The following is a 144,179-nucleotide window of genomic DNA, read 5'->3' as shown; positions in this document are numbered from 1 at the left end:
ATTCATCAACCCATGGATGTATCACAGACCGCATGGAACAGAGGTACTCTGAGACCCCTGACACAGCACCATTAATCACCTGGAAAATGAGTTCCCTCTGGTGGTAGAAGGGATCCTTGGACCAGGAATCAATAGTCAAGGACTCCAGTTTCACCTAGCCTTTAGTAGTTCTTTTTTTGAAGATTTTATTTTATTTATTTGTCAGGGTGAGAGAGAGCAAGCAGAAACAGGGTGAGTAAAAAACAGAGGGAGAAGCAGGCTCCCCACAGAGCAAGGAGACCGATGTGGGACTCAATCCCACGACCCTGAGATCATGACCTGAGCCAAAGGCAGATGCTTAACCAACTGAGTCACCCAGGCACCCCCTGATAAAAAGTTCTTATCCTGGTTCTAGACTACATCATTTTACATTCACAGGGAACCACGGGGAAGACATTGCTTCTTGGCACCTTGATCAGAAGACAGGGAGGCTAGGCCTCTCCTAACTTGCAGTATTAGGGCTGACCCAGACAAAATTTTAAATGAATACAAACCACAACAGCATCTATTTCTGCTCTCAGGCTTCCAGGCCAAGACCCGTGGACACGCTGGACTAACAGAAGCATTATTTCAAGAGGCCTGAAATTTTTTGAAACTGGTCTAATATAAATGCTCAGTCAAGGGCGACTGCTGCTGCCTGAGAAGAACTAACTCTTTCAGTGCCTGGCATGATTCCTTATTACAGAGGTTCTCCAACTTGAATAAGCATGAGATCACCTGTTGGGCTTGTTAAAACACAATTAAAACACAGTCTCTGATTCTGCAGGTCTGGAGTGGGGCCCCGAGAATGTAAGGAGTCCTCAAGCGAAGCTGATACAACTGGTCCAGGAACCACATCTGGAGAACCACTACTTTATTACGCTGTAGACCATCAAAATCAACCATTAGGAGGAAAACAAAGACATTTCTTTTATTTTATTAAAATGAAGACAAACACTGATGCTCAAAATAAAAGAGCTCGAGAAGCAGGCTTTTATTTCAGTCTGTGTCTGGTTCCATCTCCTGGTTCCTTTCTCACTCATCCTCTTGGTGGGGACCTGTGTTCAGCGGTTACACTGCCTTCCATCTGGGAAAGGATGTCTTTCTTTAGAGGAGTCTTGTTTTCTCCCTCCTTCAGCTCTTGTATGTTAATCCTAAATCTCATTAGTCCCTGGAATGCATCCCAGTTTAGCATCAGCTGCAAATTTAATTAATGTCCCAGGTAACCCTTCCACACAGCATAGGATAAGATGCTAATTAAAGCCGAGGCAAACCTAATCCCCCTATTCCTCCTGTTACTAGTATCCTAGCAGTCCTTTGCAGATTTCAGCTCCAACCTAATGTTAATGCCATTTGTAGAAGATGCAATCTTCTTTATTCTTTACATCAGCTGGACATCTGTGGTTTGATAGACTGATGTGAAGGTCTCCACCCTGGCTTAACTCTGAGTTATACAAGCTGATTATTCTCCATTTACTTAAGGTACTCAAGAAGGCCCACACTTGGGAACAAGTCAGCCACAGAAATCTGGCCCCCATACTTCTCAGGTTTAGTATCAAAATCTCCAGAGCCCAAAATCACCTAAAAGCTGTTCTAGGAAATTACCAGGTTCAGAAATAGAGGTAGGGCCAAAGCCATGCAATGCAGGGATATACTAAGAGCACTGCTCCAGGGAGAGAAGTGACCGCAGAGGCGCCAGGGACTCATTGCCATGGGATTCCCATTGCCACACAAAGTACCCTGCCTACCTCCATCCCAGCCACCTCTATATCAAGGCTACCAAAATCAAAATCACTTTCACAGTTTCAAATTCACAGTTGACCATTTCCTCTTGTTCAAATTCGCTGGGATTAACAATAACTGTCATCTTTTTTTTTTTTTTTTTGAGAGGGATCGAGAAATAGAGCGGGCACACGTCAAGAGAGCAAAAACGGGGGAGCAGCAGGCAGAGGGAGAAGTTGATCCCCCACTGAGCAGAGAGCTCAAGGTGGAACTTCATCCCAGGACTCTGGGATCATGACCTGAGCTGAAGGCAGATGCCTCACCAACCCAGCCACCCAGGCGCCCAGCAATAACCTTTTAAGACTCAAAAAGAGCAGTGGTCTCAACCCTCACTGAGCATTAGAATCACTTGGGGGAGCTTTACAAATCCTGAAGCACAGTCCAGGCTCTGCACCAACTAAATCAAAATTTCTTTGAATGGAACCCAAACACTAGTATTTTTTTAAGCTCCTCGGGGTCACTAATGCACAGTGAAGGTTGAGAATTACTGCATTCGAGTGAATTCGCCCAACTTTATTAGTCCCCTAACCCCCACTCTGAGGTGTCATCCTTCGCTGAGAGACTGGAAGATTTATTTGGGGAGGAGGACAAATTCCATATAAGGAGCCCTCTCCTTACATGCTGAGTTGGAGAAAAAAGGGAAGGGAATTAGGAGGTATCAGGTTTGTGGGGAAGATATTAAGGTTGTTCCAGGCCAATATTTGTAATGCCAAGGCCTCTCAGACTGAGGAAGATGAGTGGCACCTTATACTGCCTTTAAAAAAAAAAAGATTTTATTTACTTATTTGAGAGAGAAAGAGAAAGCAAGAGAAACAGAGAGAGAGAAAGAACAAGTCGGGGGCGGTGGGCAGAGGGACAAGCTGACTCCTTGCTGAGCAGGGAGCCCAACGAGGGGCTCAATCCCAGGACCCTGGGATCATGACCAGAGCTGAAGGCAGACGCTTAACCAACTAAGCCACCCAGGAGCCCCTCATACTGCCTTTTGCTTCTGTTCCCTGTGGGTCGCTGCTCAGGCTCAGATTTTCTGTATTTATTTATTTTGGTGCGGTAGCTTGGTCAACAATAGGATGAATGGCGGGCTCACAGCCGTGTGAGACATTGTTTCTGTGGACAATACGAGTGTCCCATCCACAACCTTACCCGCGTCTATGTTTGCTAAAGGGACTGCTTTCTTCCCTTCTATTTGCCTAAGCCGCTGGAGCCCAGAGCTCATGAGGGCCAACCTGAGCATTTTATCCCTGGGTAGGCCAGTCACCCCTCAGCCTCCCCCTTTTGCTCTGGTCACTGCTCTCACGAGTGGTGACCGCTGCTCACAAAGAGAACTGAAGAAGGAAATGTAGCTGAACAAGCACATGCAGAGGCAGCTGAAACAACATCCCAAGTGCAGGCGCCTGGCAAATCCGTCATGTCAACATCAAAGACAAAGCGAATTTGTTCATTCATTCATTTGGCGGTGTCTTTCTGCTCAAAAATAACTGCTTTCCAGCTCATTTCCCTTGGGAACATCTGACCACAGCAGGACCTGAAATAACTGCCTTTAAGGGAGTACTAGCATTGCTTCCTTTGGTTTCCTGTTATGAGTTGAATCGTGCCCCCCTTAATTCATATGTTGAAGCCCTAACCCCCCAGTACCTCAGAACATGAACTTATTTGGACATAAGGTTGTTGCAGAGGTCACTGGGTAAGATGAAGTCAGGCTGGAGTAGGGGGGCCCCTAATCCAATATGCCTGTTGTCCTTATAAAAAGGGAGACATTTGGAGACAGATGCAAACAGGGAGAATGCCTTGTGAAGATGAAGACAGTGGTTGAGGTGATGAGTCTACAAACCAAGGGATACTGAAAGCTGCAGGAAAAACCACAGAAGCTAGGACAGAAACCTGGTAGAGATTCCTCCCACCCCAGCCCTCAGAAGGCACCAACCCTGCCAACAGTCGGACTTCCAGCCTCCATGTGGATGAGACGGTACGTTCGCATTTGTAGTGCCGTGGTATGGTAGCCCTAGCAAACTCATCCAGTGCTGGTCATTCCCAAATAACTCAACAAGGTTTGTCTTACATGATGGCCATTAGTCTGAACATTCTGATTGTTCTTCTGAAAAATACTCTCTTCTATTCAGAGCACTTCCATGGATTTTTTAACTTAATTACCAGTTTATGGTGCACCTTTCCTCACTTCTCACTAAGCACCCTGAGAAGTAGGGTTGCCCAACAATTGAGAGCTCTGCCTCAGAAGCCAGACTGGGTGGAGGACCAGTCCAACAGTAGCTCTGTGACCCTGTGGGGAGGTTATTTAATCTCTCTGTGCTCAGTTTCCTCATCTATAAGTGGGGGTAATAGCATTTTCCATGTAAATTTTTGGTGAGAGTCAAGTAAATTAATATGTGCAAAGCAGTTATAAGTGTATTGGGCACATAAAAATATGGAAAAAGCCCGATGTCCATCAACAGATGAATGGATAAAGAAGATGTGGTGTATATATAAGCAATGGGGATATTACTCAGCCATCAGAAAGAATGAAATCTTGCCATCACCAACAATGTGGATGGAGCTAGAGTGTATTATGCTTTACAAAATAAGTCAGTCACAGAAAGAAAAATCCATATGATCTCACTCATATGTGGAATTTAAGAAATGAAACAGCTAATTGTAGGGGAAGGGAAGGAAAACAAAATAAGACAGAATCAGAGACAGAGACAAACCATAATAGACTCTTAACTATAGCAAACTGAAGATTGTGGGAGGGGCGGTGGGTGGAGGGGTGGGGTAACTGAGTGATGGACATTAAGGAGGGCATGTGATGTAATGAGCACTGGGTGTCAAGTGCAACCCATGCATCACTAAACTCTACCTCTGAAACTAATAATATGCTATATGTTAATAATTGATTTTAAATTAAAAATAAAATACAATGATTAAGATCCCAGTTAAGAATTTTTTTAAAGTATTTGGCACATAATAAGCACTATGCAAATTTTTAAAAAGATTGATTTACTTATTTGATAGAGAGAGAAAGTATGAGCAGGAGGAGGGGTAGAGCAAGAAGCAGGCTCCCCACTGAGCAGGGAGCCCCAGGGAGCCTGACACAGGGCTTGATCTCAGGACCCTGGGATCATGACCTAAGCTGAAGGCAGATACTTAGCCAACTGAGCTACCCAGGCACCCCATTCACTATGCAAAAATTAACAACCACCATTGAGAGCAGAGACATTGTTAATTTTATTCGGCCCAGTGTCATTCACAGAGTTTGGGACATAGTAAGTGCTCAGTAAATGTTTGTGGGGGGAGGACTGCATGTTTGACTCCAACAGGTTAGTGCTTTCTTCTTTTGTGCTACTTCTACTTCTAGGACTTTCTGCCTAACTAGAAAGTCCACTATGGCTTTCTTATCATCCAGAAGCTCAGAAAATACTGATTCCTCTCATCAGTATGTGTCAAGAGTGATTGCAGAGACACGTATCAGAACCTCCACTTTTCAGAATCCTCAACCATTCAGCCTTGCACAGGATATCTTCTTCACTTTTCCTTGAAGACTAACAATTTAGATTGAGTGATAGGAAAGACCATGATTCATATTTATAGGTCCCCTTAAGTTGGGAGGGGCTAGAAGAATTTTTTTTGCAAGTCACTCCATTTTTTCAAGTATTTGCAGTTCTGACCGCTGTCTTTGAGAGATTTCCATTGCTACTCAAATTTTTATTCACACCAGTCTAAATATGCTTGAATAGTTTTCTTCCAAAATTCCTAGCTGGAGTATCGTTCAATTATTTTCTCATCAGAAGGGGTGGTATATAGGTAACTTGATCAGCGAGTAAAAATGTACATCTTATCTAGTAAGAGGGACCAAAATCAAAAGACAAAGTATCTAGTTTCATCAAATCTGCCTATGTCCTTTTTCCTAGAACAAGCTGTGCAAAACCAGGCTGGAGCACCCCCAGCCGGTGCACTTGTGAGGACAGAAGTGTTGTTCAGAGATTTAGCTGGAAAAGCCTACTTCAGAGCAAACTGCTGATGGGAGCTAAGTTTATGATGGATTAAATGTGCTCACCAGACCTTCCATCCCTCCTAAACGCAGAATTATACATAACCACAGACTGATAAAGAAAGCATTCACACACATAGGTGTGGGCACGTACAGATGAGCACAAATAGCCATTTTGACCCCTTGGATCACACAGTCAAAAACATATGGGGTGGATGACACAAAAATAGTTCTTTCTGAAGATATTGGTATTAAAATGGAAATTATAAGAAAATGGAAATTATACCACTGAATTTTGTAAATCCTAGATGTTCAGGATCATTTCCACATGCTGGGCATTAATTCCTGTTTAGACCACCTCCCAAATCTCCCCCATCTTAAGCTAATCTGATCTGCTCAGGCAATCCCCTTGAGGAACTCAGAACTTATCCAGCAGATTGTACCATTGGCTCAGCTACAAAGTGCCAAGGGCTGGAACCCAGTGGTGAACTGAAGGAAGAGAGATGTGTGTCAGACAAGTTAGGGAGCTTTCTGGACCCCATAACTGCTCCCAAGTAAAGAGTTTGAGTGAAGAGAGACAAGAAATCAGCCAAGGAGGTTGGAATAAGAACACAGAGTTATAGAAGCTAACTGAAACCCTGAGAATGGTACTGGATTTGCACTTCTCAGCAGAGCTGCGAAGTAGGTCTCTTGTTATCACCCTAGAAGTTCTGCATTTCTGAGGAGGTCACACAGATGTGCACACGCTGTTATCCTTGATTCCATCTTGGTTTCTTAAGTCCTAGAACCACTCCATTACAAAGAGACAAATCCCCTGGAATTGCTTCCTAGGGGCAAGCCATGAAGTTATGGGAGGAGGGTGGTCTGCACACAGGTAGTGGGGTGGGGACACCAGGGAGAAGTGTAGTGATATTTTAGGTGAATGGAGCCACCAAGACAGAGGCTCAGGGTCTGAGAATGGAACTAATATCCACGGGGCACCTAAGAACTATCAAACATTCCCCTCCATGGAATGAGGTGACGGCCACTGCAGAACCTGGGCAGCCATTTTTCCTCCTCTCTTTTCTTTCCAGAATTCCACCAAAGGAAACCCAGAGTCCCCCCAAACTATGTCCCATAAAACTCCCAAAGTATCTCTCTGAAGACTGGGGAAGGAGGGGGCAAGGCATATTTCCAGACTCCAGGCTTTTAACATCACCCAGAGGGAGAAAGAAGCCAGCGTTCATCAAGTCCACTTGTGTTTTCAATTACACGTAACAACTCCTGGCTCTGGTCTACATCTCCTTCTCCTCACCTCCCCTGACACTATATATTGTGGTTTTATTAAGTCATCAATATCATGGCTTACTTTACTCCTTGTCAGAAATTACAGCCCAACTCCCCCTACTTCTTGTCCACTGTGAATGAAATTGGTTCTTACTCTGCAAGGAAACTTTCTAGGATCTAAAACTTCCTGTGCCTTATCTTGGGAAGTCACCATTCACTGTCTAGAAACACCATTGTGCCTTCTCTTATATAAACGGGGACAAAGATATAACAGGGTAAGAAGTGTCAGGAATTGGCCTGAGTAGGGAAAGTGAAGGTCCACTAGTAATTTAGGTCAGTGTTTTCCCAACTCTAATATGTGGCAAAATCATCTAGATATTTTATAAAATGTGGGTTCTGGGGTAGAGCCGGAAATACCACCTTTCTCAGGACTCCTAGGTGATAATGATGCTTCTGGTCCATAAATTACACTTAGAGTAGCAAGAGCTTTGAATGTTGATTTGCAAAGAGGCATTAAAAATCATTGAACATGGCATCAAGGACTAATTAGGTACTATACAGTGGCTAACTGAATATAATAAAAATAAATCAGTAAATCAATAAATAAACAAACAAAACAAATAAATATTTGCCTTTGTCCCTGTTGCCAAACAGAAGGCTGCTGTGCCCAAAGAGGCTTGCAAAATAGGGTTTTGTTCTCTCCCAAATATGCGGGAACACATACGGACACTGATCCCCTTGTAATGGGATTTAGTGTCTACCAGAAACTTTCAGGGCTTGGATTATTATCCAGGGTACAACAGCCTCCCTAGAAGGAGCCCTGTGTTCATGGGGCCTGAGGCACCTTTGGGTCTCCCCACTGGGGGCAGGCTGTGGCAGAAACACCACCTGGGAAGTTAACACCTCCACAATGGAATGAGGGGCCCTGCTGTGTCGAGTTGTGCTTCTGATGGGGCCAAATGCATTTGGCTCTATGGGCCCTAGGCAAGACAGATGACAGCTGACCCTGAAGCTACAACCCAGGAGACAGGTCCTGTGTGAGCTGAGCCACCCTCCCCACCCCCATACCCCATGGCCCAAAGGCATTCCCAGCCTCTCTCTCTGCAGACACCTACCTAGAGTCATTGCCTCAACTTTGTCCCCAACTCTGCCTTCTCCTCTGGCAAAAACCTTGCCCAAAAGAGCTACATCCTGCATATAATAATGAAGACTTTCACCTAATGACATTCACACTGAGCGGGACCCCCATTCTAAGTGCTTTGTGGACAATAATTCAATCTTCACAAGTAACCCATGAGAGAATGTGATTTTAAAGCTGGATCCCCCCAAATTTTTGAAAGCCCAGCTCATCAAGAGGTGGAATCTATGTCCCCTTTCACTGAACCTTGGTGAGCTAGTGACAATTTTGAACAATAGAGTACAGCACGGTGACACTACATGACTCTCTAAGTCATGAAAGGCCATGTAGCTTCTGTTTGACTCTCATGGGACACTTCCTTCCAGGTGCTCCTTCTTGGAACCCAGTTGCCAAGCTGGGAGAAATCCAAGCCACTTGAAAGCACCACAAGGAGGTGCTCTGGTCAACTCTCTCATCCTCCCTTGAATATAACCGAGAAGTCAGATATGTAAGGAAAGAAGCCTATAGATGATTCCACACTCCCCACTAAGCCTTCAAATCACCCCCACCTTTCATACTTTCCCATCTGAGTCCCCAAACAGCAGGGAAGAGAGATGAACTGTCTCTATTATGCCTTGTTTGAATTCCTCACCCACAAGTTTTGTGACTATAATAAAATGGTTGTTGTTTAATACCACGAAGTTTGGGGAGGTTTAGTCAGAACAGATAGGTACTATTGGTAGATCTATTTTATAGAGGAACAAACTAAGGCACAGAAAGCTTTAGCAACTTTCCCAAGGCCAAAGAGCAGTCGGGACTTGAACCTACTAGATCTGGTACCAGAGTCTGTGTTCTTAACCTATACGCTATCCTACCAAAAAATGGCTAACTTACCCCCATAGATCCTCGTTTATCTTACTCTCAAAGAACATGCCTGAAAAAGGCTGGCCCCCTTCTTGGTTCCATCCCCACAGCCTGAGGAGAAAAGAAGAATCTCATGCAAATTGAGGTTTCCAAGCCTGGAAGAGAAGTATGTCCTAGGTCCTAAGACAACTCTTCACCCTCTCACTGGGACACCAAGACTTTTCCCTGTGCTTCCCCCGCCCACCCCGCCACCGAGATTGGGGAGGGAGGGCCTTGGGGCCAGAGGCAAAGCCTTCATTCTGGCACCGAGTAGGAGGAAATTGTCTTCCTCTGATGTCCACGGTGGACTTGCATGACCAGCAGGTATCCAGCATCCTCCCACCACACACTGAGAACAGACCATCTCCCGGATGTGCTCTCCCACTGTTTTCCCTCATCTTACACATACCATTAGCGACTCCATAGGTGGCCAGAAGCCTATAATCTGATATTGTTTAGGGCTTTTTATCCTCCAGGACTCACATGTCCACAATAAGAGGTTTATTCAGGAAGAAGTGAGACTCAAAGGAGCTGTGGTGCACCGTGAAAGGAAGCTTAAAACCTGAGGAAACAGCTCCAGGAAAGGAGATAGTGATTGAGGAAGAAAAGACTTCCTGTTAGCCCTAAGTTTTTTGGGGTTCAAGACTTAAATGATGTGGGTGTCCCTCTTAAGAAAAGAATACAAAGTTACAAATACAAAATTCGGTTGGAAAGTGAATATTTATTGAATGTAAGAAAGAAGCTGTAGTGAATGGCAAAATGTAAAAGACCAGTAAGTACCACAATGTCAATATCATAAAATCCAAACAATACCATCACATATCTATTAATTAATCACTTGACATACCTCCATACTATTTGCTTCCTTATTATTTTTATTTTTATTATGTTCAGGTAACCACTGTATAGTACATCATTAGTTTTTGATCTAGTGTTCAATATTCAATAGTCACATATAACACCTAATGCTCATCTTGTTTATTTTTATATATTTTGGGTTGTATACCTGTATCAGTTATCTATTACTGCCAAACAGCCTGAAGACTCAGTGGTTTGAAATGACAATGATTTATTGTTTCTCGTTATTCTGCAGATGGGTCTCCTGTGGGCTGACTTGCACAGTTACAGTCAAGAAAGGATTGATGATCCAAGATGGCCTCCCCCATATCTGGGGCCTTGATGCTGGCAGTCGGCTCAGCTTCTTTCTCCTTACAGTATCTCATCATTTAGCCTGGTCTTCCTTACCTTATTACAGGAGCATCCCAAGGGGGGCAAATTGAAGCTGCGAGACACAGGTGCAATGCCACTCCTACTGCATTCTATTGGTGAAATCAAATCACAAGGCCAGTGCAGATTTCCATGGATTCCACCTCATGATGGAAGAGCTGCAAAGTCACTTTGCTAAGAGACGTGACCACAAGGAAGCCTCATGCTTTGGGGCCCATTGTTCTAAATATCAACCACAATGCCTTTGATCACATTGCCGGACAACAAGGATTTTGGAATGTAATTTCCCAACAGAAAGAATGAAAAGGTAATTGTCTTACTTCTAGCCCAAGCAATCCAAATTTATTTTTTGTAGTTGGTAGTTTGGAAATGTTCCTTTCAGCTTTTTAACTCATGTAATCTGTATGTTTTTAGGATAGTTATCAACTTTGAGAAAACTTTTATCAAATTTCTTCCAGGGTGTTTCAAGTTTTCTTGTTCAGTTTTGACTCTTTAATATTCTTTGAATTGACAACACTCATTGTCTGGTACGTTCACGCTGTCTTATTGTGTGTCATGTCAGGAACTGTGTTAACTTCCTGGATGTCAGTATTTCCTGTCAAGTCAGGAGGAATTTAAACTTTTTCCCATGTGTTCTTCAACTCCCTTCTCTTCAGTAATTGGTTTACCAACAATCCTATTCATTGCTTTTATTAGGAATTTTTCTCTGCCTCTTAAAGAGCAGTCTTGTATTTTCTTATCAATCACAACACCTGGCTGATCAGTTCTGTGGGTAGTAAGATTACTCCTAGGGGTTATTCCCATACTGGGATGGCTAGAAATAAATATATTCAAAAGTGGCCATGTTGAATTTTACCTGAGCCCTGTGCTCCTAGAAAACAGAGGTCGTTAATAAATCTCACCACACTTTTGTGTTTGGAGAAACAACTTATGACCAAGTATTCTCCTTAGACATGACTCATGGATGCCCTCCTTGTTTACCTATGACAGGTCTAAGGCCAGTCAAAGATCTACCTGGTTCCCATTCTTTATCTCCTGATCAACTCAACTATTGTCCCCACCAATCAATTAGAACATGATGCTTGTTAACCAAACTTTGGGTAAGCTTTTTTCCTTCCTCCAAGCTTCTGAACTTTTGCTTATCTCCAGCCTGAGAGAGCATACAGCTCTTCCTAAGAGTAAATTGGCCATCCAGTAGAATATTCTCAGAGCTACTTACTGTTCGAACACCTCTCATCCCTCTTGCCCACACTCAGTTCTTTCTAGCCTTGTTTGCTTCTCCTTATCAAAGAGAGCCCTCTTTGCTTAGCCCTCCCTATTTGCAGTAGTGCTTTCCCCAAAACCAGTGACAATTCTTTCAAGGACAATCTCACTTACCAAGTCTATATTAGTTTTTTATTTGACAAAATGACCGATAAACATCTAATTATAGCCCATTAAACCCAAATTAAATGTGTCCCCAATTCAACTTCCCTTTGTGGCATGAAAAACAGCATAATAAGGCCAATACAGGAAGTTTTTGACAGAATGTTTATAAGAATTATGATTAAGACTGTTATTAAGGAAGATAATAAACATTGCATCTGATTTATAAAACTGGATAAACATTTTTAGAAAAAATATTGAGGCATAATATATAATATAATGCCAATATAATGTAAATTGTATTAGGCATGTAACATATATAATCATCCTGAGGCATAATATATAATGAATATATCTATAATATACCAAAAATATCAAGTGAAGAGAGACCATGGATCTGGTGTAGGTCCTAGATGTCTGCAATATGTATCAAACTCCGTAAGCAATCCTACAGGCATCCGTATTTGAAAACTTCTCACCTAGATTCAAATGTAAAAATAAGGGCTGTGGCCAAGTAAGCATTTTAAATAACACGCAAAATATGGGCTGATGACCCCATACTGTTATTGTCTGATAGCATCACCCAAAACAACCTCTGAGCTCTAGGAAACAGAATCAGATCCTAGAGAGCAAGGACATTGACAAATCTTTAGCAACCTCCCAACCAGCGGCCAAAATCTAAAATACTTTTGTGAAAAAAAATTAATGCAAATGTCACCTAGAAATAGCTGTGTATTTCTTCTGATTTGACAACTCTTCCATGCAACTAATCAATAGTAACTCATCAAAGAGACTTAATTATTTCTAAGACATCTTTTTCATAAGATGAAAGAATAAATCTTTGTATTTTTCCAGGAGATTTTAGAAATACCTGAAAGATGGTTGGAGGTATAAAAAGATACCCAGAGGGTTGTATTTTATTTTATTCTATTTTATTTTATATTTTATTTTTTTATTTAGGATCTTCTTTGGAGAAGGCAAAAATTGAAAAAAGTTATTGGACTACACTTACCCACTTGATCATGATGGGACCATAGGTAGCTAAGAAATCATAGTTACCTACTTAACCAAAGTGACAAAGAAACACTTTTTAAATGTAGAGATTTTAATATGCCTGTAATGAATTTTAGCTCTTCAGTAAGTGAGGAACTTTGCTTTATTTTAAGTGACCAAAAGCATGATAAAGTCAACATACAGCATGGAAGAACTGTCATCTAGGCAGAGTGCAGAGAAAAAGTAACTATTCATACTGTAGGTAAAGGCAAAAAGGAAACCAAATAAATAAGCAATAAAACTGAGAAAACTTTGCTCAGAGTTTAGCTGATCAGATTCAAGGATTGTAAACCAAGGCAAATAACATTCACTTCCCAAATTTTCTTTTGTTAAGCTTGTACATGTTCTGGAACAAACTGACACTTAACTTTAGGGCAGATCTCAGAAGGTTTATAGATCAGAACTAATTTGGTAACAATGCTAAGGTATTGTTAACATGTAATGTGTTCATCACTGGTGTCTTTACTCAGTAAGTGTTTCCACATTTAAACAATTTCTCAGGGGCCCCTGGGTGTCTCAGTTAGTTGAGCATCTGACTCGATTTTGGCTTAGGTCATGATCTCAGAGTCATGAGATCAAGTCCCCTTGCTGGGCTCCATGCTGGGTGTGGAGCCTGCTTAAGATTCTCTCTCTCTCTCCCTCTCCCTTTGCCCACCCCACATGCTCACACTTTCTAAAAAAACAGACAATAGGAGACAAGATGGTGGGGAAGTAGGAGGAGGCGCCCTTTCAACCTGTACCCAAAAGTGAGCTTATTACCTTCCAAAGAACTCCAATCACCCACGAAATCAGCTTGAGATCAGAATTATACACGTCTTGATCTCTACTGGAGCAGAAGACGCCAGGTAAAGGTAAAGCAGAGGTAAAGCAGCAGGTAAAGTGGAGTGGGAAATATAATAAGAATGCTTTGATCAACAAGGAGATCAAAGAAGAACTGAAACAATTCACAGAAACCAATGAGAATGAAGACACTTTGTTCCAAAACCTATGGGATACAGCAAAGGCGGTCCTAAGGGGAAATACGTAGCCATCCAAGCATCCCTCAAAAAAATTGAAAAATCCAGAATACACCAGCTGTCTCTACACCTTAAAGAACTGGAAAATCAACAACAAATCAAACCAACTCCACACATAAGAAGGGAAATAATCAAGATTAGAGCTGAGATCGATGAGGTAGAAACCAGAGATACAGTAGAACATATCAATGAAACTAGAAGCTGGTTTTTTGAAAGAATCAATAAGATCGATAAACCATTGGCCACACTAATCCAAAAGAAAAGAGAGAAAGCCCAAATTCATAAAATTATGAATGAAAAGGGAGAGATCACAACTAACACCAAGGAAGTCTAAACAATCATCAAAAGTTATTAGCAACAGTTATATGCCAATAAGTTAAGCAACCTAGATGAAATGGATGCATTCCTGGAAAACTATAAACTCCCAAAATTGAACCAGGAAGAAATTGACAACCTGAATAGACCGATATCTAGTAACGAGATTAAAGCAGTGATCAAAAACCTCCCAAAAAACAAGAGCCCAGGACCTGATGGATTCCCTGTGGAATTCTACCAAACTTTCAAAGAAAAAATAACACCTATTCTCCTGAAGCTGTTTCAAAAAATTGAAGCAGAAGGAAAATTTCCAGACTCTTTCTATGAAGCCAGCATTACCTTGATCCCCAAACCAGGCAAAGACCCTACCAGAAAGGAAAATTTCAGACCAATATCACTGATGAATATGGATGCTAAGATTCTCAACAAGATCCTAGCAAACAGGATCCAACAGCACATTAAAAAGATTATCCACCATGACCAGATGGGATTCATTCCTGGGCTACAAGGATGGTTGAACATTCGCAAATCAATCAATGTGATAGAACAAATTAATAAGAGAAGAGAGAAGAAACATATGGTCCTCTCAATTGATGCAGAAAAAGCATTTGACAAAATCCAGCACCCATTCCTGATTAAAATGCTTCAAAGTATAGGGATAGAGGGAACATTCCTGAACTTCATAAAATCTATCTATGAAAGACCCACAGCAAATATCATCCTCAATGGGAAAAATCTTGCAGCCTTCCCATTGAGATCAGGAACACAACAAGGATGCCCACTCTCACCACTCTTGTTCAACATAGTATTAGAAGTCTTAGCAACAGCAATCAGACAACAAAGAGAAATAAAAGGTACCCAAATTGGCAATGAAGAAGTCAAACTCTCTCTCTTCGAAGATGACATGATTCTTTATATGGAAAACCCAAAAGACTCCACCCCCAAACTACTAGAACTCATACAACATTTTAGCAACGTGGCAGGATACAAAGTCACTGTGCAGAAATCAGTGGCTTTCTTATACACTAACAATGAAAATACATAAAGGGAAATTAGAGAATCGATTCCATTTACTATAGCACCAAGAACCATAAGATACCTGGGAATAAACCCCAAATAAATAAAGGATCTGTATTCGAGGAACTACAGAACACTCATGAAAGAAATTGAAGAAGACACAAAAAGATGGAAGACCATTCCATGCTCTTGGATTGGAAGAATAAACATTGTTAAAATGTCAATACTGCCTAGAGCAATCTATACTTTTAATGCTATTCTGATCAAAATTCCACCGGTATTCTTCAAAGAGCTGGAGCAAATAATCCTAAAATTTGTATGGAATCAGAAGAGACCCCAAATCGCTAAGGAAATGTTGAAAAACAAAAATAAAATGGGGGGCATCACGTTACCTGATTTCAAGCTTTACTACAAAGCTGTCATCACCAAGACAGCATGGTACTGGCATAAAAACAGACACATAGACCAGTGGAACAGAGTAGAGAGCCCAGATATAGACCCTCAACTCTATGGTCAAATAATCTTTGACAAAACAGGAAAAAACATACAGTGGAAAAAAGACAGTCTCTTCAATAAATGGTGCTGGGAAAATTGGACAGCTATATGTAGAAGAATGAATCTCGACCATTCTCTTACACCATACACAAGGATAAACTCAAAATGGATAAAAGACCTCAACGTGAGACAGGAATCCATCAGAACCCTAGAGGAGAATATAGGCAGTAACCTCTTCGATATCAGCCACAGCAACTTCTTTCAAGATATGTCTCCAAAGGCAAAGGAAACGAAAGCCAAAATAAACTTTTGGGACTTCATCAAAATCAAAAGCTTCTGCACAGCAAAGGAAACAGTCAACAAAACAAAGAGGCAACCCACAGAATGGGAGAAGATATTTGCAAATGATAGTACAGACAAAAGGTTGATATCCAGGATCTATAATGAACTCCTCAAACTCAACACACACAAAACAGACAAGCATATCAAAAATTGGGCAGAATATATGAACAGACACTTCTCCAATGAAGACATACAAATGGCTATCAGACACATGAAAAAATGTTCATCATCACTAGCCATCAGGGAGATTCAAATTAAAACCACATTGAGATATCACCTTACACCAGTTAGAATGCCAAAATTAACAAGACAGGAAACAACATGTGTTGGAGGGGATGTGGAAAAAGGGGAACCCTCCTACACTGTTGGTGGGAATGCAAGTTGGTGCAGCCACTTTGGAAAACAGTGTGGAGATTCCTCAAGAAATTAAAAATAGAGCTTCCCTATGACCCTGCAATTGCATTACTGGGTATTTACCCCAAAGATACAGATGTAGTGAAAAGAAGGGCCATATGTACCCCAATGTTTATAGCAGCAATGGCCATGGTCGCCAAACTGTTGAAAGAACCAAGAGGCCCTTCAACAGATGAATGGATAAAGAAGATGTGGTCCATATACACTATGGAGTATTATGCCTCTATCAGAAAGGATGAATACCCAACTTTTGTAGCAACATGGACAGGATTGGAAGAGATTATGCTGAGTGAAATCAGTCAAGCAGAGAGAGTCAATTATCCTATGGTGTCACATATTTGTGGAGCATAACAAATAGCATGGAGGACAAGGGGAGATGGAGAGGAGAAGGGAGTTGAGGGAAATTGGAAGGGGAGGTGAACCATGAGAGACTATGGACTCTGAAAAACAATCTGAGGGTTCTGAAGGGGCAGGGTGTGGGAGGTTGGGGGAACCAGGTGGTGGGTATTAGAAAGGGCATGGATTGCATGGAGCACTGGGTATGGTGCAAAAACAATGAATACTGTTATGCTGAAAAAAAAATAAATAAATTTAAAAAAAAACAGAAAATAATTTCTCACTTTCAATTTCCAATACAGTAAATATCATTAGTTATAACCCAGAAAAACAACAAAAAATGACCTTTTGAGGGTCACTTTGGAGATCAAAAAACAAGCAAAAAATTAAAACTTTGAGAACGCTGCTTTTAAGACAAAACTACTGTTTTTCTTGATACATAGAAGCACATATACAAGTGTATTTTTCTGAAACTATTTCTCCTTAGTTTTAACCACCTATATTCATTAAAAATATGGGGACCCATGTGGAAACCCAGAGTTGGTATAAAGATTATTTTGAGCTGAAGACATTTGAGATTCAGCATATGCAGGGGAAAATTTAAAATAAAAAATAAAAACCAAAAATTTTTCTCAGAGCTTCCCTTATCTGACTAAAACAGGAACTTCTAGAAAATAAGCCTGTCATAAATTCCTCTTCAGATTGGATCTATTCCCAGAAGGGAGAATGCTGACAAAACCTACCCTAAATTCCTTCTCCAGGGGAGTTTTATAGCCCATGAAGGAGACTACTCATACCTCCATAGACAAACATCACTATAAACTCTCTTATCTCCTGCTTTTCTCCTAAAAACCCATTTATCTTTCCAAAAATCATGTTTTCTCATAAATGCCTTTGTCTCCCTCCCCTTCACCTATGAAGATTGTATATAAATCCCCAAATTCTAAGCACCCCTTTGAGTTTCTCATCACTGAGTTCTCCCATGTACATGTGTTTTGCTCGGGGTTTTTTTCTCTGTTAATCTAGCTTTTGTCAATCTAATTTGCAGGTCCCAGTTACAGAATATAAGAGAGTAGAGGAGACGTTTTTCCTCCCCTCCATAACTATCTACCGAAGTAACTTCTATTTCACAGAGAAAGCTGCAGGGGGAGTGGGAATAACTGAGAAATGCCTGTCACATACCAGGATTTTAATGGATTTATAGAGCTCATGATTACTCATAACACAACTTTCTACAGCCACACACATCTTTTATACAAACTCTCAGTATGATAAAAATGAACACATTCCTTAACAGACTCAAAGACATAGCCTCTCTACAGGCATATAAAAAAATAAGAAGCAAAACATGTAAACTAAATTATGCTTCACAAGCATTCTAACTTACTTAGAAATGATCTAGGCATACAACGAACATCCATTAGTTCAACTTAATATCAATCCAATTTTTGAGCACCCTAAAAATCTTGGAAACTATCTTCAAATGGACATACTATAAAGCATAATTTCTGTTGGAGTAAAATTTGTGAGAACAATCATTCAATTTGGTTAAACACAAATTTATGTTTTTATAAGCTTAAATAATAAGTAGATGGAATGTTAGTTTATTAGATCATAAATCTCTGTAAGTTAGGAAGAACATAAGCATGTAGAAAAAAGTATGTACTTATATTGTGCTTAATTCTGATAAATCAGAAAAGATGCAGCTGTTTTTATTAAACCAAAAATAGTAAGCTAGTCTTATTTACCAAAGATTTGCCTAAATTAACAAATTGGATTCTTAAACATATTTTAGTTAGTTTCTGTAAGAATTTTTTTTATCCTAACACATTTAAAAATTAGAACTTCCATTTTCTCATTTTCCAGTAATTTGGGGAATATTCAATTTATAGAAGTGCTTACTTACCTTTATAAGCCAATCAGAACACAGGTCCTTTAAAAGTCTTTAAAATCCAGGTTTTCCACAGGTGTTAGGGAAGTCAGTTGAACCTTTACCAGACAGGACAGAATTTGCATGTCTTTATACAAGAATTATTTTGCATTGCTTCACGTTGTCTATAACCTATCCCACAGAATCAGAAACTGACAATCCAGAGTGATGTCTTCCAAACAATGCGTAGTTTTCTTTTTTCTTTAAGGTTTTATTTATTTATTTGAGAAAGAGAGAGCAAGAGATAGAAACAGAGAAAGAGAGAGAGAGCATGAGCAAGGGGATGGATGGACAGAAGGAGAAGCAGACTCCACTGAGTGGGGAGCCTGACCCAGGGCTCAATCCCAGCACCCCAGGATCATGACCTGAGCCAAAAGCAGAAGCCTAACTCACTGAGACATCCAGGCTCCCCAACAATGCATAGTTTTCTATCAAAGCATAAAGATTTTCTTACACGACCCACATAATTCTGGTGCTGGATACCAGAATAGGTTCATATTATGATATAACCTTAGTTCCAAAATTTCTGCATCCCAATGCCAAGGAGTCTACACGGTGGATGGTAGAGGCCATTTCTACACCATGGTGGCTGGCAATAATTTAACAATAAGCAGAAGTGACTTTATAGAACTCACTGATTTTTATCCCACTAAACCCAATCTAAATGTGAGTCCAACTCAACTTCTTCTCAGTTGGATCCTCAAAATTCTGGCACTGTAAAAAAAAAAAAAAGAAAAATCTGACATTGTTCCAATGCCGCCTAACAACACCTACGTGAGGGGAAATGTCACAGAGTAACAGTTGCAATGAGACAAGACAGAGTTCTTTGATATTTGATATGATATCTGAACTTCACTGGCCCACAGGGCAGCCAGACATTTGGTCAAACAAATTGGATATGTCTGTAAGGATGCTTCTAGATGAAATTAACACTTGAATCCACAGACCCAGCAAAGGAGATTTCCCTCCCTAATGTGGGGGGGCCTCATCCAATCAACTGAAAAGCTGTAGAACAAAAATGTTGAGTGAGACCCCGAGCTGCGACCTCAGTCTTCTCTTGCCCTCAGAGTCGAACTTACACCATCAGCTTTCCTGGCTCTTGGGCCTTAGGGTCGGGATGAAATTGTACCACCAGCTCTCCTGGGTCTTGGGATTTCCCATCTTCATAACCATGTGAACCAATTCCCTAAAAATAAATAGATAGGTAGGTAGGTAGACAATTGGATCTTCTGTTTCTCTGGAGTACCTTCACTAATACAAGGTCCTAACCAATTACAGTTAAAATACCTTTTCCAAATTTTACAAAAATATAGAACGGTATATTAATGAGGCCCATCCTAGGGCCTTGGAAAGGAATGTGTGGGGCTCCACAGCTTAAGATTCATTAGCTTCAGGGTGCCTGGGTGGCTCAGTGGGTAAAAGACTCTGTCTTAAGCTCAGGTCTTGATCTCAGGATCCTGGGATCAAGCTACTCAGCAGGGAGCCTGCTTTCCCCCACCCAGCCTGCCTGCCTCTCTGCCTACTTGTGATCTCTCTCACTCTGTCAAATAAATAAATAAAATCTTTTTTAAAAAGATTCATTAACTTCACAGTCAGTCTCCCTTTATTTCTATTCATTGTTCAAAACTGTAACCCTCAAAGAAGGTTTCCCAGACCCTCAGATGTCCCTTTTCCCCTCCCAGCCTTTATGGCCCCCACATTTGTGAGAACCCCACACGAGGAGCCCCAAAAGAATCAGTCACCTTGTCTAAGGTCCAGTCCTTTTTCAGGTGAGCAGGAAGCCCTGACTGAAATCATGACTGCAACCATGAGTGGTAAGTTCCATTTCCTTTGGCAGGACTCTCCTTCAGGAATCAGCAGCCAGTTTTTCCCATTGTGCAACAAACCCCCTCAATTCCCTGGACTCACCCTTGACTCTGTTCTTAAAAACTGGGATAGATTTGACCCCCAAGAGTTGAGGAGAAATGTCTCATCTTTTTATATTTCCTGGCCTCGACCCAAACACCCAGATCAAGAGTTAGGACCCTGGGGCACCTGGGTGGCTCAGTGGGTTAAGCCTCTGCCTTCAGCTCAGGTCATGATCTCAGGGTCCTGGGATCGAGTCCCGCATCGGGCTCTTTGCTCAGCGGGGAGCCTCTCTCTCTCTCTGCCTGCCTCTCTGCCTACTTGTGATCTTTCTCTGTCAAATAAATAAATAAATAATCTTTAAAAGAAAAAAAAGTTAGAACCCTTCCACAGAACTTTCTTATCATACTGTTTTCCAGCTTGACCTCCTTTACCGGAACTCCTGCAACTAGTCAGAAGTGTCAGATATGCAAGCCTTCATGGCATTGTCCCAAAACCTCCACAGAAATTGTAAACCATGTCTTGCTCTATTCCAGGGCCCTAAATCAGGACCCCGAACTAAGGGCCTCTTGCAGAATGTGTTTGGAGACTAACCAGGCTAATAAACCCCCTCCCCAACCTATTGGATAATAATTATGCAAATAGACCTCCTCCTAATAAACCCAGGTTGCTGGAGGAAACACAGGCCATCCCTAATGAAGGGAACGTTGACCCCGTCTCTCTGTTCCTCCTAATAGACCTAGGCTACTCTTTTTATATGTGGGGGTTTCTCCCTCATTTATTTCCAGGGTTAATGGCTATGATAATTGTAGCCAAATATCTCTGGTTAGTCTACCTCTAGAGGGGCTTTAAGGAATATCCCTAAGCAGCTGCCAAAATTCCTTTTGTATCGGGGAAGTTCCCTGTCTTATCCAGGCCAACATAGCTTGCCAATTTCCGTTTGATGGTGGAGAAACATGGCATCTGCTCATCTGTTGGAGCTGAGGAGCTTTAGAACCCAGAGTCTTCTTTCTCTGCCCTCTGGGCTTTTAGGCACCACACCTCTTGTGCCTTCTGCTCTCCCTCCTCCTGTTTTGGCACCACTTTGGATGCAGCGTGCCTAACCATCTCTTCACCCTCCTTGGTGCCCCTAGCACCATTGGCTCCTGCTCCAACTCTCGCTGTCAAGGAACAAGCAACTTCTTGAACTTCCACCACCTGATATGGGAAACAAAGGCAAAAGAAAAATTACCTTTGCTTACTACTTACAGCCCACTGACAAGTCCTTGAAACAAGCAGAGTGACCTTCCTCAAGTAACCCAGTTGACTCCATGTTAATACTTTGCTAAGGACAAAAGGCAGTCTTAGTTTAATGTCCCAGCTCCCCACCCTGCAGGATCCTCTAAGTCTACTTTAACAAAAAAAATTCCCTTGGAAACTTCCTTTATCTCTAACCCCCCACATCTGTGTTAGCAATCATGCCACAAGCATATGACCCATTGATATACATCTGAAGGGTCTCATGACTAGAGCTTTATTAGACAGTAATAGATGACCTTTACCTGAGACTAGCTGACCCCCTCAATTCCTGGAAACCTTGTTTCCAAAATACTTTGAAGGCTTGTGCTCTGCCTAACCCCCTCCCAACTTGAAAGTATAGAATCAGTCACCTGTCACAACCCCAGTGCAGCTCTTTCTGCCCACGGGTCCTGTTCTCATGTTTTAATAAGACCACATTTTTGCATCAAAGACATCTCAAGAATTTCTTCTTGGCCATGGGCTCTGAACCCCAAAATTTTTCTGCATACGCCACCCACTTCAGATCTCCCCACCAGTGCCCCAGGTAAAAACTGACAATTGGGAACAAATTGACTTTTAAGTGGACCCAGGTGGAACATAATTCTATATTTATTTATTTATTTATTTATTTATTTATTTATTTATTTTTAAGATTTTATTCATTTGACAGACAGAGATCACAAGTAGGCAGAAAGGCAGGCGGGGAGAGAGAGAGATGGGGAAGCAGGCTCCCCACTGAGCAGAGAGCCCGATGCAGGGCTCAATCCCAGGACCCTGGGATCATGACCTGAGCTGAAGGCAGAGGCTTTAACCACTGAGCCACCCAAGCGCCCCCATAATTCTATATTTAAACTAATTTAAGTTTTTTGCTTTAATTAAGATAGGTATGTCTTTATAGAGTTATCAACAATACAAAAATATCAAAATTTTTTTCTACCAAGGATTCCTGAAGGTCATGTAAGCTTGTATTTTCTTGGCAATTTGTTAGCAAAGAGATGACTTAAAATGATGGTTAATTATGTCTGTTTCAAGGTTTTCATGGGCAATTGTTTAGATATCTTTCAAAGTCTTTGGTAACCCAAACCCTTAAAGTTTTGCTTGGATGACAAGTTAGATTGAATTTGTTGGACATCTAAGTCTTTTCCAAATGAGATAAAATACTAAAGCATTGATTACTGAACACAGGTTTGAGCTTTTGGCTTCTTATTGTAGAGAAACTAAAGATACTTGGATCTGTTGGAAAACATGCTTTTGCCTTATTGAGAAGGCATATTGATAAATTTGCTATCTGAAGAATTCTGATGTAACAGACAGTTCACAATTATTTCCTACTTAGTTTTCACTGGAGACTAAGGTTTCTAAGAGTTAAAATTCTGCTAAATAGGGATTAGACTGGTGGAAATAAGGGAGGCACCTGTGTATGTAGGAAAGTAAGAAGAGCAAATATTCTCCAGATAGTGGATACTCTGCAAAATTGATATAGACTAGAAAGGATTTTCCCTAATCTTCAAATGAGAGGAATTTGTAAGTACATGGTACCCATTTCATGGGTAGTATATATTTTTTTCTCTTTGCCCAGAAGAAACAGTTTCTATGTTTTGTTTTTATCAGGTCTTTCACAATCTGTAATCCTATTTAGGCATGTGCTTTTAAACTCTCTAAGGATTTAACAAACTTCCAAGATTTGAATTGTACACAAAGTCTCTTTTAACTAATTAAGCTTGTTTATTTGGTATGTTATGTTCTAGTATAAGGTCATCACTTAATATTCTAATTATTAAAGTGTTATGTGTCATGGAAATAACTGAATTTCCTTGTCAGTTGTGTTATAATGAACTCTCATATCAGATCCTTGACCATGTCTATTTTTGAGTCTTTTGTCATTTATAGTTATTGTTCTGATGCTCTTCCAAATGTGCTTCATATTTAAGGAGACTTTAAAAGGGACTTTAAAAAAAAAAAGATTTTATTTACTTGAGAGAGAAAGCATGAGGGAGGACAGGGGGCAGAGGGAGAGGGAGAAGCAGACTCTCTGCTGAGCAGGGAGCCCATTGCAGGGCTTCATCCCAGGACTCTAAGATCAGGCAGACACTTAACCCAGGCACCCCAGGAATTTTAACAAATGCAGGTTTTTTGATATCCTTAAAATAATGAAACTAAAATGGGTAAGAATTTCCAGAAGCAACTAAAAGGTTGCTTTCAAACTGAGTACAAATTAGGAACATAGGACTAAATGAATAGAGAGGAAGATGATTACAGTTATTAGGACTCTACTTTGAGGCACTGCTGGTTCTCTAATGTTTGCTCTTCCAGATTAAGGAAATCATCTCTTGAGATATCTATGGCTTACAGAAATGTGACAAAGTTTTCATTTGTGAGCAAATAGAAGCATTTAACTTTTCTCTCCACCTGAACTGTCTGAAATTCAAAAGGTCTCGGTGAATTTTCTTTCTTCCAATGCAGTGATAGTCATTTGTGCAAGTTTGATAAGAATCTGTTCTCCTTGTAACAGGACACCATTGAAAACATTGGTTATTTTACCAAGGCTTTAACCAGAATGTCATATTTGAGAGAGACATGCATAGATTCAGATATGACCAGATAGCTCTAAGGAACTAAGGTTGATTTTATCAAGCCAATAGAGCCCCTTGTAACTGTTGGCCTGATACCTTGCTTACAGAGTTCCCAGCAGCCTCACCAGGTGAGGAAAGAATGTCACTTCTTGGCAGGTGCAAAAACCTCAAGATATTTTGGGGACATCAAGAAGAGGAATTTGGGGGCGCCTGGGTGGCTCAGTGGGTTAAAGCCTCTGCCTTCGGCTCAGGTCATGATCCCAGGGTCCTGGGATTGAGCCCCGCATGGGGCTTTCTGCTCTGTGGGGAGCCTGCTAACTCCTCTCTCTCTCTCTGCCTGCCTCTCTGCCTACTTGTGATCTCTGTCTGTAAAATAAATAAATAAAATCTTTAAAAAAAAAAAAAAAAAGAAGAGGAATTTGCCCAAATCTACAGGTATTGTAAGCATGTCTGATGGCAAGTATTTGGCTCAGTTCCTGGCCTTGAGAGGCTACTAGAAGTTCAGTAAAGTTTCCTTACAAAAAGTTCCAGCAAGGCAGATTTTTAAAAGATCTGTATCATCAATCACTATTCGTGCTGAGCTTATGTAAATAATTAGGCCAAGTTTGTTAAAATTGGTCTTGTTTTGCAAATGAATTAGTCTTGATTTGGCTATCTCTGGAAATACGAGTGATTTTATTTATTTATCTATTTAGAGAGAGAGAGAGAGAGAGCGTGCGCTCAAGAGTGGCAGCGGGATAGAGAGAATCTCAAGCAGGCTTTGCCCCCAGTGGGGAACCCAGCAAGGGGCTTGATCCCACAACCCCGAGATGCAACCTGAGCTGAAAAGAAGAGCCACCTGGGTGGCTCAACCCACTGAGCTACCTAGGTGCCCTGGAAATAAGGGTGATTTTTTAAAAAGACTTTATTTATTTATTTGGCAGACAGAGATCATAAGTAGGTAGAGAGAGAGGGGGAAGCAGGCTCCCCACTAAGCAGAGAGCCCAATGCAGGGCTCAATCCTGGGACCCTGAGATCATGACCTGAGCCAAAGGCAGAGGCTTAAACCACTGAGCCATCCAGGTGCCCCAATAAAGGTGATTTTAAAGAGAAAAATTATGGGGTTACCTGGCTGGCTCAGTCTGTTAAGCATCTGATTCTTGATTTCAGCTCAGGTCATGATCTCAGGGTCTTGAGCTCAGGTCCCACAGGCTCCTCACTCAGTGAGAATCTGCTTGAAATTCTCTCTCTCCCTCTCCCCTTCCCCTCTTCATGTTCTCTCTCTCTCTCTCTCTCTCTCTCTCTCTTTCAAAATAAGTAAACAAACAAAATCTTAGAGAAAAATTATGTTTCAATAACATACCTTTGTGGGTGTTAAATTCTAGTTCATCATGATTGTCTTTGAGTATTTGTTGTATGCCTAAGCTAGACAACTTGAGGTAGACTTCAGAAAAATTGCCACAGTGGCTCATGTATAGACAGTCTTCATGCTTGTTATTCTGTTGGGATAATAACAGAAACCGATGGTCATATGATTACTTAAACAGCTGGAAAATGGGATGGACTCCCCCACAGCTGTATTATTCAACTATCACCTTGGATAATTCTGTGTGGCTGGGATGAAATAATTGCTCCTTAAAAGCCAGAGTGCATCCCACTTCATGGGGTTAACTGTGGGCTTATGGAATCAATGGATGGCCCCACTTTGGACTGTATTGGATGATGCACTTGGGGATGCTCATATTCCCAGACTGGTCTCCTCTCACTTGCCAGTGATTCTTCATAATCAGAATATTGTTAAGGCTAGACATCAAAGAGGGCTTCTTGATGGTTTTATCCCTTAGGCATATTTGCCCTAGGAGCTACCTCTCTTAATGTAAAATTGCAAATAGAGGCTTTAGCCAAGCATACAGAGGTTGCCTTAAACCAAAAGCAACTCATAGTTACCCATATATTCAAAAGGTGACCCTCCAAAACCAAATGGCCTTCAATATCTTGATGGCACCTCAAGGAGGAATCAATGCTTTATTAAAAGATGATGTTATGTATATACTCCAGATTACCTCAGAAACGTGACAGGTTACCAGAAGAAAGGAATACTCAAACTTGCATTTTAAAGGATCCCTCTCTTTCCTTTTATGATTGGTTAAACCCCCAGACTGGCAGGAGACTTCAGTCAACTATCAAAGGACTCTTATTAGGGCTTCTTTTTTCCTATTCTGATTATGCTTTGCTGTTTTCTTCCATGTCTCTCCACTTGGCGCCCAGACTCCTTCACTGTCATAACTTCAAGCAAGTAGATGATCGTCTCTACTCAAGAAGATTCTCGAACTTTATCCACTCTAGATGCAACTGCCTCTGCCTTTCGTGATTCCCACATATAAATTCCCAACTGACCAGTACTGACCCAGAGGTAGGGACACCTCTATGCCCCTACTGAGCAGGTAGAAATTACAGAAGGTAAGACCCTCCATCCTCAGCAACTTTAAAGATTAAGGGGTAAAAATCATTCATAGGAGAATATAGAGGCCAATTTTAGACAACAGGCAATGTTGTCTGAGCAATGGAATAGGCTGAATACAGACAGGCCTGTCAGGTGACCCCCTGCCCCAAGATATCCATAAGCCCTAACCAACCAATGGGCTACTTACAACCAAGCACAGTTAACAAAAAAGGGAAAATGCCATATATCACTGTACATCCTCATCTTCCCTCTTTGAAAACAGCCCCCACCCACTGCCTCAATCCAGACAGTGTCTCCTCTGCTGTCTTGGCCCCCCACTTCCTTGCACAGTATTCAACCAACTTCTATCCTTTCAGTGCTCACAGCACCGGTTTCCACCTGATGGTCGCCCCACAACTGGGGGCTCTCCTCTGATTGGGAGAGAGACACTGCAATGTACATCTTGGATTCTTATATTTGTTACCCTAGTTTACCTTACCAGATTGTAGGCTTCTTAAGAGGAGGTACTGGGTCTATATCCTTAGTGCCTAAAAAGCAGGGCCTCAATAAACTCGAATACATGAATAACAAATACGGCAAATTTCCATGGCAAACCTGAGCTCTCCAGCTGCAAACCCCACACCACTACATCCCGCCACACACTGCAACCCCTGTAGTTCACTATTTTCTTTCCCCTTTCACTGCTCCAGTCATCACCCAAGTTTACTCTTCCATTCCTATTGTCTATTGCTGCATAACAGACTCCTCTAGACTTAGTGTAGAACAACAATGGTCACCTCTCGCAGTCTGGGAGTTTGACTGAGCTCAGCTTAGTAGTGTCTCACTCAGAGTCTGTAATGTAATCACAGCCAGACAGTGGTTGGAGATGAGACCATCTCAAAGGCCACTTGGCTGTCAGGTCTTCTGGGCTGCAAACACTCCCACAGCTGGGCCTCCTCAAACCTTGTTCTCTATCTCCACATGGTGTTCCCAACATGGTGGCCTCAAGGTAACCACTCTTCTTGTATGATGGCACAGAGATCCAAAGGTATGTGTCCTGAAAGAGAGAGAACCACACAGAAGCTGTATCAAATTTTCTGACTTAGATGGGGACGTAACACTTCCCACTAACAGTGGGGAATTATTATTGGCAAAAGTGCCAATTTAAGTCCTATTCCTTAGAAGCAAGTCCTTAAAGCCAGCCTACATTCAAGAGGAAGGCAGTCAGACTCTACCTCTTGACAGGAGGAGAGTCATTGAATCTGTGGACAAGTTTTCAAACCACCGACCTATCCCCTTGCCCAATCTCCCAGAGACCTTATGCCCGGACAGGTGGCAGAGGCCAATCAAATCATCTGATTCCTGAAAGCATCTTACCTCCTGCCAGCATCTTAGCTGACAACCTTCTCTCCCTGTAACCATTCAGCTAAACGAACATACAAAAGTCTTCAGAAAGCTTTTATGGAACAAGATGTCAGCACTTTCTGAGATTTTTCAGTTAACCATAGTGCAGAGAAACTCACATTCTCCCCATCACCTCATATCACAACCACTCCAGGCACACATGACGGGGGCTCAGCTGTCTTGAGTATAAAACTCTGTTGTTTTTCTTGTTTGTCATATAAATGCACACTAATTGGCTTAAGCTAGGAAGAAATAAATAATTCTATTACCACATATCAATATATACTTCAATAAGAGTAGGCTTAAAGGGACGAGAGAATGGTCCAAGATGGAATGGCCTCCAAGAATAACTTCATTTGATGTTAATTTGGTTGGATTTTTACTGCCTTCTGAGGACACCTGCTTTGTCAGCTACATCCTGACAGGACAGCGGGCTTTGTTCTTTCACCTTATAAGCACTTCAAAATATTCTTTCATTTAATCTGCCAAGGACTCACAAAGGAAAGTTCTATGCCTGCAATATAGAAATGAGGAAAATGAAGTTCCGAGAGTTGAGATCATCTCTAGATTCCTCAGCTCATACTGGCTGAGCTGAAGAGTCATTTCTAGCAGACCCTATGTTCGTGTCCTAGGGCTGCTGTAACAAGGGACCCCAAGCTGGGTGACTCAAAACAACAGAAAGATACTGTCTCACAGTTCTGGAGGCCAGAAGTCTGAAAGCCAGGTGTCGGTGGGGCCATGCTCCCTCCGGAGGCTCTAGGGGGGACTCCTTCCTCATCTTTTCCAGCTTCTGGTGGTTGCAAGTGTTCCTTGGTTTGTGGCTACATTGCTGTGAGCTCTGCCTCTGTCCTTGTATGGCTTTCTTCTCTGTGTCTGCGTCTTCTCTTCTGTCTCTCATCAGGATACTTGTCACTGGATTTAGAGCCCACCTGTAGAATCTAGGATACCCTCCCCCATCTTAAGATTTTTGAATTAAATTACATCTGCAAAGACCTTCCTTCCAAATAAAGTCACACCACACAGATTCTGGGGTTAGGACATGGGCATACCTTTTGGGGGCCACCATTTCAACTGCTTCAGACTCTTCCCCACCCATAGGCCTCATGTTCAATCATTCGCATGGTTGTTGAGGTCACTGGTGTCAATGCTGGACAGATTTAGGTGCCAGGCCTCACTCTGCCTCCTACCAGCAGCTGAGTGATTCTGGGATAGTTCATGAACCTCCCTGAGCCTTAGTTTACTTGTTTGTAAAATGGGGATGATAAGTATTTACCTCCTCATGTTGCTGAGAAAGTTAGATGAATAGATGCTGTGCTGGATGCTACCTTCCAAATTTGCCCAAGATTCAGCCACTTGTCACCACCTTCCCAGCTACCACTCTGTTTCAGGTCAGTATCATGTGCCACCTAGGTGTCTGCCACAGACCCCCACTGGCCTCACTGTTTACCCTGTCCCGCCCCTTCAATCTATTCCCCACACAGCAGCAAGTGGGATATTTAAAAATGTAAGTTAAATCACACTCCTCCTCTGCTCAGAGCCCCCACACAGCTATGGTCAGCATCAGATTTATAATCTAACCCTCTGCTACATTTCCGGCCTAGTTTCCTACCACCCTGCTCCCCTGCTTGCTCACTGAGAAACATTAGCCTCTTTGATGCTCCTGGTCTCTATCTACCAAGTCTGCTCCTGCCTCAGGCCCTTTGCAGTTACCGTTTCTCTTGATAGCTACACTGGCCCACTCTTTCACTCTATTCAGGTCTTTGCTCAAATGACACATTATCAGAGAGGACATCCAGTTATACAAAAATAGCAGCCTGTCGTGAGTTAAGCTGTGTCTTCCCAAAAGATCTGTTGCTGTCCCAACCCTCTGTACCTGTGAGTGTGACCCTTTTTGGAAATAAGATCTTACAGGTGTAATCAAATTAAGATGAGGTCATATCCCATCACTGTGGGTGTTAATCCAATATGGCTGGTGTTCTTGAAGAGACATGGAGACGTGGAGACACACAAGGGAGAACACCATGAGACAATAGAGGCAGAGATTAGAGTGACGTGTTTATAAGCCGAAGAACACTAAGGTTTTCCAGCAACACCAGAAGCTAAAAGAAAGGCCCAGAACTGATTTTTGTCCAGAGCCTTCAGAGAGCACGAGGCCCTGCCAACACTTTGATTTCAGACATCCAGCCTCCAGAACTGCAAGAAAATAAATTCTCATTGCCGTGAGCTACCCATTTTGTGGTAGTCTGTTATTATATCCCTAGGGAACGAATACACACCCTCACACCAGTCACCGCATTTCTTTACATTTTATTTTTCTTCATATCATCTAATATAACCATGTTTGCTTATTGTCAATCTCCCCCAAACTAGAGTATAGACCCCAGGAGAGCAGGGACTTTGTTTTGTTTACTACTGTGATTGCTGGAGCTTAGAACAGTGCCTAATACACAGTAAGTGCTCAGTAAAGACTTGTTATGTAAACATATTACTGAATGATGCCAGTCAAGCCCTAAGCATGTATTTGGCACACAGCAAGCCCTCAGTAAATGATAATGACTATTGTTTTCATTATTCTCACTGAGGTCCTTTCTCTAAAATAAATGTTCTTCACCTATAGCTCCCAAATTTATTCGCCACCAGTCCTTGGATTGTCTCTGCTATGCCTTCCTCAAGATGGCAGGATTCACTCAGAGAATTGCCAAGGAATGTCTACAGTTACTTCCTTTTTTAACTTTATACCCTCCAACTCTAGTCCACAGAACCCTGAAGTCCAATAACTACAAGTCCTCAAAGTAACCATAATACTCTGTCACTGTCACTTGATGTTACTGTCTACCTTTTAAGCCAGACTTTTTTAAAAGAAGGGTCTCTCTCTGCCACTGGCAGAGTATAATGTGCTCTTGGCCATCTTAGGTCAGTTATGCTTAGAAGCAGGCCCTGAGATGAGGATTTGTATACCAGTGACTCATTAAGGAAGTGTTCCCAGAAGAAGCAAGTAAGGAAATAGAAGAAGCAGGGTGACAGCAGAGAGGAAATCAAACGAAGGGACACTGTCACGTGAAGTCCCAGTCTCAGCCAGATTTCTGGAAGGAGCTCTAGAGTGCTGATTTAGCTTTTCCTTCATCAGTCTGTCATAGCTGCCTGGCAGTGGACAGGGTGTGAATGGAAATCCCAGGCCCTTACAACTAGGGATGTGTTACAGCCAGTTTGTGGTTCCTGAGAGGCAGTGAATTATTCCCAACTCCAAATTCAGTAACATCATGTCGGTAGCCTGAAATCAGCCATTGTGGGAGTATTTACACAGTGGGGAATGGTAGATGATACAAACCAAGACTTTGTTTTTTTAGGGTTTTTTCCCCCCTTTGGCTGTTGTTTTTACACAGACAGTTGTTCAACATTTACCTCCTTTGTACAGATGAGGGGATCTTGTGCTCAGGGACAATCCCCTGCAGGTCGCAGGGGCCAGTCATTAGCTGCAAAGCCTACAGACACTGGGGGATGGGCACAAAGCATCAGTAAAAGGAATGGAGGGGGCCTGGTGGGGTACCAGTAGGGCTCACTGTATCAACACAAATCTACTATGCTTTGGTACGAACCTGCCCTGAGTTCTTTCTTTCCTGAGGAAACAACTAGTCAAAGAGCTAAGTCTGCATATCAAGCCAGGAAGAACCTCCATTCCTGAGTCTCCAGGCTGACTTCGGAGATTAGGGGAACTGGATCAACTCTGTCCCCGACCCCTATCGACTCTTCTGGTTGCTTTTATTCCAGGGCTGGATGGCAATGAAGAAGAAGGGAGTCTTCTGAAAGCCTGCGAACTTCCCCCTCTTCTTGGCCCCAATGGCGACTCAGTGTCTGATCCAAGGCTTTACAGTGACGGTCCCTTGCCCACTGACAAAGAGGACAAGTAGAATCAAAACCATGAGGAGAGAACAATGAACAATATTCATAGCCATAGCAGCCATTGACTTGTACACTGGTGACTAGCTCCATTTCCATGGAAACAGAGAGCAGAACAGGGGAAAGAAAGACTTTTTAGAGTAATAGAGGGTTTTGTATTGTGAGTTGCTTTTTAAAAATAAAGCCAGCAAAGTACCTCTGTTCTCTCAGCCCTGACCCCTGTACTGTTTTCCAGAGAAACCAGTAGACAGTGGGACAGCGTGGCAAGAGGGCACCTGCCCACCCGTAGGCCTCCTACCAGCAGGGAGGCTAGAGCTCGCAGGAGACCACCCCATGTCAGCCCTGAAGAGGCAGAAATGTTCAGGAAAGAAACAAAAACAATTGTCACCAAGGAAAACAAAGCCTCATGCGAAGAGCTAGCTGCTTTGTATAGTTCCTTTTGACTTAAAAAAAAAAAAAAGTTATAGAGGTGCCTGGGTGGCTTAGCTAAACTTCCAACTGGTGATTTCAGCTCAAATCATGATCTCATGAGTGGTGAGATCCAGCCTCAGGTCTGGCTCGGCACCCAGCAGGGAGTCTGTTTGACATTCCCTCCCTATGCCCCTTGCCTCCCATTAGAGCAGGCAAGCTATCTCTCTCTCTTAAATACATAAATAAATATTTTTTAGAAATTATATATGTGCTTTAGGAAAAAAGCAACATCCCTCACTGAGACATCATTTTGAAATTATGTTTGAAATTTGAAATAATGATTATCATTCTCGTTATCATTACCAATATATTATGGTAGCCATATTTCAAGGTGCTGCTGTACCCACCCTCCATCACATCCTTTACCTGGACTTTTAGGGGAGAGGCTGGAGCAGCAGACTGGTCATGGGGACACTGAGTTCTGCTTGGCATCTTGGCCTCACTCCAGAGACCAACCATATCTGTGGTCCCTCTGTCCCTTGGCATCGGGCTGGGCACATGGAGCTCCCTCCCGAGCAATCTGAAGGGCAGCCAAGAGGCAGCTTCTTGGCTCACGTGCCTGATTCCCTTCATCCGAGTTTCACTGAAAGAAACCATTTTAAGAGAAGTGAAGAGCCCTACGGCCCCCACACAATTGTCATGGGGAGAAAAAGTAGATCGGACAAAGAAAAAAAAAAAAGCCACCAAGATAAGTGATGAGAGCCTTGTTCTCTTTTTTCAGAAAGTCTAGTTTGCCTCTGTAACCATGACCCCTAGTTGCCATAGCGATGAGTCCCGTTGTTAAGGAAACCTAATTTTATAGGCAGAACCGGAAAAAAAGGGTTCTACAGGGCCATGAAGTTTGGGTTCAGAAGTTTTACTGAGTGGTGCCATTCCACCAGAAGCAGCCTCTGGGATGAGGACTCAGGCAGAAGTGGTTCATGCCGGAGAGGATCCCGAGAGAACCGCTGAGGGAAGGAGGAAGGAACCGAAAGAGGCCGTGGGTTGAAGAGACACCCAGCCTCAGCTGATCCCACAGCAAGCTCCAAGGCGACAAAGCTGTTCAGAATTTGGTAGGGCTGGAGGCGAGAGGCCTGGACTTCTGCATCTGTCAGACATCAGCTAAGGATCACTCCAGGGATGTAAATCTTCTGGCACTTTCGGCCCTAGTAACCAAGGGGAGGTCTCTGTGGAAGGGGGCAGACACAGGCCACAAACAACAAAGCCCACCAAAGCGGGGGAAGAGACACACTGCACCTGTAAAGTGATCTGAGGGCTTCCAGAGGCCCATTACCAAGAGTCCAAGCTACTTGCTACCGAACACAAGAACAAGTTGGGAGCAAACGGGGCTAGGCTAAGGCAAGGGAGACACTTGCCTCAGGCACCAAATTTCAGGGCATACCAAAATCTTGGCGATGAAGATAAATAATATCTTAACATAATATTTCCAAAAATCAAATTAATGTGAAAAAACTCCATGATGAATAAACAGAAGTATTTTGCATCAAGACAGGATCCAACTCTGCCTCACTGCCTCAGCTTAATCTAGGCCCTGGGCCGTTGTTTACAATGACAGGTGGCTGGCCTGTGGGCTATACTTTGCCAGTTTGATTTTTTTTTTATTACTGCCTCAAATTACTATGTCTCTTGACTGCTGAGTGTTTTGGTACTGCATTAAATTTCTCACTGAAGGGATGCTTCACTGGCCTCACCCTAGTCCCAGCCCTGCTCAGGCAAGACAACTTCCTGACAAGTGAACAGCATGCAAGGACTCCTATCCTAGGACAGTTACCCACCCCCAAAACAAGCACACAAGTGCACCCTCAAATTCCTCCCCTTTCCCAATCTCCAACCCAGATCCTTCATCCCATGTTTTCCATTAAGCAAATATGGCCCCAAATATCTTTGTGTGTGTGTGTGTGTGTGTGTGTGTGTGTGTGTGTGTGCATTTTTAAATCCTCCAGGATGGGGAAAATGAAGAGACATTGGTCCAAGAGTACAAACTTCCAGTTATAAGGAGAATAAGTTCTGGGGATGTGAGGTACAAATGGCGATTAGAATTAACAACACCATTGCACACTTGAAATTTCCTATAAGATTAGATCTTCAACCTTCTCACCATAACAGCAATAACAAAAGGATAATTCTGTGAGGTAAAAGATGTAACCTTACTGTGGTAAACATGTTTCAAATCAGCACAGGCACACCTTAAACTTTCACGGTGTATTATGTTAATTGGATCTCAAGAAAGCTACAGAAAAAAAAAATCCTCCAAGCCCTGGAAAATTCCATCTCCCTTACTGATCCTTCCTTCCTGGAAGCTCTTATCCCTCATTTGGGGATGGCCAACTCATCCTGGTTCGCCTGGGACATTCTGGGATTTGATGCTGAAAAGTCCCAAGTCCCAGGAAACCAGGAGGGCTGCTCAGCCTGCTTGAAAGGCTGTTTCTCTAGGAATGGATTGTGCATTTTCTTCAGAATCTGGACCCCAGGAAAGGATCCCTGCTCCAGTCACTACTCTTACATAACAAACCAAGAAACATTTTATTCTGTTCAGAGAGGATATGGGTCAAGAATTCAAACTCCAATAGACAGCAGAGACAGCTTTTCCCTGCTTCCTAATTTCTGGAGTCCCTACTGGAAAGACCCCAAGGCTGGGGGTGATATAGCTATGGGCTGGAACCTCAGCTGGGCTAACCTCCTCCCCATGGCTCTCCCTGTGCTCTCTGCACAGACTAGTTTGAGCTTCCTAAGAGCGTGATGCTCATTCCAAGAGTGAGCATGCCAAGGGACAAAGTTAGAAGAAGGGCTGAGTAGTTTTATGATCATGCCCCAGAAGTCATGTAGCATTCCCTTCTCCACACTGTATTGGTCAAGGCAACCCAAAAGGTCCACTAGGTTCAAGGGAAGGGACAGACTCCACCTCTGAATGGAGGAATGACACGGGTGTGGAAGAATGGTGGGAAGGAAGGTAGTGTCTCAGCCATCTTGGGAAAATGCAGTCTGCCATAGCCACATGAGTAATAGGGTGTCTCTGGAAGAAGTGAGAAGGAGAACCTCCTCAAGGCTCCTGAATGACTGTCCTGTGGAGGTGGGAAGGAGTCCAGAGGTAGAAACTTTGGGCAGTCCTCAGGGCTCTGATCCCTCCCTATCCGATCCCCAGATAAATACTTCTGTTACTAACTAAATTGTGCCCCCCCCCAAACAACCCACAGATTCTGATGCTGAAGCCTTAACCTGTAATAATGGTACTTGGAGGTGGGCCTTTAGCAAATGATTAGATTTAGATGGGGTCGTGGGCCTGGAGCTGCCATGATGGAATTAGCGCCTTTCGAAGAAGAGGAAAATGCTCTCTCTCCATGCACTCATGGATCAGGGAAAGCCCATGGGAATATACGTTGAAAAGGTGGCCTCAGGAAGAGGATGCTCACCGGAATTTGACTCCGTCCTTGCACTTCCAGCTGAACCGTGAGAAAATAAATGCCTCGCCCACTCTATGGCCTGTGTTAGGGCAGTCCTAGCAGATTAAAACAACTTCCCTAGCCCTCGTACTTAAAAGAGTGAAGTAAAAGCATTTGCAAGTCTCTCCCAAAGTGCCAACAGTTCTGATCTCTAGTTCAACATAGCCCATCGACCCCTGGGAAGGACCCCAGAGCGACCAGCTACTGGTCACAGGAACTCCAGGTCTCTGGGGAAAGAGGTCCCTCCTAGGGTGTTTTCTGCCTGGAGGGGACAGAAGCGAGGGGCCCTCCCTCCCCAGAGTGTTCTCTGTGGCCTCCCGTGCCAAGGCCTAGTCAGTGCCTGACGACTCAATGTTTCTAAGAACTAGATCACATGCTGTTGAATACACATAATTTGCAGGAAGAGGGAAAATCAATCAGAGGGGTTACTGGAACTGGAAGACATGTGTTTAAAGTTCATTGACAGTAAAAGTATCAAAATCTCTTTGTGTGGGGTTTTTCAAGGCCAAATTAAGATCCTTGAGGGCAGTTTTAGAAATTCGAAGTTCTGCTTCTTGAAACACAAATACTCAGGGGACAGCACATATTCTGTATGGCTTTAATTTTTCAGTTAAAGCTGAAAAAAAAATAAAAAAAAACGTTTTTTCTTTCCATTTCAAGTCTGAATAGTGAGGGGAAAGGACAACCCACAATATGGTATAATAATAGCCAACTAAAAGAAAGGAACAGGAAATAAACAGGACTTATTAATGGCTTCTACAAATTAGGCTTGTCAGAAAGAGTTAAAAGAGCCCCAACGTGATCGGCTGGTACATCTACCAATTTTCCAACAAAATCTGTATTTTTGTATTTTTTCCTGTACTGGAAAGTAAATCAATGCGTGTGTATATGCATTTTGTGGTTGTCATTGTTGTCAAGCTATCTGTTCAGACTCCCTACAAATGAACTGTTTGTTCTTTTTATATTAGATTCAGACTTCCATGAAACAACTCAATTTTCACAAAAGAATAAATGAACACTCAATCTTACAATGGACTGGAATTCCATTTAAAGCTTATTTATACTAGTTGCTGTTGATTTCTCTGTTTCCTAAAATGGGGTTCCAGTGAGTCAATAGCATAGCATGCATGTTAGAAAGAAGACTACAAATTTTTCTGCTCCAACATCTATGCCCCCTGAAAGGGGCATCACAGACCCTTGCATCCACAGATGGAGTCTATTGTCCACCTGCTGAATCTGGGTTGGACGCCGTTTTGGTCAATGGCACATTAGCATATGTAACACAAGGAAAGACCTGAAAAGCATTTGTGCATCAGGACCTGCTCTTTCCTACTTCTCTAGAAAACCTATCTGCCTCTATGTGAATAAGCCCAGGCCAGAGAGACACATGACCCAGTCTCCCCTGTTGCCTTAGCCTCCACCATCCAGCCCTACTAGCAAAACTGCTAGCTAATGGGGAGCCAACCGCAGATGGATGACTGAACCCAGCTGAGACCAACAGAAAAACTGCCTGAGCCCAGTCCAGTGGGCGCCTGGGTGGCTCAGTGGGTCAAAGCCTCTGCCTTCGGCTGAGCCCAGTCCAAGTCACTAACCCACAGGCTTGTGAGCTAAATGAGTAGTTGGTGTGTTCAGCAGCTCTGATCTGCAGCAATAGTCAACTGACACCTGTAGACTCTCAAGTTTTTATTAGTAAGAGAAGTAACAAAGGGCACATGTATCAAGTCATATTAGGGTCCGCTTAATTTCATGATATACATAATTGCCATTGCTTTTGATTTTTAAGACATAGTTTCCTCTTGTCTCTTCTCATGATGACACTGTGAGCCAGTAGCAGTTAGGTTAACTGAAGGCTGTGACTGATGGTGCTAAAGAAAAAATTATTCACTCTTGAGAAAGAATGGCAAGGCAGACTTTATCAGGACCATCATGACTGATGGAGGGACCATGACAGGGGCCTTGCAGTGGGGAGAGACATTGGGCTCACCTTCAAATGCAGAAAGGGTATGTGGGAATTTATAGTCAAGGTCCAGGGGCTGGGGGCAGGGTAGTGGTCAGTGAATGGAAATTTACTAAGAAATGATCATTTTCTGACTTGATTCTTGCTGAGGGTGAGCCAGGGTGAGCAGACATCACCTGGGGTATAGTGGAGGCAAAGGAACTCTATCAGATATGGAAGATGGAGGATTCTGTCTAGACAAACTTAGCAGGGTTTTTGCTAAAATTGGACAATGCAGAGATGAACACAAAAGCCCCAAAGTCAAGACCTAGTTGGGGAGAAGAATCAGAAGAGCCTGCCCGACTAAAGTTTTGTCAAGGAGACACTCTTTGTCAGTGGTTAAGGGGAAGAACATGAAAATGGGCACTTTCAGCCTCTGTTTTCCACCCAACACCAGAAGGCACAGCAACCAAGTGCCCATAGCTCCCTACCCTCACAGCCACTGACCCTGAACACTTCAGGACTCTGCTCTGTGTCCACCATCCTCTGAGTGGGGCCTGCACTCCCTGCTTTCTTGTGCCATTTCCCAGAGCAAGGCTTCATTACAGCAACAAGGGCCAGCTTCAGTGGAGTGCAACCGGTGCTGTTGCACCAGGCGCCATATTCCAGAAGGTTCCTGGCAGAAAAGAATTAGCCTAGTGGGCCTGACAGCTTATCATCAGAGGGGCCTGCTTATATGATGGGTAGTTGGCTGGCATCTGGACACTTGGATTTAGGGAGGGTTCCCACCATTCACAGAACAGATAAGGGTAACTCACTGTGCCTCAGCTGTGCAAAAAGTGTTGTTTATGTTGAACTGCTTTCCTTCTGGGAGGCTGGAATTTGGGTAAGTGTCAGCAAGGGGTGCCTACATGACCAGCCCACAATTAAAATCCTGGGCACTGAATCCCTAATGAGCTTCCAAGGTTGGGAGCATGTCACATGTGTCATCATAATTCATTTGTGACTCCATTGGGAGAGGATTCTTGGAAAACTACACTTGAACTTGGCCCTGTGCACTTTCACGTTGTTGATTGTGCTTCGTATCTTTTCACTGTGATGAATCTTAGAGATGAATACAATTGTATGCTGAGTCCCGTGAATCCTCCTCCTAGTGAAGCTTTTTTCATCATTATTATCGAAATGTAGTTGACACACAATGTTACATTAGTTTCAGGTATACAACACAGTGATTCTGTATATGATGCTATGTTGGACACAAGTGTAGCTACCATCTGTCACCATACAGCCCTATTAGATTATCATTGACTCTATTCCCTGTGCTGTACCTTTCATCCCTTCATCCCTGTGACTCATTCATTCCATAACAAAGTCTATACTTCCCACTGCTCTTGACCTATTTTGTCCATCCCATGACAGAGCCCTCCTGGAAATCACCATCCCAGTGAATCATCCCCCAAACCTCACACTTGCAAATTAATGCTCCGTGATCATCATGTTCTTAATGATCATCACGTTCTTAATAATTTAATCTTTGCATTTGTGCTTTGTAGGTGAAGTCAGATAAGACAATGGAACATGTTCCAGAGCCTTGGAGCCTCCCATCTCTCTGTAATGGTTCCCACCCACCCCCCACCTCCAGGATCCATGGGATTCATGGGACACTTTGCCTCAACAAGGACTTAGGTACAAGGCTGGGCACACATACCCTTGGCTTTCTGGGTGGAGCATGGTGGCTGTGGTCCTTGCCTGGACTAGCAACTCCTCTGAGCATTGAGTGATCACTCAGAGGAGGATGAGCCTCTCACCCACCTCCAATCCAGATACAGAGCAGGGTCAGGCACAGAAGTAGCAGTCCTTTGGGATTTTCTCCTTTTCATCTGTTCTGGATTGCAGCCAGGGGCCCCTTGGAAGGGGAACCACCTAGATGGACTTCTCCAGCTGGCCATGCTGTATGTCTGTTCCATAGCTAAAGGGAGGAGGCACCACACGACTCATGCCCAGGGGAGCAGGACTTCTAATAGCAATGAAAAACAGCATGATGCGTGGAGAGAGACTATGGAAGAAAAGTAAAAACTCTATTATAATTTCAGTATCTTTAGTGGTAATTTTTCCTGTTTTTTTTTAAAGTATTTAATAGGCTACCTTTGCTCCTTTTTTTTAGTATAGTTGACACATAGTGTTACTTTAGTTTCAGCTTATGACATATGATTCAGCATCTCTATGTTTTATGCTCACCACCTGTCACCATACAACACCATTACAATACCATTGACTATAGTCCCTATGCTGGACCTTTCATCCCAGTGACTTACTCGTTCCATAACTGGAAGCCTATGTCTCTCACTCCCCTTCACCCATTTTGCCCAATCCCCCACTCCCCTCCCCTCCAGCAACCACCAGCTTGTTTTCTGTATTTACAGGTCTGATTAACACTAATTTGAGCAGATGGATGTGCCCTTATGTTTATAGCAGCATCATTTACAATAGTCAAGCTATGGAAACAGCCCAAGTGTCCACTGATAGACAAATGGATAAGGAATATGTGGCATGTGTGTATAGATACAGATACATATATATGGATATGCATATATGTATGGAAAATATAATGGAATATTACACAACCATTAAAAAGAATAAAATTTTGCCAGCCATTTGCAACAATATGGACAGACCTAGGGAGTATTGGCCTAAGTGAAATAAGTCATACGAAGACATATACCATATGATTTCGCTCACATGGAGTCTTTAAAAAAATGAATTTTTCTTGCTCTTCAAATAAGATGCCTCACATTTTCAATGTACACTGAGCCCCACAAATTCACTTTATATGAATCATCTCCTTTCATCCTCCCAAGTGTCTCCCATGCTTTTGGACTGGTATTCTAGAACTATTTTTCAACTTTTTCAACCATGACTCTGAATATGAAGCACATTTTACATCATGACCCATACATGTAAATGAATCAAATATTTCATTAAATAATACTATTACTACAAATCATAAAGTGAAAACATAAAGTCAATATCACATATATTTTATGAACATTTAAATGCTATAACCAAAAATGCCAGTAAATAATATAAAAACAAAACATGGGCAAAAATGTGTTTAATGAAGCTTGGCAGCCCAAATCATAAGGGGAAAAGCATACTTGCATAGTAGGAGTGGTGCTGAGCCAATTTCTAAACTAGCTTCTTTTTTAAGCTAACAGCAACCTAAATTGATTCCCAACATAATTAATTGGGTACTTTTCGTGACTTGGAAAACACTATGCTAGAGCAATGCTTTCCTATTTCTGACCCGAACGTCATGCAAAATGTCAAGTGTTCCGCAATAAAAGGGTTCCATGGACAATAAATGTAGAAAATCCTGCATATTCATTACCTTCCTAGAAATTCACAATGCATATTGCCATAGTATGGTCTCTGAGAAATCCCATAGTGGAAAGAAATATATGTGATTTTTTAAATTCAATCTTTATCAACGAGTAGCATAGTCATTCCTACATAGTTATTGGGTCAAAGAGAAAATAAAACCATAGTATGTGGATATTCAAGAGTGAAAAAGACCCAAAGATACAGATGTGGTGAAGAGAAGTACCATCTGTACCCCAATGTTCATAGCACCAATGGCTACAATCACCAAAATGTGAAAAGAGCTAGATGCCCTTCAACAGATGAATGGATAAAGAAGATATGGTCCACATGTACAATGGAATATTATGCAGCCATCAATAGGATGAAAACCCAATTTTTGTATCAACATGGATGGGACTGGAGATTATGCTGAGTGAAATCAGTCAAGCAGAGAAAGTCAATTACCATATGGTTTCACTTAGTTGTGGAGCATAAGGAATAACATGGAGGACATTAGGAGATGGAAAGGAAAGGTGAATTGGGATAAATCGGAGGGGGAGATGAATCATGAGAGACTATGGACTTTGAGAAACAAACTGAGGATTTTGGAGGGGGGGGTTGGGTGAGCTTAGTAGTGAGTATTTAGGAGGGCATGTATTACATAGAGCACTGGGTGTGGTGCATGTTGGGTGGGCAACTTCAGGAATGCAGGAAAAACAATAGAAATGACCGCAGGGGCAGCCATCTTCCAGCCCCCTCCCCCCTGCCCTTTCCTTAACCCTTGACTCTCCCGCTGAAAGCATGTATGCCCAGGCCACGTCTCCATAGGTAACCTAATACCTATGCAGGAAACAGGAGTATGAGGAGCCCCCCCCCCTTATCCTCCGATCACCAAATACCCTACCATATATGGATGTGAGCCCATGCCCTGCCTAGTCCCAATAAAAGACTCCCACCGAATCTCTCCCAGTGCGACTTCCCGACTTCCCGGACTCTGGAATCAAGGAACCTCGCAGGAGGGTGCCCAAATCCTCCCAGTGCGACTTTCCTGGCTCCCCTTCTCCTGAGCCCTGAAACATCACCCGAGAGTGCCTTTAATAAATCTTGCCTTGCGCCTACCTCGCCTGGTGTTGTGTTTACCTCGCCTGCAAAACTTTACAGTGCATAAACAATGAATCTTGGAACACTGACAAAATAAAATTAAATTTTAAAAAATGACACTGTATCTCAATTTTATAGAATTGGGTCAAAGTTATCCTCAGATGCAAATTCGTAGCCTTAATTGATTGTTATTTAAAAATGGATTTTACAATATTAAAAACATAATTCAAAAAGTTTGTCAGAAGATCACAAAAACGATCCTAGGGAAATCAAGAGGAATAGACATAATAGAAATTCATAAATAAATTAATGGAAAATAGAATTGTTCTCAAAAAATTAGGCAAAACTTTGCAAACTACAACTTAAAGAAGAGAGGACATACAGATAAATAGAAATCTAATGGGCAAAAAGAACACAGATGTGTGGGTTTGACAATCCTGGTGACATGGAGAATTTTCTGGAAACATATAAAGAAGGAGGAAAAATGCAAACAGACCAATAAGTGATAAAGAAAAGTTTGCAAGGAAATACCTTCGAAGGAAGGCTGAAGGACCAAATAGTTTCACGGATGAGTCCTTTGAAACTCTCAATTAGCTCACTTCTAATGCTCCATAAATTGCTCTGGGAATTAAAAAAGCAAATGGGAAACAAAGCAAAAACAGAAACCTACTCAAATTGTCATATGTAACTAAAATAAATCTGACACTAAACCTGACGAGAACAGCTAAAATTAGATATAACACTTTTTTTTAAAAGCCAAAATGTATAAATAATACATTAAAGAAAAACCAAGCCCAAATGGAGTCATTTGCCCCTCATGACAGCAGACCAAGATTTATAACAGTTTCAGTCTCTCTCCTAGGGATGTGACTTTGTAACAGTCAATCTGAAATTTCCTGATCAGCCCTAGGGAGGTCATCTGTATGATAAAAACTTTTTGGTCCCCCCACACCAAAAGAAGCTGTCCTGGCTTGAAACAATTGTTTCTATTCTTTTGCTAATAACTTCCTTGCCCCACCCTCCTGGGCTAGAAAAACTTTCCATTTTGTGCAACGCTTCACAGCATCTCTACTTGCAAGTTGAGATGTTGCCTGATTCCTGAATTGCTTAATAAAGCCAATTAGATCTTTAAACTTTGTTCCATTTTGTTTTTTTAACACATATAAAGTCAAACGCAACAGAATATTAAAATAATAACCTATCATATCCGTACCTAATTAGAGTTTGTTCCAAGTCTACAGGATTTAATTTACAGTGGGAAGTCTATAAATAGCGTTTATCCCATCAATAGGTTAATTAAGAAAGGGCATCACTAAGAATGTTTTTAAAGCATTTTAATGAAGTTCAGATCCAACTCATAATTTTAAATATCAAAACCCTTTAAAATTAAGAATCAACTGATATTTCCTTGATATCAGAAGTTCTTAACTTGGGGTCCTAGGGGTCCATGAATAATAAATAGTTCAGGAGGTTTGTGAGCCCATGAAATGGTTTGCAAAATTGTGCATGGGTATCTGCAAGTATTTTTTAGAAATAAAATTGGTAAAACTGTCATCAGATTCTCAAAGTATGACCTCCAGAAAACAAACAACCATTATTTTATAGGATAAATGCTTTTTATCTCAACCAAATTAACTTTATACTCAGCTGAAATAATGGGAGACATTTCTAGCAATAGTAGAAACAAAATAATGATGTGCACTATCAGATGTTAATTTTAACACTGTAGAGGCATCTTTTAGGCAAACTGGCTTCAGCGATGGAATGTAGAAAGGGCTGAATACAGACAGGGGCATCAGATGACCCACCTCAAGATATCCATAGGCCCTAACTGACCAATGGGCTACTTAAACCAAGCACAGTTACCAAAAAAGGGAAAATGCCATACGTTACCTACCTCATCATCTTCCCCCTTTAAAAACACCCCCACCCACTGTCTCTTGATAGACAGCCTCTCCTTTGCTGTCCTGCCATCCCTCCCTTATGGTATACTCAGTAAACTTCTATCTCCTTTGTTTTGGTGCCTCAGGTGAATTATTTTCACTGTCCATGCCACTGGCTTTCACCCCATCTATGCCCCATATTTGGGGACCCTCATCTGATCGGGATGGACACCCCATTTAGACACCACGAACATGACTCTAGGAGCTCTGACCAAGGCAATAATATGTAAAACAGAAATAAAAACTATAATTACTGGAAAGGAAGACGTCAGTTCATCACTATATGATAGACTACCTGGAAACCCTAAGAAAATCAGTTTAAAAATACCGGACAAACTAAACCACAAATTACGGAGGGAAGATCATCGCGAAATAACTAATTAGTTTGGTAATAGAATTGGAGCATCCCAACATAGTAATTGGTAATACTTGAAATAACTAGGAATAAACTTAACATAAATCTAAGAAATTCTGTGAAAAATCTCCAAACATCATTGAGATAACAACAATAGTGTTGAGGAAAACATATCATTTTCCTAGATGACAATTTGGCTATAGTATATTGATGTCAATTCTTCCCCAATTAATTTAAAGGTCAATTAAAGTCCCAACTGGATTTGGTTTTGAATTTTTCACAAAGATTTTTAAAGAACATCTAACATAATAACAGGGAAAAAATAAAGAAACTATCGGGAAATTTTTTTAAGCTAATAAAACACAAAGAGTAATGATGTATTAAACTTTCAGATATTAAAACATCCTAAAAGTATAACAATTAGAACACTGTGATACTGATGCAAGTGTAGACACACTCATCACCAAAAATATAAATAATCCACAAACTTCCTAGTATAAGATCCGTAATGAAGGGTCACGTATCAATGAGGAAGGAACTCTTTATTGAGGACTCTGACCAATTACCTCATTATTTTGAAATAAAAACAAGATTTGTTGCCACTTACTGAATACTTACAGCATGCTAGATACTGAGATAAGTATTTCACATACATTTCTGAATTCACCCTCAAAAAAACTTATCGAATAGATATTGCTAGCCTCATTTTACAGTCAATGAAATCAGGGTACAGGATAGTTATCAGACTAAGATATACCTTCGATTAACAGTCAAGCAAAATTTCAAATCCAGTTTGGCCTGACTCCAATTTAAAGCCAAATAAATTTCTTGTGTATGGAAGTGTTTTATTTCTTTTAAAATGATAGAGGCATTTGCATTTCCAGGAAGATGGAGTAGACACACTTTTCCCTATTCCCGTGCTAAATATATCCACAAACCCTGGACCCTATTCATATATATATATATATATATATATATATATATATATATGAAGTTAGAGAGAAAACAAACCAGCTAGTTACCTTGATATGGACAGGCTCACAACACAGAAATGTCAATACATGCAGACCACCAAAAAAAAAAAAAAAAAAAAAAAAAGAGCCTGCATTCTCTACCCAAAGAACTAGGAAAGAAACAACAGAGCAGGACAGGAAATTTTAGAGAATAACACATCTATTCCAGGCTAACAATATAGGAAAAAACTGTAGCTCCAGCCCCACCCCCACCAGTTAAAAAAAAAACCAAAAACACAAAAACTCTAGTGGAGAATCCAGAACTCCACCCCTGTTAGACTATAAGGAGGTACCCCGACTCCTACAGCAGGTGGTATCAGGAAGCTTAGTGGAGGGTCAAAGCTTTCACCATGACTCCAACAGAATGTTGGTAGAAGTCTAGATGTCGAAGTTGCTGCCAGTGAGGGCTAAGAAGGAAATGAGGAAAATGTTAAGGAAAATGGAGAAAAGATCTTTGCTATATGGCAGCAGAAAGCTTAGCTGAATAGTGTCCAACTGTTGTGTGGCAAGTAGAACTTCTAAGTGATGGTACAAGAACGTGTAAGTGATAGCAGACCTTGGACGTTTAGCTGAGATTTCCAAACAAAATATTGAAGGTGTAGACTGGTTTCTTCTTTTGTTTACAGTAAAATGTAAGAGGAAAAAAACTGCTAAGCTAAAAGAAATCAGCACTTGCTGATTTGGGAAATCCTCAGCCTATCAGGATTACAAAGGATGCTAAAATAGGACATTCATTACCAGAAAGGTATGCTCTGGAGAGAAGGCCAAAGGTGTGGCCAATAGCCTTTTGCTAGCACTAGTGCTTAAGAGCCAAGGTAGAGATGGAATGATCTAGGAAATACCTGTGGATAACCTTCTTGTCTAATGGTGTGAATCCCTGTGATGTGCCCAGGAGACTCACAAACTTTTTGAGAATGTGACTGCAGCAGAAACACTTCCACGTTGAACTGAATGCAATAGAGACGGGACAAAATGAAAAAAGGCCAAAACTCTCAAAACTCTACTACTTAGCTATAAAATGTACTATCCTTCAAGAAACAATGAAGAACAACTTCAAAGACAGACCCCTAAGTCCAGAGGGCAGAGCTTTGGGCCCAAATATCAGACCTACAAGTATAGAGAGACAAGAGCCACAGACCCAGGGGACAATGCCTCAAGCCCCTGAGGATTAGTTCCAGCTCTTAAAACTTAATGAAATTTGTGCTGGTTGATTTTGAAACTCCTTGGGACCAGAGACCTCCTTCTTCCTTCCATCTCTCATCTAATCTTGGAATGGGACTCTCAATAACTACTATATTATGCCTGTTCCCCCATTGTATTTGGGGATCAGATAATTTTTTCTTTAGTTATATAGGTCCACAAATGGAGAGGAATTTTGCTCCAGGATGAATCATATCCAGAGTCTCATCCATACCTGATTTAGATTATTTAGATAATGAGATTTGGGTCTTTTGAGCTGATGATATTTATGTGAAATTTTCAATTTCAAGTTAATACTATAATAGCTTGAGGCTTTAAGGAATGTTGGAATGGGGTGAATGTATTTTGCACGTGGGATGCATATGGACCTTTAAAGGGTAAAGGGCAGACTGTAGTGGGTTGAATGGTGGCTCCCAAATACTCATAAATAATAATCCCCAGAACTTATAAATGTTACTTTATATGAAACAAAGACATTGCAAATGTGAGTAAGTTAAGACTCCTGAGATGGGGGAGATTATCCTAGATTATCTGGATGGACCCTAAATGAATCACATGTATCCTTATAAAAGGGAGGCAAGGTGAGATTTAATAAAAGGGAAGCAAGGAGAGATTTAATAAGACACACAGGAAAGAAGATGATATGATGATAGAGCAGAGAAAGATCTGGAGATGCTGGCTTTAAGGATTGGAGTTATATGACCACAAACCAAAAAATACCCACAGCCACCAGAAACTAGAAGATTCTCCCCTAGGGCCCCCAGAGAGAGCACAGCCTTGCCAACATCTTGATTTCAGCTCAGTGAAACTGATCTCATACTTCTGGCCTTCAGAACAGTGGGAGAATAGAATTCTGGTGTTCAAAGCAACCAAGTTTATGAAAAATTTTCACAAATTTCACAAGAAACTAATACATGTGGTGAGAATGTCTATTCTCACAAGTCTTATTCAACCTAGTGCTGGAAATCCAAACCAGCACAATAAGGCAAGAAAAAGTAATAAAAGGTATATAGATTGGAAAGGAAGAAATAAAGCTCCCTATTAGCAGATGATGTGATAATCTACATAGAAAATAATAAGGAGGGGCACCTGGGTGGCTCAGTCTACCTTCAGCTCAGGTCATGATCCCACAGTCCTGGGATCGAGCCCTACATTGGGCTCCCTGGTCAGGGAGAAACCTGCTTCTCCCTTTCCCACTCCCCCTGCTTGTGTTTCCTCTCTCGTTGTGTCTCTCTCTGTCAAATAAATAAATAAAGTCTTTAAAAGAAAAAAAAATAATAAGAAATCTACAAAAAATCTCTTAGAATAAGTCAGTTCAACAAGGTCAGAGGATACATGATCAACATACAAAACTCAATTATATTTCCATATATTAGCAATGGACACATAGACACGAAATTTAAAACACAACAACACTTACAATTGCCAAAAAAAATGAAATACTTAGATGTAAATATAAATAAATAGATACAGAACTTAGGTGCTAAAAACTACAGAATTTATTTAAATCAAAGATGTAAATAAATGGAGACACACATTGTGTTTGTGAATTGGAAGACTCAGCATAGTAAAGAAGTCAATTCTCCCCAAATTGGTATGCAAGTTTAAACCAATTTCCATCAAAAACCAGCAAGATTTTTTTGTAGATTTTGACAAGAATGATCTAAAATATATATGGAGGGGCACCTGGGTGGCTTAGTTGGTTAAGCGTCTGCCTTTAGCTCAGGTCATGATTTCAGAGTCCTGGGATCGAGTCCCACATCTAGCTCCCCGCTCAGTGGGAAGAATGCTTCTCCTTCTGCCTTTCTCCCCTTGCCCCCCCCAAATAAATAAATAAAATGTTTTAAAAAATAAAATTTATGGGCTGCCTGGGTGGCTCAGTGGGTTAAGCCTCTGCCTTCAGCTCAGGTCATGATCTCAGGGTCCTGGGATCGAGCCCCACATTGGGCTCTCTGCTGGGCAGGGGGCCTGCTCCCTCCTCTCTCTCTCTACTTGTGATCTCTCTCTGTCAAATAAATAAAATCTTTTTTAAAAAAATAATAAAATAAAATTTATATGGAAATACAAAAGATCTAGAATAAAGCAACTTTGAAAAGGAAGAAAAAATGGGAGGAATCACTCAAGCCAATAGTTAAGACATTATATAGCTACAGTAGTCAAGACTGTGGCAGAGCGATAGACACATAGATCAATGAAACAAAAGAAAATCTAGCCACATACAAAAAGAAAGACCTTGTGCACCCTTCACTCAGTTTTATCTGGATGACAAATAACCTGTATCTAGAAGAGACAAAGAAATCTCAAAAGTCAACACTTTAAATTAAAAAATTATTTAAAAGGGAAAGAATATATGAAGGGACATTTAATCAAAGAGGCTATGTAGATTTGACAGCTACATATGGGCAGGTGGAATGATAGTCAATCACTAGCCTTTCAGGAAATTCAAATTCAGACCATGATGAAATAAACTATTAGACATCTAAAATAAAAAATAGTGAAATGAGGGCGCCTGGGTGGCTCAGTTGGTTGAGCGACAGTCTTCAGCTCAGGTCATCATCCTGGAGTCCGGGAATCAAGCCTCGAATCAGGCTCCCTGCTTAACAGGATGTCTGCTTCTCCCTCTGACCTTTCTCCTCTCATGCTCTCTCTCTTTCTCTCTCTCAAATAAATAAATAAAATCTTTTTAAAAAAATAATGAAATGCCAAATTCTGGCAAAGATGTAGAGAAACTGTATGTCTCACACATTGCTGATAGGAATATAAAATGGCACAGCCCCTCTGGAAAACAGTTTGGAAGTAATGAAAAGGAAAAAATTATTGATACACACAACTTGGATGGACTCCAGAGCGTTATGCTGAGTGAAAAAAAGCCAATCTCAAGAGATCTCATACTGTATGGTGCCATTTATTTAACATTCTCAAAATGACAAAATTATGGAGAAATAGATTAGTGGTTGCCAGGGGTCAGGGACAGAGATATAACCATTAAAAAGCAGCAAGAGGGAGAGCTTTGTGGTGATGGAATAGTTCTGTATCTCAGTTACAATGATAAAATTAAAGATCCATACACACAAACATTGTACCATTGCCAATTTCCTGGTTTCATGTTATACTGTAGTTATGTCAAATGTAACTATCGGAGGAAATGGGTGAAAGGAGCACAAGGTCTCTCTATGCTATCTCTGCAATTTTTTGTGAATCAAGAATTAATTCAAAATTAAAAGTTTCTAAAAAAGGAAAAAGCATAGAAACCAATGAACAAACAATGTGATATTCCATACAATGGGATACTACTCAGTAATAAAATGGAATAAACCGGTATGCACATCAACACATATGAATGTCAAAAACATCAGGCTGAATGAAAGAAACTTTATGCAAAGGAATATATATTGCTTGATTCTATGTAAATGAAGTTTTAGAACAAGAAAAAGTAATTTATGGTGAAAAAAATCAGAACAGTGGTATTTGGGGGTGAAGATCCACTGGAAAGGGCCCTAAAGGAGCTTTCTAGAGTTATAATAATAATATTCTGTATCTTGATAAGGGTTTGGGTTACACAGGTATATAAAGCAAGACTTCAATAAATGATATTGAGATTCTTATACAAAGATAAAAGTAGATCCCAACACAAATATTAATTCCTGATGGGTTAAATACCTAAATAAATCTTTTAGATGATAATATAGGAGAATATGTTTATAAATTTGGAGCAAGCAAGAAGTTCTTGATAATGACATAAGAAATAGAAATAAGAAAGAAAAAACTTATGAAGTTTACAAAGTCACTGTAAATATGGTGAAATATAAGCCATGGTTTGGGAGAAGATATTTGCAGTACATATATCTAACAAAGGATTAGTATCCAGAATACAGTTAACCCTTGAACAACATGGGGGTTAGGGGCAACAATCCCCCCATGCAGTTGAAAATCTGCATTTAATTTTGACTCCCCCAAACCTAAGGACTCATAGCCTACTGCCTTCCTGGTAACATAAGCAGTCAATTAATACATGTTTTGTTATGTTCTATGTATTATATACTGTACTCCCACAATAAAGTAAGCTAGAGAAAAGACAGTGTTTTAGAAAATCATAAAGAAAAGAAAATACATTTACTATACTGTAGTGTATATATGGGGAAGAAAACCCACATACAAATGGACCTACACAGTTCAAACCCATATTGTTCTAGGGATAACTGTATATACAAAGAACTCCTAAATCAACTAACCAGTGAAATAGAAAAATGGTCAGAGGATATAAATAGATCATTCAAAGAGGAAGAAGCTGATATGGCTAACAAACATGCAAGACAATTCTTTAAGATTATAGTATTAAGGACAATAAAAGTTAAAAAGAATGAGACAAGGGCACCTGGGTGGCTCAGTGGGTTAAGCCTCTGCCTTCAGCTCGGGTCATGATCCCAGGATCCTGGGATCAAGCTCACATCGGGCTTTCTGCTCAGCAGGGAACCTGCTTTCCTTCCTCTCTCTGTCTGCCTCTCTGCCTGCTTGTGATCTCTGTCTGTCAAATAAATAAATAAAATATTTTTTTAAAAAAAGAATGAGACAGCATTTCATACCCATCAGGTTGGAAATAAAAATAATGTCTGATAACATGAAAGGTTCTGAGGAAGTAGTGGAAAGAGAACACAATCTTGTGCTGCCTGTTAAAACAAGACACTCCTACCTCATGACCTGACAATTCCACTTCCAGGTGTTTACCCTAGAGAAGCTCATGTACACAAAGAGACAGAAAGGAGAATTTCTTTGCAGCAGTGCTTGAAGTAGCAAGAAATGAAAGCCATCTGTTAGTAGCATTTGACACCATCAATCATTCCCTTTTTCTAGAAATATTTCTCTCATTTGACTTCTAAATGGCCCATCTCTTGGCTTTCTTATTATCTCATTAGCGGCTTCTTTTCATTGCTGGATTGTCCTCCTCTACCTGACCTCTACAGTTTGGATGGAGTATCCTAGGGGTTATTCTATACCTGTTCCCTAGTTGACCTTATGGATAATTTTGGTATTTTAAAACAAAGATTTATTTATTTATTTGGGGGGGCAGAGGGAGAGAGATCCTTAAGCAGACTTTGCACTGAGCACCAAGTCCAAAGCGAGGCTTAATCTCATGATCCTGAGATTGGGACCTGAGCCAAAACCAAGTGTTGGATGCTTAACAAACTGAGCCACCCAGGCACCCCAAGAATTTTTGCTTTTAAACACAATCACCAACCACCAGCCTGGACCTCTCCCCTGACCTTCGACTTGGATATCTCACTGCCCATACAACATCACCAGTTGGCTATTGGATTAACAGCGCAACACGCTAACATGTCTAGAACCAAAGTAATAATTGCCCTTCAACCTCCAATCCTCCCCTGGGTTTTCCTATCTTAGCAAACAATATCTCCATTCACCCACCTGCTCAAAATAAAACCTTGGGGTCAAACTTGAGTCCTCGTCTTTGCACACAACCTTGATATCTTTCTTTCCTTCACATTCTGCATTGAGTCCTGATCCAAACCATAATCACCTCTTATCTGGACTACTGTGACTAATTCCTTCCAGTCTCCTAATTTCTCCTCTAGCTCTCTTATAGTCTTCCTTCCCCTGGCAAGCAGAGTGAGCTCAAGAATACATTGGCTCTCTGTGGCTAGAGAGAGCCTATGACTTCCCACATCTGGTACAAAATCCAGACTCCACTGACCGCTGTTAACTGTCTGAGTTCATCTCCTATGTAGTCCCCACCCGGGGTCACAGTGTTCCAGCCACACTGGCTGTTCCTTGAATACACTAAGATTATTCCTGCCTTCGGGACTTTGCATTTGATGTTCCATCTTCCATGGATATGGGTGAATGACTCCAGAGTACCTTGCTGGATGATGTGGAAGAATTCCCATATGCTTCTACAGACTGTGAGGATTTGGAGTGACAAGAGTCCTCTGTAATGTTCTGAATCTTGCATCTAGAACACTCGTCTTTGACTTAAAGTTTACTTCTGCATATGCATATCCTAGAGAATTCGTGGTAATGGCAGGGGATGAATCCAAAGTCAAGATCAAACCATAAGCAGGGCCTCTATACAGGGGATAGAAATTTCACACAACACAGCATTAAAGATTTTCTTTCTTTTTTTTTCAAATTTTTATTTAAATTCCAGTTAATTAACATACAGTGTAATATTAGTTTCAGATGTGGAATTTAGTGACTCATCACTTTTATACAACATCCACTGCTCATCACAACAAGTACACTCCTTAATACCCATCAACCATCTAGCCCTTCCCCCCATCCACCTCCCCTCTAGTGTCCCTCAGCTTGTTCTCTATTCTTAAGAGTTTATTTTCAGGTTTGCCTCTTTTTCCCCCCTACACTTACCTGTTTTGTTTCTTAAATTCCACATAAAAGTGAAATCATATGGTATTTTTCTTTCCCTGAATGACTTATTTTGCTTAGCATAACACCCTGTAACTCCATCCATGACCTTGCAAATGGCAAGATTTCATTCTTTTTCATGACTGAGTAATATTCCATTGTATGTATCTACCACATTTTCTTTATCCACTCATCAGCTGATGGGTATTTGGGCTTCCCATAATTTGACTATTGGTAATAATGTGCTATAAACATTGGAGTGCCTGTACACATTCACATCTGTATTTCTGTATCCTTTGGGTAAATACCAGTAGTGCAATTGCTGGATCCTAGGGTAGTTCTATTTTTAACATTTTGAGGAACCTCCACACTGTTTTCGCAAGTAGCTGCCCCAGTTTGCATTCCCACCAACAGTGTAAGAGGATTCCCTTTTCTCGACATTCTCGCCAACACTTCTTGTTTCCATTGTTGTTAATTTTAGCCATTCTGACATGTGTGAGGTGATATCTCATTGTAGTTTTGATTTGTATTTCCCTGATGACCAGTGATATGGGGCATTTTTTCATGTGTCTGCTGGCCATCTGGATGTCTTCTTTGTAAAAAATGTCTATTCATGTCTCCTGCCCATTTTTAGTTGGATTATTCATTTTTGGGTTGTTACATTTCATAAGTTCTCTATAGATTTTGAATACTAACCCTTAATCAGATTTGTCATTTGTAAATATCTTCTCCCATTCTGTAGGTTGCCTTTTAGTTTTGTTTATTGTTTCATTCCCTGTGAAGAAGGTTTTTATCTTGATGAAGTCCCAATAGTTCATTTTTGCTTTTGTTTCCCTTGCATCCAGAGACATGTCTAGTAAGAAGTTTCTGCGGTCGATGTCAAAGAGGTAACTGTCTGCATTCTTCTCTAGGATTTTGATGGTTTCTTGTGTCATGTTTATGTCTTTCATCCATTTTGAATTTATTTTTGTGTATGGTGTAAGAAAGTGGTCCAGTGTCACTCTTTTGCTTGTTGCTGTCCAGTTTTTCCAACACAATTTGAAAGATCATCCAATGGAGGAAGTTCTTTCCTGCTTTGTTGAAAATTAGATGACCATATAATTGTGGGCTCATTTCTGGGTTTCCTGTTCTGTTCCATTGATCTGTACATCTGTTTTTGTGCCAGCACCATACTATTTTGCTCACTACAGCTTTGTAATATAACTTGAAGTCCAGAATTATGAAACCTCCAGCTTTGCTTTTCTTTTTCAAGATTGCTTTGGTTATTTGGGGTTTTTTTGTAGTTACATACAAATTTTAGGATTGTTTGCTCTAGCTTTGTGAAAAATGTTGGTGGTATTTTAATAGGGATTGTATTAAATGTGCAGATTGCTTCAGGTACTATAAACATTTTAACAATATTTGTTCTAATCCTTAAACATGGAATGTTTTTCCATTTCTTTGTGTCATCTTCAGTTTCCTTTATAAGTGTTTTTATAGTTTTCAGAGTACAGATCTTTTGGTACTCTGTGGTTAGGCCTATTCCTAGATATCTTGTGATTTTTGGCACAATTGCAAATGGGATCAATTCCTTGATTTCTCTTTCTGAAGAAGCTTTTCATTCAAAAGGGCAGACCTGGCCAAGAATTGGACTATGTACCTGGGGGTATGAGGCCAAGAATCCAGGTATCTCCCTCTTTAAGGATACATCAGTTTGTTGAGGCTACCATAACAAAGTACTATAGACTGGTTGGCTTAAAGAACAGAAACTTATTTCCACACAGTTCTGGAAGCTGGAAGTCTAAGATCAAGGTGTTGGCAGGATTGTTTCTCCTGTCCTCAGAAGCCTCTCCACTTGGCTTATAGAGAGCCATTTTCTCCCTGTGTCTTCACATGTTTTCATTCCTCTGTGCCTCTATTCTAATTTCCTTTTTATAACAACACCAGGCATATGGGATTAGGGCCAATCTACTGACCTCATTTAACCTTAAATACCTCTTTCAAGTTCCTATATATACATCCAGTCACATTTTGAGGTACTGAGGGTTAGGATTTGAATATATAAATTTGGGGGAACCCAATTTAGCCAAAGGACATAACATATTTCCCTTTGGGCCACAGAGAATCTGAAATATTTCAAATTCTTATTGTTCCTCTTTACCCCTAGGCCTTTGGAAAAGTCTGATCAACATTGTGTGGTAGTATTGAGAAAGGCAAAAGAAAGTGTGATCTTCCCCACATTCACATTTTGGCTGACACCAAGAGGTAAGGAAAGGACCAAATGATAAAAGGGACCATGTCCAGAAGCTCCTGCTAGAGGCCAGCATAACAGGTGATGGGGAAACTTGCTTGGAGGAGCTGGAAACCATGAGCAAGGGCAGAAGCCTTGGAGCAACATGGCTGTGTAAACAGCAATGTGAACCCCAGCCCCCACCCCCACAATGTGCCTGAGCAAGGAGACCAGAAAGCAAGGGGGTCAAGTGATCCAGATTCATTTATTCATTCAAAAAATATTTATTGAACACCTATCATGTGCCAGACAGTGTACTAGTTCTGGGATATTTAAAGGACAAAATAGACAAGATCCCTGCCTAGCCTAACAGTGATGAAGAAAAGAGATGATGATGAAATAGGTATCATTGTAGGTAGTGAAAGAACAATATAAAGAAAAGAAATTTGAGTAAGGGAATAAAGACTGAATAAGGGGTGATATTTAAGACGTAGTGATGAGAGGAGGTCTCTCTGAGGGGGTCACTTTGAGAGAGATCTAAAGAAGCGATATGGCAAGCCACATAGGGGCCATAGGGAAGCATCCTGGCACAGGGAGAGAGGGACAGGAAGACAGAGAAAGATTTCCAAAACATCTATATTTGTTCTCAGAATATATCGACTGGGTTTTGTGTCAGCCTCAGATCCCCTTTAAGGAAGAACTTTCTGTCCACTTCTGGAAAGTGTGGTTCACTTACAGCCTCCACCAGTTTGCTTCATCGAGGTTCATCTCGGCTTTCAAGCTGGAGGTCTTACCTTTCTCAGGGTATGAAGGTCATTGCTCCCAGTCGATGACCGAGTAAGGAGGTGATAGCTGAGGCACATTCTTCTTGAGAAGCCCCCAGCAACTGATGGCACAAGGTGGTGGGAAAAAGCCTTGCCATCGCCACCCAATGCAATACTCCCAAAGCTGACAATCTTTGCCCCCAGAGTTCTCCACAGGGCTGAAAGAAGTCTCATCACAATCTGATGGCTTTGCCTGCTATCAATTCGGCTGGCTTCCTTATTCCCTTGCACAGGTGCTAATCTCCAGGGCAACACCTGCACTCTGACTCTGTCTCAGCATCTGTTTCCCAGGCACAGCAAACTGGGACAGCTTTAAAGTAGAAAATGCTTCCTTATATCCAAAGTAATCTCTGAGAGCAAAATGCTGACTGGAAATTTCATCCAAGACCATAAGATGATAGATAGATACCACACTCAAAGAAAGTTGTGAGAACTTGTTAAATCACTATGTTATAAAATTGAAACTAATGTAATATTGTGTATCAACTATACATCAATTTTAAAAAAGGTGAGTTGTGGAACTTCAGGATAGGTTCTGAAAACCAATTCAGTGATTAACTTTCACTGAGGGCATAAAAGAGTTGGGTTGTTGGAGATTAAGAGAAGGATTCTAAGCAGATTCTTTTTTTTTTTTTTTTTTTTAGAGAGAACTGTGTTCTGAGTACTTCCCCAGAGGAAAAGTAAGGAGTGACTGTTCTTCACCTCAAGCCTATGAAAGGTTTCAACAGGACCACATAGAATTGTTGAAATGTGTCCCTGGAACTTGAGGGAGACACAATGGCCTGGTGTCCCATTCATGACAAAAAAGCTCTCGCAGGAGAGAGATTTGGTAGCTGGGAAGAGTTTTCCGGGCTGAGAGTAGCCCACTCCTAGAGTTTGTAGACACAGAGAATGACATTGGAGAGACAACTTATCTGGAACTATTTAAATCTTGCTCAAGAGGACCCCCAAGACAGGCAATAAAACCTTCCCAGGGAGAATCTGACATCACTGGCTTGTGGAGTAGAAGGGAATGCAGAGACAGGAAAATGTGTTACTCACTTATGGAAAGTACTATTAAATATCTTTAAGGGGGTCTCTGAGGGGCTCCCCCACCACAGCCCAGAGAAGGAGTCAGATGTTAAGACCCACCAACCAAGTTTGCAAGACCTTAGTCACTAAAAGCTTCAGTGATTTAGAGAGGGCCAACCTAGTGGAACTTTTACTCACTTGTCCTATTTACTGCCATTCCCACACCCCACTCTAAGTGGTATGCTTTTTATTAGGCTCTCACCAACAGAGGATATTTGCACTTATTAAAATAAGACCACATTTTTGAATGATGACTGGAGGTTGCCTAGGGCTCATCCTGTCTCATAAACCCCTATAAGGCAGGTAGAGGATGTGAAGGGACAGAAAACACAGACCATCTCCAGACGCCATTGACATCACTGCTTTCCATCCTCCCAAACCAAGGCCTCATTGGTCAGATCGGCAAATCTCTGAACAATTGTAACTCTGAAAAATTGCTATGCCTTGATGAAATCTACCTGCATTTTTAATTCACAGTTTGGGGTTTAGGAAAGTGTGAAAAGCATCTCGTTTCTTCTCAAAGACACATAGTCCCCTCTCTCTGACCACAGCTGCTTTGGGAAATACTTTATTTTTATTTTTTTTTAATTTATTTTTATTTATTTTTGGCATAACAGTATTCATTATTTTTTCACCACACCCAGTGCTCCATGCAATCTGTGCCCTCTATAATACCCTCCACCTGGTAACCCAACCTCCCACTCACCCGCGAATTCAAACCCCTCAGATTGTTTTTCAGAGTCCATAGTCTCTCAGGATTCACCTCCCCTTCCAATGTCCCCCAACTCCCTTCTCCTCTCTAACTCCCCATGTCCTCCATGCTATTTGTTATGCTCCACAAATAAGTGAAACCATATGATAATTGACTCTCTCTGCTTGACTTATTTCACTCAGCATAATCTCTTCCAGTCCCGTCCATGTTGCTACAAAAGTTGGATATTCATCCTTTCTGATGGAGGCATAATACTCCATAGTGTATATGGACCACATCTTCCTTATCCATTCATCTGTTGAAAGGCATCTTGGTTCTTTCCACAGTTTGGCGACCGTGGCCATTGCTGCTATAAACATTGGGGTACAGGTGGCCCTTCTTTTTACTACATCTGTATCTTTGGGGTAAATACCCAGGAGTGCAATAGCAGGGTCATAGGGAAGTTCTATTTTTAATTTCTTGAGGAATCTCCACACTGTTCTCCAAAGAGGCTGCACCAACTTGCATTCCCACCAACAGTGTAAGAGGGTTCCCCTTTCTCCACATCCCCTCCAACACATGTTGTTTCCTGTCTTGTTAATTTTGGCCATTCTAACTGGTATAAGGTGATATCTCAATGTGGTTTTAATTTGAATCTCCCTGATGGCTAGTGATGATGAACATTTTTTCATGTGTCTCATAGCCATTTGTATGTCTTCATTGGAGAAGTGTCTGTTCATATCTTCTGCCCATTTTTGATATGCTTGTCTGTTTTGTGTGTGTTGAGTTTGAGGAGTTCATTATAGATCCTGGATATCAACCTTTTGTCTGTACTGTCATTTGCAAATATCTTCTCCCATGTTGCCTCTTTGTTTTTTTGACTGTTTCCTTTGCTGTGCAGAAGCTTTTGATTTTGATGAAGTCCTGAAAGTTCATTTTCGCTTTTGTTTCCTTTGCCTTTGGAGACATACCTTGAAAGAAGTTGCTGTGGCATATATCGAAGAGATTACTGCCTATGTTCTCCTCTAGGATTCTGATGGATTCCTGTCTCACGTTGAGGTCTTTTATCCATTTTGAGTTTATCTTTGTGTACGGTGTAAGAGAATGGTCGAGTTTCATTCTTCTACATATAGCTGCCCAGTTTTCCCAGCACCATTTATTGAAGAGACTGTCTTTTTTCAACTGTATATTTTTTTCCTGCTTTGTCGAAGATTATTTGCCCATAGAGTTGAGGGTCCATATCTGGGCTCTCTACTCTGTTAAAGTTGGGAAATACTTTAAAAGCCTATTATAGAGGGCACAGATTGCATGGAGCACTGGGTGTGGTGAAAAAATAATGAATACTGTTATGCTGAAAATAAATAAATTAATAAAATTTTTTAAAAAGGCCTGTTCTTTCTTGGCTCTGAAGGCAGCCCCCTTTCCAGACAACCACTTAGTTCTCCTTCTTCATCCTTCACTGATTAAACAAACTAAGGACGTCTGAACTTGGCCTTATTACCAATGGGATCTGATGGTTTGCATCAATAAGCAGCAGCTACCTTATGAAGTGTCCATCTCCCCTCTCTCATGTCGTGGAATCTTTTGCCACATTTATGGCCCATGACTAATGGAAGTGCCACAGGGTACCAAGTCCTTTCCAATTACAAACTGTAGTTGAGCCAAACCTACAGGTGATAATAAGCCATGCTGGAGACACATACTCATAACCCTTAGCCAGCGGATCCCCACATAGTTGATGTATCTGCTAGTTCAGGCCTGTGAGGGGCTGACCAAGGCAGGCCACTTCACTCCAACCCTTTCTCTTTCAACAAAGAGTCAAGACACAGAACCCAGCTTTGCTCCTCCACAGCGAAAAGATGCCTCTTTTGACCGTGTCACAAGAAAGGAAAGGAAACAGCAGTTTTAAAAGGTTTGGGGAATGAGGAGATTTCAGGAAAACTTAAAAAAAAAAAAAAAGTACTGAGGGCCTGTCTGAGCCTGACGGTCTGCTGCTAAGAATCACATTCCTACAAATGTGGCAGCTTTGCAAGGAGTTGGCCTGTTGGCACTCCTCTCTGCCAAGAAGAGGGCCTTGCAAAGAGATGACACTGACTGATCTAATGCAGACAACTGAAACGTTTTTCAAGAGAAGACATTTAGGAAACACAATTTAAAAGAAGCCAGAAGGATTGACCCCACCCTGTCCCAGGCTCTCAGGGACCACTGACATTTGTTTCACTGGTTGGAACATAACTTCTGTGGCTCATCTGATTTCACATTTTGTCTTATGCAGGTCATCTGATTTTGATCACAAAACAGCAGAGTAAACAGCTATAGCTGGATATGACAGCATCAGTAATTACCACGTCCCACTGGGGAAGAAAACGTAGCCCAGCCCTCAATTCCCCATTCAGAGCTTTTCTTATTACAAGTTGAATCAGACAACTTAAGAGGTTCACAGGAAGACTGGGTAGGCAGAGACCATAGTAGCATTTCCAAGGGGAGTGTGCACAAGGAACACTGGCCTGTGAAAGTTTCTGCTACAAAGCATCCCTTATTCAAAAAATTGTAAGAAACAATGGAACAGAAATGAGAACACCACAAAGAAACCTCATCCACATCTTGTCATTAATTTACAACAAAGGAGCCAAGCATATACAATAGGGAAAGGACAGTCTCTTCAATAAATGGTGCTGGGACAACTGGACAGGCACATGCAAAAGAATGGAACTGGACCACTCTCTTATATCATACATACAAAAAACAAACAAACAAACAAACAAACAAACCCTGATTTGGATTAAACACTTAAATGTAAGACCTGAAACCATAAAATTCCTAGAAGAAAATGTAAGGGTAAGCCCAATCTTGGAGATGATTTTTTTGGATCTGACACCAAAAGCAAAAATAAATAAATGGGACTATATCAAACTAAACAGCTTCTGCACAGAAAAAAAAAAGAAATGAAAAGGCAACATACTGACTGGGAAAAGAGAATTGCAAATAATATACCTGATAAAAGGCTAATATCCAAAATATGTAAAGAACTCATACAACTCACTAGCAAAAAATCAAACAATTCAATTAAAAATAGGCAGAGGATCTGAATAGATATTTTTCCAAAGAAACATCCAGATGGCCAACAGGTACATGAAAGGATGCTCAACATCATTAATCATCAGAGAAATGCAAATCAAAACCCCAAAGAAATACCACTTCACACCTGTCAGAATGACTATCAAAAAGACAAGAAATAACAAGTGTTGGCAAGAATGTGGAGAAAAAGGAACCCTTGTGCACTGTTGGTGGATGTAAATTGCTGCAGTCAATAAGAGAAACAGTATAGAGGTTCATCAAAAAATTAAAAATAGAAAAAAATAAAAATAGAATTACCATATGATTCAGCAACTCCACTTCTGGACATTGATCTGAAGAAAACAAAAATACTAAATTGAAAAGATATCTGCACCCTCATGTTCATTGCAGCATTATCTTTAATAGTCAAGATATGGAAACAACCCAAGTGTCTGTCCATTGATGGATGAATGGATTAGGAAATTGTTTTATATATATATATGAATATATATGTGACTCTCACTCAGCCACAATAAAGAATGAAATCTTGCCAATGGCAACAACATGCATGGACCTCAAAGGCATTATGGTAAGTGAAATAAGTCAGATAAAGAAAGACAAATACTGTATGATCGCTCTTACAGAAGGAATCTTAAAAACCGAACAAACAAAACAAGAAACCAAACTGATAGGTACAAAGAACAGATTGGTGGTTGTAAGAGGTGGAGGTGGGGAGTGGGAGAAATGAATAAAGCGAGTTTTGTTTTGTTTTGTTTTTTAGTTTAAATAAACTAAAATTTTTGAAACTTTTTAAATTATAGGAAACACCTCCTACTATTTTCTTCTCTTGGAACTTCATAGAACAGCTTGACATCTCAAGAGCTCTAAAGAGCCATGCAGTTAAACATAACGGAAACAAAAACCACCCTTATGCAACCATAAAAGCCGCCATTCTGTTCTTTAAAATTTTTGTATTTGAGTAGAGTTGACACACAATGCTTCATTAATTTCAGGTGTACAACATAGCAGGTCAACATCTCTACATGTTAACCGTGGTAACCACGAGTGTAGCATCTGTTACCCTACAATACTATATATATTATGCTTGTAAAGTCTATGAGCATTCTTGCCGATTTGTTTTTCCAAAAAACACACTTCAAGAAGCACTGAACCACATCCATATGTATCTTCCAACTCAACAGGACAATTCTTGAGGCTCATCGATTCACCTCTTTTGGCCTCAGTTAAAATGGCACAGAAGATTAAGCAAGTCTAGACAATTGCTAAGGTTGCTTCCAGCTCCATAGTTCTGAGATTCCTTCTGCTGCATTGACCAATCCAGCCTGACATTGGAGAATTAAAACCTTTCCTGCAGCAGTTCCCTAGGTGCCTATAGTGGTACACCCTGTTGTCTTCTCACTTTAGCAGACACTATGGACATCCAGCCCGCCCACACTTGGCACCTCCTTCATTCCCATTCTTGCTATTTAACTTATGGCTTCCAACTTCAAACACTGCAATGCTTTGCCTCAGGTCTTCCTTTGATGATCACAGTTCACTCAACCTGTGTGGGACAGGATGGAAGTTGCCCAGAGCTCATATCCCCAGAGCAGCCTTCCATCAATTGCTGATAAGAGTATGCCACATGTTCCATGTGTCTGGGAATACCCCAACCCCTCGCCCTTCAGTTGGGATAACTTTGAAGTCTCTCAGAATTTCCCAGTGGATAGAATCTCAATTGTCCACAGTAGTGGCTGGCATCCTAAGGCACTCTTTATTGACTTCTTTCATCTCCCTACTTTTCCTCCCTACTTTTCATGGGATCACCTCCCAGATAATCTACTTGCACTCAAATCCTTATTTCAGAGTTTGTTTCTAGGAAACTGAAACCCCGAAACCAGACTAGTTTCTGGGGAATGCAAACCAGACTAGTTCAAAGACACAAGTCAGCATTTATTGCCTCCACATTCTTCCTCCTCAATCACACCTTGCTTTGGCTTACTGTCTACCCTGCAAGAAAATGTATTCTTATCCACAGCTCTAAAAATAGATCCAACCCAACCACAGTAATCTTGGTCCTCTTCTCAGTGATGAGGTAGGATTTGATCCAATTCTAGCCAATGGGATCTGAAGGGAGAATTCTGGGAAATAGTTCTTTGCTCCAAAAAAAGAGACACCCCCGATTCCTCCACCAGAAGTTGACATGCCAGAATATGATGCCCAGAATTGTAGCCACCAATGTAGGACCAGTAAGCCAGCCTGAAGGGAAAACTGACTCACCTAATATGCAAAGTGGAGAGATGGCAAGATCCTGTCTCCTTGATGATATATTTGAGCAGCCAGAGCCCACTGAATTTCTGGAATTCTTACATGAGATAATAGATTTTGTAATATTTAGACAAATTTCAGTAGGAATATTCTGTCACTTGCAGTTAAAGATAATCCTATCTGATATATCTTCCCAAAGCTCTCAAGAACCAAAATAAAATGTTTTGTTTTGAAACCTTGCCACTTGAGAAATTAAATCATGGATAATTTTTAGCAGATATCTTAGTAATAGGGATTGGTTCAATAAATTACGGCACATACTATATATTCATGGAAAATCTTCCTTTAAGAAAATTGTTTAATGACACAGAAAATTATTTCAGTGGATTTTAAGTGAAAAAACAAGTATGGTATCAATGAACTGAAAAATATTAATGTTAATACTCAGAACTGTTAACATTTACTTTATTCTATTTCATCTTTCAAGTTTTCTATTGAGAAGATGCATTGCGATGCATCTGGGTGGCTCAGTCAGTTAGGCGTCAGACTCTTGATTTTGGCTCAGATCATGATCTCTGAGTCGTGAGGTCAAGCTCCATGTTGGGCTCAGCCCTGGGTGTGGAGCCTTTTTGTGATTCTCTCCCCCCCTCTGCCCTTCTCACTTCTCTTATTCTCTCTCTCTAAAAAACAAATAAATAAGTGAAAGAAAATGTGTTTGTTTTTTTAATGATCATATTTGAAAAAAATAACATAGGGATTTTCAGGTGTTCTTTCTTCTCTTTCTTTCTCTCAGGAAAAGGACCACATGTCCAGCATCAAAGGACGTATCTTGGGGCAGAAGGTGGCCAGGACTCTGCAGCAACCTATGTTCCAAAAAGGCAACTTCGTGAGCTGTTTGGACAGAGTTGTCAAGGAAGCCATAAAAGGTGACCATTTCTCTTGCTACACAAGGGTTATGGGCACTGTGAAAAGACTTTCCTGAGCCTGATGAGCATATCCGGGTTTGCCTTCCTGCCTAAGTCACTCACCATTGGGAATGAGGCAGGTGCAAACTGGTCTCCTAGCTTCAGAAGAGGTGACAGGGTTTGAAGAACATCTCCTATGAGGTAACTTACCGGAGAGGAAGTAGAGGGTTTTTGTAGGATGGGGGAAAAAAATCCAAAAAGGAAGCCAGAATAAGAAAGCAGAAAGAAACCCAAACCAGCAACATGAGGAGATAAATAACAGAATTAAGAGGGAAGAGAAAAGGTACCAAGAAGCCTGGCTGCCGGCAACCTCTCCCCAGGTGAGTCCTGGACATATGAAATTGTCAACACTTGGTGCCAACATACAGATCTTCCCAGGCATCAGTAGTTCATGCAGCAGTTCCTACTGTGTAGAGTGGAGAGGACACAGGCTAGTACCACATGGCCAACTCAGAAGTACACCATCCTGCTATGTATGTGTTGCCAAAACATGTGGAAACCTTCTGAGAACCCAACACCACTGATGCGCATCTGGGGATAAAATTTAGACTCCCTGAAACCATCAGTACAAACTCAAACCTCATCTTGAGAGGTTGTGTGGTAGAGGAGAGGCTGCCCTGTCTTAGGCTTCAGAAGAGCTGAGTTCAAGCCTCAGGTCTGGTAGTACTGGCTGGGTGACTGGTTGCCCATTAAATACCTCTACACCCCAATTCCTCCATCTACAAAATGATGATGATGATGATGAAGAAGAACAACTTTGCAACTACTTCACTAGTTTGTTATAAGAATTTAGTGGAAGAATAAATGTGAACATGCTTTATAAAACTACAGACATCTCTATAGCATAAAGTATTATTAGTGATTTTGAAGTCCTGGTTAGGAAAATTAAAAAGTGGAGAACTAGGGATATAAATATGCTCAGGGGCAATTTTTTAACCATGCTTATCTAAATAAGAACCACAAGAGAATCTTCCCTTAGGGAAGATAATGTTGACAGATAGAAAACTCAACCTTATGGGAATGCTATCTTTCATATCAAGGGGAACTATTTTCAAATACTAAAGAGTAGGGCTAATATTGTTGAGAAAGAACCAAAGCTCAAGCGACCTGAAGGAATTTGGAGATCTTTTCCTTGGGACTTCATGTTAAATAAATTATTTCTGGCCCTCTTGTCCCCAAAACTTAGACATTAAATCCCAGGACCAATGTCAGGAGAGCATAGAGAAATTACATTTCTGTCAGTGGGTCCTCCAGGAGGCAGACTCAGAGGTGCAGCTAAGAGTGCAAGAGATGTATTGGCAGGAGATGTTTGGGAAAGGTAAGGGGAGAGGAAGGAGTTGGGGCAGGGAGAGCCTCAAACCTTGATGCAGAACTGACAAAGCCTCAGCCAACACAACAGGGAGCTCTGGAATGAAGATTCCTCATGAAAGGTAACCTTCAATGGGAAGAGATGGCCAGATCTTACTGCCTCCACCATTGGCTCCAGCTGTTGGCTGGGGCCACCCAGGAAGTGCGTGGCCTCAGCTCAAGAGATGGATCCTGAGATGGACCCTGAAATGCACACATTTGGAAATATCAGCTAACTGTGCTTCTAATGGTTGAGCCACATATGGAGCAGCCCCTTGAATCGTGGAGCTGCCAGGAGACTGAAGATATTCAGACACTGTGCATTTTTAAAGGTGGCCTCTCCAGCAGAGTAGAACACTGGAAGCATGCTGGGTCCATAAAAGTGGCCTCTGCAAAGTCTAGACTGGGCTATAGAATGAGGCAATGGAGATCACTGGGGGCTAATAGGAGTTCGCCAAGAAAATGCCATGATAGCTCATCTCACGTCCTATTTTTAGCATTACAAGTTTGGCCCACCAGCAGAACGCTGATAATAGAGCATAATTTGATTGCAGTAAGATATTTATCAAAGTCATTCTTATAGCCTTATCATTGACATAGATGTACAGGCAAGAGTTTATTCTGAGCAAATTCTGATATTTTAAAGCAGTCATATCCACAGAGATCAATTAGTAAGACCTATGTTAGCAACTAATATTTTAAATTCAAAAGTCCAAAACCAGGATCTTTGTCTTCTTTCCACAGTAACTCCTCCTCCTCACTCCCAGGTTCTGCCAATAGTATTCTGTTTTCCTAGACATCCAGATTTGAAAGTTCTGAGTCTCCATGGATTCTTGTTGCTCCCTCATTCTTTTTACAGACTAAGTTCTAAGTCAGGCAGATTATGCTTCTTACTATCTCTTACATTCATCCTTTTGTTTCCATACCTACTGCCATGTTCCCCTGGGCACCATCTCTTCAAACCAACCCCATGTCGTGGCCGTCTAAGTGTTTCCCATCTATCAGTCCATCCCATGCCACCTGCGTTGACCTTTCCTGCACTCCAAACCATTCACCTGCTAGCCAAGGCTCCTTCATCTATGTCTCTCCTCCTACCACTGGCCCAAGTGTTCCACGCCTAAGATCAGACAAATCAAAGTACGCCCTTACTGTGCCTCTTCCTGGTTGTCAGCTGCCTTGCAGATTTCTTCAATGCTGAGCTATGCACTTTTAAAATCGTCCAATGTTTCTGAAATTAAGAAGCACCTTATATTCAAGATGAGAAGAAACTGTCAGCCTCAGAACTGAAAAAGAAGTTACAAAAGGATGACTGAGAATTTCGCAACATGTAGAAGAGATCAATTCATCTAATTGTCATTGCAACTGTACATTAACTTTGGATACCTAAGTTTTACTCAAATGAGGCAGCTTATGCTAGAAACTGCTCTGGATGCTTGAGGCAAAACAGATAAAAATCTCTACCCTGTTGGAGCATACATCATGAGGAACAGCTGCCAGGTTCTGAAAAATCTATCTGTCTTGGGGTCTGGTTGAGTTTTAAGAGAAGCTGTTTAACTTCTAGTGACAAATAACTCAATTAGGGGGAAAAAATGAAAATAAGTTTCCAACCAAATAGTACATGGAGACCAAATCTGCTATATTTCGTGTGACACAAAAAAAAAAAAAAAAAATGGAGACAGTAACGTGTGCTTTGTTACTCCTGTATTTTCCTCTTTCTGCCCCACACCTCCCCCCATTCAAGCCAAGAATTCATCCATTTCTTATTTCCTCCAGAGGATAATGTGGCAGGTTAGAAAATAAACAAGGCCTAAGAAAGAAGGGATCTAGGTTCCACCTCTTGGTAGTAGTAGGAACCCAGGAAAAGGGAACAAAAAGGAAATGGCACTCGAGGTTCATGTAAAGGTACGTGGTGGGCAGGCTTGTGGTCCACTTGTGTCCCAAGTGGAGCTTGAAGGCGTTGAGAAGCAAGGGGAACTAGACATGACAGACCACATGGAAAGGAAACACTGGCACCAAATATTCCCATCTAGTGGCTGCATGTTGAATAAATTTCTGAGAGTGAAATTCCAGAAGAGAAAAGAACTCAAGAAATAATCGTGCTAAGATTTCCCACCAATCCAAGATGGAGAGTTCAAAGTAGAAATCAAGTTAAGTCATAAACTGCAAAGTTATATGTCTTACACATCTAAATGTACAGTCTGAAAATCTTACCTCCTATACTTGCCATGCCATGAGATTAAAGATGCCAAAGAGACCAAGTATTATAAGAACATTATGAAAAGTAGCAGATCACTTGGAATGTGGGAGGAGAAGAGCAATTCAGGAAAATCTTCAGACTCTGAATGTGAAAAACACATTCAGAATTTGGTAATGTTTCTAAAAAGAAAAGTAGCATATATTAAAAATTACAAGGATAATTTAGATCACTTTGTAATGAATTCTTGATGTAGTGTTTCTTATAATTTTTCCTTTAAAATCTGCTATTTAAATTGATGTTGGCTTTTACAACTCATGGCATTTTGGAAATGAGAAAAAAATTGTTTTTCATCATTTTTAGGATTTTCAGCTGTCAAAATCTTATCCATCAGCATCCAAACTGTCAAAAATAAGGGCTTTGTTAACAAAATTGTGCTACATCTATATAATGGAATGCAATACTTAAAAAAGGTCTCATAGAAGAATATTTAATAACAGGAGAAAATGTTAAAGTTAAGTTTAAACTGTGTGTGTGTGTGTGTGTGTGTGTGTGTAATCTATAAGTCTGCCTTAAGATGTCTCTTGTGCCTGTTAACTCCAAAGGTTGTGCTCTAATCTAATAGCCAAAGTACCATAAATATTTTGCTAAATCACATTGAACCTGGAACACCATTTCCAACACTTTGACCAGGGTTCTGTTATTAGTCCTGTACTCTTTTCAGAGTTTCTATACTTTTTTTTATTAACACAGTGGATAAACACATACTTGCAAATACTGCTGATGATGGAAATTGGTAACAACAAACCCTCAAGTCCAAAATATCTCTAAGACTGAAACTAAAGCCAACCCCAAGATATAGTGAGTGACATAAGCACCATGCCTGAACAGGAAGTTTCTTGTTCATGTCCTCCTCTTCAACAAATATTTGGTGGTATCCACATACAGACAAAAGTGCCTCTCTGGGACCTATGGATTCCAGCACCATACACCAACAGACTCAGGAGAAGTGTCACCCACCCATAGAATTAGCAAGAGGCATACAGACCTCAGTCCTGGTTGTGGACCCTTCACTGACTTGTGGACTATCTCCGGGCCCTCTTGGCCACGTTCCAAGATCACCTAGAAAACACCATCTTAGACAATCACTCACAGATGACAGAGCCTTTGTGGAACTCTGGGTTTCCAGCTGAGAAAGTCCAGCATACTTTTGGAGCAAAAAATATAAGTTTGGATGAACTGAAGAGAGTAAGAGGTACAGTATGACTTTACCTGCATCATCCTTCTTCTGAGGCAACACAGCAAGGGCCAATAAAGATCTCAGCCCACGATTTTTCCCCACAGGGGAGAATAAGAGCATGTGATCGAGCATCCAGATTGCCCAGCAATTGGTGTGAGACACTGCCCAAGAGACTCTTCCCACCCTTACCCCATCCAGAGTACTAAATAGTGAGCTGTATTATTGAGGGGTGGGAAGAGACTGGAAAAGCAACAGATAGGACTCTTGGACAGTATTAAAAGGATGCGGATCTTACTAACTGCATGGTGGACTCCATCAAGAAGGCTGCCTATGAGCCACTAGGGACACCTCAACCTCAACTCTTTCCAACTGGCCATGGCACCATCAATATTCTTTGAACTTAACTCCCACACACCTCCACCCTGTGGCAGGCTGCCTATATATGCTCCTCAGGGTGACAAGAACAAGGTTTGTCAGGTGATTAGTGAGCACATGTAGAAAACTGACCGAGATCTGTGGGCCAGGAAGAGACCACAAACTTGAGCTTTAGTACTACCTTTGAGAGGCTGTGGGCACTCTCTTTGGTGCTCTGCAAGATGGAGAAGAGACATGCCCTATTTAAGAATTCTGCCACAAGAGGGCGCAAGGAGTGTGAAGAAGGTGTATCCACAGACCCTTCAGAATACCTAGCAAGACTGACAGAAGGTATTTCTCTCCCAAAAGCAGTTAGTAAAGACTGGAGAAGATGGCTGCTACTCCAAATGTGAAGACAGGATTGCGAAACTTCAGGGAACATCAAAGATCAAGGAAGCATGACACAACAAGGATCACAAAATCTTCCAGTAACTCATCCCAAAGAGGTGCAGATCTGTGATTTACCCAGAAAAGAATTCCAAATAACTGTGTTAAAGAAACTCACTAAGGTACAAGAAAACACAAAATGATAACTCAAACAAATAAGAAAAACAATACGTGAACAAAACAAGAAGTTTAACAAAGTGGTAAAAATCATTTAAAAAATTCTAGAACTGAAGAACATAATAAATGAAGTGGAGGGAATGCATTAGAGAGTATCAACAACAGAGTGAATCAAGCAGAAGGAAAATATCTTAGAAGACAGAAACTTTGAGGGGCCCCTGGTGGCTCAGTCGGTTAAGCATCTGACTCTTGATTTCAACTCAGGTCATGATCTCAGTGTTGTGGGATCAAGCCCTACATTGGGCTCTGTGCTCAGTAAGGAGTCTGCTTGAGATTCTTGCTCTCCCTCTTCTTATGCCCCTCCTCCCATTCTCTCTCTTTCTCTCTCTCTCTCTCTCAAATAAATTAATCTAAAAAAGAAGGAGAAGAAGACGATGACAGGAATCTTGAAAGTATCCAGTCAGAGAAGAACAAAGAAAAAAGAATGAAAAACGGATCTATGGGGATACCATCAAAAGAAGCAATTTGCAAATGATTGCAGTTCCAGAGAAGAAGTAAGGGAGCGGAGGCAAAAAACTTATTTAAAGAAAAATGGCCAAGAACTCTCCAAATCTGGGAAGTTAATGAAGCTCATATGTCACCAAACTCAAAGAAATCCTCTGTAAGACATATAATTAAATTTTGAAAAACCAAAGTAAAAGAATTTTTAAACCAGAAAGTGAAAATCAACCTATAACCTAAAAGAATACTTCCAAAAAGTTATTAGTGGGTTTTGCAGCCATGAAAATATACGAACACTGGTAAAGGTAAGTATGCAGTCAAATTCAGAATCCTCTAAGGCTATAATAATGGTGGTATATTAGCCACTTAACTTGAGTATAAAAGTTGAAGGACAGAGTACTAAAAATAACTGTAGCTAAGACAAAGTGGCCCCCAGGACCTCAGGACTGTGTGGGGTCTCATGGTGACAATAATTCAGGCTTTCCGGCCAGTGAGAGCATGCTGAAATTTGTTGGCCTCAAGATTATAGCTTGGTGGGTGAGGACAGGCCCTGTTCAGCAGGCTGGGAGGGCTTGATGCCTGAGGGTAAGAGTAAGTTGTGCATGTGAGTGCTGTGGGACTCAACATCCAGACTCCTTTGGATCAGTCCCTGATTCAGGGTCATGTAGGGATAGACCAGGCTAAAATTTTAAATAAATAAATAAATAAATAAATAAATAAATAAATAAATAAAGCCATAATAATTGTTAATGGATATATAACATAAAACAAGATAAATTATGACATCAAAAATATAAAAGAAGTGGCTCAGTCAGTTAAGTGCCAGACTCTTGACTTTGGCTCAGGTTGTGATCTTAGGTCTCGAGATCAAGCCCTCTGTAGGGCTCTCCACTCCACAGGGAATCTACTTGAGGATTCTCTTTCCCTCTCCCTCCGCCCCTCCCCTACTCTCTTTCTCAAATAAATAAGTCTTCTAAAAAACATAAAAGGAGGAAGTGAAATAGTAGTTTTTGAATATAATCAAAGTTAAATTGTTATTGGTATAAAATACACTATTATACCAATAAGATGCTTTATGCAAGTCTCATGATAACCACAAAGCAAAAACCTACATACAGTAGATTCACAAGAGATAAACAGAAGAGAATCAAAGCATACCATGGAAAATCATAAATTCACAAAGGATGGCAGCAAGAAGGGAGGAAAGGAACAAGGAAACTTCAAAGCATCCAAAAACCATGAATAAAACAGCACTAGTAACTCCTAACCTATAAATAATTACTCCACATATGAAGGGATTAAATTCTCCAAATGAAAGAAATAGAATGGCTGGATGGGGAAAAGAAGCAACAAGAATAAACCATGTGATGCCAACAGGAGACTCTTTAGCTTTAAGGACACACACAGGTACAAAGTGAAAGGGTGGAAAAAGAAATTCCATGTATGAGAACAACAGACAATAAGGTAGCTATACCTACATCAGACAAAAGACTGTAAGTTGAAAATGGTAACAAAACTAAAAAGGTCATTATATAATGATAGAGAGATTGATTCATCAAGAATGTATAAGGATCATAACTATATATACACCCAATATCAGAGTACCTAAATATATTAAGCAAATACTAACAAATCTAAAGGGAGAAATAGACAAAAATACAATAATTTTAGGGGACCTTCAACAATGGCTAGATTATACAGACAGAAAATCAACAGGAAAATGTTGGACTTGAACCATACATCAGACCAAATGGACCTAACAGACATTTATAGAACATTCCATTCAACAGCAGCTGAATGCACATTTTTCTCAATTACACATAGAACATTCTCTAAGATAAATCACATAATAGGACACAAATCAAGTCTTGGCAAATTTAAGAAGGTTGAAATCATACTACATACCTTCTTTAACCACATGGTGTAAAACTATAAATCAACAACAAAAGGAGAGCTGGAAAATGTACAAGCATGTAGAAACTAAACAACACATTTCTGGAAAATAAATGGGTCCAAGAAGGAATCAAAAGGAGAATTAAGACTGTCCACCTTAAATTTATGCAGTGCTATATATCAATTATATCTCAATAAAGCTGGGGAGGAAAAACTCAAGATGCAATTAAACCAATAAAACTATCAAGAGCCCGAGTTAAAGCTTTTTTTTTTTTTAATCCATATGCTAGTGTAGACTAAGGGCACCTGACAAAACATTTCATATGAAAATAACTGAGTATTTTAGTTTGCTGGAAGTTTAGGGGCACCTGGGTGGCTCAGTGGATTAAGCCGCTGCCTTCAGCTCAGGTCATGATCTCAGGGTCCTAGGATCGAGCCTTGCATCGGGCTCTCTGCTCAGCAGGGAGCCTGCTTCCCCCTCTCTCTTCCTGACTCTCTGCCTACTTGTGATCTCTCTCTGTGTCAAATAAATAAATAAAATCTAAAAAAAAAAAAGAAAGAAAGTTTATATGAGCCAAAAGGACTAAATGCAGCTGCCAAAAAAGAAAATATAATCTTTGATATAGATAGATAGATAGATAGATAGATAGATCGATCATGCCCAGCATGAATGAAATATATTATGCCCAGCATGAATTAAATCCAGACCATATCTACTCCTTAATATGGAAATCAATTGAGTATATCATTAGTTCTCAGCATGCATCAGAATCACCCAGAAGACCTGTTAAAGCATAGATTACAGGCCCTACCACAGAGTTTCTGCTCAGTAGGTCTGGGGTGAGGCCCAAGAATGTGCATTTCTAGTAAGTTCCCAGATAAAGCTTGTTTTAGGGCCACACTTTGAGAGCCACTGAACAAGAATATTGTCAGAGGGTACACCACAGTATGGCAAATGTTCTAGGAGCATTATGATAAGAGAACATGTTCAAAGAATGGGATATATTTAGCTTTATAGGAGTTACATGGTAACTTGCTACCCATATTTGAAAGCTTATGTGGCAGAACAAACGGACTTGTCAGTTGTAGTTCAAGAGGCAAAACTGAATTAAATTGCAAATTACAAAAAGGCAAATTTGAGCTCAACACAAGGGCATACATTCTGTTAGAATCATTCAAAAATAGAATTGGTTAGGTTTCAAAAAATCAGGTTGTAGATTTGTATGTATGGATGTATGTCTTTTTTGTGAATATATGTATCTTTAAAACCTGGACTATTAATATATAGCAAAAGTTTGGCAGTGCTTATCTTTTGGTAGAGATAAGGCAGATTTTTTTCTTTTGGTTATTTCTATTATCTAATTTTACCACAATGAATATGGATTATTTATGTAATAAAATACTAGGAGCTGAAAAATAAAATGGGTTGTTTTGCAGGATAGATAGGTGGCGCCCTCTTACCTAAAGTGATCAAGCAGAAGCTAATGAAAAAGCTTAGTAAATAACTTAGAGAAATGGTTCTCAAACTTTAAAATACATCAGAATTGGGGTGTCTGGGTGGCCCAGTGGGTTGAGCATCTGCCTTCAGCTCAGGTCATGATCTCAGGGTTCTTGGATCAAGCTCCACATCAGGCTCTCTGCACAGCAGGGAGCCTGCCTCCCCACCCCCTCTGCTTGCCTCTCTGCCTACTTGTGACCTCTCTCTGTCAAATAAATAAATAAAATCTTTTAAAAAATTAAAAATAAAATACATCAGAATCTCCTGCAGAGCTTGTTAAAATACAGAGTGCTAGCCCCCACTCTCAGAGTTTCTGATTCAGTGGGTCTGGGTTTGAACCAGAGAATTTGCATTTCTAAAAATTTTTTGGTCATGTCACTGCTCCTGGTCTGGAGGTCATAATTTGATTAGCTCTTCTGTGGTAGGCATCCTTCTCAAATGGCCCCCAGTGATTCCCATCTCCTGGCATCCATGCCCTTAAATAATCCTCTCCTTTTATGTGTGGGCTGTACCTAGTGACTTGTTTCTAACAGATACAATACAACACTGATGGAACATCCCTACTGAGTTTAGGCTATAAAAGACTGTAAGGAACTTCCATTTCCAGAAAGCAGTAGAGAAGTGCATTTCCCTATCACTCCTACTAAGTATAACTTAAAACTCTAGACATCATAAGTAAATCAAACATAAGAAGACACTGACAAATGGAAAGAAGACCCATGAGCCAAGGAAGTTGAGAATTGAGGAATGACATGGTTGTGAGCTCCCCATGTTTTCTTATTGCCTCATATATTCAAAACTTGGTACTAAAGAAGCCAGCAACCTGGAAAGGCCAACTTACAGAGATTTTTTTTAAAAGCCCAACAAAAACCATATCTCTCTAGCCAAAGGACTAGGAAAGGGCAGCCTAGAAAGACAGAAAAAAACTGTAACCTTACCTCCACGAGCAAGGCCAAGAGGAGAATCTACATCTTCACCCTCACCAGTCTATAACGAGGCACCCTAATTTCCCTTCTCCATTGGGGTGATTCAGAGAAAGCCAAGTGGGGAGCCAAAACTTCCATGTCCACCAGGCAGTAACAAGGCATACCCACTCTCTTCCAAGCATCAGTGGAGACCATGTGGGAAATATGGACTTCAATCCCCACTCTGTGGTAATGAAGTACCCACTTTGTCTCCTTGACAGGGCTGTATCAGAGGGCCTAGTAATGAGTCAGAACTTTTACCACCATCCAGAGGTAACAAGGCCATCATCGCCCTGCAATATCACTAGAGACCACAGTGGGGAGTAATAATGGGGCACCCGTGATATCCCAGCTAGAGTGAAATCAGCAGAGGCTTAGTGGAGGTCAGGAGTACCCATAGCCCCTCAGAAGTAAAAAGACCCTCCTTTGGGGCATCTGGGTGGCTCAGTGGGTTAAAGCCTCTGCCTTCGGCTCAGGTCATGATCTCAGGATCCTGGGACCAAGCCCCGCATCGGGATCTCTGCTCAGCGAGGAGACTGCTTCCTCCTCTCTCTCTCTTTCTGCCTGCCTCTCTGCCTACTTGTGATCTCTGTCTGTCAAGTAAATAAATAAAAAAATCTTTAAAAAAAAAAAAAAGACCCTCCTTTCCAGGTGTCAACAATAGCTGAGTGGGAGCCTGAACTTCCCTCTGGAAGTAATGAGGTGGCTCTCTCCCTGCTAGTCCCTTTCCAGTGGTATTTCAAGAAGTCAGCTAAAACATAACACTTAAATAAGATCTTGAATTTCATAACATAATATCAAAAATGTCCAGATTTCAACTGAAAATCACTCATCGTACCAAAAATTAGGAAAAGCTCAACTTGAATGAAAAAAGACAATCAGTAGATGCCAACAGCAATATTACATAGATGTTGAAATTATCTAACAAAGATTTTAAAGGAGCCATTGTAAAAATACTTTGGTGATCATTACTAAGACATCTGACACAAATTCAAAAAATGGAAAAACTGAGTAAAGAAATAGAAAGAAGATACAAGGAACAAAATGGAATTTTAGAACTAAAAAATACAACTGAAATTAAGACTTAATGTAATGGAGGGAACAAGAAAATAATTGGTAACCTTGAAGATATATCAATAAAAATCACCCAATCTGACAAGAAGGAAAATATGCTTGAAAAAAAAAATAAGAATCATGGCCTCAATGACCTATGGAAATACAACAAAAGGTATGACATACATGTCATCAGATTTTCAGTAGGAGAATAGAAAGAAGGAGGGATTGAAAAAGTATTTGAATAAATAATGGTTGAAAAGTTTTGAAATTTAACCAAAGACATAAATATACACATTCAGGAAGTTGAGTGAATTATGAACAGAATAAATTCAAAGAAATCCACTCTAGTAGACAAAAGTTCTCAAAACTAAACACAAAGAAAAAATACTGAAAGCAGTCAAGAGACTAACCTATAGGCAAAGAACAATGAGTGAAAGTGGATTTCTCTATTAGAAACCATATGAGCCAAAAGGAAATGGAACATTTTTGAAATTTTAAAGGAAAAGAATCATCAGCTCAGAATTCTAAATCCACAGAAAATATCCTTCAAGAAAAGAGGGCAAATAAAACATTTTCAGATGAAGGAAAACAAAGAGAATTTGTCAATAGCAGACTTACTCTAAAAGAATAACTGAAAGAAATTCTCTAAGCAGAAAGGAAATGACAGAAGAAGAAATCTTGTATCATCAAGAAGGAAGAAAGAGCAATGGAAAGAGTAACAATATGGGTGAATACAATATACTTTCCTTTTCCTCTTGAGTTGACTAAAATTAACACTCGATTTTTTTTTAAGATTTTATTTATTTGTCAGAGAGAGAGAGGGAGAGAGAGCGTGCACAGGCAGACAGAATGGCAGGCAGAGGCAAAGGGAGAAGCATGCTCCCTGCCAAGCAAGGAGCCCGATGTGGGACTCGATCCCAGGATGCTGGGATCATGACCTGAGCCGAAGGCAGCTGCTTAACCAACTGAGCCACCCAGGCGTCCCAACACTTGATTTTTTTAAGCAAAAATTGTAACACTGTCTAGTGTGGTTCTAAATGTAAATAGCAGGAATATTTAAGACAATTGCATTATAAGTAGGGGAGTTAAGGTTTCTACACTTCACTTAAAGTGGTAAGCTGTTGACACCACTAGACTGGGATAGTGGTGTATGTAAAATGCAATACCGCAACAACCACAAGTAAAGCTATACAAAGGGATACACGTAAAAGCACTATAGATAACTCAAATGGAATTCTAAAATGTTCAAGTGGTAGGACAAAGATAACAGAAAGGACAAATAAAAGTAACATTAAATGGCATACTTAAGCCCTAACTTTTCAATATTTGCATTAAATGTTAATGATCTAAATATACCAATTAAAAGACAGGGATTGGTGGTGTGGAGTAAAAATAAACAAAACATGACCCAACAATACTGTCGACAAGAAACATATTTTATGGACCACATCTTCCTTATCCATTTGTCTGTTGAAGGGCATTTTGGTTCTTTCCACAGTTTGGCGACTGTGGCCATTGCTGCTGTAAACATTGGGGTACAGATGGCCCTTCTTTTCACTACATCTGTATCTTTGGGGTAAATACCCAGTAGTGCAATGGCAGGGTCATAGGGAAGCTCTATTTTTAATTTCTTGAGGAATCTCCACACTGTTCTCCAAAGTGGCTGCACCAACTTGCATTCCCACCAACAGTGTAGGAGGGTTCCCCTTTCTCCACATCCCCTCCAACACATGTTGTTTCCTGACTTTGCTAATTTTGGCCATTCTAACTGGCGTACGGTGGTATCTCCATGTGGTTTTAATTGAGTATTATGCCTCCATCAGAAAGGATGAATACCCAACTTTCATAGCAACATGGACGGGACTGGAAGAGATTATGCTGAGTGAAATAAGTCAAGCAGAAAGAGTCAATTATCATATGGTTTCACTTATTTGTGGAGCACAACAAATAGCATGGAGGACAAGGGGAGTTAGAGAGGAGAAGGGAGTTGAGGGAAATTGGAAGGGGAGGTGAACCATGAGAGTCTATGGACTCTGAAAAACTCTCTGAAGGGCTTGAAGGAGTGGGGAGTGGGAGGTTGGGGGAACCAGGCGGTGGGTATTAGAGAGGGCACGGATTGCATGGAGCACTGGGTGTGGTGCAAAAACAATGAATACTGTTATGCTGAAAATAAAAAAAAAAGAAACACATTTTAAATATAACAATATAATTAGGTTGGAAGTAAAGGATGGAAAAAGATACACCATACAAACATTAATCAAAAGAAAGTGGGAACAGCTATATTAATATCATATAAAGTAGACTTGAGGGCAAGGAAAATTTCCAAGGACAGAGAGGGACATTCCATAGTGATAAAAGGGTCAATCCATCATAAAGACATAGTAATCTTAAATGTGTACACCAAACAAGACAGCTATAAAATATATGAAGCAAAAACTGATAAAATTAAAAGAGAATCTAAAATCCACAATTATAAGTCAATCCACAACTGAAAAACAACCAGATAGAAAATCAGCAAAGATATAGAAGAACCAACACTGTCTACCAGCAATGCCTAGTCAACATTTGTACAACATTCTGCCCAGCAAGAGCAAAATGCACCCTCTTGGAAAGAGTTCATGAAACACACAGCAAGACAGACTATATCTTGGACCATAAACAAGCCTATACAAATTTGAAATAAAAAATTGAAATGAGGGGTGCCTAGGTGGATCAGTGGGTTAAGCATTTGACTTCAGCTCAGGTCATGATCTCAGGGTCCTGGACTCGAGTCCCACTTGGGGCTCCCTGCTTAGCAAGAAGTCTGGTTGACCCTCTCCCTCTTCCTTTGCCCCTCCCCGGCCCCTGCTCACTCTCTCTCTCTTTCTCTTTCAAATAAATAAATAAATCTTTTAAAAAAATTGAAACCATACAGCATGTTTTCAGACCATAGTGGAATCAAATTAAAAATCAGTTAACAGGAAGAAAGCAAGAAAATGTCCAAACATTTTGAAAGTAACCAACAGACATTGAAATAATTCATGGGTCAGAGAAGAAGTCTCATGGAAAAATCTTAGAATACATGGAACTGACTACAAATAAAAATACAACATATCAAATGTTGTGCATCTCTGCCTACTTGTGATCGCTCTCTGTCAAATAAATAAATAAAATGTTTTTAAAAATTTTTTTTAAAAAAAAGAAAATACCAAGGAATTAAAATGTCTGAGTGGCTCAGTCAGTTACATGCCTGCCTTCTCGTCAGGTCATGATCCCATGGTCAGGGATCGAGTCCAGCATTGGGCTCCTTGCTCAGCAAGGGAGCCTGTTTCTCCCTCTGACTGCTGCTCCCCCACTTGTGCACTCCCTCTCTCTCTCTCTCTGACAAATAAATAAATAAATAAATTTTTAAAATACCAAGGAATCTACAAAAAAATTCTCTTAGAACTAATAAATCATTTCAACAAGGTCACAGGATACAACATCAACATACAAAACTCAATTGTGTTTCTACATATTTGCAACGAACACACAGACACCAAAATTTAAAACAGGACACCATTTCCAAATGCTCCTTCACAAATAAAATACTTAAGTGTACAGGACTTAGATACTGAAAACTACCAAATGCTGACAAAAAAAATAGAAGATCCAAATAAATAAAGAGGCATAACATGTTTATGCAATTGAAAACTTGATCTAATAAAGATATCAATTCTCCCCAAACTGATAAACAGATTTAACGCAACCCCTAACAAAATTCCAGCAAGGTTTTTTTGTAGGTATAGACAAGATTATTCTAAAATTTATATAGAAAGGCAAGTGAACTAGAATAGCTAGAATAATTGTGAAAAGAAAGAAGTTGGAAGGCTCAGTCTATCCAATTTCAAGACATAGTCTATAGCTACAATAATCAAGATTGTGTGACACTGACAGAGGAACAGACACATAGGTCAATGGAACGGAATTGAGAATCCAGACATAGCCACCTATAATTACAGAGAATGGATTTTTGACAAAGGTGCAAAAGCAATTTGATGGAAGAAGTATAGATTTTTTAATAAATGGTGCTGGAGCAATTGGACATCCATCAGCAAAACTATGAACTTGCTTGACCTAACCACATCCTACAGAAAAATTAATTCAAACTGGGTCATAGATTTCAATGGAAAGTATAAAACTATAAAACATTTATAAGAAATCATAGGAGAAAAGCCCCTGGGGTCTAGGGCCTAAGTGAAGAGTTCTTATGCTTGACACTAAAACCATGATCCATAAAAGGAAAAACATTGATTCTGCAAAAGACCCTGTTCAGAAGATGAAAGACGGATGAGTTACCACCCGGGAGAAAGTATTTGCAGGCCACATATCTAACACAGAACTAGTATCGAGAATATATAAAGAGCTTTCCCAGCTCCAGAATTAAACACAACCAAACATTCCCCTGAGGAGGACAGACAGTGAGATTATAAGAACATGTTTAATCATCAGAGAACAACCATTAACCTGCTCTTCCTGCCAATCGTTAGCCAAACCGCCCGATTCTTCTGAGACCATCCCCGGCCCCCTCTTATCTGCCTTGTCCCTCCTCTCCTGTCCCAAGCCTGCCTTCCCTGGTTTGGTCCTCGTATGCGCTCTCCATTCCTAAATCAGCATCCCCTTCCACTCCATGCTGTGGGCCTTATCTTGCTGTCAGAGGGAAGGCAATTGTGGACAGTAAATGCCACCAAGTCAGGCTGGCATGGAGAAGGGAGGCAGGGTGGTGAAGGGAAGGGGGACTGGCAGTCGGGGACGGGGTTGGGGGATGGCGGGTCAAGGGGCAGACATAGCTGGGTGCAGGTGGAAGAATCTTTCCGGTGCTCCCTTATCACATCAGAGACCACCAGATTCCTTCCTTTCCCTGCTCAGGTCTGCGAGAGGAGCTGATACATGCATGGGCTAACTTGAGTTTTTCTATTCCTGAAGCAGCCAAATGTTTTTGCCACTGGAATCCGTGTTAAATGTGCCATTTAATTACCAGCAGACTGACCTAGAGTTATTTCACAGCTAAATAGAATCAAAGTGGGGCTGGGATGGCTTGTCAAGGGGTGGGCCAAAGTATCCACTGCAGAGGGGGGGAATTGCTGTGTGTGTGTGTGTGTGTGTGTGTGTGTGTGTGTGTGTGTGAGAGAGAGAGAGAGATCTATAGGGAGAGATGTAATTGGGGTGTGTGTGTGTGTGTGTGTGTGTGTGTATGCATGTGATCCATCATGACAGTTGTGATTGGGGTGTGTGTGTGTGTGAGAGAGAGAGAGAGATCTATAGGGAGAGATGTAATTGGTGTGTGTGTGTGTGTGTGTGTGTGTGTGTGTATGCATGTGATCTATCATGACAGTTGTGATTGGGGTGTGTGTGTGTGTGAGAGAGAGAGAGAGAGACAGAGAGATCTATAGGGAGAGATGTAATTGGTGTGTGTGTGTGTGTGTGTGTGTGTGTGTGTGTATGCATGTGATCCATCGGGACAGTTGTAATTGGTGTGTGTGTGTGTGTGCGCACGCCTGTGTGTATGCATGTGATCCATCGGGACAGTTGTGATTGGGGTGTGTGTGTGAAAGAGAGAGAGAGAGATCTATAGGGAGAGATGTAACTGGTGGGTGTGTGTGTGTGTGTGTGTGTGTGTGTGTGTGTGTGTAGGAGAGAGAGAGAGATTCACAAGGAGAGATGTAATTGGGGGGTGGGGGCACGTGCAAGAATAGGGACAGATGTGCCCAGAACTGAAACAGTGGAGGGTGGAGACCTTCAAGATCCTTTGAAACTCCCAGGTGGAATCCAGGTCGGACACACATCCTGAATGGACCTTTCCTGCCCAGCCAGGATATCCTGTGTTTGTCGAAAGGACCGCACAGGGAAGCCCTGACCATTGTCCTTCCCTAAATCTGCCAGTCAGCCCTTCCCCAGCCTGAGGCAGCCGCCCCAGACAGAGGAAGAGTAACTCTGGAAACGGTGTTATCAGCATCCTCCGTGGACTTCCTCACCTCCTCTCCAGCCCCATTAGCCCCAAGCTCCTAGCATCCTCAAACAGAAATTGGGGAAGCTGAGATGGGGTCATCGCCCCAGACCCAGCCCCCTCTCTTTTGCCAAGCCCTAGCCCTGCGCAGCTCTGAGTGAGCAGCTGAAGGCTGCGGGCGGGAATCTGGAGCAGGAGATGGAGCCTCAGCTGGGGCCCAAGGCTGTCGGCCTCTGCCCAGGCCGCCTAGTGCTGCTGCTGTGGGTCTCAGCCCTGAGCTGTTCTCTTTCCTCGCTGGCTTCTCCCTCTCCTTCTCTGGTGCCCCGAAGCAGAACCAGCTACAGTTTTGGAAGGACTTTCCTCGGTCTTGATAAATGCAATGCCTGCATCGGGACATCAATTTGCAAGAAGTTCTTTAAAGAAGAAATAAGGTCAGAATCTCCGTTCGATAACTTGGAGGGGCAAACTCCTGTTCTCTTCACTTGATGATGGCCAGGAGGCAATTTCAGTGGGGGGAGCTGAAGCAAAGTCATGTAATCAGAGCAGTGATGGGTTGAAGTTGGGGTGAGGAGGGGGAAAAGGAATGAAGCTAAGTGCTAGCCCTAAATGCTAAATCCAAAGTTTTCTTTTGAAGTGGGAGCTTAAAGTGTCCTTTTCTATGAATGGAGTAGCCCAGGATCATTGAGTTTACCAAGTTCATTTCTCATAAAAAGAGGGAAATAGAATTAATAGAAGGCCTACTATGTGATGGACATTTTAAAGCTTATTTTTTATTCTTTCCACATCACCATCCTAGAACGTTAATGTTTAGCACTCATTACTTAGAGAGTGACCAGAGCAAGATTAAGTGACTTGCCCAAGGTCACCACCTAGTAAGGGGCAGATCTGGGATTCAAACCAGGGCAGTTTACTTCAAAGTTTTGAAACCAATTTTCTTATCCAGAGGACAACCCAAGTTTAGTGAATGGTGATGCATTTGGAGCTCACCGAAGGATGGTATCACACTCTGTAGTTCAAGCCTGTCAGTACAGAGTCAATGAGTCTTGACGACAGTCAAGACCCAGTAGGTGCTCCAATGGCATTGCTGTAACTCTTGGTCATTGCCCTCAAGGGGCTCAGGAGGAGAGAGCCATGTTACAAATAACAATAATAAGTGTGGCCTGAAATATACAGGACCTCCGGGAGTTCTAAGGAAGGGGGATATTAATTCTAAATGGGGGCTGGGGAAAGCATTCAGAGCAAGGCCTTTAAAGGGTGAGCCAAAATTTAGGAAATAAGCTTAAGGTAGAAGGACCAGCTAAAGCAATGGCCCAGGGTGTGGGGAGAGGAGAGAAGCACTTAGTGGTTGGAGCACCGGGCCAATGTGGAGGAGTGGTCAAGGAGGCTATTGGAAGAGGCAGATGGGGAAGGGGCCTCGAATGCCATGCCAAGGAATTGGGACCTTCACCCGTGGGCCAGCAGTTCCCCGCCTCTTCGAGACCTTTTGTAATAGGCCTTTTCTCCTCAGTCCTCCTCCAGGAACCTATCTGAGGCATGTAAGATTTGGTGACCAAACAAACAGCATTAATTTACAATAATTTGATTTTCAGTCTGTACTAACCGAAGACATATTTGATTATTCAACTAAATTACTAAACAGATATAATGAATGGAAAATATCAATAAAAAATGTGGAGCTTTTGCGAGATGATAGATATTGTATTGATGTGGACTTTCCCCATTAGGTCTTATTTTTTTTTTTTAAGATTTTATTTATTTATTTGACAGAGAGAAATCACAAGTAGTCGGAGAGGCAGGCAGAGAGAGAGAGCGGGAAGCAGGCTCCCCACTGAGCAGAGAGCCCGATGCGGGACTCGATCCCAGGACCCCGAGATCATGACCTGAGCCGAAGGCAGCGGCTTAACCCACTGAGCCACCCAGGCGCCCAGGTCTTATTTTTTTTAAAGATTTTATTTATTTGCCAGAGAGAGAGAGAGAAAGCGAGTACACACAAGTAGGCAGAGAGGCAGGCAGAGGCAGCGAGAGAAGCAGGTTCCCTGTTGAGCAAGGAGCCAGATGCGGGACTCGATCCCATGACCCCGGGATCATGATCTGAGCCGAAGGCAGCGGCTTAACCCACTGAGCCACCCAGGCATCCCCCCATTAGGTCTTTTTTTAAGGCATCTCTAATGGTGAAGAGTTGAAAGACTTTCCAACTGGCGAAACTCTATTGCAGGTAATGGCAAAGGAGTTTAGTGCGGTAGAGATAAGATGAGACTTGTGTTTTGGAAGAATCTTCTGGAAGGCAATGTGAGTCCGCCTTTGATTCATGTTATGATCTCAAGGTCCCAGATTGGAGCACCACCGTAGGCTTCCTGCTCAGTGGGGAGTCTGCTTCTTCTCCCTCTGCCTCTCCCCTGCCACCCTGCTCATGCACTCTCTCTCACTCTCAAATAAATAATTTTTTAAAAAAATAAAAAATAATAATAATTTTAAAAAGGAAAGCAGTATGCAGGATGGATTGGTTGACATTGGCAGGGGCAGCCGGGTCAGTTCTCCTAGCCCAGGAGAAAGGTCAGTGGGAACAACGCAGGGCAGGAAGGATGCCAGTGGGTTCAGCTAGAGAAGTCATTTTGTTGACCAACTCAGTGTGACAGAAAGATGGGAATGTTGAAAGTGAACACAAGATTGCCATCCCGCCTAAGAAATGGGATGGGAAGGAACAAGAACATGGATGAAGTGGGGCTGATTCCTCAAAGAAAGGAAGTGGGGAGAACACGGACAGATTTTTCTGACAGGAGGGAGGGCCATTATGGGAGTCAACAGGAGAGTCCGAGGGTCACATCCTCCCCAAGGTAACTAAATAAGAGTATATGAATCGTATAGTTGACTCTTCACCAAGTGGCAATAAATGAAATTTTTCTCACCAGGCAGGTATTGGCCGAATTTTCCCTGAATTCCCATTTCCCCACATGGTTTTGTGTTCCATTCAAGTTCAGGATATTACCTCAGCTCCCTCAGAATTTATGTTCCATGTGCGTCCGAAAGGGATGTGTCCAGAGACAGGCAGGAAAGCACTGGGTGGGGCAGGTTGCGGTTTAGGGTTCTCCACGTTGAGAACGTCCATTCCTCAAGTTCAGCTGCAGAGAGAGACAGTGAGTGGTTGTGGGGACGTGGACTTGTTTATAGTTCTTTACAGCAGAAGCAACTGTTTCTTTATTTTAAAAGTAATAGCTATTTATTTTAGAATTTTCAAGAAATATCAAAGAAAGCACAAAATGAAAATCATGTATAATTCCTCCTTCATTATATATCCTTGCCCCTTTTTTCTAAGTATGGATTTAAATTTTTTTTTCAGCAAAAATGTGATCATCCTATGTACACTTTTCTATAAACTTTAACTTAACAGTATATCAGGAACACGTTTCCACATTACTAACTATTCTTCAACGTCAGCCATAGAGGCATTTTTCTAGATTGTCTCCTTTGGCAAGGAAAACAAAAGTAAAATTAAACTCTTGGGACTGCACCAAAACAAAAAACCTTTGCACAGCAAAGGAAACCAGCAACAAGACAAAACAAAAAAACAACCCACCAAATGGGAGAAGATAGTTGCAAATGATACAACCACAATATGATTTTTTTTTTAAGATTTTATTTATTTATTTGACAGAGAGAGATCACAAGTAGGCAGAGAGGCAGGCACAGAGAGAGAGAGGGAAGCAGGCTCTCTGCTGAGCAGGGAGCCCGATGCGGAACTCGATCCCAGGACCCTGAGATCATGACCTGAGCCGAAGGCAGTGGCTTAACCCACTGAGCCACCCAGGCGCCCCACAATATGATTTTCAATGGCTTTGTGGTATTCAATCACATCAGTCAACCATAATTTAACTAATCCACTGCTGTGAGACAGTTAGGTTTTTTTTTTCTTTTCAGTATTATAAACAGTGTTATGTAGAACATCCTTATTGCTAAATTTTTGTGCACATCAATCATAAATTCCTATGACAGATTCTCAAAAGTGGAAAATTCTGGGTCACCAAAAAAAGTGCATTTTTAGGAGACTTTATATATGTATATATCTCCAAATGGAGACTTCTACCTATAGAGCTCACTTCTTGCATGCTCACAAATATTTAATATTACTGTTATTCTTAGTTTGTATGTCTTCTGAGTTGAGCCTTTTTCTTCAGGTTTACTGGTCATTTCTTTTAAGGGGTGGGCTTGTAGAATTCATTTCTTTAAATTAATTAATTTTTTTAATTTAAATTCAATTAGCCAACATATAGTATGGGCCATTTCTATTCCTTGTTTGCTAAATTGTCTGTAAGTTCATATCTTTACCTCTCTTTCTAAGAGTGTTCCCTTGTTCATCTCCAAATATTTTCCCACTTTAACAAATGACTATGATGATAACATTAGGAAAAGGCCCAGCCAAACTCTCAGATGAACACATCTTTCCTTCTAACCCTTATCTTCTCTTTGGCAAAAATGCTAATGATAAATTTGTTGCTTCCCATACCCAACCGTTGACCTTTGAACATTTCCATGTTTTGGGTACCAGTTTCCCCATGCGTTCCTTGTCGACTTTCAAGTCCTGAATGAAAAAAAGTTAAGGAAAGCCAGAAAAAAAGAGTAAACCTGATTGACATAGTCTTCCTGCTGAAAACATACCTATCTGTGAATTCCTAATCAATCGTGCCAGCTGGCGACATCAACCAGGAAACTGATGGATCAGAATTCATCTATGTGCAGGTCATAGGTTGGGGAGAAAGGTGGAGGCGGGGGACTTAACAGCAGTATTTCTGATCAGATTACTCCTAGGGATTCCTGGCCTCTCACCAAGACAGGTGCTTTTCCTGCCCTTCCTTCCTGTACTCACTTGGACTTACATCCCCAGCCCCCAACTCCCAAAGTCTAAAAAGAAGTTTAAATGCTTCTGAGTAGTGGAGGGGTTGCAGTAAAATAAGTTAATCATTAGGCTCGTTTTTGCCTTCTCTTCTCCATTGCCCTCATCTGTCTCTTTTATCTCAGAAGATCATAGTAATGATTGCTTTAACTCACTTTCTGGAATTAAGTCGGGGTCTCAGGAGCTGCAGGGCCCCAGAGCTTATGGCAAAAACATCCATGTACACGTTCCGTCGTCCACGCATGCGCCCATCCACTCATTAACCCATTCATTCAAGCATCCGTTCTTGCATCCTTCCACCCAACCATCCCTCTGCAGCCAGCCACCCAGCTAGTCCTCCTCATATCCCTCCATTCACTAATCATCCCTCTATACATCCAAATACACATCCATCCACCCATCCATCCGTCCATCCATCCATCCATCCTCCTAAAATACACTGGGCACAAACTTCACACCCAGCCCTCTGCTAGGCACTGAGTGACCAAGTTGAAGGAAGGCCAGTTGTAGCCCTGTAGCAGGAGTTTAGTTTCCACTGGGAAAACAGTGATGACACTGGGAAAATGGAAGAAAGTATCTCAGACAAAGGGATGGGCACATGCCCAGGTGAGTCGAAGCACTGAGGTGCAAAATGACATGGCTTAGCCAAGGATGATCACTGATTCCGGTGAGAAAAAACAAGGTTGCAAGGGGGAGCAGCAGGAGATGGGCCCAGAAAGAATGCTGTGAACTGCTCTAAGTAGTGTGACAGGTGTCCTGAGAGCTTTTGGGAAGACGCTGGATGCTTTAAGAGTTCTAGGCATACCTGAGGGATGGAGAAGAAGAAAGGGAGGCAAGAAATATTTAAGAAGGCATGTCTACAAACTTAGTGTTTGACCCAATACAAGCATGAGGAACATGCTAGAGAAAAGAGTGTTTTATTCTCATTGCAGCACTGTCGCTCTGCCCCACGCCTCCACCCTGTCCTCCATGTTGAGGGGCTTGGGTAGATTGGACCACATGAAATTTTTGCTTTCTTCCAGCTCTGGAAACTATGATACTCCTAGCTACGACCCCTAATAATGTTACCTACCAATCTGTTCCCACAAACGAAGTCATAGAAAGGACGACAGGGGACTAGGCCATGGCAAAGCACTTGAGATTGTGAGTTCTGGAGTCTTGAATGCCGCTTCCTCCAATTTCTGGTTGTATGACTTTGGACAAATCACTTCTCTGTGCCTCAGTTTCCTCATCTGTATGATTAAGAATACTAATGACTTCACAGGTTCACTGCCAGGTTTAACTGAATAATTACACATGAAGCATTTAGCACAGTGACTGGCATGCCTAAGTGTTTCATACATGCGTGTTGTGACAATCGATGTCTAAGAGAGCTACCTATCATAAATCCTCGGTCACAGGCCTTTCAAGGGGTTAAACCCCCAGGAACAAGAGCAGCTATAGGAAACAAGCAGATAGGCCTGCCTCGGGACCCTCTGCCCTTCTTTATCCTCTTTATCCTCTTAGAGGGGAGGATCATTCCCAATGGTTGTCCTGAGAAAGCCGGTAAAATTGACTCACTGCTGATTTATAATGTTTCATCTTTTTTTATTTTTTATTTTTATTTTTTTTTAAGATTTTATGTATTTATTTGAGGGAGAGAGCATGAGCTGGGGAGAGGCAGAAGGAGAGGGAAAAGCGGGATCCCCGCTGAGCAGGGAGCCCAATGCAGGGCTCGTCATATGGTTCCAAGACCCAGCCATTAGTCAGAAGGTGGGCTGTTTCTAGAACCAATGTTGAGGAAGGGGAAAGATCATGGGCTCTAGTGACTGATGGCCCTGGATCTGCACCTCTGCTCGGCAATGTATTGTCTGAACTTGAGCGAGGTCCTTAAGCTCTGTAAGCCTCTGTAAGCTCCCCCTGCTTGTGTGCATGCTCTCTCTTTCTGTCAAATAAATAAATTTTTTACATCTTTAAAAATATATATATATTAAAAGAAAAAATAAATAAAATAAAAGGGCCCTTCTTCCAGGTTTGACAGCTGGCTGGCCTCCCCCCTTGGACTGCCTCCTGACTACCTGCCTTCTTACCCTGCAAATTACTCGGATGATTCCAAAACCTGGCGCCCCGTGGAGGTCTCCAGGCTGGCCAGCAAACAGCAGAGTGACATCTCGGACAGGAGAATCTGTGCCTCTGCGGCAGCCCCAGAAACCTGCAGCATCGAGCGCATCCTGCGGAAAACCAGGAGGTTCCAGAAATGGCTGCAGGCCAAGCGTCTCACACCGGATCTGGTGCAGGTGAGTGTGCTGGTAGTGGGGTGGAAGACAAAGGGGCAAGGCAGAGGGAGACATCTATTCTCAGTTCCGTGTGGGGAATAGGAGTCACGGCCCGTCTGAAGTGGGACCAAACCATGTCAAAAAGCAGAGTGGCTTGTGACAAGACGGTAACTAGACAGCTTTTTTTTTTTTTAAGATTTTATTTATTTATTTGACGGAGAACACAAGTGGGCAGAGAGGCAGGCAGAGAGAGAAAGAGAGAGAGAATCAGGCTCTGCACTGAACAGAGAGCCTGATGCGGGGCTCGATCCCAGGACCCTGGGATCATGACCTGGGCTGAAGGCAGAGGCTTTAACCCGCTGAGCCACCCAGGCGCCCCTAGACAGCTTTATTTACAGGGACCTTTCCCCTTGTCATCCTCCACTCTCGCTGACATGACACACACCACCCCCCACCGTCGCAACTATTTGGGAAACAATTTCTGGCTGCTCTCTCTGGTCTGAAGAACCCACAGGCTGACCCCCACCAACCTTCCTCCTCCCCCCCACCCAGGGTATAGCTCACCCTGCAACCTTCTTGGGGAACCTTTGCCAACCTCCACACCATGCCCTCTCTTAGAAGCTCTTCTAGATACCCTGTTTCACCATCCAGAAAGCCCATTTTAAACATCAGCTTCCTCGTCCAATGCCCACCAGAAAGAAGAACCAAACCTGAGTCATGGCATAAACAGGCTCTGCTAATACAGCTCCCTCTTACCATCTGAGAGCTCCCACTAGCTCCCCGCTGTAGGCTGCCTCCAGGACTTGAGCACATCTCTGATGCCCTCATACCTTGCTTTGGTTCCCAACCCCTGTGCTCTGGTCCCCGGGATCCTGATTCCTCGCCCATGTTCCTCCCCACACACCCCACTGGGCCACTGATGGCAGAAGGCGCCCCCTCAGAGGACTGAGGGGTGTCTCTCCTTCAGCCAAGATGGGAAAGAAGAGTTTCACCCCAACCTCCCTGCCATGACAAGGCTGGAGAACACGAACTGACCCCATCCAGGGGATGCCGACGCTGCCTCTTGCACTCCCCAGACCACAAGCCGCCCTTACATGGACACCTGAGGCTGCCTGAGGGACTTCTGAGCACTCAGACCTTCCCTTGGCCTCATCAAGACGAGGGACACCAGCAAAGAACCAGTCCCTGGATGTGTCATACATGACATAAGACCACCTGGCTTTGTTCTTGGGTTGTGTGGGCACTGCTTTGCAATCAGGAGTAATCAAGCTGTGGAAACATGGCTGCCATCTGACATCGAGCTTTCCAGTGGGAGCATTTTGCACCCTGCACTCTATGAATCTCACTGCTCTGGGGTGGGGTGAGAAGGAGCCCAAGAAGTCAAGCCCTTCCCAGGCCAAGGAGGTGGTGGTGGGATCCAACATTCATGTCTTGGAGTTTGCACAGGAGACAGGAAGTGGAGGAAGACAGGAAGTGGAGGTGAGAAGAACCCGCCCACCCCTTTCTGGGGCTGCTCAACACTGAGCAGAACCCGTTAACAGAAGACAGATAACAAAGCCCCCACCATGGTCCACACCATACATAAAATCTCCCTGTGCCTCTCTTCCTGCACCAGTAGACAGACCCTCCACGCACTGGCCTGGGTACCTGTCATCTGCCATTTGTTGGCCACAGCAAGTACCAAGCCACAGGAAGGACCAATGTGAGACCTTTTCCACTTTGCCTCAACTATACGCTCAGGAACGAGTGAAAGTCCCCAGGAAAATCTAAACAAGATACACATGGAATTGTTTGAGAACCCCCTCAAAAATCCCATCACCTCTTCTTGCCCCCATCATGGACAGGTCCCACGCTAAAGGACACAAATCCCCTAAGGTACTGGTTCCAGACTTACCTCCACTCAGGACCCTGGACAACACACCAAAGGACATCTGGGGGGCTCAGGATACACTCGAGATCCCATAGAAAGTGGCCAGACTGACTTTGAACTAAGGAAAGCTCCCTCTTTCCTTCAGCTTCTAGAGATTTCCATAATAACAACCCACCAGGGATTACCCCAGCCCCCAACCCCAGCAAGTCCAAAGCAACCTGCCCAGCACATCTAACATCACCCACCATGATGAGTGTAGACACTGGGTTTAGATAAAAGATCTCTAGGGTCCAGAAACTCTTCCTGAGCTCTGCCACTCAAAGCTGGGGTGAAACAGGAAGGAGCAGAGACCCAGGAAGAAGAAAGAGCTGCCACTTCCCGTGCTCCTGGTCAACAAGCTTCAACAAGCTTCAACACTGTGCTTTATCTTGGGGACACAAAATGAATCTTGCACAAGCTCCACCTCCAGGAGCAGGTGGCCCAACAGTGAGTACAGGTAAGAACACAAACCACCACAAAGCAATGTGGTAGATGTTACGGTGATTCTCAGTAAGGAAACAGAGGAGAAACCATTGACTTGGGTCCTTCACTCTTCAACCAGGTGACCTGGCCTTTAAGCGCAGGACTTCTCTGCTTTGCCCCAACATCCTTCCTCCCAAAGTTGGTTGGGGAGGGAGTCCTGATGGATGATCTCCAAGAACATCCCAGCTCTGACATTCTCCGACTTGAGATGACTCTGCTTCACTTATTTTTTAACAAATCCTGATGAACGACTGCCGTCAGCAGGTGCTCTGATGGGTTCCTTGATTTCCTACTTCTTTTTTTTTTATTTTATTCATTTGAGAGAGAAAGAGAGAGAGAGAGAGAACATGAGCAGAGGAGAGAGGCAGGGGCAGACTCCCCGCTGAGCAGGGAGTCCAACAGGGGGCTCAATCCCAGGACCCGGAGATCACAACCTGAACCAAAGGCAGATGCTTAACCCACTGAGCCACCCAGGAGCCCCTTGGTTTCCTACTTCTCAAAGGGCAGCAAACAGTGTCTCTCCTACCCAATTCATTCATCCTAATGAGCTAATAAGTACAAAGATGTTTTAGAAAAAGTCCATCGCCATCGAAATACATGGCAATGTTATTATACTGAGAGATCTCTTTCTTCAGTGTGTTGTGCTAAAATCTGCTCGACCAATTTCATCCTCTCACTCTAACATGCAGCCAAACCAGGTTTCCTTCTTTTTGCCAAAAGCACATCCATTAACAACATCCCATTAAGACACATCCAAAGCCACAACCATTTTCACTTTTTAGCTAACTCATCTTTTCATCCCCACCGGAGATTTTTTCTTTCTTTTTTTTCTGAATTTAAATTCAATTATCCAATGTAAAATACATCATTATTTTCCTTTTCTTATTAAAAAAAATGAAAAATATCAGCAGCCACCTTATAAATGCTGAACAAAGTCCGTTTTTCCTCCATCTACCAAAGATCAAGGTTATGGGCACCCCGTTTGGAAACACTTCCTCCCTCTCCTGTCCTCCTTTCCAGAGACACTTCCACCTTAGGATTCCTCAGAATGGCCTAAGTGTTCTGCCCCTTTTCCCTCCCGGGCCTTATTCCAGGCAGCACCCAAGCTCCCACACTTTCCTTCTTAGCAAAACTCACTTCCCAGACAGTTTGAAATGGATCCGTCATCGCCAAAGGTGGGTGTGGGGGGAACTCACCTATCTGCCCCAGACAGTTGAAAATGAGTGTTCACACAAAAACTCACACGTGAATGTTCACGGCAGCCCTGGTCACAAGAGCCAAAAGGCGGGAACAACCCACACATCCATCAACTGATGGATGAATAAATAAAACATGTTATTGCCACACAATGGTCCTGATACCCGCTATCAGGGTAGCTTCAAAACATGAAGCTTCAAAACATTACACTAAGTTAAGGAGGCCAATGCAAAAGGACAAATACTGGAGGATTCCCTGTAGAGGAGATGTCTAGAATGGGCAGACCCATAGAGACAGAAAGCAGATTAACTGAGAGGGAGAATTAGGAATGAATGCTTCATGGGCACAGGGTGTCTGTTGGGGGTGATGGAAAAATCCTGGACTTAGAGAGTGGTGACAATTGTACAACCTTATGATTATACTAAAAGCCATTGAATTATACACCTTAAAATGGCTAGAGTGGTACATTTTAAGCTATGTGAATTTCACCTCAGCTTAAAAAAAAAAGGAAGGATAAGTCCCATAGAAACGTCACCAATCCTGTGACTTTATTCCCATGGAGCCCCAAGAGGTGATGGGCAGCGAATCCAATAATTTAATTCATGCTAGGATGTTAACAGCTAATAACACTTCACTGTGAGCTCTCCAAGAAAACCAAGATGGTAATACTTGTACTTGTCCATCCCATGACTATATCACACCTGCCTAATACATCCTTGCACCCTCCCACACACACACACACAAAATCCAGATGTGCCCCCAGAATCCTTCTCAGTGATGCTCCAGGCAAGTAGCCTATTTCGGGGGGACTGTTCATCCCAGATTTGGCCGAACAGCTCGGCTGGCCCCAGGAATTCTCTCAACCATGACTTGAGTGGGTGTTCCCTGATTTTCTCAAAAGCCACTTTCCAACCGGGATCTAGGCCAGGGCCCTCCAGTGTGTGTGTGTGTGTGTGTGTGTGTGTGTGTGTGTGTGTGCGCGCGCGCGAAAGGAGAAGGGGCCGCAGGGAACCCATAGGTTTGCTCAGAGAACTGACAAGGGAGAGAAGAGAAACAGTCCAAGAAATAAAAGAAAATTTAAAGGGTCGGGGGTGGGGTTGTGACCAGTGCAGGGCCTTCTGAACTTTGATGGTGAGCTCTGCTTCTAAATAAATAAAGTCGGCTTGGATGAAAAGCCCCAATAGTGAACAGCCAGGGAGTCCGTGGCTCCCCCGCTCCTGCAGGGCCAAGAGCTGCTTTGTATTAAGGACACTTTCTCGAGTCACGAAAAATCAGGGACCAGGAAAATCAGCCAGAGGGTGAAACAGTGCAGTGTGTGTGTGTGTGTGTGTGTGTGTGTGTGTGTGTGTGTGTTTGACTTACGCTAATAAAACCGTGACTTTTCTGCTTCGAAAAACTGCATTGTTCTGTGGGAATATCCCACAGCCTAAATTACTAGCCCACAGACAGAACCACAGCCAAGAACACCACCCTGTTTATCATGATCTGCCTGTTCGAAAAACCACAAAGAAGGCTTCCTCTGCTGTTATGCCAAGTGCAAAGAGGCAACCACCCCAGCAGTGCGTGGCTAATCGGAGGAAAACACATATCCCCCATTGGGTCCGCCTCCCATGCCCTCAACTACTGGCTGCTTCTGACATTGTTCTCAACACAGACCCTGTTTTTCCCTCCAGTGGGAACAGAATCCGTGGCCACGCAGTCTATTCTCCCACTAGGTGGCAGTATAGAGTCTTCAGGCCGCTACCTTCAAACAAGGATGGCTGGCAATTTTACTCCGCACGTCTTGGTAATTTTTAAAAAAAGAGATAAGAGCAAATTTAGCAAAACACATGTTAACCATTTAATCGGAGTATGGTTTTAGAGGTAAATACTAAAATAAAACTCATTTGTACTTGTAGTTATTGTACCTGTACTTGAAGTTAATACTTACACTTGAAGTTAATTCAAAAATACTTAAGGAGGGTTTGCAGGACCTATGTGAGGCCCTAGGAGGGTATTAGGGTGTGGAGACAAGGTCCCGGCACTCTGGGAGACGACACCCCACTGGGGCGGGGAGCCCATTGTGATAGGAGACAGGTTATGATAACGTCTTTGAACGAAGATGAAAATCTTATGTTAGAGTCACAGCTAGTTTTCAGACCATAAGGATTTTAATCTCTCACAGGCTACCAGGTCAAGGACCCTTCCAAAAAGTTACATTTTTTAAAAAAATAACATGGCCAGATTGATGCTAGAAAAAGAAAAATAGCTGATCCGTGGCCATACCATTTTCATACTGATCTAATAACAGAGTCAAAGATGAAGTGAGTATCAATGAAAAAAGAAATATCAGCTAGCGACTAAAAGTGCCTGGCCAGTCCCACATAGGTCTATTCCTGGAACATCAGCACATACCCTCTGGCTGACCCATGTTTGGAGAGCAGAGGCCCTTCCGAGGTCCACTGTGGTCATGAGACTCTGCTTCCCATGACACTTGGGTGGTACTCATGGTCCTTTGTTTGTGGCCCAGGGGAGTTTCAGGAGCCAATTGGAGAGAGATTACAGGTCTTGGATCTGAGCTCCGCCCAGCCCACTTTTCTCCCTTCAGTCACAGCACCGTTGACAGTTGAAACAACTAAGGCTTTGGATCATGGGTTTCGTAGAGGATTGCAGGCACAGAGAGACTTCATTACCTCAGCATGTGCGACAACAACGTTATCTGGAATGGGATGGAGACTATTTCCAGCCTCCATTTTATCATAGGCTCCTGGAAAAGGGACTAACAGATCACTCAGCCTGTCTGCTCAAATGAGTCCCAGATTACTCCTGAGGGACCTTGCAAGTGAAGAGAAGACAGTGAAAGGTGTTCCCCACCTTGACGAAAACAAGTTGGGAAATTGAACAGAGGCAAGAGAAGACTCAGGGAAGGTAGATGTGAGATGAGTCACCAGGGACTCCTTCCCAGTGAGTTCCAATGGAGAATAGAGGCAGCCCAGTGAGTTCCAATGGAAAATAGAGGCAGCCCACAGCCACAGCAGAACTAAAGGCTGGACAAACATCAAGATGGACCAGCCAAAGCAGGCTCTGCCTTCACGGGGCTCTCAGCTTTCCCTGGACTTGGCTGTTAGCCAGCCAAACCTGTTCTTCAATAAATCAAGCCATCCTTTGTTCTTGCTACGATTTCTTTCTTTGCTATTTCAATATCCCTATTTTGACATATGCTGGAACAAAAACGTTTGCTTGGCTCAGAGGCCTAAGAATTGGTTGTTTCTCTGAATATGCCTGCATAATACAAAGTAAACAGAGGTTGAATTATATAACTTATGATAGATATCTAGAAAGACCATCACTTGAAAAAATTAATGATGAAAATAACTAGTAAGTTGATTGGGTTCTAAAAACAGTTTATTAGGCCACAAAACCTCTCAATAAATTTCAAAAGGTAGAAATAACATGGACCACTTTCTCTGATTAAAAGGCAATAGCAGGGAGTGCCTGGGTGGCTCAGATGGTTAAGCGTCTGCTTTGGCTCAGGGTATGATCCCTGGGTCCTCAGATCGAGCCCCCACGTTGGGCTCCCAGCTCAGTGGGGTGTCTGCCTCTCCCTCTGTCTTTCCCCCTGCTTGTGCTCTTCTCTCTCTCTGTCTCTCTCTCAAATGAATAAACAAAATCTTTAAAAAAGCAAAATAAATAAAAGGCAATAACATCACACATTAACAATAATAAAAAGGGGGAGAAAAAAGAACCCTACCAAATCTGGAATTTTAAAACATTATCTTTGAACCCCAAAGCAAATAACTGAAATTATAAATATATCAAGAAAATAACAATGATAAAATCTTTATATAGCCCCAATCTATGATTTAACCGTTGCCCCATCACTGCTCAGAGAAGAACTGGACACCAATCCAGTGCTGTGTTAAGCAGCTATCGATACAACTTTGGTCATTAATGTGGAGGAATAATACAAACAGATTTAAAAATGAGGAATTACAGGGATGCCTGGGTGGCTTAGTCAGTTAAACGTCTGCCTTCAGCTCAGGTCATGATTTCCGGGGTCCTGGGATCGAGTCCTGCATCAGTCTCTCGGCTCAGCGCAGAGCCTTCTTCTCCCTCTGCCTCTCCCCCTACTTGTGCTCTCTCGCTCTCTCTCACTCTCTCTCTCTGCGAAATAAATAAATAAGACTCTTTTTAAAAAATGAGGAATTACATGTCAACTTGGTCCTGACTCAGGGCCACTTACAACATTAAAAACTTTTCCAGTTTTGCCAGCCCTTCTCCTCAAGGATTACCAAGAATTCTATGGAAGACTTGATTTGTAAACCTTTTCGATGGATTAAGTACAAAGCAAGTGTATTTATCCCTGGTTTATGTATATAAAAGCACGAACCACAGAGTAATGTATCAACCTGTTAAAGGTCAAGATAGATTTCTACCCACTGAACCATACATGTGTCCTAGACTCTTGGGGTTGAAAGAGACTTGAAAGCTTACTAATTGAAACTCTCGAAATATTTGCATCCTTTATCTTACCGTACAAAACAGAAAACTCACTACTTTAAGAAATAGCCTATTCCTTCTTTTGAACAGAACAAATCGTTAGACAATTTATCCCAAATCTGTCTTCTGTTGGCTTTCGCTCACTTAAGTTATTAAATTATTTTCACTCCTTGGAGTTATATGTGACATTCCTCCCTTCCATATGTTTGCCCCCTCGATCCTGGCTTCCCGGTCCAGATAATCCCCAATTCCCTTTCCCTAGGTCATTCCCTTCAAATTGATGCACATTAAACGTTGTGTCAGCTAAAACCCCTGCTACAGCTAGACCTTCGTTTTCATTAAATACGATCTTCTTAGATTAAATCCATTACTCTAAGAGCCTGTCAACTTGATTCTGTTACTCATCATAGTCACTATCACCCAACTGCATATCACTATCCTGTGTTGATGAACACAGTTTTTATCTAGGTCCTAGTCATAAATAAAAACATTAAGCAGAGCAGGGAAAAAGAGAAAGTCTTCTTTCTCTATGGGGATTAATCCATGAATTCTCCTTACTGTTGAATGCTTCACTGAAGTCTACATGTTCTAAGTCTATTGCAGGTCTTGGATTAAAAATCAAATAATTGGGTCAAAGAAAAAAAGTGAAGTTAATCTAGAATGATTTTATTAAATGAATCCTATATCATAAAATTTAGCTGTTTTCAAAGTTTTTAAATCAAAGGAGAAATTACATATTTAAAGGCAAAAATCTTAAGTGTACAGCTAAAGTTTTGCATGCGTTCCCTCATGTAACCGTGCTGCACGTCAAGACAGTGAACATTTCCAGCCCTTTAGAAGGCTCTTTCATGTCCCTGCCCTACAAAGACAATGCCCCTCAAAGGTAACCAATGGTACTATTTTCTTGAGACTCTCCTGGGTTTAGCTCTAAAAGATCCACATCCTAGGAAACCTTTCAATCCCAAGCAAACTGGAGCCACTGGTCATCCTACCCCCTCCAACGGTAACCACTGTTCTGACCTAAATCACCCTGAATTAGTTTTGCCTGGTTTTGAACTTCATTTTAATGAAATCACACAGTATATACTGAGCGTGGTGCTGTGTGCTATTGTCCATGTTGTTGCATGAATCAGTAGTTTAGTTTTTTTTTCATCACAGTCTAATATCCCACTGTGTGATGATGTCACTATTTATTCATCCCACGGTTGATGAACATTTGGGCTGTATTTAGTTTGGGCAGTTGTGAATTAAAGCTGCTACAAACATTCTTATATATGTCAGTTGGTGGACATGAGTATACTTATGGAAGTAAAATCGCCAGATGATGACACGTACGTAGGGACTCGTTTAGTGGATCTTATCAGTTTTCCAAAGTGGTTGTACTGATTTCATCAAGGTTACATATATTCATTATAAAAACATCTAAAGTATATATATTTTAAAATCCATAAGGAAGTAGGGGGGAAAATCACTTAGAACCCACCCCCCAGAGGCCACCACTGTGAACACATTAAAGTTCTTCCTTCTAGTCTTTTTTCTAGTGTTATTAACTTAATTAAAAAGAAGTTGAGGAATTAGAAGTTGAATAAGTTGAAAAATTATAAGTTGAATAAATACATGGAAAATGCAGTATATGGAATGTTGCACATTCCTCTGTAACTTAATATGGTATCACATGCTCTCCCCATATCACTAATGAAGAGAAAAGTTGTCATGAGACACACAAAGAAAGGCCAAGGTGATAGGGTGGTTTTGTAACATGTCACCTTGGCCTGGCTGAAGTGCATTTCCCAGAATTCCCTTCCCTGTTAGTTTCCATTTCCAGTAGGTTACAGAAATATTTCATTGGGAGTTTTGGAGGGCAGAAGGGAAACAGTGACCAGTTTTTAGCTCACACACAGTGTCCCCTCTGCTGGCTTCCCTTGTTGGGGTGAGGTCAATTATGTTAGGTCAAATCCCTGTTTTTTAAAAAAGAAGAAAAAACAACCTGGTGTTTCTGCTACTCTGATTGAACCCTGAGCGACAGGGGTGGTACAACCTCGACAGAGAGGGGCTAGGGAGAAGGAGAATCCTGGCAGCCCTTCCCCCAAGCAAGCACAAAGCTAGTTTGAAGGCTTTTCTGATGATCAGGATTCTATCTGAGCTTTCTGGACCACAGGGCCTTTGCACAGCAGAAGCCACTGAACTCCTACAGAAGTTTCCGCAAGCTTGCATGCGCAAGTGAGTTGTCAGAAGCACTTGGCATCCTGTCTTCTGATTTAAAAAGAAAGGTGGGGGTGGGGAAACGCAGCAGTCCATAAAACGAAATGGCCCAGTGGAGAATTATGACCAGCCTTGGCATACCTGAATCAAAATGACAGACCATGAAATAATGTGTTTTCGTCTGCATCAGCCGCCCCGTCCATCCCAACTATCGGCTGAATTGCCTGCCACAAAGATTATCTCATCTGCCACAGTGAAAAATCTTTGAGCAGCTCACAAATTCTGCAGTGGCAAAGCCTGGGGCCCCACAGGGGGAGAAGATGGAGGATGAGATGGGAAGAGAGAAAGAGGAGGACGAAACTAGCCACCACTCCTATAGACAGGCTCATCCAAGGTGTTGGCTACCCCATGGAAGAAGGAGCCACAACTGCTACCAAGTGAGCCTCTGGCTGCCGAAGGTTTGACAGCAAGGAGCACAGGGAGGCAAAGGAAGAAGGTGGACTGACCACAGCCTCTGTGCCACAGACACCAGGAGGGACGCTGTGGGGAATTCAGCAACAGTGGTCACCTATGGCAGGCACCACAAATGACGCACGTCTTCTAAAAGGAAACAATTGTTTGTAACTTATTCAGGGATCAGAAGTTGCAGGGATCAGAAGTTGCAGGGATCAGAACCTCCTCTGAACAATTTAAAGTATAAAGGGGGTTCGTTGTGCCAGAAGTACATCCACCAGGACCTCATGGAAACTAGGAAGTTCCAAGGCACCAACTCAGCCCATCTCTGCCTCCAGGGCAGCATTGTTTCTCATCCCTGCTTTCTTTTTGATGTCTGTTCCATCACCTTCTCGGCAGACCGGATCTCCCCATGTGGCCATGCTCCCCGCTCCTCCCCAATGTGACAAGACATTACCGTTCCCAGACTCACCACCCGCTGCCTGGCTCAGCCTCCCAGGAGTTGGGGGGTTGGAGCAGATGCCCCGAGTAAGTGCACCCTGGCACATCCATCCACCCATGACCAAGGATGTGAGTGTTAAGGACTTCCTGGGTGCCTGCTCCAGACTGGTTGCTGAGGAGATTACAGAAGTGTTGGTATTCAACGTCTCTGTCCACGAGCACCCGAGAGCTGAGGCACAATGGGGCCTGAGGCCCAGACTCCAGGAGAAGGAAGAAAATGAGGGCTTGGCTAGGTCAGGAAAGCTGCTTAGAGGACATTTGATCTTACCTGGGAGGGGAAGGATGGGCTGGGGGAAATGTCCCTGGCAGATCTTCCCAAGAATTAAAGAAATGCATGCCAGGGAAAGATGCAGAAGCAAGAATAAGGTGTGAATGTGGAAAGTAGTTAAGTGTCAAGTCCATGATCACGGTGTGAGTCCACAGCAGTAAGTAGTTTTACAACAGCAGGACTGGGAGGCAGGTAGTGTTGATGTTCATTCTACAGGACAGCTGTTCTCAACTTCAAGTCTGCATCAGAATCTTCTGGAGGGCTCGTTAACACAGGCATTGCTGAGCCCCAGCTCCAGAAGTTCTGATGCAGCAGGTCTGGGGCAGGGACTGAGAATTTGCATTTCTAAAAGACAAGTGACTTGAGGACAGGGGACTTTTCCACAAATGGACCTAAAAGTAGTAGGCAGAGTGGTTGGCAAAGGGTCCACAGTGGGGTCGGGGAGGCTGGGTAACAAAAGTAAGGCAAGGCCAAACACACAGAACAGCAGCTGGTGAAGAAAGTAGCCAGGGCAGGGAGTGGGGGGAGGGGCATCCAAGAGGCACAAGCATCTGCTACTGGCCAGACGATGCCCAGGGTTCCTGGGGAAGTGAAGACGCCTTGCATCCCGGTCCTGCACTTGAGGCCTGGGGCCACAAGGGAGAGAGAGCAAACAGAAGCCCTGTATGAGGGAAGGAGTTCACCCAGAGTCAGAGGCCCTGTTTTGCATGGAAACGGGAGCTCTGCTAGACCCGGGCCCTCCTGTACCAGGGAAATATTCCGTAGACCGCATCCTGCCCTGCACCACCAAACCTGTTTCATTGTTTTCATTTAATGTGTTCACATCAACACAACCTTCCCAGGGTAATCCACTGGGGGTGGAGGGGAAATCCAAAGCAAACTCCAAATTCTGGACCTGTTCCTGGCTCATTTCTGGTCTCTGCCTCTACTCTTCCAAGCCCTACTCTGTCATCAGTAACTGACATCTAAGCTACCAGAACTGATGAGCCCAGGCCAACAGTAGCATAGAGAAGCTTCCTTATGGGGGAAAGGGCCAATGGTAAATCATGGATGATGAGGGGACCAGCTACTGCACCAAGTTCCCTCCCTTCTCCAGTGCCAGTAACGGTGGCTAAGGATGGGCTGTGCCTGTAAAGGGACATGACTGAGAATGATGAGGACATTTTTAAATGTCGAAACTTTTTATTATTTATTTATTTATTCTTAAAGTAGGCTCCACACCCAGCGCAGAGCCCAATGCGGAGCTTGAACTCCTGACCCTGACATCAAGACCTGAGCTGAGATCAAGAGTCAGATGCTTAATTGACTTGAGCCACCCAGTCACCCTAGATGTCTGAACTTTTTGAGTCATCCAAATGGTTTCTCTCGAATAGTCGCTGGGGCAGTCAGCCCTTGCAGAATGAAAAGTTAACAAACCAAGGACCTTCTTGTAGTATCCAGGTCCCAGATGAGAAAAACAATCAACAAGCACCTCAGGAAAAGGGGTGGGGAAGGAGGGAATCCATCTCCTGGAGTAGAAAAGAACTGTGAGCTATTTCTCGTAATAACAAAAACCAAATAGGTTTTCCTGGTTTTGAATACAATGCATCTTGAGGAAACATTCTGTAACTTTTGGTTTAATTACCCAGAACAATCCATACAGTCAGTGAATCATCATTGTTTTAATTACGACACGCTGATTAACTCTGATATATAATTAACCTAAACCCTGCTTCGAAAGCATATTTAACAACTAAATCATGTAAAATGTGTTCAAGTGTGTAACCAGAAAGCCAACTCAGAGGTTTATTAGCACTTGAATTTTCTCTTTTTCCCCCTGGGTAGTAGGAGAGCTTGATAACAGTAAATTCACTAAGAGTAAAAATTCATTTGTTCAAGATTTCCCTCAGAATCCAAATTGAGCTGGTCAGGGCAGACTCATCACTGGAAAAGCTGACATGTGATCTTTTTTTTTTTTTCCCTGGTATCACTATATGGGTGTATTCATACATCTCAACACACAACGATGATAGCCTCTGGGGGCAATAACAGGAGCTCTTTATTCACTTTCACACTGTACAATTCCATATTGTTTGAATGTCTGACAATGAACGTGCACAGGATGGCCGAGTTTGGAAGCCTCTTTCCTCCCATTTGTTAAAGACGGTGTGGGCACTGTCTGTAGCCTAATCCATTGTTGGGGAAGATAGTAGTGACCCTGGAAAAGGTTAAAAGGGGAAACAAATGGGGGCACCTAGGTGGCTGAGTCGGTGAAGCATCCGCCTTCAGCTCAGGTCATGATCTAAGAGTCTTGGGACTGAGTGCCCCATCAGGCTCCCTGCTCAGCGGGGAGCCTGCTTCTCTCTCTCCCTTCACCCTTTCCGCCTGCTCGTGCTCAATTTCTCTCTCTCTCTCTCTCTCTCTCTCTCCTCTCTCTCTCCCATGAATAAATAAAATCTTAAAAAAAAATTGGGGGCGGGGTGTCTGGGTGGCTCAGTCGTTAAGCATCTGCCTTTGGCTCAGTTCACGATCCCAGAGTCCTGGGATTGAGCCCCGTGTGGGACTCTCTGTCTCCCTCTGCCTGCTATTCTGCCTGCTTGTACGCTCTCTCTCTCTCTCTCTCTCTCTCTCTCAGATGGAGAAATAAATTTTTTCAGTGGAATGAAGAATAAATAAATAAATATAATTAATAGGGAGGTAAAGTGACTTGAGTTAGCACATTTGCTGTCTTTAGCATGTGTCTCATAATTTGTGAACATGAAATAATATCTGTTTGCCTTATTTTTACGTTCTATAAAGCCTTAGAAGAACAGATTCTGAGAAGTGAAAACTAAAACCCATTTCAGCATGAACTCTCCATTTGTTAGTTGCTATGTCCTTGGCAAGAGAGGTCAGAGTCCCGAGTCCAGCTGTACGTCAGCCATCTTCATGACCTCAGACTGCTGACTTCCAGTCTTTCAAAAGGAAAGCCATTCTTCTTCCTTAGATTTTCTTCCTGAGAGCAGTTAGTGTTCTTTCTTCTACACTTTTATTTCCATCACAACAAGCGTTCAAATTTGTTCAGTCGTGGTAAATCTTGGCCTTCCGTGTAATATTTGCTTTTGGGAAACAGCCTAGAGTCATCCAGACCCAAGTGGTGTGATTAATATGGGAAATGAGTTTGAGGCTAGGATGATTCTAAGGCACGCGCTGTCTTCCTGAGCCCTCTTGCCTTTCCTGTGAGGTAGAAAATGCACCATCGTCTCAGTCGGGCCAAGTTTCCAATCCAAACCTGTTGCCCTTCTCCCATGCCCCAGCTAACACACTCTTTGGAAAAGGAGTTTGGGGGTAAGGCCACCCCTGGCCTAAAACTGGGCCTGGAAGCTCCTGGGTGGCCTTACCCCAGTCACCCCGGGTCATGGCACCCCTGCTTCTTGCCACAGCTCTGCCTCCATCCCCTCTTTCTCAGATGGATCCCAAATCTAAAGTCCAAAGTAAAAGTCAGGAAAATTGGCTTAGCTCTTCACTGATACCCTATTCGCACCAGGCACTCCCAATCCCATCAAAGATGGCCTTGCCCTGTTTGCCGAAGCATGTGGCCATGGAAGGAGAGGCTTCGGCTAGACGAGGACATAGGGCATAGAGAGGACCATGGCTGGTTAGAAGGTGCATCTCTAACGTGACAGTGATGACGCTGATACTGATGGCGATGATGGCGACGATGATTTGTACCATTTACTGAATGCGAAACACTCACCTCTCGCCTTGCCAAGCCTTCCGCATGCATATTCTGTGAGGCTTGTAAATCGGCTCTGTGCTCAGTCCTCAAAGAGATAGCGGGACAAGGAGGATTATGGAACCTGAGAAACTTCTTTAGTGTTTCCACCATGTGAAAATGGACAAGTCAGCAGGGTGACTTCTGGCACTACTTCCTTGCTATAATAACGAAAGGGGCAATCCTAGTATCTTCACCCACCCCTGACCCAACATCATAAGAAGTATAAAAATGGAGGCATCTAGAGGCACCCGGGTGGCTCAGTTGGTTAAGCGTCTGCCTTCGCCTCATGTCATGATCCCAGGGTCCTGGGATCAAGCCCCACCTCGGGCTCCTTGCTCAGTGGGGAATCTGATTCTCCCTCTCCCTCTACTCCTCCTCCTGCTTGTCCTCTCTGTCCGATAAATAAATAAAATCCTAAAAAAGAAGAAGAAGCAAAGATATATTCTCCTAGCTTCAAATCACCTTCTATGCTCTCTACTTGGGTAGCTTAGGGGACCAGAGGTGGGGCAGGAACCATTATGGGGGAAACTGCATGGACGTTGGAGTCTAAGGGACAGGGTCTTGTCTTAGCACAGGTTACTGTAACAGAATACCATAGACTAGGTGGGTTAAAGAACAGAAGACTATTTTTCACACTTCTGGAGACTGGGAAGTTCAAGATCAAGGTGCCAGCTAACTGGCTCTTAGGAAATGTCTTTTCCCGGTTTGCAGACAGCTGCCTTCTCATTGTATCCTCACGTGGTGCTCTCACCACTCTTCTTATAAGGGCACTAATCCCATCCTGAGGGCTCTGTCCTCGTGGCCTAGTTACTTCCCAAAGGCCCCACCTCCCGATACCATTGCATTGGGGATTAGCGTCTCAATATATGAATTGGAGGAGCAGAGTGAGGGTTGGTGCAGGGGCAGGGAAACAAACGTGCAGCCCATACCAGGTTTGAACCCTGAATCCGACCCTTACCTACACTCGGCCGACTTCCAAGTCCTCGGTTGCAAAAAGAGGCTCATAAGGGCACGTGCCTTATGGATGCCTGGGAAGATTCGATGAGCAATGGCAGGGAAATAGGCAGCCCACTGCCTGGCACGTGATGGGTTCATCCCCTCTCCTCCTGTTTATACACGGGCCGAGGGCTGGAGCGCACATGAACTGGACACTCCTAGACTTGGAGGTGCAAACATGGAATGTTCTCTAATGTTCTATCCCTGAGCACAACTCCTGGGCTCTCATCGGCAACCCTGGGCACATTTCATCATGCCCAGTCACTTCAGAATTTGGACTAGCCCCCTCCCTCCCTGGGGAGCCCCAGGGGCTCACTGGGTACCCGCAATGATGCCAGTTCAACAAGCATCCATGCCGGCTTCTACCAGTTTCAATCCTTGTCTGGGAGCAGAAGCGTATGGGTCCACAGCCACAGTCCAGCTGGGGCCCTGTGGCAGAGCGAGCAATTGTCTCAGGTCCCCAGTTTTAGCTCCTAAAGCTCCACATTCCAGGAAACCCTCAGTCCCAAGCAAGCCGGGAGGGTTGAGCATCCTACCCCATGAGCCTGTCCATGCCCTCACCAACCTCCAAGACTCTCAAGACTTCTCCCGGCTCCCAGTGGTGCTTCCACCCTCCTGGGTTACGGCTGGGGAGAGGGAGGGCTCAGGCTGCTGGCCCTGCCCCGTGCCCCAAGGTCTGGGGCTCTGGAGGCTCCCACCCTGCCCACATAACACCCATGGCTCACTCGGCCAGCGCCTCCGCTAAGCAGGCAGCCTGCAAACACCGTCTATAGACACCTGGGGGCACACTTTCTGCCCTTGGTCTTTCAGGCTTCAGTTCATCACCCTGGAAGTCAGGCTCTTAGAAGTTGAAAATCCTGTTCTCACCTGCAAAGCCTGACTCTTGCTATCACGGATATCATCGGCTATCACTGCTATTCTCTGTGCTGGGAGTTTAAACTCTTTTTTCAATTCAATTAGCCAAGATACAATACATCACTAGCTTTTTATATAATGTTCGGCAATTTAAGTTTTTTTTTAAGATTAATTTATTTATTAGAGAGAGAGCACAAGCAAGGGGAGGGGCAGAAGGAGCAGGCTCCCCAATGAACAGGGGATCGATCCCAGGACCCGGAGATCATGACCTGAGCCAAAGGCAGATCCTTAACCAACTGAACCACCCAGGTGCCCCAAGTTTAAACTTTTTTTAATAAGAGCAGATAGCATTTATTGAGTGCTTACTGCTGGCCAGGCACTGTTCTAGCATTTTACACCTGTCAGCTGTTTTTGATCCTCGCGATCTCTTAGTATGCTGTTACTGGCACCCTCCTCTTAAACTGTAACCCAGAATACAGAGAGACTTGTAAGGAACTTGTCCAAGGTCAGACAGCCAGCTGGTTGGTGTAGCATTGGCGCTGATTTCTGGCAAACTGGGCCCGGGGCCTTATTTTTAAGTATGTCTCTTTTCTTTTATTAAAGTAGGTTGGGTTCATTGTGTTTGTTCTGTGTGGAGAGAAAGGTACAGGCGCGGGGTGGAAGGTCGTGGAAAATAAACAGAAGTCTGTGCCTCCCAATTTTATCCCAAGAAGAACAAAGCGGAGGAACCTGGGTGGTTCAGTCGGTTGAGGGACTGCCTTCCTCTCATGTCATGATCCCAGGGTCCTGGGATCAGGTCCCAGGTCTAATAGAGAACCTGCTTCTCCCTCTGCCCTTCCCCCCATTCATGCTCACTCTCGCTCTCTCTCTCTCTCAAGTGGATAAAATAAAATTAAAAAAAAAAAAGAAGAAGAAGATCTGGAATGAGGCAAGAATGATCTCTAACACCAAAGAAAGAAGGAAAGAAAGGGAAAGAAAAGAACAAAACAGAAGGATGGTCTGGTGCCTAGCATCACAACAGTGGTGGCATGAAATGGTGAAAGGGACCTAAAGGTCACTGGTAGAGGGCCGATCTAATTAATTCAGCCTGATACTGGCTTTCTGTGGAGAGGCAGAGTGGGGGTGCGGTGGGGTGGAAAAGCAGGTGCTCCAACGTGTTGTGTGCTTGCTGAAGTGCGCCGCCTGTCGGGTGCCCCCCCTACCCTGCCCCTACGATGGCTCTCGTTCCATTCTCCTTGACCCTGGGGGTCTTTCCCCAGGCCCCCCAGCCCTGCCTGCACAGCCCCTTACACTCCGCCCTCCAGTGGCGCTCAGATGCCCCCTTCCTGACCCCTTCTCAGGGGTCTCTCCCTGACAAGACCCATCTTGTCCCCCAACTCTGATGTCTCCCTGCTCCCAGCAAGAGCTCAGCACCCTTTCCGCCCTCCTGGGGTCTCTCCCACCTACCCCCTGCAGGGCCTGCCCAGCCCCTTCCTGCGCTGCCCGTCGCAGCGACTCCTGGACCGCGTGGTCCGGCGCTACGCCGAGGTGGCCGACGCTGGCAGCATCTTCATGGACCACTTCACTGACCGCGACAAGCTGCGTCTGCTCTATACCCTCGCTGTCAATGCTCATCCCATCCTCCTGCAGGTAGGCAGTGACCCCCGCCCAGGGAGGGGCTTCATGTCCGGCTCTGAGGGGACTAGCCCCGGGTTGAGCTCTCTTCCCTTTTACCTAAAGCCTTGGGGCCACCACCTGGAGATATGCCCTGCAGCCGTACCTGGGGAGGAAAGAAAAACAGAAGTATTGTAGCTGTCCATCAGTAGGGGAATGGTCAAATAAATGAAGGTGCACTAGGACCTGGGGATCCCACGGTTAACGAGACAATCATGGTGGCCGCTGTCTCCTTGTAGCTTCCAGTCCAGCGCTGGCGACAAGACACTTCGCGAGTCAGCAAGCGTCTGCAGAGCGTGTGGAGCCCACTCACACCCATTTGCCCCACATCCCAAGGGTCAGGACACTCACGCTGTGGACACAAAGGAAACTAGGCAGCGGGAGGAAAGAGTGGAAAAAGGAGGAGGGCCACGGAGAAGAGGGAGGAGGAGGAGGGAGAGGAGGGGCAGAAGAAGGAAGAGGAAAAAGGGAGGGAAGAGAGAAAGGAGAGGGCGGGGGAAGAAAAGAGAAGCTGCAAGTCGAGGAGGAAAACACCACAACAAAGACACTTAATGTTTATTTTCAGAATTAATTACATAATTATTAATTTCATCATTTAATTTAATTTTAAATATAATTGTATATAATTATTAATATACATAGTCAATGATCATTGATATATTATTATATTATCTATTTTGGTCTATATTATTAATTGGTATATATTTATTATCTATAATTATTCATTATTTATTATACACAATTATATAATGTTTATTATATATTATTTGTTATATATAATTATACAATATGTAACTAATATATAATTATTATATGTAACAAAATATGTAATATATAATATGATATAATACATATAATTATATATAACAATCATATCGTGTATCATATATATCATATATATTATATAATAATCACATAGATTATAATATAATCTATATGATGAATATACTATATCAATATATTGTAATTATATAATAATTATATGTAATATTATGATATATAACATAGGTTATATAATATATAATATATAATAATTATACATAATAATATAACTATAATACATAACATTAGTTTGTCATAATATATAATTATATGAACTATATATAAACTATATATTAATAATCATAATATGAGATATACAATTATTAATATATTAATATATAACTTGCTGTTTTGTGCACATTTTTTAATATATGAATAATTAATATAGATTGATATATAATCAGTGAGGTGCTTTCACTTATTGAGCACCTGCTGTGTACCGGGTTTTGTGTTGAATGTTCTACATAACAATTCCACAATCCCACCAAAATATTATTATTATCCCCTTTTCCAGATGAGGTAGGTGAGGCTTAGAGATGTGAGGTGACTTGACCACAGTCACTTAGCTAATGTCAGCAATGGGACCAAACCCAGAGCTGTCTGACTGCAAGGTCCGTATGCTAAAAGCTGCCTAGTAATACTGACATCTTAAATCTTAGAGAAGGAGAAGGAATTGCTGGTTGTCCCTCCCCGGAGTCTTCTTTTCCCAGCATCCTAAGATCGGTGATGGCTGCAGACTGCTGAGAGGCCTGGGCTGGGTACCTCCACCACCCTGAGCGCCACCCAGAAAGAGCCTGGATCTGCCCCGCGGCTGCACAATTAGACCTGCCCGTGGGGCTCAGGACTTCCCTCCATGGCCCTCGGGTGGCAGTAGTCCCGGGTGGGCAGGGGAAACAAGAAAATATTCTTCACAACAGGCAGCTGGGTTAAAATGGGCAGAAGACCACAGAAAATTGTCGGAGAGGGGGATAACGTCTTTTTCTTTTTTTTTTTTTTTTTAAATAAGGAAAAGGGGGCGGGGGGCAGGTGCAGCATCTCTGAGCAGCTAGCCAGGCAGATTCATCCAGAGCCAGAGCCGTAGTTCCCCAAACTCAAGCCCACCAAGGCTTTGATTTTTGCTCTTTCCCAGAATCTGTGCCCGCACTATTATTTTTAAAAAACATTTTCCTTTACATCGGCCTGAACTTGACCCTCTTGTTTCACCCCATGGCCTCTTCCTAGGCAGGGCTGTCTGTGAAATCCCAAATACGAGTCATATTTTTTTAAGTCTTCAACTCTTGAAATAAACATAGTCCCCTGAATCCGGAAGCTCATAAAAAATCGCCCCTCATTTGGGGAACCTGTTGAAATGCATCCGCTGCCTGGACATAAGGGCTTTCTTTTCCGAATGCCTTCATCCACCCACGATGGAAAGAAAGGGGCACGGGGTCCGTGGTCCAAGAGGTAAAAAATAGGCTGAGGGACACGCGGCAGAGGCGTTTGGAGACAGAAGGGGTGCGGTGAGAGGCAGGGGAGGAGCGGCTTCTCGGCGATGTTCTCTCTCATTCCCGAACACCTCCCCCGTCCTGCTCTGCAGATCTTCCCGGGCGCTGAGGGCTGGCCGCTTCCCAAGTACTTGGGCTCCTGCGGCCGATTCGCGGTCAGCACCAGCACCAGCCCGCTGCGCGACTTCTATGGCGCCGCCCCGGAACAGGCGGCAGACCTGGCCTTCCAGCTCCTCGCCGTCCTGGAGTCCCTGAGGAGCAACGACCTGAACTACTTCTTGTACTTCACCCACGTCGACGCGGGCACGTTTGGCATCTTTAACAACGGGCATCTGTTCATCCGGGATGCCAGCGCCTTGGGCGTCATCGACAAGCAGGAAGGTATCCAGCGTGGGCCTAGCTGAGCCGCTGGCAGAGGGGAAATCAGGGTGACAGGAGCCAGGGAGAGGTGATGGGGGGAGGGGGATCGTCGCACCCCAGGGCCTTTCTGGTCTCCGTGTGTCACTGTGAGAGAAGCCCCAATTCGTAAAATGTCCCTCTTCCCCTTTTGAGTCTGGGCTCCAGCTCCATCTCCAAAGGGGAACTGGACTTGACTTTGTCCATGGTGGTCTTCTGCATGGCCGCCCTGGCCTCGCCTAAACCCTCAGGGCGCTGCTGGTGTCCAATGAGGGTCAGTGTGGCGCGGGGCACCTGCCCTGCCCCCCACACACACACGCACCATCTCTGGGTCTACCTCCTCAGAGCCTCTCTCAGATGTTTCCAGACTTTATCTCACACATACCTATCTGGCTGATGCCCTAGTGTGCACCTTCGCTTTTTCCAGACTTTCCAGACTGAAAGGCATGGCTTCGAATGTGGTTTGTGAGGGAACTGGGTTTCTCCCCACCCTCAGGGGCTCAGCCAGGATTGTAGAACTCTTTGAACATCCCAGTTTCTAGCAGTGACCACATTTTCTTAGCCCAGTCACAGAACAGAGGATTTTCTTGTCTGATCTCTGATTTTGCTGATAAGAGAAGGCCTCCGAAGACTGACCTGTGAAACCACACTAGCTCATTTCCTGAGTCACCTTTATTAAAAAGAATCGAGTCGGAAGAAACGAGGCTGATGGCAGAATACTGGGCAACGGAAACCACCGCGCTGGGCGGGCCCCCGGCCCCCTTTGCATCCTTATTCTACATCACCTGCCATTTCTCCCAACTCTGTCTTCCACAAGGGCAGATGAGATGGGTCCTAGCGATTTCCTGCATTCACCCGTTCCCTAATAATAATGGGAGGATCACAGTGTGGGTTTGAGCCCTACATTTAGAAGCCAAGCCTCGGCAGGGATCAGCGCATTTTCCATGCCCCGGCCTCTTTCCTGCCACAGCACAGAGAGTCCCTCCCGTGTTGTCCTCAGCAGGGACCACTGTGTCCCCAAGCTCTAACTCTCCTGGTGACAGGAAATGCTAGGACCCTAAACATTCATCTAGCAATTCTAATTAGTTGTGTCACCCCTCCTTTCCCCTGCAAGAGGTGCAGGTCGTACGGTGTGTAATATCGGGCATCTCTCTCTTCTAGGCAGCCCGGCAGCCACTGGGGCGGTAGGAGAGAGTAGAGACATCTTTAGCTGCCTGCTTTCCGGCTGCCAGGTTAAGCTGCCCTCCTGCTACACCATCCCAGAGAAGCAGAGCCTGGTGCTTGTGTGTCGGCAGCTACTACCTCCGCTCCTCCAGGGGAAGTTCCCCTCCCCAGTGCAAGAGGAGATAGACACCGCACTCAGCCAGTGTGGGGAGGACTCCCTCCCGGACCCTGAAGTCCTTGGGGCCGCCAGCCGGCTGAAGGACATCTTGAGACCCCTGAGAACCTGTGACCCCAGATTTGCCTACCGTTACCCAGACTGCAAATATAACGATAAGTTCTGAGGGGCTGGAGCCTTGCCGGCCTTGGGGGACAACATTCCTGGCCCTCCCTTGCCCAGGAGGGTAGCTGCAGGGTTGAAAGAAGCAGCTGCATCCTGGGACATTTGGAGAGATGGGCTTCATTTTCCAGGGAGAGAGGAGCACTCTGACAACCAGAGGGGAGTCGTGCTGCAGGGCGCTGTTGCCCCTCTTGGCTACAGCGTCACAGAGAAGCCTGGGGCTGGGTGGCAGAAAACTGGACCACGACCGCAGACACTCACCGGACCTTGCTGAGCCCTGGTGTCCTCTGTTCTCCGGCAGACTCTCGAATTAGTGAAAGAAGACAGGGATGTGAAGGGCCAGGGACATGTATAAGAGGTTATAAAGAGTGTTCCAGAAGCGCGTGCAGGCATGACACATAGGACAGAGCCGTGGAGGTAGAGGTTGACATAGAGGGAAGGCAGGGGGAAGGTGAGGCCCCTGGCCAGGATCGTGTCAGACTTAAACAAGAAGCGCCCCCTCCCTGCTCCCCGTGCCTTCGCACTAGCCCTTCTGCCACACTTCCCACACTGCCACAGAGTGTGGGGACTGCAGGCTGAGGAAACACATGGACAGGGCCACATTCTGGGTGCCTAGGGCCCTGTGTGCTCCTGTGAGGCACCTCGTGATGTGGGAAGGAGCCCCGGGTGAGGAGAGATGAGCTGTGGGCTATGGGCCAATGTGTTCTTCCGGGGCCTCTGAGAAGCAGGTGTCAAGACAATGGCAAGACAGTGAAGGATCCTACAGGATCACCGCACAGAAGGGAAGAAGGAGGTATTGCCGATCTGAGCCCAAGTGAGGGAGAGAAGGTCAGAGGGGGCCTTCTATGACTTACATCGGTGCTATCTGAAGGAAGGTTCCACAAGGCCCTGCTGCACTCCGTTGCTGGCAGGGAACAGCCCGTAGGAAGCGTGGCCTTGGCCTCACCGCAAAGACAGAGTTCAGAGTGCACCATAGGGCCCGCAACCTGCTCTGCTCCCTGGAGCACGAGGCCTGAGCAGGACACAGCAGCCACAGCTGGGGCCCCAGGCCAGCTCTGTTCTCACCACGGCCTCCAGTGTAGCAGTTGAAGGAGTCTGAGAATTTTCACTCAAACTTGGCCTTACGAGTCATTGCAACAACATTTTTTCAAGGCCAGCCAACAGAACGTATTTTATTCAACAGTTTGTTAGTTTCCTTTATACCTTTGAAATATTTAGTTACATGGTATGTGGGCCTCCATGTGGATTCTTGCCCTGGCCCCTTAAGCCCTAGTGGGGGCTCTCTGGACCTTTTTCCAGTCTCCCTGTCAGCCTCCTCTCTTCCCCTCTGAATTGGCACCTTTAGGTCAGAATGCCGGATTTAATAGCTCTCGTATTACAGATGGGGAAACTGAGGCCCGGGAGGAAGAGCAACCTGCTGAGATAGTCCTTGCTCCTCTTGCCTTCCTCTTTGTCTTCATTCATACCCTGCTGATACCCTGTCCTACCCAGTTTGGGTCCCTTCATTCACGTTTAAACATGGGCCAAGAAAAGTCCTATCTCATTGTCCACTAGGTTGCTTGTCTTGGGGGGTTTGTTGACGGCTCCAGGCACTAACTCCCAGGGCAACTACGATAGCAAGGATGGCAGGCCAAGCTTCTGAAAGGGCAGGCCTGGGCTGCCTGACAGTCTGAGATAGTTGCCTTCTGGCTCGGTTTGGAGGGGCGAGGACTGACCACCTTTCCTAACACCTGTCTTTCCGCCCAGTGAATCTGGCTTGTGACTTCTGGCATCCAGAAGCACAAGATGAAAGTTTTCTGTTGGTTGATGCCACCCATTTTGTTGTAATATGTTAAGGCAGCCACAGGAAACTGAGACACACCCCAAACCCCCGTCTTATTTTCTGCTTGGAGAGAATGCAACTTGCAGTATTCACCAAGCTGGTCTATAGGGATGGGTTCAAAGTCCCGGCCCGGCCCGACCATGAGGGAGTGTGCTATGCCATCTGTTCCCGGGCTGAGACTCAGATGGTTCCATTTCTGCACTTACTAAGTGCCACGTGTCATCTTAGACCCTGTCTGAGTCTTACCTTGACCCAGAGCTTTTCCTGACAGCCCGGCCCCCAGGGAGCTCTTTCTGAATCCCCTCTCTGTCCCCCTGAGGCATGGGTCTCATTGATGAGAGGCCCATTCAAATGAGGCCCATTTGAATCTCCTGCAAAGGATATTCCCGAGGCGTCTCATGCTCCCACCCTGCTGAGAGCAGCCTCCAGAGGGCAGTAGTGAGCACCCTTTGTGTTCTCCACAGCAAGACTTGGAGCAGGAGCTCCTGAGGGTGGAGCCTTCATGGACTGGATTAGCGCCCTTCTAAAAGAGACCCTAGAGAGTCCCCTTGCCCCTCCTGCCACATGAGCATGCAGGGATGAGATGGCCATCTATGGCCATCTCTCCAGACACCAAACCTGCTGGTCCCTTCATGTCAGACTTCTCAGTCCCCCAGAACCATGCGAAAGAAGTGTCTGTTGCTTGCCAGCCCCCAGGTCTGTGGTATTTAGTTACAGCTGTTCAAACAGACTGAGACGTGCTGCTGGGCACATGCGGCACGAAGCAGCTTCCTCCAGAGTTTTGCTAGCTACTGCCTCTTCCGCCTGCAGGACCAACTCCCTAATTTGTGGGGCCTCCTGTTATTGGGATTGGCCAGACAATAGAGCATGAAACTGAGTGCGGACTCCATGAGACTGAGGAGCTTGCATGTCCATGAACCTGGCCCTGGGTGCCTGAGAACACTAACTCTTCACTTGGTGGAGAATGTTCCTGGGGTTCACTGGCATCTCCTTTGACCTCACCACCAAGGGGACTAGGTGTGAGACCAGAGGCAATACACACAAAAAACTGGACAACTACCATGGCAAAGGAACTGATCTATGAGAACACACGCCACCCACCGCAGCCACGACTTCGTGGGAGGAACCACAGCCTGGCGGTCAAGTCCGACTCTTCACAGGAGGAAACCTGTTCAAGTGTTCGCTCAAAGTGACCATTTTTTGGTCTCCTGCTTTCCACTCCTCCCCTGTAGCATCTGACTTCTGCCGGCCAGTGATTCCGTGAGCCTGAATGTTTCCTCTAGGGTTAAAAAAGAAATCATTTGCTAAAGAAATGAATCAATACGTTGCTGGATTTATATTCATCTGGGAATACAGCCCTAGAATCAGACAGACCTGCTTTCAAGTAATGATTCTGCTGGTTCCTGTGTAACCTTTGGCACCTTGCTTAACCTCTCTGAGCCTGCATAAAATGGGGAGGAAAGGCTCTGCCCTTGCAGGGTTACTGTCCTAGTTCAGTGATACAATGTCTCTCAAGACCCTGGCACATATAGGCATTCTGTATTTGAAGGCAAATGTAGGGCAAGAATAGAGGGTCTCCTAGCTCAAAGGATTCCCCACACAGCCAAGGAAAGTGCTGCAGGCTCTGGCAGGCCCCTAATCCTGGCCCCAGGGCTCTGCTCCAGCCCACAGGAACCGTAAGGAAGCCAGAATGCCGCAGGCTGGTGGGCAGTGTGGGGTCATTGTTAACCCTTCCCGCCTGATCGTGAATGACAGCTGGGCAGCCACTATACTCACTTCCCCAGCCCAGCCCTCCCCCGGGCTCAGAAGGGTAATGTTGGGGGCCTTGGGAAGTCCATCCATGCTCAGTACTGAAGAGAATAGCAGAAGCCAGTGAGAAGGCTCATCGAAAGCTGTTGTCTCATCGCCTGTGCGCAGAGATGTGGCTTTTCTGCCCACTTCAGGCATATTGGCCACATAGGCCAGCACAGCTGGGCTTGTGTGCACACAGGTATACTTGTGGTCTGTCTGCAGCTCTTTAGGATGCCACTTGGCAAGTTGCAGTTGCAAGTCATGTGGGAGCGTCATCGCCCAGGCAGGTGGCCATGAATTTGCAGACATAAATACCCTCCAAAGGGCAACTGAGAGGCACAGACCAGCAGAGAGGAGCTGGGCAACCAGTTTAAGTGGCCCGCCCCATGTAGCTCTTCGTAGGAACAGACAAGGAGAGGAAGCACCCCCATCCCACTAGGGTGTCTGGTCCTAAACTGGCCCCTCTTGGAAAAGTCAGCACGTCAAAGTTACTTACTGCAGTGTTGCTTGTAATCAAAAAATACTGGAAACGACCTAAGTGTCTGTGCATGGGAGAATGGTTGGCTAAATCCATGACACCGCCACACAGTGGAGTGCCATGCTGTTTTGCAGACAAATACGGACAATCTCTATGAACTGGTACGAATGATCTGCAAGATAGCCCACTAAACGAGAACAACGTAAAAGCAAAGCACCAAGAGTATTTAGAGGATGCAACCTTTCGGGTAAGAAAGAAGGAGTATGGGGCGCCTGGGTGGCTCAGTGGGTTAAGCCCCTGCCTTTAGCTCAGATCATGATCTCAGGGTCCTGGGATGGAGCCCCACATTGGGCTCTCTGCTCAGCGAGGAGCCTGCTTCTCCCCTCTCTCTCTGCCTGCCTCTCTGCTTACTTGTGATCTCTGTCAAATAAATAAAATCTGTAAAAAAAAAGAAGAAAGAGTATAAGCAAATATTTATGTATCTGCTCACCAGAGAGAGAGAGAATATACCAGAACCTAATGAGATTGGTTACCTACAGGGGGTGGTGGGAATGGGATGGAAAGAAGGGAGGAATGGGAATGGAGGGGGGATGAAGAGGAAGTGAACCTTCTCTGAGTATATGGTTGTTGTTTTTTTTTTTTATAAATCTGACTCTTAGAGCCATGGGAATGCCTCACACAACCCACAAATAAATAATTAAGATTCCCCCAGGATGTGGGTTGCACTAAGATGCAAGACAGACGATAACGAGCAGACCTAACTGTGTTACACATGACTAGGATAACCACACCAAAGAACTAGCCTAAGCAACTTGAAAAGTAAGCATTTGACTACAACAGTATAAGGCTAAAGGCAAAAGAACCACACATATGATTGAAAATCGTTAGTTTTTTGCTGTGTGAATTTCACCTCAAATTAGAACAAGAGAGGAGACAAAGAACCATGCACACACAAAAAAATCTGCTCTAGTTAGTAAATATTTGTCCCATGGGGATGCGGTTTAGCTGTTTCAAAATTATTTTAAGTGTTGAGTAAGTAAGTAAATATATTGTGGATAATGAGATACAGGCTTCTTAGCATTGGAGAAGGGAACAAGGAATGAGGGAAGGCAAATTTGAACCCTCTAAGGTTGGGTGGGAATTGGAGGTATTACTAAATATTGTAATAATTGGAGGTATTACTAAATTACTAAACAATAAATTGGAGGTATTACTAAAAATGGGATTTTTGCTTTGGATACACAAATGGATAGACACAGAAATAAAGATGTGAGTGTTAGAAATATATTTCCCAGCTCTGTCTCTGAAAAGGCCTATAAACAGCGACACCCCCACTACCTGGTGTCCAGATCTTGGTTTCTCCGGTAAAAAGAGACCAAAACTCTTCAGAGAAATGGCTGATTCCAAAACTAAGAAAGCAGATGATGAGTCTGGAATAAGCTTATGTGGCCAGAAAGAAAAGAAATGCTCAAAAAATTGTGGGCACCGAAGTCAACTTGAAGAGACTCTCTGTAGCCAAATCTGAAACAATCTGAACTACAGAATAAATAGTGATAGTCATAGATTCTAATGCACAAATAAAATCAATTCTTATGAGACCATACTGATATAAATACTCAAATAAGTAAATAAGTAGGGGAAGCAAGAACTCTTTGTTATGGTAGAATTCCAATTCATAAATGTAGAAGAAATGATGGGAGTGGGAAGTCACCACTTGGCAAACACCACACTAATTACTGCAGGCAAGAATCCTCAGTGGGGGCCTAGAACCAGATGAAAACGGAAGCCACAGGACATTTGCACCAACTCAAAGTGGTCTTGTCACAATATACTCATTAAGAATGAAGGTAAAACTAGTGGTGAGGAAACCTGGCAGACAAAACCTTAGCCAAGCGATCAGAATCCACCTTAGCAGTGATGTGCATCATGTGCCCTCCCCACCCGAGATGATGCCCTGAGAAGGGCACAGCATATCACTTCTGTAATATTCTTGCCCAAAATGCAAAACTTCAGTTGAACCGTGAGGTAACACCCAACAAATCTAGGGACATCCCACAATGGGCCATGAAAGGCAAGGAAGGACTGGAGAATTACCACAGACTGGGGATGTGAGAATTACATGCAATGTGGCATCCTCAATGGGATCCTGGCCCAGAAAAGGGACATCAGTGGTGTCAATCAATACCCACCAGAAAAAACTTACCAGGAACACACCCCCCAATGGAACAAGTTGGGTTTATTCCTCATGGCAAGGGGGGAAATGCACACCACAAAGCACCATAAGGTGTCTCAGTGAGAGGGGAGCAGAAAGGACTTGGTAGAGGATTAGAGTTCATTAGGTGAGTTTGGGGAGTGCTCAAGGAAGTGGGGCTTGGGTGTTGATTGCATGCTGTCAACAAGTGGGGGTAAAGCCATGACTGTACACCTCCATGAATCTTATCTCCAAGGGCGGGGCGGGGGCATGGAGTGAAGCAAGCGAACACCATAGTTAGTAAGGCAGCAGTCACTCATACTAGCCAGGACAGGGGGACATTCAGTTATTTTTGGTTCCATAATGTTCGTGCTGTTGTTTGTGTTCAGACATGAGTATGGTGTGGTCTTGTTTTGTCTTGATTCATTGTGGTCCCAGAGTGGCCTTGTTTGATGTTCATGATCTGAGCGATTGTTTATGTTCGAGGAGAGCATGGAGGCCCTGAGGTAAGGACCAGGCCAGCTCTGAGCACAACCAAGGGGAAGGCCTGGCCATGACCCACCAGTTCCCAGCTAGTGTGTGGTCCTTGTCTCTTTCTCAGAGGGATGAGTGGTGAAACCCCATTTAAGGTTTATTCGATTAGTACTTCAGATTTTGTCAATGTTAATCTCTTAGTTTTAATAATTGTCCTATTGTTGGTAAGAGGTTCGTGTTACGGGAAATCGGATGGGAATTCTGTATACTGGTGTGGAACATTTGGGTCAGTCTAAAATTATCCCAAACAAAAAAGTAAAAAAAAAAAAAGAAAGAAAGAAAACAAATCAAAAACCAAAAACTTCAGTGAGTGGGGCAGAAATTGGCAGGGCACCAGGTGAGGAAGCTGGCTTGCACATTGGAGCTGTGTTGTATACAGCAAAAGACATCACCCAAAGTATGAAAGCATTACCTGTGTGATAAGATGGTCCTGCCTATGACAAAAACATATGGAAACTGAGTTGGATTAAAAGGACAACTCATGGGGCGCCTGAGTGACTCAGCTGGTTAAGTGTCTTCCTTCAGCTCAGGTCGTGATCCCAGGGTCCTGGGAGCAAGCCCCTCATCGGGCTCTCTGCTCAGTGGAGAGTCGGCTTTTCCCTCTCATTCTTCCTCTGTGCTCTCTCTCTCTCTCTCTCTCTCCCTTTCTCTTCAAAATAAATAAATAAAATCTTTAAAAAAAAAAAAAAAAGGAAGACTCAGGTCTCCCATTTGGGGTTTAATTTGGGGTTTACTCCGGGATGACGCTCACGGACTAGAAGCCTTTTCGTTGCTACTGTTCTTTCTCTGCTTCTCGATCAATTCATCCATGTGAATGTGCCCATGCTTGAACCAGGGACACGCTGACCACAATGGAAAGCAGTAGAGACCCGGGGCTCACATACTCACTTCTGCTTCCTTGGTGCCTCGTGTAGAGATAGCATACAGCACAAGTTAAAGTCCCCTTCGCAACCTTGCACTCCCCCCTATTTATCTAAATCCACCTTTCAGCCTCATAACCCTACCTGGAACTTCTGTCTGAAAAATCATTCTCGAGGGGGGAATACGTGCCAAAAGGGAGTTCTAGTTCCCTGGTTAAAATAACACATATTTTTGTATTTTATTTTTGTAACGATCCTACCCGAGGTGGGGAACATTTCAGGAAAAGAGGCAAGTCACGGAAATTGGGTGAAAATATAATCCTGTTGAAAATTAAAATTTGGCAAAATTCATCAAGAGCCCCAAAAAGGATTGTGCACTCTACCCAATAATTTCACTTCTGGGATGCTACCCAAAGGAAGTAATCAAGAATGCAGAGAGATTTAGGCACAGACTGACTGTTAAAAATCACGACTGAACACTTGTAACCTCTACAAAAGTGAGAGTAAGTGGAATTTTTAATAGGCATCGACTATCACACAAGAGGAAATGAGAAGAGAAAAATAGAAACAAAATTGTGAAAGCTGGAAAGCAAATAACTTAGCAGGACCAGAAGAACGGAATTCTAAGCTGGCAGCAAAGAATACCGAGAACCATCTCCATTTACACCACAGAATGTCTCAAAAAGTTGAAGAGTTGGTGGCGCTAGATCCTTCAGGAAGTGAGGGGGGAGGCTGAAATAAGGAGAAGTCTTAAAAGGCTAATTTAAGAAGCAAATGGTCAGTCTGAGGAAGACAAATACCGTATGATCTCACCGCATGTAGAGTTTAAGAAACAAAACAGATGAACAGAGGGGAAGGCAAGGAAAACTAAAAGAAGATGAAATCAGAGAGGGAGACCAACCACAAGAGACTCTTATCGTAGGAAACAAACTGAGGGTTGCTGGAGGGGACATGAGTGGGGGTGGGGGAATGGCCAGGAGGATGGGTGTTGAGGAGGGCATGTGAGGGAATGGGCACTGGGTGATGAATCACTAGACTCTACCTCGGAAACTGATCATACAGTATATGTTAATTAAATTGAATTTAAATTTTTTAAAAAAAGAAGTACCAGATGGAACTGATCCCCCTCCCCCTGCCCCCTGCCCCCCTCCAAACTTCATAGCCAGATAATGGCCAGGTGATGGCCCTCCAAGATCCAACAAAAGATCAGAAACTCCTTCCCTAGAGAGAGTAAGTCCAAGGATCTGTAGGGACAAGCACACAGATTAGAATAGTAGGTCACCCTGAAAACGGGGGACCAAGGGCATGCGTGCACAAGAGATGTGTCATGCCTTCTCGTGAGCTGGCAGCCTGTCTGTCCTTCCACCCCCCACCCCAGGCAGGAGAACATGCCAGGGAGCCCCGGCAGGGAAAAGGCTAAAAAATCCCACCATCACAAGCCCTTCAACCACCTCACTTAGGGCTCTGCAGGGGAGTCCTCACAGGCTGGCCAGAGCACATCATTGTCTTTTCAGTTCCCCCCTCCTTTTCTTTTTCATTTTTTTTTTCTAATATTGGTTTGACATAATTTCAGGCTTTCAGAAAAGTTGAAAGAAAAGTACAAATAATTTCCATAGAGAATACAAATAATTTCTGTACTCTCAGTTGTTGACTTCTTTCCATGCTTGCTTTCTCATTTTCTCTCTCTTCCTTTCCCTCTTTCTCTCCCGCCTTGCTTCTCCCCTCTCTCTCTCTCTCTCTCTCTCTCTCTCTCTTCCCCCATCTCTTTTTCCCTCCCCCAACCATCTTTTTCTGAACTATCTTGGAATAAGTTGCTGATGTGCTCCCCAAAACTTCGGAGTTCATATTCTAAAAACAAAATAAAGGCTGACATAACCACAGTACAATTCTCAAAATCAAGAGATTAACATTGATGCCACATTATTATCTGGCCACAGCCATTGTTCAAATTTTTCTCATGTTGCCAGTAATGTTCTTCATAGAAATCTTTTTCTGGCCCAGGATACAATTCAGCATCATATATTGCATTCAGTTGGCATGTCTCCTTTAATCTGGAACATTTTCTCGGCCTGCGTGTGTGTGTGTGTGTGTGTATGTGTGTGTTTCATCAGTTGAACGTCTTTGAAGAAGAGACGGGTGTTATTATGTAGAATTTCCTTCAATTTGGGTTTGTCTGTTGTTCCCTATCAGAAAACACATGAAGACAGTTTGCCCCATTATTCGTGATTCACTTGGCTAACTTGAGATCTACCAGGTCTCAGCACTGTAAATTTAATCTGTAATTGGAGAAGAAATCTTTGAGATTATGTAAATACCCTCTATTCATCAAAATTCCTCCCACTTGTTTTAGCATCCATTGACGATTTTGCCTGAATCCATTATTACTACGGTGGTTGCCAAATGATGATTTTTTAAATTTTATTATCCCTTTTGCATGTATTAGTTCACTTTCAATTGTAAAACAAAAGAACTTTTCTTCCTCCTTACTTACTTATTAATACATTTATGTAAATATGGGCTCATGGATTCTTATTTTCTTTTTGCTTTCATATCTCTTTTATGTCCAGAATAATAATGGGAAGATTCTTATTTAATTCAATGGATTATAATTTATTATTATCACATATTTTTGTACTCCAAATTTCCCCAGGGTTGAGCAGTAGAAAAATTCCTAGGAAGCAGAGCACAAAGTCAGACTAAAAATGAGAAAAAAACCTTAATTACAGAATTAGTCCAGAAGGTCCAATATTCAATAACAGGAGTTCCAAAGAGAACACAAACACACACACACACACTCACACACAGACATAGATGCATACTTAACATAGACACCACACAGTAACACACACCCAAGGACACATACAGACACACAGACACCCATACCCATACCCAAACACAGATACTGACATGGATGTGGAGACACACATGTGCACACAGTCACACACAGACGCACAAACGGAAACACACACAGACAAGTAGACACACACGGAGAGAGGAGGAAACCATCAACAAGAAAATTAAATTTCCCAGAATGAAACACCATTAGTGTTTATAATAGAAGGAGTGCCCATTACAGTGCACGTGTGTTTAGAGCCCCAGGAACAAAAGAAAGACCCTACAAATTTCAGGAAAATAGCCTCAAACTTCTCACAACTCTAGAAGCCAGAAGACAACGACTTCAAAATTCTGAAAGAAAATTATTTCCCACCTTCAATTCTCTACCCCAAAAAACCATCAATCAGTCCTATATCCAAACTATTGATTTCAAACATCCAAATTCTAGAAGTTTCCATTTTCAAACATCCTGTCTTAGAAAGCTATGGGAAGACGTGTTCTACCCCAAAGAAGACCCAAGGTGTAGGAAACAAGGGCTCCAGCATGGGAGAGAGGGGAAAGGAGTCCTTGGTGCCAAGACACAGAAGTATGCCAGGTATGGGGCCACCCAGCCCACAGGGGAGCAGGTCAGAAGCCTTCATCCATTTTGTCAGGAAGAAGCAACCCATGCAAACCTGAAGCATCTGAAGGTTTTGGCAGAAGGTTTAGACCATTGGTGAAACTTTGACTTTGAATTAACAATAAATACATAGAGAAACAAGCAAAAGAATTAACACAGTTAAGAACTTCTGAGAAAATGAGAAGTTTCTCAGGAAAGGAAAAGTGAGTGTTGTATTCTACAGGGCTCAGCTCTGAATGGCATTTACGTAGAGAGAGTTATCTAAACACTGTTAAAGTCACCAGATTAGGCCCAAGATGGTGTCACTCATGCTAAGCCCTGTGGCAGCAAACCCAAACTTAACCAAGTTTCTATGCTCAGCTCTTCTGGAAAAGGAAGGACTAGATCAAGCCACCAGCACTTAGCCTGCTCAGCACAAGCTTCAGGACTTCCCTTTTGGGGGCTCCTGGGAGGCTCAGTTGGTTAAGCATCCGACTCTTGATTTTTGGCTCAGGTCGTGGTCTCAGGGTTGCACACTGGGTGTGGGGCCTGCTTAAGATTCTCTCTCTCCCGAGGTGCCCAGGTGGCTCAGTGGGTTAAGCTTCTAACTCTTGGTTTCAGCTCAGGTCACGATCTCAGGGTCATGGGATCAAACCCCACATTGGGCTCTGTGCTCAGTGGGGAGTCTGCTTCTCTCTCTCTCTCTCTCCCTCTGTCCCTCCCCTCACTTGTGCTCTCTCTCTATCAAAAATAAATAAATAAATTTTTTTAAAAAGAATCTCTCTCTCTCTCTGTCCCTAAACCTCCCACTTGCTCTCTCTCTCTCTCTTTCTCTCTCTCAAACAAACAAATAAACAAACAAAACCAAAATCAATTTCCTTTTTAGCCGTACAACCAAGCAGCAAATGCCCTGTATAACTCCCTTACTCCTGTTCACTTTGGTCTATAAAAATCTCTTACCTTGGACAGCTCTTTAAAGTTCCATTCTATCTGCTAGAAGAATGCTGCCTAATTAAGAAATCACCGAATAAAAGCCCTTAACAACACTAAATATTGATTTAACCAGAATGATGGACATACCTACATTGGGAGTATGGGAAGAGCATGCGTGGGAAGAGGGAGCCAAGGAGAAAAAAAATAAAGCTAAAAAAAAAATCTTCATCTTCCACAGTGAAGATTCAGTGATGCTTACAACAGAAAAATCAAGAGCATCCACTCGAACTTGTTATTCAGAGAAGTGATAGCAGACAAAAGAATTAGCTAAAAGATATTGTTGTGGGGTGCCTGGGTGGCTCAGTGAGTTAAAGCCTCTGCCTTCAGCTCAGGTCATGATCCCAGGGTCCTGGGATGGAGCCCCGCATCGGGCTCTCTGCTCCACAGGGAGTCTGCTTCCTCCCCTCTCTCTCCCTCCGCCTGCCTCTCTGCCTACTTGTGATTTCTCTCTCTCTCTGTCAAATAAATAAAATCTTTAAAAAAAAAAAAAAGATATTGTTGTCTGTGGGCAAGGAAAATAGAGGGGAAAGGGTGGGGACAGCTGTTTGTTGGTTGTTGTTTTTTTTTTTTTAAAGATTTTATTTATTTATTTGACAGAGAGAGACACAGTGAGAGAGGGAACAGAAGCAGGGGGAGTGGGAGAGGGAGAAGCAGGCTCCCCGCCGAGCAGGGAACCCGATGTGGGGCTGAATTCCAGGACCCTGGGATCATGACCCGAGCCAAAGGCAGACACTTAACCACTGAGCCACCCAGGTGCCCCAGGGCAGCTGGTTTTTGTAACTAAACCCTGCAGCACTATGTGACTCTCCAAACTATATAAATCTATAGCTTCTTCAAAAGTCTTTTTTTAAAGATTTTATTTATTTATTTGACATACAGAGATCACAAGTGGGCAGAGAGGCAGGCAGAGAGAGAGGGAGGAAGCAGGCTCCCCACTGAGCAGAGAGCCCTATGCGGGGCTCGATCCAAGGACCCCAAGATCACGACCCGAGCTGAAGGCAGAGGCTTAACCCACTGAGCCACCCAGGCACCCCAAAAGTCTTTTTTCTTAAGATTTTATTTATTTATTTGAGAGAGAGAGAGCATTGAATGGGGAAACAGATACTGGGACTGGGAGAGAGAATCCTAAGCACACCCCACTTGGGGCCCAACACGAGGCTTGAACTCACGACCCTGAGGTTATGACCTGAGCTGAAACCAAGAGTCTGATGCTTAACCAACTGAGTCACCCACAAGTGTTATTTTAATGCAACACCACAAAATGCTAAATAAAAGAAACAGAAGATTTATGCACTGAAATTATAATCACGCCATTATTTTAAATAGCAAAGAGTTGTATGTAATTTAAATTCCCGAGAGCAGAGAAATGACTAAGTAATTTGGGTTGCACCCACACAATTATATATGTAACTAAATTAAAATACTGTTTATGGAGGCATTGCAACGCCATGAGAAAATGCCTATGACCGATGCTCAGTGAAACTAACAGATCATCAAACGTTCTGTATGTGTTGAGCTTTTTCTGGTTTTGTTTGTGTTTTTTTTTAAATAAATAAAGTTTTGCATAGAAATAAGATGGGACGTAAAGATACCGAAATATTAGCAGTGGTTGGATTTAGATAATGGGGCTTTGGATTTTTTCTTTTTTAAAATCATTTCCACTTTTCTGTATTTAACAAATATTCTTCGGGAACTTAAAGACAAAGATCTGATAATACCACACACGTGTTCGTTATTGAAAATATTAATACAGGCCAAGAAGAAAAGAGAAATCATCTAGATGTATTGCTTTTATTATGAAAAAAATGCAGACATTTTAAAGAGCAAGGACTTCTCTCGCCTTCCATGATCTGGCCAGCCAACTGGGGTCTGACCAAGCTTCCGAGTCTTGGCCTTAACTCTGAGACAGACTTCATCTGAGGCACCAAGATTTGCTATTTTCTTGAACTGAGATAAAACAACTTATTTTTAAAAAGTCTGAACCAGTTTTGATGAGTATTTTCAAGTTAAGTCCCAGGAATTAAAGCCAAATCAATGCAAAATTTCAGAAGCATTCCAGAAACTGGTTGACTAACAATGGAAGTTGGGGTGGGGGGGAGATAATTTCCACATGCATCATTCCTTTTGTTTTATTTGCTACAGTCCTAGCCTGCTTTCTCTCAGGTCCCACTTGAGTTGTATGCTGCTCCTTCGAGTCCTGAGTGTTATGGGGGAACCATAGTTCCTAGGGCCTTCATGGGCTCAGAGAAAAAGAGGGTATTAATACATAAATTATTTTTGTCTCAGTTACACATGTATAATTTTTGGCTACGGTTACAATAAGAGTAACCATCCACGCAAGCGCCCATAAGAGAGCTCTCCTTGTACGGGTGCATGAAAGCTCTACGTTGAAAGTCAGAAGAGCCAGCCCTTTGAGATTAGGAGGAGACTGAGCCCAACACAGGACTCCGTGGTGAGTTTGGGAGGCACTCTGGCCCTTCAGTGAAAAGCAGTCTTGGCCTCCAACTACTCTACTGTTTCTTTGCCTTTTTTTTTTTTTTAAGTCACCATTTCTCTTTCTGTTTGGCAGCAAAACTGTGGGATTAATGCCCACTCTGTTGCACTCTGGAAACGGTCTCAACTGGCTCTGTGACTTTCCTTGAAGCAGCTGCCAAAAGGTTAAGAGGCTGAATGAAGTTGGCAAAAGCCCCTGTAATTTTTACAAAAATTATCTGTCTTCCCAGAAAGAGTGTGCGATAACCAATTCTGGAGGCTGAGGAGCGCTGGCCCAGTGGAGCCAGATCCTGGCCCCAAGGTCAAATCAAGCCTAGCCCCTTGGGCCAAGTTCACAGCAGGCACCCTTGGGAAGCACACCAGAACACTGGCTCCATTCACTGGCCAGCATGGGGCAACTGCCCGCCTCCCTTCTGCAGAGGACACACCGACATGGCACTTCCTGCTAGCCTCGTTATGTGCTTTGCTGGGTTTATTGATGACTTCATTTCCAGAGTCTCACTGCTGTTCCTTCTTTTCTTCTTCCTGTTCTTTTTTTTTTTTTTTTTTAAGTAGGCTCCACGCCCAACCCAGGGCTCAAACTCACAACTCTGAGATCAAGAATCACACGCTCTATGGACTGAGCCGCCCAGGCGCCCTACTTCTTCCTATTTTAATTGAGGTAGAATTTAGACACCAAAAAGGCACACAGTTTCAGTGTACATTATTTGATGCATTTTTCAGATATATAACTCATGGGAGCACCATCGAGATAGAGAACATTTTCATTCCCCGTTCAATACAGAGCCCCCACCCGCTCTCAACAAAGGTAAATGATTCTGGATTCTTTCACCATGGATTCGTTTTGCCTAGTTTTGAACTTCACATAAATGGAACCACACAGTGTTTGCTCCTTGGCCTCCAGCTTCTGTCCCCTCAACATGTTTTTGAGATTTATCCATATTGAGTGTATCAGTGCTTTGTTCCTTGTTATTGCTGAGTCATCTTCCATCATGTGACATATCTACACTCCTGTTTTACTGAGGAATCCATTTCCCTGGGAGAAGACCAAGACAATGAAACATGGGGTCTGAAGCCTTCATCTAAAGCAACGGAAATTTGGAGGGATGGCCTCACCTCCAGAGGCCTGGCTCACAGAGAGAGTTAAAGCATCAAAGAAGTTGTCCCAATTTTGCCCAATCGAGGAAGATGTCCAATGCTTTGAACAGTCCAAAGGGGGCTGTGTCTGATGGCGATGAAACACAAGAGCAACGGGAGCCATAACAGGACTCAAGTTTTTATTTTTAATTAAAATTTCATGCTTGGCTGAGTTTCTTCCAACCCTGGCCTCACAGATCTTGGACTTGGACACCAACTGTGTGGTTTGAACCAACCTTGTCATGAATGACTCTGTTGTATCCATTCACCCCTTAGCTGTCCTCTGGGACTCAGGAGGGATTTGTTAGTGGTGGGTCTAGAATAAAGACTACTGATTCCACCCCACAGAGACCAAGGAAACTGATCTGGTCTCCTTTACAAAACCGATGATGCCCAAAAGGGTCCCTGCAGTTATGATGATGCGTTTGCCCTGCTCCTATTTCCAGTTCCTAAGGGTAATTCCACCTAGCCTCCTATTACAGATTTATTGAGTGTTTACTGTGTGCCAGAAACCATTCTGACTTTTGGAGCTGAGGGGCAGGGAGGTGTTGTTTGTTTTTTGCTTGCCTTTACTTCTCACAGAAGCCCTGGGATGTAATTATTTTCATGGGTGAGGAAAGCATGGCATAAGGAAGACAGGCGTCATAGTCAGCTCGAGCTGCTATAACAAAACACCACAGACCAGGTGGCTTCAACAACAAAAATCTATTTCTCACCCTTCTGGAGGCTGGAAAGTCAGAGATCAGGGCACGAGCATGGTCAGGTTTGGTGAGAGCTCTCTTCCTTGCTTGTAGACAACCGCCTTCTGGCTGTGTCCTCACATGGCAGGGAGCACGCTCTCTGGTGTCTCTACTTATAAAGAAACTAATTCCATCATGACGTCCCATCTTCTTGACCTCATGTAAATCTAATTACCTCCCAAAGGCACCTCCAAATAACATCACATTAGAGGTTAGGGTTCCAACATTTGAACTGGGGGAAGGGGGGCACAGCTCAGCACACCATCATAACTTGTTCATGGACATACTCTAGTTAAGGAGTGAACCTGGGATGTGAGCCTAGGTCTGACTCAAGAGTCCATGCACTTAACCATCATGCTATATACTTCTTTGATGACATGAGGACTTTTCTCACTCTCATGTCCCACCACCAATGCTCAGAACGGGCTCTGGACAGACAGAGCCTGTGTGCCAGACCTTATGGTTAGATTGCAGGGGCAATAACCACCAATCCGAATATCCCACCAGACTGTAAGCTCAAGCCCACCCCTGCATCTGCTTTTCACCCTGGTTGGGATTCCTTAGGCCTAACCATTCTTTAAAATCCAGCAGAGTCAGGGGTGCCTGGGTGGCTCAGTGGGTTAAGCCTCTGTCTTCGGCTCAGGTCATGATACCAGGGTCCTGGGATTGAGTCCTGCATCAGGCTCTCTGCTCAGCAGGGAGCCTGCTTCCTCCTCTCTCTCTGCCTGCCTCTCTACCTACTTGTGATCTATGTCAAATAAATAAATAAAATCTTTAAATAAAAAATCCAGCAGAGTCCTAACTCTTCCTGGAGGCTTTTCCTGATGACATTGCCTCTCAGTAGCCCCACTCTTAATAAGCACTTCTTGTCTTTATTATCTAGATTGTTCTATCAGCCTCATGTTCACTATATTATTCATAGTCTCTATAAAACATTTTGCTCTGTCATCTATGACTGCTAGCAACTTACTGTTTTATTTCTCCAAGGACCAGATTCCACAACTACATGAGATAGGTAAATCATACTAACTTTACTATGGTAAAGCTTACTTTGGTATATTAGATACCAAAATAAATAGTAAGTGCAGAGATGGTCACTCATTCATTAAGATAACACTTATTCATAACTGACGATGTGTCACTGACCAGAACACATACTTTGTGTGGGGTGGATTTAACTGTATTTTAACAGACACTCATTGAGTACGTACTAAGTGCTAAGCACCAGAAATTCAAAGATGAATATGAGAGAAGCAAGGTCAAACTCACTGGATAGGATAGAAAGATCAGAGTTTTTGATGAGAAAGAGGGGAAGATAGAGCAAGAAATGTAGAAGGAACACAACCTGCCAAGATATTTGATGACACACCAGTGTGCTAAAATTCTATTCTTAAAGCCATGGGAAATGTAAGTAGAATTGGAAAAGGAGATACTATTATAGATTCAGAATTTTAGGAAGAGATGAGTGGTTTTATTCTTTATGAGGGGTGTTAGAGTGAGGCAGGGAAATCTCCATTCCAAGTGAGAGAAAGGGAAGATCTGAATTATGTTGAGTTAATGAGAATGCAGGAGAGGGGGAGAAGTGCCAGAGAGTGCTCAGTTGAGTGCCTTGATTAGAACGTGTGGGAGATAATAAAAAACCACTGCTCACGCAAGGACATTTGGCAACTTGAAAGAGGCTAATAACCTGGATCCCTAAATCACACCTTAGATATACATTCTGGTGGATTATAAAACTGAATGTGGGCAAAAGTTTGAAGCCTTTAGAATATATATAGGAGAATATCTTTATGACATGAGACCATGGAAAGTTTTCTTAAATGAGACACAAAAATCAGTAACCATAATGCAAATAATTGATTCATTTGACTACATTAAAATTAAGAATTTTTATTCTTTAGAGGACTCCATAAAGAGACAAGCCACAGAGTGGGAGAAGATATTTGCAACACATTCATTGACAAAGGACTCACATTCAGAATATGTAAAGAATACTTACATATGAATTAAGGGAAAAAAGACAACTCAGTATAAAAATGCATAAAACATTGAAATAGCCATTTCAAAAAAGGGAAAATCTAAGTAAACAACACACATATGAAAAACCGTCCAACCTCATTGTTAAAGAGGGAATACAAATGAATACCATGATATACCACTACACACATATCATACTGGCAAACATTTAAAAGTCTGATAATACCAAATCCTGAGGAGGATACGCAGTACAGGTAACTTATAACTGATGATGGATAGGCAAACTTCTACCAACTTTTTAGAAAATGGTTTCTAAACCATTCTACATTTTCTAACCATATTCTGATAAAATGGATGACTCACCTACCTTTTGATCCACTCGTTCTACTCTTGAGTATATACTCAAGAAACTCATGCATATATTCACCCCAACTCATGACAAGTTCCTCATGGTTTCCATCTTTGTGTTTTGCTCTATGCTTTGAAGTATTTCCTCTGCTTGAGTTTTCAGGTCACCAAGTTTTATGTCAGTAATGACCTTTCTTATCTTCTAATTGGCTACTGAATTGAGCACTTGGGAATTCACATGGACTCAGAAAATATTTTCCATACAGGTGACTCTTCCTGTGTTCATATTTTTTGACCCAAGTGGTTCTCTTCAACAAGCTTTGTTGGACATGTGTTATCCTTGTTCCAACTGATCTTCTTTCTCTGCTTTCTTGGACCTCCTCAGATGTGCTAGTTCTACTTGGAGCCAAGGTCCAGTTATTAAAGTACAAGGGGAGTAGGCCTCAAAGTAGTGGAAGACAAAGTGGTCTCACCCTTCAGGAGCTCCCCGTAGCAACAGGCAGGCTATCAGTACCCCCACTGAAGGCCAGGAGAAAACCTTCCTGCTCTTAGACCTCCTCACACCTCCTCAGACTCAGGCATGGGAGAAGTCACAGTCTACCCTCTTAGCTTCTGTTGATATCTTGGAAGCCCAGACAATGAAACCCACCTGAGGGGATCCAACATCAGTCCCCCTTCCCCCAACCTTGAGTTCCACGTCTTGGTGGCCTGAATGTTTTCCAGTAACTGCCTCATTCTACTCCCCTCACTGGGGCTCTCCCACTCTGGTTTCCAAGGCTTAACCAGTCCACCCAAGAGAAAGATACACCCCAAGTTCTTCCATCTGAGACTCCCATGAAGATCACAACCTCACTCACCCCCAACTATTGGATCTAGAAGCAGACTAAATTTGGGTTGCTACCTACATCAAATCTGTCATCTTTACAGAATTCTAACTTCATGTATTTCTCAACAGGAGCAAAATCCTTATACCAAAACCTGACCAAGGATAACAAAAGAAAAAAAACGAGAAGAAAAAAATCATAAACTAATCTCACTAATATCTAGAAATGCACAAGTGCGGAATGAAATGTTTTCAGTTGAATTCAGTGGCTTGTAAGTAAAATGATATACCTATTTGATTGTCAATTACAAAGTCTCTATTCAAATGTATAGATGTCCTCTCTGTTCTTTCACAGGGCTGCTTGAAGAGTAAGTCAAGCCATTTGCTACTTAAACAAGTGTAATATGGCATATGAAAAAGGCAAAAGTCCAACTTGAAGGTTACGGACCTTCTTTTGTTTCTTCCGGGAGTAGTTGCAGGCTTCTCATTTAGCCTCTAGAGGGCAGCCAGAAAGAAGAAATATATTTCTGTTCTCTTGTACCCCCAGTAGTCACTAACCTCAGCAGTTTCAACATTATGGTTTTTTCAGACTTGGAAACCAGCCCTTCAGAATGGTCCTAGACTGGGAGGGGAGTGGGGGAGTGGGGAGAAAATAAAGGAAAAATTTTAGAGTGATTGAACTGTCCCAAGTTGGCAGATACATGACTCTACCCATAGAGAGTGAACTTTACTGTATACAAATTTTTAAAAATCAGTAAAAGTATCAGGGGAGCTCTGTGGTCATGGAGTCAAGTCACAAATGGATGGAATACCGACTGTGACAAGAGAATCTAACTGTATTACAAATGTATGCCAAAACCTCACGGATGGGTGGGGATAAAAGAAGCAAGAATTCTCGTTACAAGAAAGAGTTGTTTTCTTTTCCTTTCTTTTCTTTTTATTGCATTTATATGAGAAGATGAACTATTACAGTAGTCTTTTCACAACATATGTAAACTAAACCATCATGTTGTACACCTTAAACTTATACAGCAGTGTACGTCAACTATTTCTCAATAAAACTGGAAAAAATAAAACAAGGGAGCGCATCAAAATAACTTCAGGAAACAGTGTTTTAATTACTCAGAATACAAAGAGAACTATATGTAAATATTGTATTCTAGTTTGGAAAGTTTTTTTTTTTCCTCACAGGGTTCTAGGATAATAATTCTGAAATTATTTTACATGTATTAGAGCACTGAACAAATACATAAATAAATTATCGATAATAGGAGCCTCTGGTACCATGAACCAGAGTAAGTAGTTACAAATATACAAAGGGGAAGGGCAGAAAGCTAAACTGAACTCACATTTATGTATGTATGTATGTATGCATGTAACCAATTTTTTTTGTTATAGATGAAGAAATTGTGGAAGATTGGGATGGCAAGGCATAATTTCAATTTTTTTTAAGTTTTTATTTATTTGAAAGAGAGAGAGTGAGCACAAGTGGGGGGAGGGGCAAAGGGAGAGGGAGAAGCAGACTCCCTGCTAAGCAGGGACCCCCAAGGTGGGGCTTGATCCTAGGATTCTGGGATCATGGCCTAAGCCGAAGGCAGATATTTAACCAACTGAGCTGTCCAGGCACCCCTTGATTTTAATTTTTTGCATGAATTTCCTTGTATCGTTTTTTATGTGAATGAACTCATGTTTATATTTAACATACAATATAGATAGAATTATGGATGTATGTGTATTCATGTATTAGCACACATACATATATTTTCTAGTTCTGTAATTTTAGAGGGCCTAGAAACAGTGACATCCCAGTGGCCAAGAGCCTACCTATCACCCAGATCTTGGTTTCTAACACCATTCTTCAATCAAAGGAATTGGGGCTCTTAGGAGTCTAAGACAAAGTAAATACAAGATGAGCTTGGAGCCTTTTGTGGTGCCAAAAAAACTCAGAAGTGCTGAAAAAAAAAATGCAAGGGGAGTTGTCAAAAGTACACAAGAGCCAACTTGAATGGGATCCCAATGGCCAAAGCTGAAACAATTTGAGCAACAAAATAAATAATAATAGCATTGGATTTAAACTCCAAAACTAAGATAAATATTCATGAGTTAATACCAATATAAATGACTGACTATTATATACATATAAACAGAATATATATTGTTTTATTATTCTTATCAACAATTCTGGTAGTACATCAGCACCTTCATGGTTATTGAGAATATAAAATTCAAAAGGCACACAACTAAAGGGTAGACAGAGAAAAGTCTTCCTCCCACCCCTGGCCCAAAACTACCTAGTTTGCTCTCCCTGGAGGCTCTTTATGTAGCCAGTTTCTTATCTTTCTAGAGCTTCACAGTAGATTCAAAAGTTTTACGATCATTTAAAAAAAAAGCAAGGAGGGACGCCTGGGTGGCTCAGTTGGTTGGACGACTGCCTTCGGCTCAGGTCATGATCCCGGAGTCCCGGGACCGAGTCCCACATCGGGCTCCCAGCTCCATGGGGAGTCTGCTTCACTCTCTGACCTTCTCCTCACTCATGCTCTCTCTCACTGTCTCTCTCTGAAATAAACAAATAAAATCTTTAAAAAAAAAAAAAAGTAAGGAAAGACTGAAAAATTGTCACAGATCAGAAGAGACTAAGCAGACATGATGACTAAATATAGTGTAGTATCTTGGAGTGGATCCTATAACAGCAAAAAGATATTAGTGGAAAAACTGGTGAAATGTGAATAGTCTGGAGTTTAGTTAGTAGGACTGTACCAATATTAATTCCTTAGTTGTAAAAAGATACCATAGTTATGTATGATGTTAACATGAGGGAGAACTGGATGAAGGATATAAAAGAACTATACTGTACTACCTTTGTAACTTTTCTGAATAATCTAAAATTATTCCAAAATAAAAATTTTAAGAAAAGGTAAATAGTCCAGACTTTTGGTTACAGACCAAGATGGAAGATATGCACTTCTTCCTATTCCTCCCACTGAGTGAAGACTGAAACTCTAAATATTGATTAAAAAAACAAGTATAAGGTGACTTTAAAAGGTAGAGAAAAGGTAGCTGATCAGCCAGAGGCCTAGGGCCCTAAAGAATGACCTGGTGGTGAGTTCCATGTGTTTTTTTTTTTTACCCCAGAAATGGCAATGAGCACAGACAAAAGACCACACACCCCCATTTAAAAAAAAAAAAAAAAAAAAAAGCCTGCTGGGAGTTTTTTCATTTCCTTGCCTTATGGAAATGACCCAAATCTTAACTACAATCATGGAATAAAATTGGTGAGAGCAGATTTACTTGCCTATTCCCTCACCTTGGGAAAGCATTCAGTCTTTCATCATTCAGTGTGATGGTAGCTGTGGGTTTTTCATAGATGTCCTTTATCAGGTTGAAGAAGATTTCCTTCTATCCAAGTTTCTTGACATTTTTTCCTCCCATGAATTGTTGTTTGTCAGATGCTATGTTGGCTACTATATTGAGATGATCCTGTGGCTTTTTAACTTTTATTAATAAGGTATATTACATTAGTTGATTTTTGAATGTTAAATTACCTTTGTATTCCTGGGATAACTTGGCCAGGATGCATACTCCTTTTTGTATCTTGTTAAGTTCAGTTTGCTAATATTTTCTTAAACGTTTTTGCATCTATGTTCATGAGATATTGGTCTGTGATCTTTCTTTCTTCTGATATCTTTGTCTGGCCTTGGTGTTAGGGTAATATTGTTCTCATAGAATTAATTGAAATGTGTCTCCTCCTCTTTTTTTGTATGAAAGAGTTTGTGAAAGAATGACATTATTTCTTTAAATATTTGAGAAAACTTGTCAATGAAGCCCTCTGAACTGATGCTTTTCCTTTTGAGAAGAATTTTAATTATTACTTTAATCTTTTTACTTATTATAGGTCTATTTAGCTTTTCTATTTACTTGGTAAGAAGTTTATTGAGATATAATTCAAAAGCCATGAAATTTACCAATTTGAAGTGTACAACTCAATATATTCACAGAAGTGTGCAACCATTACCACTCTCAATCTTAGAATATTTGCATCACCTCCAAAAGAAACACTGAACCCTTCAGCCTTCACTATCCAACCCAATCTTCCCCCTGCCTTAGGCAGCCACTAATCTACTTTCTGACTCTATGGATTTGCTTATTTGGGGCATTTTATATAAATGGACTCGTACAATACGAGGTTTTTTGTGACTGGATTTTTTTAAAGATTTGATCTATTTATTTGACAGACACACAGCGAGAGACGGAACACAGGCAGGGTGAGGGGGAGAGGAAGAAGCAGGCTTCCCACTAAGCAGTCCCCATTAGGGACTCAATCCTAGGACCCTGGGATCATGACCTGAGCCAAAGGCAGACACCTAATAACTGAGTCACCCAGGCGCCTCAATTGTGACTGGCTTCTTACATTTAGTATAAAATGTTTTCAAGATTCATCCATGTTGTATGATATATTAGTACCTCATTCCTTTTTATCATCAAATACTATTCCATTATACAGAGATACAACTTTGATTTATGCATTCATTAGTTGATGGACATTTCGTTGTTTCCACTTTTTGGCTATTATGAATAATGCTACTATATTTGTAAGTAAGTCTTCGTGTGGACATCTATTTTCATTTCTTTTGAGTACATTCCTAAGATTGGATTCTACCTCTGCTTGAGTTCATTCTGGTAATTTGTACCTAAGACACCTAAGTTGTTTAATTCATTAGCATAAAGTTATTTATAACATTCTCTTATGATCATTTCAATTTTTGTAAGGTCAATGGAATACCTTCTCTTTTATCTGTGATTTTCATCCTTTGTGTCTTCTTTTTTCTTGATCAAAGTAAAGGTTTATTAATTTTGTTTTTCTTTTAAAGAAACTATTTTTTTATTTCATTGGTTTATTCTATTTTTTTTTGTTTAGTTTCAAATGACTCGGAAAGTCCAAAAGAAAATACTCAAATAATACACCTTCTACACACATATATGGAAAAAGAGATAATGACAAAGCCAACTGTGGTAAAGTATAAGCAACTGGTGACTCTGAATAAGACATTTGTTCTAATCTTTCAGTTTTTCTGTAAGTTGAAAATAATATCAAAACAATATTACATAACATTAAAGTAAAAAGTTATAAAAAAATGAAATTTACCTACCACAGCTCAAACTGCACTGTGGCAGCTCTAAGAGGAGGGAGGGAGGTAAGGACAGTGCAGAGGTGTGGGGGACTCAAGGAAGACATCCCCAAGGCAGCCTTCCAGAGTCTTCTCACATGCCAACACAGCACAAAGAGTCCCAGAGGTTGTTTTCATGAAGCTGAGAGTGGTGTGGATGGGGCCCTGAGGGCTGGCAGTAGTGGAGAGAGAGGCCTTGTGTCCAGGGTGAAGAACAAGTCTGTGTGGTCCAACAACGGGAGACAAAGGGGAATGAGTCATATTGTCAGATGTTCGCACTGACAGAGTGATTCCCCTTCCCCAAGGCTTGGTGATACATAAGTCCCACGCAGAACTGAGATGCAACACTGGCGAGGGGTTCAAACCTTGAAATGACTGTAATTTCCTCTGTCAGTCAGTGAATGGAGGCTCTAAATAGAAATTACAGAAAGGAAAATTTATACTTCTTATGCACATCTTTCCTGGCCTACGAAATGCATACCTGCTACACACACACACACAGTTACACTAATCAAAAAAATCTGTGGAGTAGCTATAGTAATATCATGCAGAATAGATTTCAGAACAAGGAAAATTATCAGCAATTAAGAGGAACTTTACATGGTGATAAAAGATCAATTCTCCAATCAACCATCCTAAACATTTATGCACCTAAATTAAGAGCCCCAAAATGCATGCAACAAAACACGATAGAATTTAGAGGAAAAATGGACAAAATTCACTTCTACTTGGAGACATCAACATTCCTCTCTTTGTAATCAATAGAGCAAATAGACAAATTCTCCAAAGGTATGGAATATCTGAACAATAATACCAACCAACATAATCTATTTGGTATTTAAAGACCATTCCATTCAATAACAAGAGGATAGGCATCAGAAAGATCTTAATGGTTTGGGTTGGGGAGCACCTTGGTGGCTTAGCTGGTTGAGCATTCAACTCTTGGTTTTAGCTCAGGTCATGTTTCCTGGTTGTGACATCCAGCCAGGCAGAGGGCTACCTGCTCAGTGGAGAGTCTGCTTGAGATTCTTTCCTCCTCCCTCTCCCTCCCCCTCCATTCCTCACCCCTGCTCCTGTACTCTCTCACCTACTCTAAAATAAATCAAGTCTTAAAAAGAAAAAAAGGTCTTAATGGGAAACTAAGAAGCATAGACCAAAGTGGATCAGAGCACTCATTTATCCACACACGTTTAACATCACCACTTAAATGTTCAGAATGCATTGTTAGACATTCTGGGGACAATCCATTTTTGGATCCTGGTTTCTCTCAATTTAACCCCACTTCAAAAAGAGACTTCATTGGCCACCAGATTGTTTCCTAACATAACATCATTCTGAAGCCTTAAAAATAAACCTAGCTGATATAAGCTGAGTTTAGTTATCGATATTATGTTTGAAATAGAAGAGTGTGAATATTTAGCACTGTATGGAGGTATTAACCAGTACAAAAAAAAAGAGGCAGTGGCGCCTGGGTGGCTCCATCAGTTAAGCATCCGCCTTCGGCTCAGGTCATGATCTCAGGGTCCTAGGGTTGAACCCCATTTTGGGTTCCCTGCTCAGTGGGGATACTGCTTCTCCCTCTTCCTCTACTCTTCCCCCACCACCCTTGCTTGTGTGCTCATTCTTTCTCAAATAAATAAAATGTTTTTTTAAAAAAAACAGAGGCATAAAAATAGGAAGGGAGGAGGTAAAATTATATTTATTGTTGATAAGATATCTGAAAAACTCAAGAGAATCAATGCTAAAATTAATACAAATAACAAATTTAGGATGGTAACAACATAAAAGTAACATACAAAAATCAATAGGCTTTATATATCACATAATTATCACTTCTAAAATATAGTGGAAGAGAAAATTCCATTTACAACAGCAGTGAAAAAGGAAAGATATTCAACAATCATAAAAATCGAAAGGAAGATAGCTCTATATTAAACAGAAGAGACTTCTAATAAAGACAGAGTAACAAGACAGTTTATCCTCTTGCCTTAAACAGTAAATACTTGGACAAAATACTTGAAGCAATGGTTTTTAGGACATCAGAAATCAGGCATCAACATACACAAACCAGTGATGAAAGGGAAATGAAGTGATGCCCCCTTGCTTGGAGTTTCCAGGCTGCAGCCCAGAGAGAGAGAACTTAGAGCCCAGTGCTTTCCCTGAGTTGAAGTGACAGAGTTGAGAATTCAAGGAGGCCAAGACAGCTGAAGATTCAGAGTCACACAGTAGATAGAAATGTACAAAAGAATACCTTTGGAGATTTGCCTAGGATTCCTTCCAAGTCTTCAAGAATCAGTATGGGTGTGAAGAAACTACTTGCGGACCAGAAAGGTAAGGGAGAGAGGAAGCACCCAAAAAGATTAGAGGGAAGAATCTCTGGAACTAACTTTGCCAATAATAGTTCCTGTTCCCACTAACTGGATGGGAAAATCCTCATGAATCACATGGCATCGGGTAGAGTGCTCTGAACGCGTCTGCTTCAGTAGTAGAGTAAAATGAGAGCTTACCTGAACATTGCTCCAGTCTCACCTAACAAAACTTAAAAGATGTGAAACATTCAAACTGTTTTCAAGTAACTTAAGTGCATCCCAGAACAAGCCCAAGAACATTTATAGAAATAAAATAATATCCAGAACCTAACAAGATAAAATTTACATTGACTTGCATTAAATAAAGGCTTATCAGGCCTGCCAAGAAACAGAAGAGAATGATCCATAATTAAAAGAAAAATCAATCAAAATAGCCTAGATGTGATGCAGATAACAGAATGAGTAGGCAAAGACATTCAAAGAGTTATTAAACTATATTACGTTACATATGTTAAAGCAAGGAGGGAAAGCAAGAGACATGGAAGATATCGACAAGATCAATACCAGACTTCTAGTGATAAAAATTACGATGTTTGAGCTGTAAAAAAAAAAAAATAGATGGGATTAAGAGCAAATTAGACACTATGGAAGTGAAGTTTACTGAAATCAAAAACAATTGACTATGAAACCCAGAAATAAAGAAACTAAAAAAAAAAAAAAAAAACAACTTAACAGATGATCAGTGAGCTACGGGACAATTTCAAGAAGCCTAATCTATACATAATTGGAGGACACAAAAAACAATATTTGAAGCAATAATGGCTAAGATCTTCCAAATTTGATGAAAACTGTAATTCCACAGATTTAGGATACTCAAAAATAAATTTAAAAGGATCCAAGTCAGGGCATCTGGGCGGCTCAGTCGTTAAGCGTCTGCCTTTGGCTCAGGCTGTGATCCCGGGGTCCCAGGATCAGAGCCCCATGTTGGGCTCCCTGCCTGGTGGGAAGCCTGCTTCTCCCTCTCCCACTTCCCCTGCTTCTGTTCCTGCCCTCACTATCTCTCTCTCTCTCTCTGTCAAATAAATAAATAAAATCTTCTTTAAAAAAAAAGATCCAAGTTATACAAAATATAGTCTCTGATTACAATGGAATCAAATTAGAAATGAACAAGAAAAATACCTTAAAAAGCCAAACAGTTGGAAGAACACACTTTCATTTTTTTAAAAGATTTATTTATTTATTTGACAGACAGAGAGAACACAAGTAGGCAGAGAGAGAGGGGGAAGCAGGCTCCCTACCAAGCAGAAAGCCCGATGCAGAGCCCAATCCTAGGACCCCGAGATCATGACCTGAGCTGAAGGCAGATGCTTAACTGACTGAGCCACCCAGGCACCCCAAGAACACACTTCTAAAAATCCATCTGTGAAAGAAGAAATCAAAGGGGGAAATCAGAAAGTATTTCAAAATGAAGATGAAAATACATTCTATCCAGGTTTACAGAAGGCAGCTTGTAGAGGAAAATGTTAAATCAGTAGGTTTCAGTTGGTAAAATCCTGCACATTACTAAGAAAAACTCTTGACTGGTTCCTGGGAACTGAATACTGAGCTCTTGGAATGTTCTGTTAAGATCATTTTTGTATGTCTGAGGCATTTGGCCATTATGTACCAGTTTGACTAGATAGTTCATGCTGCTAATGTGATCTATAGTGAACACCTGCATTTGCTCTAGAGGCCTGGAGTCTAGCTACCTGAAGTCAGTCATGTAGGTGCTAGCCCCCAATAAGAATCCTGGAGCTGCTCTGGTTGGCAACACTTTACATGTAACACATTGTTGCTGGAAGAATTAAGCATGTCTCAGGGAAACTCCACCGGTTGTTGGGGGGATACCCAGAAGCTTGAGCCTGGTTTCCCCCATACTTCTCCCTATGTGCCTTTTCCCTTTGCTGACTTTAATCTGTATCTTTCATTGTAATAAACTGTAACCATTCTGAGCCCTGTGACTCAAGAATGAATCGGCAAGCCCAAGATTGGTTTTGGGGGACCCTGACACACAGCTAAAGCATTAAGTAGATGGAAATTTATAGGAATAAATGCCTATACTAGAATGTCTCAAATCAATGACCTCAGCTTCTACCTAAAGAAACTAGAATGAAAATAGCTAAAGAAACTGGGCATAAGCAGAAGGAAGGAGAATAATGAGAGAGCAAATCAATGACAAAAAACCCAGAAATACAATAGGGGGAAAAAAAATCAATGAAATCAGAAATTGGTTATGCAAGAAGATAAGAAAATTTGTAAACCTCTAGCCAGTCTGATGGGGGTGGGGCAGAGACACTTATTCACCAGTATCAGGAATGACACAGAACTACAGGTTTCACAAATGTTAAAAGGATAAATGACTTGAAAGACACAAACTACCAAAGCTCACTCCAGAAGAAATAGATATCTGGGCAGCCTATATATACTAAAGAAATTGATTTTGTAACTGAAAACTTTTCCACAAAGAAAACTCCAGGCCCAGATGGCTTTATTGATGAATTCTATCAAATATTTTTAAGAATATTAACACCAATTCTACTCAAATTCTTCAAGAAAATTGAAGAAAGAGAATACTTCCCAACTCATTCTCTGAGGCCAATATTACTCTGATAATAAACCCAGATAAAAGCATTACTGGAAAATAAAACCACTGACCACTATCCCTCATGAACACAGATGCAAAAATTCTCAGCAAACTTTTGGCAACAACATATAATCCAGCGATATATAAAATAATACAACATGAGCAAGTGGGCTTTATCTCAGGACTATAAGATTAGTTTAATATCTAAAAATCAATCGATGTAATTCATATTAGCAGACTAGAAAAGAAAAAAGCATATAATCATCTCAGTCAATGCAAAAAACTCTTTTTATAATATTCAACATACATTCCTAACAAAAAATAAATCTCAGCAAACCAGCAAAATAATAAAGGACATCTTCAACCTGATAGAGGGCATCTGTGAAAAACCTTCAGTTAACATCATACCTACTTTACCCTAAAACTGGGATCAGGCAAGGATGTCTGTTCTGACCACTTTAATTCAACATTGTACTAGAGGTTTAAGCCAGTGCAAAAAGGGAAGAAAAAGGAAGGGGGAAAAAGGCACCCATACTGGGAAGAAAGCAGTAGCGCTCTCTTTATTACAGGTAACATAAATTATTTAAGTAGAAAACCCCAAGGAATATACAGAAAAGCTACTAGAAGTGATAAATGACCTTAGCAAGTTTGCAGAATACACGGTCAGTATTCATTAATTAATTTAGTTCTACAAACTAGCCACACACACACCAAAAAGGAAATTAAAAATTTAAAAACATACAATTCACAATAGCATCAAAAATATCAAATACTTTGGGATATGAAGGCCTGTTTACCCAAAACTACAAGACAGTGAGAAAAATTACAGGTCTGAATCAATGACAAAATATGCCTTTTTCATGGGTCAGAAAACTCAATACTGTTGGAGGTCAATTCTCCACAAATGCATCTATAGATCCAGTGTAATCCCAGTCAAAATCCTAGCAGGATTTTTCTGGTAGAAATTGGCAAGCTAATTCTAAAATTAATCTAGAAAAGCAAAAGACCTAGAATAGCCAAATCAACTTTGAGAAAGAATAACAAAGTTGGAAAACTTACACTGCCTGCTTGAAAGACTTTATAGAACACAAAAACTAGGTTGAGATGATTTACAGACCTAAATGTCTCCCCTAAGGGAGAAAACAGAGGAGAGTTTCTTTGAGACCAAGGTTAGGGAATAATTTCCTAGACAGTACACACACAAAAAAAAACCACTAACCATTAAAAAATGGGTAAACCAGACTTTATCAAAATTAGGATCATCTATTTATCAAGACACCATTAAGAAAATGAAAAGGCAAATCACAGGCTGGGAGAAATATTTGTAATATGAATATCTGACAAATGACTTAGAAGCAGATCATATAAGGAACCTCCTACAAATCAATAACAAAAAGACAACCCAATTTTAAAAGGGCTACACATCTGCACACTTCATAAACAAAGATATACAGATGGTCAGTATACACATGCAAAGACATTCAACATTAGTCATCACATAGACTCAAATTTATAACCACAATCAGATACCACACACTGACTAGAATGGTTAAGCTTTTGAAAACTAACAACACGAAATATCTCCGAGGGTACAGAGCAACCAGAGCTCTCAGATATTGCTGGTGAAAGTATAAACTGGTACCACAAGTTTGGAAAAATGTCCAGCAATTGCTTATAAAGTTAAATATATACCTATCTTATGATCCAGCTATATTTATTCTTAGTAGCAAAAATTGGAAACCCAAATGTCAATCAGCAGGGGAATGGATAAAACACAATGTGTTATAGTCATACAATAAAATATTTCTCAAGAATAAGAAAGAAGGAACTACTGATAGCAACATAAATGAATTTCAAATCTGTACTCCAATGGTCATAGCAGCAATGGCCACAGTTGCCAAACTGTGGAAAGAGCCAAGATGTCCTTCAACAGAGGAACGGATAAAGAAGATACGGTCCATATATACAATGGGGTATTATGTCTCCATCAGAAAGAATGAATACCCAACTTTTGTATCAACATGGATGGGACTGGAAGAGATTATGCTGAGTGAAATAAGTCAAGCAGAGGGAATTAACTATCATATGGTTTCAATTACTTGTGGAGCATAAGGGATAACACGGAGGACACTGGGAGTTGAAGAGAAGTGAGATGGGGGAAATCAGAGGGGGAGACAAACCATGAGAGACTGTGGACTCTGAGAAACAAACTGAAGGCTTCTGAGGGGAGGGGGGGTGGGAGGTTGGGTAAGCCTGGTGGTGGGTATTAAGGAGGGCATGTATTGCATGGAGCACTGGGTGTGATACATAAACAATGAATGCTGGAACACTGAAAAAAAATAAAATGGGAGGAGGAGTCAAGATGGTGGAGAAGTAGCAGGCTGAGACTACATCAGGTAGCAGGAGATCAGCTAGATAGCTTATCTAAAGATTGCAAACACCTTCAAATCCAACGGGAGATCAAAGAGAAGAAGAACAGCAATTCTAGGAACATAAAATCAACCACTTTCTGAAAGGTAGGACTGGCGGAG

General features: G+C 42.4%; 1 protein-coding gene and 1 long non-coding RNA gene across 2 annotated transcripts; one reads left to right on the top strand and one right to left on the bottom strand.

Annotated features, from left to right (window-relative positions):
* Positions 1-25,623: 25,623 nt before the first annotated feature.
* Positions 25,624-84,972, bottom strand: LOC116582923. The gene is made up of 3 exons (XR_004282559.1): positions 84,840-84,972; positions 27,491-27,750; positions 25,624-25,749 (listed from the first exon to the last, which is right to left on the bottom strand). It is a non-coding gene; the product is annotated as an uncharacterized LOC116582923 (long non-coding RNA).
* DIPK2B (divergent protein kinase domain 2B) lies at positions 81,768-115,068 on the top strand. Its single transcript, XM_032330777.1, has 5 exons — positions 81,768-82,284; positions 88,753-89,017; positions 107,531-107,704; positions 110,127-110,415; positions 111,592-115,068. The coding sequence occupies exons 1-5, from the start codon at positions 82,052-82,054 to the stop codon at positions 111,933-111,935; spliced, it is 1,305 nt and encodes a 434-aa protein (XP_032186668.1). The 5' UTR covers positions 81,768-82,051; the 3' UTR covers positions 111,936-115,068.
* The last annotated feature ends 29,111 nt before the right edge of the window (positions 115,069-144,179 follow it).

Source organism: Mustela erminea, chromosome X (assembly GCF_009829155.1).
Source record: "Mustela erminea isolate mMusErm1 chromosome X, mMusErm1.Pri, whole genome shotgun sequence".
NCBI classification, from domain to species: Eukaryota; Metazoa; Chordata; class Mammalia; order Carnivora; family Mustelidae; genus Mustela; species Mustela erminea.
This window is presented reverse-complemented; position numbering and strand designations above follow the sequence as displayed.

Coding starts and splice junctions, on each gene's coding strand:
- DIPK2B (XM_032330777.1), top strand. CDS start 82,052: ATGGAGCCTCAGCTGGGGCCCAAGGCTGTCGGCCTCTGCCCAGGCCGC. Junction 82,285..88,752: donor TTCTTTAAAGAAGAAATAAG/GTCAGAATCTCC, acceptor CCCTTCTTCCAG/GTTTGACAGCTGGCTGGCCT. Junction 107,705..110,126: donor CTCATCCCATCCTCCTGCAG/GTAGGCAGTGAC, acceptor CCTGCTCTGCAG/ATCTTCCCGGGCGCTGAGGG.